Source organism: Lytechinus variegatus, chromosome 3 (assembly GCF_018143015.1).
Source record: "Lytechinus variegatus isolate NC3 chromosome 3, Lvar_3.0, whole genome shotgun sequence".
NCBI classification, from domain to species: domain Eukaryota; kingdom Metazoa; phylum Echinodermata; class Echinoidea; order Temnopleuroida; family Toxopneustidae; genus Lytechinus; species Lytechinus variegatus.
The window spans coordinates 22398733-22536012 of record NC_054742.1 but is presented as its reverse complement, the minus strand read 5'-3'; the positions used below and the strand labels follow the sequence as shown (position 1 = coordinate 22536012).

General features: G+C 35.7%; 5 protein-coding genes across 7 annotated transcripts; 3 read left to right on the top strand and 2 right to left on the bottom strand.

Moving 5' to 3' along the window:
• Positions 1–19435: 19435 nt before the first annotated feature.
• On the top strand, positions 19436–25785 carry LOC121410520 (fez family zinc finger protein 2-like). The gene is made up of 2 exons (XM_041602670.1): positions 19436–19826; positions 21726–25785. The coding sequence occupies exon 2, from the start codon at positions 22215–22217 to the stop codon at positions 23712–23714; it is 1500 nt and encodes a 499-aa protein (XP_041458604.1). The 5' UTR covers positions 19436–19826; positions 21726–22214; the 3' UTR covers positions 23715–25785.
• A 1252-nt stretch (positions 25786–27037) lies between these two features.
• LOC121410519 lies at positions 27038–39585 on the bottom strand. The gene is made up of 13 exons (XM_041602669.1): positions 39122–39585; positions 38592–38660; positions 37539–37625; positions 37192–37227; positions 36485–36530; positions 35338–35474; positions 34305–34448; positions 33609–33743; positions 32981–33088; positions 31317–31408; positions 30771–30950; positions 30308–30494; positions 27038–28602 (listed from the first exon to the last, which is right to left on the bottom strand). Exons 1-13 carry the CDS (start codon positions 39164–39166, stop codon positions 28432–28434), a joined length of 1437 nt encoding a protein of 478 aa, XP_041458603.1. The 5' UTR covers positions 39167–39585; the 3' UTR covers positions 27038–28431.
• A 2863-nt stretch (positions 39586–42448) lies between these two features.
• Positions 42449–66939, bottom strand: LOC121410517 (ras-related protein Rab-7a-like). Of its 2 annotated transcripts, none has more exons than XM_041602667.1 (5): positions 66797–66939; positions 50171–50264; positions 49467–49593; positions 46831–47049; positions 42449–46477 (listed from the first exon to the last, which is right to left on the bottom strand). In XM_041602667.1, exons 2-5 carry the CDS (start codon positions 50221–50223, stop codon positions 46259–46261), a joined length of 618 nt encoding a protein of 205 aa, XP_041458601.1. In that variant the 5' UTR covers positions 50224–50264; positions 66797–66939; the 3' UTR covers positions 42449–46258. The 2 variants fall into 2 exon arrangements, with proteins under 2 accessions (XP_041458601.1, XP_041458602.1); XM_041602668.1 differs by having other exon boundaries at positions 66845–66927.
• A 246-nt stretch (positions 66940–67185) lies between these two features.
• On the top strand, positions 67186–94077 carry LOC121410516 (tafazzin-like). 2 transcript variants are annotated; one of them, XM_041602665.1, is made up of 8 exons: positions 67186–67347; positions 75718–75849; positions 77156–77201; positions 79004–79089; positions 80984–81064; positions 82699–82740; positions 84786–84979; positions 92743–94077. In XM_041602665.1, the coding sequence occupies exons 1-8, from the start codon at positions 67236–67238 to the stop codon at positions 92845–92847; spliced, it is 798 nt and encodes a 265-aa protein (XP_041458599.1). In that variant the 5' UTR covers positions 67186–67235; the 3' UTR covers positions 92848–94077. The 2 variants fall into 2 exon arrangements, with proteins under 2 accessions (XP_041458599.1, XP_041458600.1); XM_041602666.1 differs by lacking the exon at positions 82699–82740.
• An 8341-nt stretch (positions 94078–102418) lies between these two features.
• Positions 102419–114836, top strand: LOC121410515. The gene is made up of 8 exons (XM_041602664.1): positions 102419–102892; positions 107466–107538; positions 108074–108126; positions 108620–108748; positions 109079–109281; positions 110524–110601; positions 111442–111652; positions 113988–114836. The coding sequence occupies exons 1-8, from the start codon at positions 102640–102642 to the stop codon at positions 114029–114031; spliced, it is 1044 nt and encodes a 347-aa protein (XP_041458598.1). The 5' UTR covers positions 102419–102639; the 3' UTR covers positions 114032–114836.
• Positions 114837–137280: the final 22444 nt, after the last annotated feature.

Sequence of the window (137280 nt, the reverse complement as noted above, 5' to 3'; positions counted from 1 at the left end):
GGCCAACATAAATTTTGTTAAGATAACACATTAAAAATAACACAAGGGCAGCGGAGCGGGGGCTTCAGCCCCTTTTTTTCTTTTCCAAAGCCGTATATACAAAACGCAAAAAATACCATCTGATTGTGATTTTTGCATGATCAGCCCCCCTTTCAAAACCGTTCAAATGCCCCCTGTATTATATATCGAATAAAGAGTGAAAATTAAACTAGGCTGGCCATCATTCAACGTACACACACCTGAAAAAAAAAACATACACACACCCGAAAACACTTTCTCACATTACATCCTTCACGTCAAAAGCAAATCATGCAGAAAAAAAAACAGAAAAAATGAAGAAATGAGAGAGAGAAAGGATAAAATGAGGGAAAGAAAGAGAAAGAAAAGCCAGAAAGTGAGTGAAACAGAGAAAGGTAGAAGGAGAGATAGGGGAGAAAGAGAAAGAAAGATAGGGAGAGGGGGGTGGGGTGAAAGAATAGGAGGATAGACGTAAGCCAGCCTAACGGAAAATGTAACCATTTAACGAGTTTCTGAAAAGCTCCCTTTGAATAATTCCCTCAACCGTGTAAAGTGGGACTTGACCTGATAACTATTATCGCCTAAATCATTACATTGCTTAATGCTCTATAAAAATGTAATAAAAATATTTGCCTTGTATTATACGAATGGATGAAATAATTGTTAAGAAACGGATGACAAACATATTAAAAAAAGATTTTAGGAAATTACAAATATAACAACTCACTACATTAAAAATAACAGGGACGTGGCCCCCGTATAGCGCCGACCCTGTAGAGTTCAGGCTAAATCCGACAAAAAAAAATGTGAAAAGATAAACAGATACATTTATCACTGGCGTAAGGAAAAAAGGATGAGGAATTATAAGGAAAGTAGGCAAAATATGACATCATTATTTGGAAATTGTGTAAAACTATCCGCAGAAAATTAGATATTCACTAAAAAAGCCAAAGTTTCGCTCACTCGCGACTTTCCCTAAACGTTGTCACATGGGCTTTTGCCATGATGCGCGTCTTTGGCTCACTGCCGGTACATGAAGTCTTTAATACTAAAGAAAATAACATTGTCATGATAAAGAAAAACAACATGAAGTGTATATGAATAACGATAAGAAAGTTAAGCGAATTAGGAAAATAAAAAGGAGTGAAGGCAAACCAACAGGTATTTCATAAGATATCCTGTATAGAGGTTCGAGTTCTGTTTACATGCGATTGTAGGTTCTTATTTATTGTTATTCATTTTTACCATGTTGAGCGTTGTGTTTCGTCCGTGATGGTTTTTGGTCAGGTTCTTGTGGGGGAAAGGAGAATCCTTTAAGTTTTCTAGAAATGATTTCTCCATTGTAATTCTGAATGATTACCTAAATGGAAATTTAATTACTTTGATAAAATATAACAAATATCAGGGTTTTTTTTCATTTTATTCTGGATCTTTTTGCACTTTCTGTACGAGTGGAGTTTGGACCGAGGTTTGTGCGTCTCAATCTGGTTTTCGTCTTGCCTTTGGCTAATTGGGACTGACACGATAATCTCCGGTGTCTTTTTGTTATAAAATTATGCTAGGTTTATAGGCACTTTCTTTAAATCCGAAAAGAACAGAGATAATAATTTCTCCTGCTTGTCAACTTGGAAACTTGATCTCATCTTTCTCATCAAATGCAGTCTGTAAAGTATTTTGTTAATCTGTTAGATTCTCCTTGCCCCTGGATTTCAAGTTCCAGCTTTTTACTTCTGTTTTTCCAAGCTCAGTTTTCAAGTTCACATGGACATTTTTACATGGCTGCATGTCAATCAATTTTATTCATTATTTTTTATCCTCTCTATTTGATAATTTTTTAGTTTACACAATAAACCGCTTTATGTGAACTGGTACTTTTTAAATTTCAGACAAAGATTTGACATTCGATTTCTACTACGTAATGCTTAAAACTTGAAGTATATTGTTTGATAAAAAAAAACAGCATTTATTCAAACTTGCAGTTAAATATGACTAATGATCAACCGCACGAGAGTATAAAACGGGTTACGCCTACATGATGTTTTATCTTTTCTCATGTGTATTCGTCATTTTTACCCTCTTTTACAAATTTGTAAGCTGACCGTTAAAATGACTAACCTTAAGTTTAAGTTATTTATTTAGGGTTTTTCATGCACTCTTTAATGTTGGGCAACATCGTACTGTCCACATTTATCAAACTCTGAGTAGTTTTCAACCTATATGTGTAGTTTTCACCCAAAGCAAACATTATTGATTTAAAACTGCCCAGCTGTATGAAGCTATAACAAATTGTTGTTTGGACAGTATGTTGTTCAGCATTTTAAAGAGTGTGTTAAAGGGTTCAAAATTGTGAATTTTAAATTAACAGTTGATTACTTTATACCGAAAATTATATTTTGTCAACATCGACCATGTTTTAGCTGAAGTTACAAATTAAACTGTAATTGGCGCTGTCAAAATTTGATTGTATTTCTAGTCGATGACAATATCAACAGTTACTGTATGTGTTTTGCTTTTAAAAAAGAAATTTGTGTGAGAGAAAATTATAATATGAAGCCGGGGAAAAAGCAGCGAGTAGTTTAGGTAAATAAGCAGCCGTTACAAATCGTGACAATGAAATCAACGTAAACTCGTTTGACTGAACGTGTTTCTATTGTAATGCGATCGTTTAATTTCTGGTAGAGCCCACTTGTAATCTTGTTATATGCTCGTCACCATTAGGATCGCAATTTGATGTCAAGAAAAATGGAAGACCCTCGCACTTGGTCACGACAAACCATCAATTATAGCCCAACATGGTCCGCTTTGGGGAAAATACTTGTGAATTATGGAGATGGGGTTTCATGAATTCAATATTATATCAGTTGATTTCACGTCTTTTAAAGATGTCGAATACAGGAGAGAGAGAGGGAGGAAGAAGAAGAGGGATAGAGGAAGTAAAAGAGAAAGTTTCCAGTATTTTCATTCTGAAGAGGAGCACTTTTAGCGTAATTAAATCGCCATTAGCCCCCTGGTACACCCCCATTTGGCGTCTAAACTTACACCGGGGAAGAAACGATCATCTTCAATTTGTGAAATGAGTGGGGAGAAGCTATTTTACACAGAACGGGATGCGATGTCGATAATTCCTCGACGAAAATTGGGATAAGATCTCGTCTTGTTTTGTTGTCGTTTGGCTAAAGCGTTTCGGGTTCGAGCCCGTGGGACCTCGCCTGCACGAATCCTCCCGATTGCCTCTTGATACGACAAGGGGGGCTCATTGGATGAACGGAGGCACTGTGTCGTTACCAGGGGAGACCCGGGGGCTACTGGTCCGCCGTTAAGCCGCTCTAGCGCCGAACAAAAGACGCGGCCGGGTTTCCCAGCGGCTGGCAAAATGAGCTGTGGTAATGAAGAAGGAAAGAGTTGCCCGACTTCTCTCTATTCGGCGTATCAGCTCCAGCAATTTGCGGGCCAATTTGCTGCACCCACACCGGTTAGTCTCTGAAGCCATTTGGACGCAAACTCATTTCTTTTCTTCCCTCTCCCTTCTATTTTATCGTATCTCCCAATCTCTAACAACACTCGTACGCTAAATGAAATTGCCATCAACGCGATTAGAGATTGGCGAATCTTTTCATTGGTGTTTTTCTCAAATGACTGTTAGCGACACCTTCTCCCAACGCAACACAAGACATGCTTGAGGCTAAAATAATACGACATCGCATTTCACCACCGCCCATGTCCGTCAACTTGTTGGAATGTCAGACTCGAATGCTGATGAAAATGGAGATATAATTAGAAAGGAAGAAACCCTGGAAAACCCACGTGAATTACAATCTCTGGCATGTCGTCTGTTTTATACTGTAAGAAATGTAAGAAAGCGTCGACATAGAAAAATACAAATTAGAGGAAGGGCGACACGAGAGACTTACAGACCCATCTTAAATCAACACGACTCTAACGCCAAAAAGAGCGATAGAAAAGAGAAGAACTTGTCATAGTTGGTTTGCTAGAACATGTAGAAGTATAATATTGATTACATCCAAGTATTGTTGATGCAGAAAACTCATCTTTACTTGGTACAATATACATAGGAGGACGGCACTTTCATCAACTTAACATGAAGGCGCCAAGATAAGTTTATCAAATGCACAAAAAGGAAGGACAAACAGACTTGAAGTAGTAAAAAGAATCATACCTTCGTAACGGAAATGTATTAATCAGCCTAACTGATTAAATACATACATTCCTTTAAATGATTCTGACAATTTTACATTGCCTTCAGTGGCGTACCGTGGGTCACGGCATTGGGGGGCACCAGCAAAAAATTTGAGTCACTTAGTGACTCAAATTGTCAGGTATACTGACCTAATAGAGACATTTTAAGGAAGCACTTGTAGTCATTGTAATCATAAATAAAAATACGCATCTCAGCAATCAAATAATGCGAGCGCGAAGCGCGAGCTGAAAATTTTTGATATTCAGACCTAAAAAGGGACATTATAATCGATTTTGTAATCATGATACGTACCTGTCTCGCTAAACAATGCGAGCGCGAAGCGCGAGCCGAAATTTTTGTATATATTGACCCCAAACAGGGAGATCTTAAGGACTATATTTTAGGAATCACTTAATAGTATACATATCTCACCAGTGCCAAGCGCTGGCTGATTTTGTTAGAATTACATCTGAACACATGAAGCACGTTGTGTAGTCATTGTAATCATGATTACCATACGCATCTCACTTATCAAATATTGCGAGCGCGAAGCGCGAGCTGAAAATTTAGATAATTCAGACCTGAAGCGGGGCATTCTAAGGCTTGCTTGTAGGAATTTACTAAGACCATACGTATTTCACTAACCAAATGATGCGAGCGCGAAACGCGAGGTGAAAATTTTTGATATTCAGATCAGAAAAAGGGACTTTTTAAGGACTGATTTTAGGAATTCACGGAGAGCAGACTTATCTCACCAATCCACTGATATGAACGTAATCACGGACAGGAAATGTTTTATATTAAGACCTTAACATGGGGCAATCATTTTAATTAGTCATTAAAAAAGAAGCATATGCCACTACATAAAACAATAATATATTTGGTGTATATTGACTTGAAACGGGAGTTTTTCGTACAACAGGTTTACACATCTCTCTAAACAGACAATGCGAGCACCAGGAACAATGACAACATAGGCCCTGAGCAAATTATGTTTCATAAAGTTATGATAAAAATGTTTCCTATGTAATATAACATAACATGATTATAATGTAATATACCATTATAATGAATAATAATTTCTTCTTTCCCACTACGTTCCTCTTTTTTTCTCCCTCTTTTTTTCCATTTCCCCGTTTTTTTTGTTTTTTTTTTGGTCAGCCGATTGGGGGGGGGGGCACGTGCCCCCATGCCCCCCGTAGTTACGCCACTGATTGCCTTGAACATCAAATTTGAGTGACTTTTACGTTGTCTCTCACTCTGTAAATTCAGATATCACATTGAACTTTTTACACAAACACAATGATTTAGGAAATTTGATTCAGGCTTCATTTTATTAAAAGCTTCTATCGTAGCCATAATTTAGATAAAAACACGAATAAGAATTATCATGATTCAGGAAAAAAATTATACGTTTGAACACAGAAAAAGTGTATGGAATCAAATGGTGATTTTTTTTAAGGTTCTGAAGTGAATCAGAGGCCTGTCATTACTGAAGTGTTGTGGCTCAGTGGACAAGCCTCCGAACTTTGAACCAGAAGGTCAGGGGTTCAAACTCCACCGCAGCACTTGCGTCCTTTGGCAAGGTGTTTATCTACATTTTGCCACTCTCCACCCAGGTGTATGGGTACCCGGTAAAGGAAGGAATTCCTTGAATGCTCGAGCGTCTGATCAGGATAGCCGTGCTAAAGCCGGGGTAATAGTATGCAGCGCTTCGAAAAAAATTGTATTAATCGCTATATAAATATATTTTCATTATTATTATTATAATCATTATTATTGCTATTATCATTATTATTTTAATATCATCATCATTATTTCATCTTGAGTGTCGCTTTGTCGATACTAGTTTTTGGACACCAAGTTTGATCCAGGAGAAAGCCCCCCCCCCTATTGGGGGCGCAAAAAAGTAAAAAGGGGAGAGGAGAGAAAATAAGAAAAGGGAAAGAGAGGATGAAATTTAAGAAGACAAATAAGAGGGGGATAATGAATAAGGGTATAGGTGAAAGATGGAATATTGAAACATTTTCGGGTCACCATATCACACTAAACATTCCGCTCACCCTGCACGCTTGTATTGCAAAAGAAAAAAATATAGATCCTGTTCAAGAGGATTAAATGGCGCTTCTGATTTTTAAATATTCTCAAGTGAATATACAAAATAGAATGTGTTAGCGCTTCGAGCTTTATTTCGTGAGGTATGCATCAATGTCATGATTACAAAAAGTGTTTGAAATTTCATGTTTTCAGGTCTAAATCTCTAAAAATTGAGGTATTGTTGTTCTTTATCAAATTTCATTCGTGAAAAAATGCTGTTCTAATGCCAGAATATCGAAAACTTTCAGCTCGGAATTTACGTTCGCATTATTTGATTGGTGATGTATATATCTTAGATTTTTTATATTATGAAAAGCATGTAAGTTGTCGTCTTCTTGTTCCACATCCTGGTGCTCGGCAAGTGCACTGTAACAAAGAATAAATTATAACTTAAAAAAAAAACTGGTGACATGATCTGCCTGATGATTAGGCCCTATATTTAGACAAAAAAATGTTATCATCATATGAATTTTATACTAATAATCATGCTTGCACGATCTTTATCTGGTGAAATGGAGCATTGGTCGATAGAAACGTGACAAAAAATGACAGACCATCAGGATGTTTAAAATTCTTAAATGTAAGATACCTATTATAAGTGCATTGAGATTCATCACTGCATGAAAAAAAAACATATACCACCTTCCCCATTCATCTTCCCATTTTGATGCTCTCCTTTTAAACCTCTTTTAATCGTTTCTTATCATACTTTTACTCTCCTGAGAAGGTGAAACTCTTTTTAATCCAATTTTTAACTATCGGAGAAGTTTCAATGAACTGACAAGTGCAACAGATGCAAAGGGCTTTCGCTTGAAGGGATAAAACTAAATTTACGATCAAGTTTGAATAAGCAAATGGGAAATCAAACAAAGACAGTATATGAAATATTCTAGAGGCAACAACAGTGAACTAAAGAAAAATCCCTGGTGTCTTTTGATGACATATTCAATCATGTTTGTATACGCTTCTTAACACAGATTTGATTGTCGCCCATCGCCAAATATCGCCCCAAATATCGAGCACATGTCATTTTAATCGTTCCAATCAGCTTCTTTTCACATCTCCATTCTACACTCAATTGAGCAAGGTAACATCAAAATAATAACAAATGCCCTTAATATGCGTTGACCTAATTAAACAGTGCACGCGTCAACTCGCTGTGTATATAGGCCGACATTAATTTGCGATAACATACAATCATGATTATACAGAATACAATATTTACATTTTCTTTCCCTTGTTTGCACTCGTTTGCGCATTCACATATAGAAGAAGTATGAATGATTTTTTTTTCCGAAACTTCAGTTCTTGTTTAAAATCAAGAAAAAATAGTTGTTTACTTTATCAAAGCTGGGAGGTCTAGGATCAAAGTAAGGTGATACAGGCGGGCGACATTTACATCGATATACCTCTATGATAGTTGCTTATTGCTTGTTTATGCAAATAGATTCCCATCACAAATCTCTGATGATAATATAATATTGCAAAGATGTTTCCTAAAGAAAGTTAACATGGGCCTATTTCTTTTTATGCAGATTAAATCATTATTTATAAAAAAGAATTAGATCACATTTACCATGTTTTATCAACTCTTGAATTTGTTGTGGGGGTATTCTCCTTTCTACAGACTTGCTAATACTCTGATACTCTGCCTTACTTGCTTATTTCTTTATTTCATTTTTATTTCTTTGTCTTGAATATCATAGGGGCAACAAAAGTATTTACACAAATAAGGGATCGATTAGTTGATAAGGCAAAAAGGTGATGATTAGAATATGTGTTATTAATGAAAATTCATTGATCTTTTTTGTAGAAAGACTCGTAATAGATCATAATAGTTCAATCGAACTGACAAGAAAGTTGTGTCATTTTAACATAAATTTCTCTTTATCTCAAGTGATGAATGAAGAAGAACTTGTAAATGTGTATTCATAGTTCATTGGCTTACAGGAATAGTTTTCTCTAAAGACCTGTAACATTCCTAAAGGTTTGGCAAAATTGCAGATTGAAGATTATAGAGTTTGCGGTGAGAGCGGCACTCGTTTGGCATCCCCGCCCGAGCTTTGGTGGGTAGTGCCACAGAGCAACTCGGAAGGCGCGTGGCGCCTGGTGGCAAGGTCTCGTATTACCCATACACCCCACGCAACATGTCCTAACATCAAATCAAATTCAAATGGTCTTTCGTAAAATTAATGGCTGAAAAATTGCATTTTGATTAGTCGTCAAGACGTCAAGTTCTTTTATCTTCGTTTAATGTTCCCACATCGACCAGAGTCTACGTCCACTGATCTTCCACTGTAAATTACAATGAAAAGTGACGATTTGTCTCCTAATAAATTTGATGAAATTCGAAGTGTTTGAGAGCAATTTAATTAACGAGATGGCATGTTTAACGGTTATACTACACCATCCGAGAATTCGATACATTTTTTTTCAAAGGCAGTAAGTGTTTAGAAATGAATAGATTCCACAAAACTATATTTTACGATTTGAAAACAACTTTTGCTGCTTTAGTAGCCTATGATGATAAGAATAATCAAGTTAGATGACATGTGGAAGATGGAAGAACTGTACAGAATTTTATTGTAAAACATAATTATATGGACAAACAAAACAACATTGAAATGGAGAGGGATGGGTGTATGTATGTGTGTGTGAGAGAGAGAAAGGGGGAGAATGTGTGATACTGAAGGAAAATAAAACTCGGATGAGGTGAGTGATGAATTAAGAGAACAAACAGAGTTGGTTTTCAAGGGAATGATTTTTTTCTTTCAATTTTAAGGACAAATCAACAAAATAAATGACAAGGAAATAGGTTGAGAAGCACTGTGTGCAGAATGTACATCGACACTAATTGAAATTGAAGTATAATGTTACAACCATCAGCACATAATCGTAATTGCACATGGATAAACATCATCTTAATCTATAAGTACGACTTATCGATTGCACGGAAACAAATCTATGTCTAGCCATTTTGGTCAACGTAGAAGACAGTACATACTGAAGAAATATGAAACATATTCTATTTATGATGTTTATTTATAGACCTACTGTATAAACTGCTCAATTTACTGTAAGGAACGTTTATATAATATATATATATTTCATAAATTTTTAGATACTTTAATATTTAACTCGTCATAGATACATTGATAACGGAATATGAATAAATACCCACAAACGAAAACGTTATAACTCAATAACCGTTTGAGTTTTTCTTCCATGCGTCAATTACAGAAGTCCATCATTAGAAAATCTGTTTACCAAAGGTAAAGGCCCGTAGCTAAGATGAAGAATTGGCAAGAAATGAAGAAGAGCCAAGATCTATTTCCAATCCCAACAGATGGCTAACAAACAAAATAACAAGTCATATGACCCCTTCTAAGACTTCTATATTATCATATTAATTCACTCTTGATGTTTTTACCAGCCAGGATTCTTTTACGGTCGATCACTTTTGATTTCTCTCGATAATGGTCAGGATAGGAGGACAGAGCTTAGCAGACGACCGATAGCCAGGTATCAAACGCGTCTAGTATTGGCGGGAAAGGCGATCGGTACACCGCCATCAGCCAAACCACTCTGGCCAATATTGCAAGCCTTGTGGATACCCTTAGAGACCTTGCTGAACAATTAAACCCCTGGCCATGAAAACATGATGATGGGGCGGTCGTCGAGATAGAGACAAGCCACGATCTATTGTGATTTGACAAATTATTCGTCCGTTGAGGATTAATATTGCCCGATCTCAATTTGCAGCCAACGAAGACAACTTGTTGTCGGCAGGAAGTACCCGTTTTGTTCCTATTGTCATTCCATATAAACATTCAAAACCGTCTTGACGTAATATATTTACATATTTCAAACTTGTAAGCCTTTTTCTCCCCTTTTTAAAAGAAAAGTCATCTATTCAATATAACTTTTTATCTCTCTTTTTCTTGAGTCTCACATTCTTTCTGCCCAAATTTACGCATCGGGGAAAATCATTATTTATCATGAATATAATTATTGAAGGGTGCTTCCATACTTATAATCAAAGACACAAGTTTTATGATGATGGGCAATGTATATCGAGAAAAACAATCCAAGAGATGTCATCACTCTGATAATCATCACTTATTTTTCACTTGAAAGCAGTTTACAGCACAAACAGGAATTAAAGAGGATTGTGACGATCGTGGTTCCGGTTGATTCATATCTACATCTGATGAGCTTCTTGAAAAATATTAAATCTTTATCAACGTTCATTTCAAAATCGAATCAAGTTGAAAAATAGATTGTTATATGGAACTAACTTTCATTTTGGATTGTTCTATATCGTCACCTCTTCAACAAAACAAAACGTCTTTGTCAATTACACGTATAGGACCTAATATACGTAAAGCTCCGATGTTTGAAAAATAAAATAAGTAAAACAAGACAAATCGAAATTAAACAAAAAGAAACAATTAAAAAAATTACTTCCCAAAGTCATATAACTGTCAAAGAATGCATGCAAAAATGAGCAGATTACTTGCATATTTGGGTCGGGGTCATTACACTATACATACCTGATCGTTCAAAATGAACCAACCAAATCTAATCTAATAGTTAAACCCAAACCAGTGAACATCCGCCGTCAAAAAATGGTGGATATTCTCGATGCAAATAGCATGACTCTGAATAGCTCTTTGTGAAACTACATTAAAAGCTTTCTAAGAATGAAGGTAAATGAATAGGCAGGAGGCGGCTAAAGCCCGAGTAAGTTTAATCCATTCTATCAATTCAATTTAATACATGCTTCATGTATATTGCAAAGATACTTCTATTTCCTATTGCCCTTTTCCTAGCCAAACAATGTTACATTAAACGAAGGCTTGGATATACCGATACATTTAAAACTTCTTTGTGTGCATACAACAAGCGTATAATGACGAATGCTCCTGGAAATACGCTATCGATTTATGCGGTTAGCTTATGAAGATCTATATGTCTGATATTAAAGCATGCATGAAGTAATCGTATAGAATATGTGAAGAAGGAAAGTATATATTAACAATGGAATGATTGACAGGAGATATACACTTGCCATGTCAGGAGAAAGTTCATTTTGATAACCTAATAGAACAAGAAGACGTTTAAATGAACGAATTCCCGTCCGAAATATTGGCGACATAAGAAGGAGGAAGGGAAAACTGCGAGGGGTTTCGATTGGGTTGACGTCACAAGAAATCATCAAGGATAATGTTTTGTATTACTAATATATATATTATTCATTCTCCACACAATGACGTGACAATATCCAATAAACAAATAAGCCAGCTAATGCACGGTTATTAGCTCATGATCAACTTTTTTTTTCAAAAGAGCTTTGCGATTTTTAATGAAGATGTTGCGCAAGCTTTCCCGGCAAAGCAATCAAGTACGAGTACTAAGAATGAAAGGCATCGTATAGACCACGTGACTAGAATAGTACATCAGAGGTTAAGTTTGGAAATATGTTTGTTTTATTGTCTACATTTGAATATTGTTTAGGCTACTGTCAAATACCAGTGATGATGAAGAATTTGTTACTCTTCAGCTTGGATGTGAAGAAAAGAACACTTTAAAAGGAATACAGTCACTGATAATGATCAAATCACTTATAATGTCGATGTCAGTGGATTCGAAAACCAATTTCATGGTTTATCTCAAATGACCGTTTATACTGCTCGTGCGCAGTTTAACACGAAAACTGACTTATACGAGACGTTGGACATCAAAATTAGTATTAAACCACATATTGGGCATTGTATAAAAATAAGTGTTCGAAATTTGATAAAAAAAATATTGTGTAAATCCCCCCCCCAAAAAAAAAACACCCGAGTAGTCTGTGTATCACGCGCTTTCTCATGCGCGGCAATATACTGCCCCTCCCAAATGGATGGTGCCCCATGTCTTATGCAACGCAGATAAATCATTGTAGTGTCTATTTGGGTGTATATAATTGATACAAATAATATATTACTGACCAGAGTGTCATTAATATTAAGACAATTTATTCAATGTACGAGGCTCGATTCGTCAGACGACTGAAGCCTTATTAACCAAACGTTTGGTGACCGGTAATGATAAAGTCGCCCTGGGATGCAATTATTACACGAAACGCCCTCGTAGCGGACCAGTCGAACCAACCAGAGCTAAATTATCTTGAAGTATCTTGGAGTTTAACCCCCAAGAGTCCAAATCAACTCATCTTGTTAACATAGCCATACGATGTATAAACTGTCACGGTAGCGATGTTTAGTCAATATTGCAATGATCATGGTCGCAATTATCGTCTGACTATTATAACAAAGAAATCACCACAATTATAAGGAGTTATCACGATTAGGGGTGTGTCTTCTTTTTCACTTTCTTTGTAAGGCGAACATTAAGAGGATCCGGATTATAACACGGTGGGTATAATGATAACCGGTAGTGCTAGCAATTAGTTGGGCATATACAAAATCGTATTAAATATACTCCTTAAAGAATATAGTGCGTATCCATGAATGGGGCAATTTATGTCTTTTGACGACGGATGTCACCGCTTAGATGGTCTCTGTGGTCTCTGATTAATTATCACAGTAACATCTGCCCTCTTATGCTTTCCATCCTCCCCGTTCCACATCTTAATCAGCTCTCCTGTGAAGTTACAATGTTTTAAGTTTAGACAATGCGAATATTCTTCCTATTACACAAATTCTAACCTGATATACAAGAGGAATAACTCTCGAGAACCAATCAACGTATGGGTGAATGGCACTATCTTGATGCTAATGATCTTCAGTCAAATTTGTTAACTTTTGATAATCAATAGTAGCTGCAGCGACTAATGAGGAATTGATAGGGGTGACAAGAGGATTAAGAAACTTAGACTAAGTAAGTCCTGAAGGATGTACTTGAAGGATAAATATTGAGATTATTAACACGATGTTGTCTTGTTGTGGATGTTATCTGTCTTACTTTATCAACAGAGAATAGCTGAGACAAAAGGTGTGACTATTGATTATTGAGCGCACGCGTGAAGGCGTGCTCACCTGCCTCTTGATAATACTTCCGGTCTATACTCTTAACTTTAAACACAAAATGATTTAAACTTGAGTTATCCTTGTCAAATATTAAGATTTTATTGGTGATGAGAAGTTCAAAGTCTATAAATGAATTTTGTTAGCTCGTCTTATTAAATATAGACGCATGCAAAAAGTACTTGAATAATAATACAATAAATTTACTATATTCTGCATTCAGAAATGCCTTAAAGCTCAGATACATACATACATACATACATACATACGTACGTACATAATACATACATACACACGCACGTACATTCTTTTTTTTTAAACAAGCTAACACCTAGTTACCAACAATGCACATATCATTTCCATTTATTTGAAAGCAGGATAAAAGAGCATTGTAGAATAAATGCCTTGCTCACGGGCATCGCTTCCGCGGCCGGGGATCGAACCCCGGACTTTTTAATGTACAGCCAGGCGCCTTAGACCCCTCGGCCACGGCACCTCCACATTCACACACACACCCACCCTCTTACACCCCCAAACACACACACACACACACATATATCTTTTTATATAATTTGCAGTATCGCGTTTGTTGATTTTGTGCCCATACATCTTAGTCGATATCCATTTTTCACTGTTAAAATACACGCTCGATAATGTTTTGTTTGCTCTTCTGATATCATTTTTTCATTGATCATGATCCCACAACTTTCAATAGTCATGTCGGCATACAAAACGAATCACGGGCCTCATCTCACAAGGAACAATGAATAACTTTAGATCGCAGTGACAATAATCGATAGCAGATGATTGACTAGACTCTAAACCCCCCAAACTAATTATAATGACTTTCGTTTTTAACATGTCTGATTATTTTCTAATAGAGTTTGACAAGAAAATAATGGTCAAGTCTGACTAACAAAATATAAGAAGTGGAAATATCAGTTGATGTTGCTGTTGATTGGTTTGGTCATTATGTTTTTGATGTTATTAGAACGTAGAATCATTCGCAGTTTTTAAGAAGATATGGCGGTAATCTCAAATTAGACAATAATTTTCTCGAACAAAAATGTTACATTATCTTCCTGTTCTTCAGAGAATTCATCAGAAACTGTTAAACTGGACGCACGATCTATTTTTATATTAATTTCTCTTGTATCCACTACATAAAGCACAATCGACGAGTTTCTTTTTTTGATAGAGCAAAGAGCAGGGAGAGATAAGTGGCCTTTGATGGTGGTTTTACTGAACAGCAGGGGGCTGCTAACGAGGTGTTTAACCTATATGTTGCATAATTGAGCTCTTTTTTGTTCTCATTTTAAACCCTTCTATATCACGCGTACATCATGAGTGACATCCAGATTATAGACTGTCATGAAAGTATGAAAAGTGTGGGTATAACCAAAGCACAATTATGAATTAAATCATGGATTGAAGATGATGGTGTACGGTACCTAAAGGAAATACTTCTGATGTAATGTGTGAAAAACGTTAGAGAAAACAATGATGGTAAAAACAGAAGGAAAGAATTGACAGACATGGAAAAGGAGTCTACATATAGGAGAGTGTATATGCATGTGTTGAAAATGAAAAGGACAGAAGAAAATGAATTTAAACTAATAAGTATAAACGAGGTAATGAGACGTCTTTTTATTTTAAAATACGATTTCGAAAAGTTAAATAATATGTTTCTCAGAATAAAGACTGTTTACCCACACGATAATATCATTATTATGCAGATATTGATATTGATGGCATAACATCATAAAAGTATTATCGTGGAAAGATAATAGGAAAATGACCACTTGTTCCAAACTCTCTGACTTTTCTGAATTTTCTTATTGTAAATTCAATATAGGTTTGTCTAGATAAATGAGTTTTTCTTTCACAAGCTATATTTAAAGCAGAATCTTAATCACCAATACCTAAAATCATACAGTGACAGTCGTAGAATATCTGTTTGTATTTTGACATTCAAATTATTACATCTCTTCTTTGGTACTAATCCTGTCAGCTAATAACGCTTATTCTCTGTTTACCTTTTTTGTTTCTTGATCCATTTCCATTCAATTTCTTCTTCTTTTCTTTTTAATCGACAAAGAACGACGGGCGATACCCAACCGAGAGAATTGTTGGTGATGGTCTAAGCTCAACTAATGTGTGAACAGTAACGGGTTTATTAGCCCGTCTATTGATAACTAGCCGATCAAATTCGGGCTTTAAGCAATATTGACAGTTTGGTTCTCCTACCGCCCCGTCATCGCAAGCCTCTCATTTTTATACATCACATCAGCATTGTGTGGAAGTACTCTCGATCCAACAGTCCCACAGGCAGTAAACTGTGTCTGATTGTTCATCTATTGTTTTCCTATGGATCATTTAATGCCGCTAAGTCGAGGTCTAACAAAAACTAATTGCTCCCTTGTTACCGCCGAATTCACCCCCTTTCCATTCAACAAGGTTCAGCCACTCTAAGGTGTCAGACTCTATTCAAAGATGACCCCTAAAAAGATTTCCAGTTCTACCTTTCAAATGACGAGTCAAAGAAACATAATGAATGGAGTGAACAAAAATGGTGCTTTTGGAAAGCATACCTTTCGGCTATCTTAAGACATACTTGAAAGAGGTCGATGTACCTTTGTATTGTGAGACATGAATGAATCTTCACATTCAGAAATTCGAGGATTCAGAATGATTTCTTTAGTTTCGTAATGAGGCTGATATTCAAGCAATATAAACCAAGGCAAACACCTGGATAGTGGCTTATTTTGACTCGATGCTTGGAAGATTAAAAATATGGTATGGAAGAAACTATGATTTAATGAAAACAAAAAGAGGATTTTATTAGATTTGATTCGATTTAATTGAGAAAGAACGACATATTCGAGTCCAGTAACACATTTCAGATGAAGCTATGCATGTTAAAGATTTTTATGTAAACATTAGATGAGAATGAGATCCAGCTCAAAGATAAAAAAAAAAGAAATAAAGAAAATTAAGAAAAGAGAGAAAAGTGGAAGAATGGAGATTGGAAGAAAGAGGAAAACAAAGATTTGTCCAGATTATTTTTTCAAAAGTGTTCCTAAGATTAATCCATCATGGGAAATAATTGATCAACATTATGGTTTTATTAAAATAAAATTACTTAAGGAGCTGATTGTGGACTAGATTGACGAAAATGATCGACAATTTTTTTTCTTGCTTAACATTTTTGTTTTTTTTATTTCAGCAACAGTATGTGAGATTTTTTGGGAAAATATGAAATTAGCGTACGAAGAGTAATAAAAAGGTTAAAAAAAAACACAATTAAATCAACTGCACTTACAAATCTTAGCTGAATTCTATAATAACTTAGACATATATAGACGTAAAAAAGGAAAACCTTTTTTTGTTGAAAATACGTGGAAGATGCAAATATAGCATGTTAACCTTATTGATTCTGACCAACAAAGGGGATAACTTACGGACTGTTTTGCAGAGATGACGAGGATATGTCTTATAATAAAAAAATTCGAGCACGAAAGGCGAACTGAAAATATTCAGACCTAAGCATGCTAAAAACGAAATTTTTCAAGCGCTTTTGACTAAGCCTACCTCTCAAAAAATAAGAAGAGAGCGAAGCGCGATCTATTTTTTTTATAGGGCTTAGTGAATGAACCTAAAAGATATATTATACATACTGTTTGAGATGGAGGCAAATTTTGAGGAGGAACGTATTTTTTTTAATTAATGATACGAGCGCGAAGTGCGTGCTTATTGTTTTTAAATTCAGATTTAGACCTAGATACGGGACAATCTAAGTACTTTAATGAGGGGTATCTATATAATTGATGAGAGCACGAGTGTGAGCTGATATTGTTGATATACTGAATTGGAAAAGGAATAATTTAAGGAATTCATGAATGAATACTGTACTCTCACCTTATTTCCTTTAGTTTTCTTCCTCATCTTTGTTCTGTTTCCTTTTTATTTCCTCTCCTTCCTTTCTTTTCCTTTTCTCACTTTCTCCTTTTTGAGAGAGAGAGAGAGGGAGAGAGAGAGCGGGGAGGTGGGGTGTCCGCTTCAGCCTCCTCGATCATGTCGATCCACCGAGGAAACACGTCAGGAAAAGAGCAGGACTCATATACGCAATTTTACACTTTCAGATTTCATTTTCGTGCAGATCCAACCTTTCCAAGTATTTTACTGAAAATTGCGAGCGAACGAGAAAATATAAATCAAATAAAAATTGAGAATGTCGAATATTTTTTAATGTAAGTAACCTGAAAAATTATAATGCAAGCTGAAACTGAAATTGTTGTACTGACCTGAAACACTTTATTTTTTGTATTCAAGAACAAGATACGTACCTTACAAAACAAAGTAATCAAAAGTGCGAAGCACGAACTATTAATCCCCGTATTTCTCAAGATATAGTCTTTTTTGCACCTCCAATAGAGGCCGCTTTGCTCCCTCTTGATCTGCCCCTGTATTTTTGTCCATTTGGTAAACGAGGAGGCAATGGATTTTGGGTTCCCAGATTCATAACTTTGTGAAAAAAAAATCACAATTGATATTTCGTCTCTTTGGCGCTTATCTTTCAGCAAATTATTTTCCTTCTCCCGTTCCTCTGATTTCCTCATACTTTTAATACTCTGTGGCCCGTATTCTGATAGCAGGTTTAACTTAAACTCAGGTTTAAAGTTGTAGTTTTGGCCGTCTCTACACATCCTTTTTAAAACAAGAATTTAATGTATTCTGATTATCCCACAAGATGAGTATTATATTCTTGCACTGAAAACGTAAATGTGATGTAAAACATAAGTGCTAGCAATGTTACATGAACATGATTATCTATGAGAAGAAAATGTAAAATGCAACAAACAGGTTATAAACCTTGTTTTTCGAAGTAAGTGGATAAGGCAGTTCATTATATCACTTTAAAACACTGACTATATGCCAAAATTTTAGAATAGATTCAAATAACGGATTATGATGATTGGTCTTATGATACAGGATGGCACTATGTATATTGATCGTTTGAGAGCGAAATGATTATAACTTTTTAATACGGAGTAGTTGGTAAATCAAATCTACAGATTTTATTCTAATCTTGATGACTTTATGCTGCATCAAGACTTGATTTTCCATTGTCATTCTTCGTGTATATCTTGATATATTCTGAATGGTTTCAACTTTATGCGGGAAAGTTACTTTCAGAGCACTTGTTGTTCAAACGATACATCCCAATAAAGATTCAATCAAAGCCTTTACGTTTGGGTAAGTTAGTTTTAAGTGCCTTCAGGAGAAAAGGAGCATGCTTTTCTCAAGAATCTTAAATCTTTTTGGTGATAGTAAGCCTATCTCGATGTATACGAAACAACGAGTGATTTAAGAAGCGATTTTAAATTAAGGACATTAATGTTTGGTATAACGAGATGCTCAATCATGGAACAATATACTGACAATGAAGTTCGCCTTGAATCACTTGAAGTTTTTTTTTTAAATAATATTTGTTTTTTAATCTCGCTATAATCTCCCGATTACGGCACCATTATATCCTTCCCTTCTCACTGACCTGTTGACAATCCCTTTGTTCCCCTTCTAGTTTTATATGTTTTATTAAGGCATTTCCCATTTTTTAATATTCACTTTCATTTACTTGGCTGTATTGCAATACCCTGTTCTTGCCTTCATTTGAAATTTTTTTTCTTTGTTTAGTTTAGTTATGTACATTAGGATTAAATGTTATGGATTATGTAATGATCCTCTTTGTTCATTATATAGTGTCTTGTGGATCAGATATAGGGTGAACCGTCCCACAAGTGGTAAATAAATTAATAATATGCGACAATAGCCTATCAGAAAATCATCTTTTTGATTTTGGGGTTGAAATTGTGTTCTTTTCAAAACAACCAGTCAATGTGCCAAAATTTGATGAAGACCGAAATCTAAATCTTCAAGAAGTATCCAGTCATGGCACGGTTTTATATCCCAATGTTTTATGTCAAGTGGGCATTATCATCTTTTACGTTCTCAAACCTAATTGGTTGGAGTACTCTGCGTTTCAACTTTCTTCTGATGACGACGCGCGCGCGCAGATCGAGCGACATCTCCTCCTTCTTTCATCCATTCAGCGCCCGTACTTGCATCGATGGAATCGTGAGAAGAGTGACCAGTCGGGCAATCATCCTCCATTTTCTCCCTTATTTTCCGGTACATTTATAGAAAAAAGCAAAATTGGAGACATAAAAGGGAGAGACGCGTTTCATTTTTGACTCACTTTGTTGTTCAATTTCTACGGTGATTTCAGTCTTTGCAACTTTCGAAGCATTGTTACTCCACTAAAAGACAACATTTTGGTCGTCTTTCTCTCTGAAATTCTTCAATCACACCGTTCAGTTCACGATCTTCAGACGGGCCGACTCCGGCTAGATCACTGGTAGTTTCTCTTTGAGTTGCTCAACGACATTTATTTTGACAAGGCATCTTCATCTTCTTTTATGGTAAGCATCTATATTTCGGCATCTGTTACATCAAATACTATTGCATCTCTGAATCTTTGTTATGATATCCCAAAATATCAAATCTTTTTTGGCAAGGGATAAGGCCAAAACTGATTATTATTATTTTTAAAGGTATTTGTTGCCCTATTTTAGGACATTAACGTGCAAAACAGTGGTTCACAAAAATACACAGTAAATGTACACACTTAAAATGTTGGGCAACTTACTATACTGTGTTGGGTAATGTATGTCGGTAAAAAGAGTATTATGGGCAATTATTATCCAAGTGAGCACATTTATTACCCAATTATTATTTTTCATTACCAATAATTTGGGCAGATATTAACCAATAGTTGTGTGGACAGCATGTTGCCCAGGGTTGGTAAAAAGTTGTGCATTTTCCCAACTATTTTAAAAGTGTATAGTAGAAAAAACTAATTTGTCATTTAAAAACTATTGACTAATCCACCACAAGATGCTTGGGAATATTGACCTTCTCATCATTGGTATTGTATAATTATTAATATTTTTTTAGTATTATCGTTATCCTTACTGTAGTAATATATCAACATGCCTATTGCTAGCATTATCAATTTGCTATAAGCAGATGAGAAGTAGTAGAGGGAGGATATTGACTTTTCCTACACTTAAAATGGATTATCCTAAAATATTGTGTTAAATCAAATTTTGTAAACTAATTCAAAATTCTTTCAGCATGTTCACCATTTTTTAAATAAACAACATTTGTAAATTGTATATAACTTTGTGAAATACCAGTAATGCTATCTGAACAACTTAATACCGTATTGTTAATCGGGTCCTTATGCATAAGGTATGTCGTCGTTACATTTTCTCTATTTGTTGTTCAAAATGTAGCTTTAAATAACTCCTTTATTTTTACATAATCAAGATAATAATTATCACTGAATGCGCTTCATGATGATACATTATTATATAGGAATGAGTCTAACTAAATAAGAATATAATGTTCCTTTTTTATTTCATGGTTTGTCTTTGTTTTTTGAAATGACAATGTCTCCAAGTGTACTTATTTTTCTTTTACTGTATTAAATTTCTAACATGACCTCATTTGAAAATCTCACGCATAATCCATTAAAGGTTTGGCTACAGCTTCTAGGAATAAAAATCATATCCAGATACAGATATTCATTTCATTCTAATTGAAGTAAAACGACTTTATAAATGTCTCCAAATGATATATCATACGGTATATAAAACAAACAGAAACAAAAAGCAAAAACTACTTTGCTGTTAATTGTTGATTATATCTTGCAAGAAGGTATTTTTTCTCATTCATAACAAAAACAGTACAAAATTTATTTAAAGAATCTTAAAAAACGATAAACCGATAGAATATAAATTATGAAACTGGTATTATAATTTGAAACCAAAACAAATAAAATTCTCATCGCAACAAAAAACTGACAATCTCTAATCGACTGTCTCTAAAATATTTATCGTATTTATGCGCCATCGAAGTTCTCTAAAATCGATAGCATAAAGAAATTTGAAGCCATTTATTTCTGGTGATCTAACTGTTATTTCATTTCAACGACCAAAATGTTTATCTGTATTCAGCCTGTATGCCAATCAAGCTTTACCCGCCAAACTTTAGAGAAAGAAGAAACACTTGAGATCCTAATTTATCTTTACAGACATATATTCAATACCACAAATTACCGGAAATTCTTCATTCTTTCTCATGTATTAGTCTTCCTCCCTGAATCATAAAAGAAAACACAAAAATACAAAGAAAGTAACAAGTGATTTTATTCTATGTTATCCCGCTACGCTTTTGTTATGGGTAGACTAAACCACCACTTTATCCTGGAGCTTACCACCCCTTTCTCTCCCTATCGTGTTGAACTTGCTCCGCAGGGCACTGAATGAATGACGGGCAGTGAACACATCACCGCAGCCAACACTCGGCGGCTAGGGCTCAAACGATTGTTGTCGTCGGACGCAGTTACAGTAACAGATCATTATTCCTCCCAGCACGGTCGGGCAGCTCCACCCTGTCCATCGCAGGACCTCGCAAGCTGATTCCTATCTCCACATCTATAGGCCTATAATCTTCTTCGGGAGGGTGCGTGGTGGATATAGATTTGCTGTAGGCGAAAGTGCCATATTGCTGCATGTATGAGGTAGTGTTGCATTGGATACATTTAAAAAAAAATAATTAAAAACAATATATTCGCAGAGATTTTATATCAAGAACAGTTTCAAATTTGCTTTTAATAGAAAGTTAATAAATGAGCAGAACGCTCTGATATAATAATTCTCGGTACGCTTTTCTCCTCAAGTATAATCAAAGCCAAGTAACCCAGAAATATATTTTTTGCACAACAAACTGTTTTTATTTTCAAAATGACTGACCATGATAGAAAAAAGGGCCATACGGTCAAAAGTGAATCATCAAGTCTCCCATTCTCTATTGACAATATCTTGGGGATTAAGAAGATGAAGAAATCTAAAATTGAGCCATCCGCCAACGAGATTTTCGTTAAAATGAAGAATAACTCACAACTTAACTCTAACTGCACACCCCTCCATCATCAATCCAAAATGAGATCTGAAAAGGTATTTGCATCTCAAAATGAGGAATTCATCCAAACCAGACCACATCCAACCTTGATTCCTGGTGTAGCATCAAACTTCTACGGCCTCCATGCAGAGTACTACGCACTTGAGTCTTTACACAGAGTGGTATATGCAAAAGATCCCACTTATGGCTTTGGCAGAACCTTCTGTCCAAATTGGCCAAATTTCTTTCCCTTTCATAGCAACCAGTTCTCAATGGATGGCAAAGAGTCGGACTTCATGAAAGCTTTGAGTAAGGCTAACAAGAAAATTCCCGACAGAAGAAATTGGTCTAGAGATATCGACAAATCTAGAGCGATATCGACGTCTCTTTCTATACCTTCAGATATAGTATCTCCGTCATCATCTACTTCTTCGTCTTCGACATCCCCACCATATCATCCAATTCCATCCGACTTTTGGTCGCAGCATTTGAAATTAAAAGCTACAAAATCATCTTTAATGTCAGATCTAGTTGTTCCGTCTGCTTTTAAATCGACCCAATGTGTTAACGAACTTACTGCTAAATTCAGCCCTGGAAAAAATAGGAATGCCATTCGGCAAAATCAGTTTAACAATAACGCATCCCATGACAGTTCCTCAATACTTCGTGCAAGTGGGTCCGAAAAGTCGACGACACGATCGACAAGGGAATCCAACACAACTCCTCACACATCGCGTCGACAAGATGGCAACAAACCAAAGACATTTGTGTGTCCAGAGTGTGGTAAGGTCTTCAATGCACATTATAATTTAACTCGGCACATGCCTGTTCATACAGGTGCTCGTCCTTTCGTTTGTAAGGTCTGTGGAAAGGGGTTCCGTCAGGCTAGTACCTTGTGTCGACATAAGATTATCCACACCAATGAGAAACCACACCGTTGTCATGAATGTGGAAAAGCATTTAACCGTAGTTCAACCCTCAACACACACCTTAGGATCCACGCTGACTTTAAACCTTTCATATGCGAGTTTTGTGGCAAGGGATTCCATCAGAAAGGCAACTACAAGAACCATCGTCTTACACATAGCTCTGAAAAGGCATTCAAGTGCCACATCTGCCACAAGGCTTTTCATCAAATCTACAACCTGACTTTCCACATGCACACGCATCGAGAACAGAAGCCGTTCACCTGTGGTATTTGCGGCAAAGGATTCTGTAGGAACTTCGATCTCAAGAAACACACAAGAAAGTTGCATGATAAGATGTCAGATAATGGAAGGAAAGGACATGTCAAGTGTTTGAAAAGAGCAGGTACGGTTCCAATTGTTACTTCTCAGTTTTAAGAGACAATGATATTGTACAAATTTCTGTCTATAAATACTTGGTTTAAAAGCTTTATCATTCTGTGAAAGATGTATATTGTAGGAATAAATTATAATGTGATGATAAATTATGGTGTAATGACGATTGTGTAAGTATAATATACTTCATTTTGTCCTAACATTATTTAAACAAAGTTTTTTTTAATTTGTAGAATAAGAAAAAATCGAAAAGATATCTACAATATAAAAGAAAGTTTGTAAAACTTTATTGATGTTATTCTCTTATATGAACCTATGTTTTTTCCAATTTGGAAAATTATGATCACCGGGAATTTTTCTGCTTTCAGTTTTATCGATTAAACTAACAATGTCATTTGTCATATATACCATGAACGTGTTCCCCCCCAAAAAAAATGTTGCACTGATCAATTTGTTGACCTTCATTACAACTAAATTGTTGAAAATAATGAAATTGATGTCATTGCTTTACGGTTTGAAAAAAATCACTGTCTGCTCGACTCTATGTGTAAAGAAATGATTACGAGTCACCAGATTATGAGATATATCAGATTATACAAAGAATGTTTAATATGATGGTCAAGTAAGTGAATAACAATATCAACTGCAATTTACATATTTCTCACTTAAAATTACAGAATGTACCAACAAAGAAGTGTTCGTTGGTTTTATAAAAAAACTATTTCGCTTTATCTTCATTATGAACATGCAGAGTCAGTATGTAACAGTGTTGCATTACAGTACACATAGACCTATCAACCTTAATCTTATTTTACTTGTGGTCTATATAGGTCCAGATAGATCCTTTGAATTGTTAATAAACGTAGGCAATTAAGAACGTTAGCTGAGATATTTGTTTTATCTCAAAGCTTGATTTCATTATACTGATTATGTTAATGATAATACATAAATTGGAACATATGCTGTACCTCATCCAATTCACTTCATTCACTTTACAGATACAAACGTTTTAATAAAGCTCATCCAGTGCCAGTTTTCTTGACAAATTGATTTCTCTTCTTTTAAAGAGAAACCAAAGAAATTTACATGGCAAGTTTTAAGAATATCATGCCATTTACCTAGATTCGTGCATTTTCTTTCATAATTGTAATAAAAATCGAGTAGTAGGCACTGCGGAAAATTATGAGAGAGTGAGAGAGAGAGACATTTATTTATAACACTTTAGTGCAATATTAGTACAAAGATTATACAGGTCATGCTGCGAATTTCCTTTCAATTTTTTCAAAGAGAGTTAGCAGTGATATAAGCGATCATTCAAGTTAAGTGTACTTGGCATATCCCTTAGGGGCGTGTAAGGCTACGAGGTACTTCACTTAGTATCCAAAAGATCATCCATCAACGTGTCTGAGTACACACGGGTAAAAAGGGCGCCGCGGTAACCTGCCACCGTAACACCACAGCGGCGCCACCCGAGCCTAGCCGAGCAGCAAATCGCTCTCTAGTGCTATTGATTTCCCGTCATACGAGAAAACAAAAAACCTACATTGGTTCATCATCACACATTAGGACTGATGAGCTTGTTTTCAAGTGGCTCTACAAATTGCTTAATCGCACTTCACTTTTTCTCGCAAACAAATAAATGATCATATAGCAGGCGGGAAATCATTTTCTAGTAACAATTTCTCTGCATTCTCTGTGGACGTTAAGTGTTGTGGGGTCGCGTACTGGCAAATTGAGTTTAAGAGCGAATGCACTTTAATGTATTTAGTCCTTTGCCGCCATACGGCAATCAGGCTCAACGATGAAGCATTTTTCGTTTACATTCGTACAACTTTTGAGATCACTGATCGTATTAAGTTATTGATTACAGAGTTTTATATAGGGGTCTTTAGTGTAGAATCTACAGTGCCATCATAGCTAGCACAATTATGATTTTATCTGTACGTTCGTGTATGTATATATCAATATTAATTATCATTGTTACATGAAGTTTGAATAGTATAAAATAAAAGCTACCTATCGTAATGTATTTATAAGCATAATAAATCTTGTATGTGTCTACAATAAAGATCAGCCTGATACTTTGAATAAAGTATAGTTTGAAAAAAAAATCTGAGTAGTTTTTGTTAAAATTAATTCTAAAGGTTTTTTATGCGGATGATTGAGGATACGCAATAAGTACGAGGTGTGAAAGCTCTGATGAAAGGGGGGGGGGTAAATTAATATCGAGATATTGAAAGATTGGAAAGAACTGACACTGTCTTGAGAAAAGGAAGTTTGAAGATGGTGAGTACAAATAATATAGGCCTACTTAGGTTCAGTGTTAAGCTCGTTTCTAGAGGTGGATCCATGATTACTGGGGGAGGGGGGGGGGGGTCATTTTTACAAATTACCGCAAAGAGAATATTCGCACTCGTGGGGGAGCATTTCACGTGATTTTTTTTTCTGACAAACATAAGAAAAAGAAAAGTTCTTAAAAAAGGGACACTTCAACCCTCCCCCCAATTGGACCAACGCCTACTGTTACCTGAAGAACAATGTATATTAAATAGAGGCCAAAAATTCAGATAAAGTTTAGCAGGAAGAAAGAGAAGCGGGAGAGAGTGGAAGAGTTAGAGAGAGATAGAGAGAAAAAGGGTATGCGAAATGAAAACTTGAGATGTTAATCTATTAGTCGTCACCAAGGTCCGGCATTATGTGCCATTTCTCAAAATGTATATTTCATAACTATTTTTCAATTTTTTTTTGTATACTCTCAACCTGTCTAATCCATATCTCTCCATTTTCTATCTCCAATATATTTGTCCATAATATTATCTTCTTTCAATTTTGCAGAAGTGTACCGTATCCAGTGTATATACCTTCAAACATGAACCAACTATAAAATCACGACAATCGAGCTGATGTCATCCCTCATCTTTCTTCTATCTTATGTAACAGTTCTCTGTCTCTTCCCCTCTGTCTATTTCTCTCGCCCCTCCCACACACACACACACGCACCTACATCAGAGATCCACTCTCTTCGACTTCCAAACTTATCAACGCGCACGAAGGTAACTCTCCTCGCTCTACTTTACATAATACAACTGGCACGTTTTTGTTTTTCAATGACACTCAATATCTATTGTTCAACAGATATGAATGCAAAAATGGCAACGCTAATTCCCAGACGTGGAAATAAAAGATGACTGTTAGCTCTCTAGAATCTAGATGGGAAGAAATCCCACTTCAGAAGTAGATTTCTAAAAGAACAGATATCCAGCGTTGAGCACTCAATTATCAAAGGGGCTGCATCGGGAAAAAGAAAAAGGACATTTTTCTAACGAAAGTATTAATAACAAAAACAACAAAAATGAGCTTTAAACTAATTGAGACGTTATCAATTTTTATTAGCAATCTAAACTTAAACAATGTTATAATCTATTCCGTCATTCATTGAAAGTTTATTTATATAATATATATATATATATATACTTCGAGAATTCTCTCCTTGTACAGAGTGCTCGATGTCCTTCACAGGAAGAGCTTTGAATAATAAAATACAAGTTCAGACGGTTGACTGAATTTAATTTGATTTAACTTAATTTGATGAACTCCAGAACTCCAGTCAACCATGTAAATTTGTATTTCATTATACATATATAAATATGTATTCAGTACCAGTCAAAAGCTTGGGTAAACCTGAAATTAAAGCTGATTTTTTTTTACAATTTATTTACTTATGCTCTTCAAACACAGTGACAATTTAAAATCAAAATAAGGGGTAATTATCAGGCTTCAAACTGATTTTATTTTGAAGATGAAGAATCGTTTCAGAAAGCACTAAGGCGTGTCCAAAACCCCTCTTTCTCTCTCAAACTGTCAATTTAAGTCAAATGAGATTTTTTTGGTCATTTTGTGTTTTTAGGCTCGACTCTGGGCGTTTCGTAATATTCTTTTGGTTTTTAGTGAAGAATCTTTTAATATTAATTGATCAGTAAACCATCACTTTTGAAGCAAACTAAGATACCCTAGTGGCAAAATATTTGAACATTTTCATATTTTCAAAAAGGTTTAATGTCTATTTTTACATTTTTTCTTCTTACATTTTATCTTTAATAAATCAATTATACCATTCAAAATGTCCCTGAAGTTAGGCATATCTTTTCTGGGAACGATTTTTTTAGTGAGGGACTAGGGTGCTAATGTAAATTTGACAAGCCAAAAAAGAGGGCGTTTCATTACAAAATAAAAGTCATTTTGATTACATTTTTCAATTTTTTTAAAACCTGCCACAATTCCAAGGGGTGTTGCCTATGGAAATTAATACACGCAACACCCCTAATACCCCGCTTTCCATGGCCATATTAGTAACACCTTGATAATTCTAAGAACAATTCGACCAAAACAAAAATCTGTGATATCAAATTTGACTTCAGTTCTTTCAAACTATTAGTTTTTTTATGCAATCAGTCATCAAGAGATGATTAACACATTTTTTTCGTTGTTCAGGGGTTAATTCTTTTTTCTAGTCGCATATACATAATGATTTTTTTTTTTTGGGGGGGACATTTTTTTTGTTTTACAAAGAGACACCCTCCCTAAAACTGGGGATACTCATGAGATAATATCTACGGATATTTGTTCTATACCTTTTGATGACAGATGTTACTCGAATAATCTGAATGGAAAATGAATTAATCACACTTATTTTAAAATGAATTTTAATGTTGACACATTTTACACGGTGGATTTTTTGCTGAGTTTATGCGATGGAGATTCAAAGCGAAAGTACGCCGCATAGAACTGCCAGGACAACCCATGATATGCTGATGAGACGGTTTGCAGCAGACTCAGTGGTCATCACGTCATCAGTTGGTTCTACGGGACCAGACGGGAGCCATGGGGAGAAATTTAGCCAGACATCCTCGTCCAAAGAAGACTCGATCAACTATGGTGGAAAAGTTATCAATAAAGTTATTCCAACGTTGAATGAAAAGTATAACTACTTTGTTCTTTATGGAAAATTTATTTTATATTGCTTTGAGCTAGGTGAATGACGAAACTGAACACTCTATGAAAAAGGGGTAAGTGAAGAAGCGTTGTTACTTTCACAATGAAGTAATAAAAGAATATGTGTTGTGATGTTACATTATGTAGAAGTCACCCTTGCGAAATCCTGCTCCATATTTATCATCTGTATACCATCGAAAATAATGGACTATTTTTTATCGATCTGGTGTCTGTTCGGTTGGTGGGACAGTGACATATAGCGTCCTCGGACATGATCACACTTAACTGTTCAAGCATGCATACACATTCTAAAAACACTGAGTAAAATTTAACCCAACATTGGGTAGAATGGGAACCTGTATGTTTGCTGGGTATTATTTCTTACCCCATATTGGGCCATTTCAACGCAAAATTGCGTAAAACTTACAAAATATTGAGTATCTTTTTACGCAACCAATATGCATGTTCCCATTATGCCCAATACTGGGCTAACCTTTTTATTTTAGAGTGCAGGCGTTAAATTAAACGATCTACAAATAGTATGATTTTCCTTGATTGTAAAATAAGCCTTCTCCCATATTTCATGAAAAAATAATTTAATGTATTTTGATTTTTTTTTTAAAGAACAACATTGAGCAAGAGACGACTGCAAAAAGAACCAAAAGACACAGGTTAACATTACAAAGTTTTATTTAAGAAATGCTGAACCTTTACACTGTTGCATTTATTGTTGTTCATATGAACACACCCAGGAATAATAATAATTAAAAGAATCGTGAGGAGATTCATATATCACATGTTTAGTGTATTGGATGAGATTAACATAATATTTCTGGCCACTTTTGTATATCACTTTATTGACGCACTGATTATAATTTTCGGACGCGATTTTTTGCGGTGGTTTTATTAACATATCACAGATACAGGTGACAAGTGCGACCTTGCGACTCAGATTCTTTAAAAAGTCAAATCCATGGTTAACTGTGCCTTTAAAAGGCTAAAACAAAGAAAGAATACAAAACTGAATAGAAAAAATCCTTTGTAATTGGAAAATAATAATCTTGCTGTAAATGGTACCCTAATTCTAAAATAACGTAATCAGTATAGTATTGCGGATAAATCTCAATATACAGTAGAGACAAGGAGTAAAATCCCCTTTCACAATGGAGGAACATATAACAGGTCTTTCATTAAAAAGATGTTTTAATGATTATCAGATTAATGTGTATATTGACTGAATTATAGGTTATCAATCATTTCAAATAATATGTGACCATTCCTCAATAACTTTTAGTTCATAGTTTAATGATTTTAAGATGTGTAAATTACAATTTGAGTTTAAAATAGGGTGGTTCACGTGTTGTGTTATTAGCAGCACTCCAAAGACATAGAGTAAACAGGGTGCACAATTTGGGTTAAGAGAGAACATGCATATTTATTAGGAAACCAAAAGCAAGTTTCTTGGTTAATTTTCGCCCAATACTGCGTTAAATTCATGAAGCATTTTTATTCCCCCCAAATGCATGTTCCTTTTTTTTTTACTGTTTCAAGTGATTAAGTCAATGTTGGGTAAACCTCTTTTGCCATCAGCTCCATCGCATATCAGTATGAAAGCATCTGTAACAGAAGACAGAAAGCCTTACCTTTTGTTTTCTGTATCCATCATGAGGGATGCTGAAGGAGTATCCTTGTGGACAAACATTGTCTACTGTCGAATACGGTCCCGCCTCGTCACTCATTGTCCACACCTCAGCATCACTGTCGTGTTGGCAAGCGTAATAATGGTTTTCAGAACAGTTAGAAGATATATACCAACGGTGATCGGTGCCTCTGTCGGGTAGCAACAATATTCATCATGAATTAAAAAACTAGATATTATTAGAAATAGTAATTTCTTCGTTCATATATTATTTCGTCCCTTTTCAGAGTTTTTCTTCTTTTTTGTAAACACTTCCAGTAATCAAAGCCCGCGTCCAAACACCTGTCTTAACTAGGTCTGTGTTGATCATGTCCATAGCTGGGAACTGGGTATAACAATGCATTCTTACGCAGAAAAAAACAATTAACACCTTGGTCATTGATGATTAAACATGATGATGAGCTTACTTGAGCATGACACAGGAATCGTGAGTGAGCTCTCCATTGGGTTGTCCCTCAGCCCACGTCCAAACGCCAGTCTTGACTAGGTCTGTGTTGATCATGTCCATAGCTGGGTACTGGGTACGACATTTTACATACTCACTCAAGTCTTTGATAGATCCCACAGTATCCTCACCGCTGTAATATCTGTCAATAATGAAATAAATATAGATCGATAGACAAAGATGTGATAAAGTAATACATGGAGGGATAAATGACTGGATAGATCAAAGTGTCAAATTTTAAATTGAGGAAGGTGAAATATGGTGTATGATCTTTGAAACATGTATCTACGCTTTTAAACTTAAAAAAATAAACAAATAAACACTACTACTACTATTTCTATAATGATAATAATAATAATAATAATGATAATAATAATAATAATTATTATTAAAAATAAATATGTTGCTAAACCAAAAACAGATGCCTATACTGTTACATAATTTGTCGCATTTAACTAACACAGTTGTACCACGTTAAACAGGTGAATACATTGCCATAATAGCTCACCCTTTCTCTACGAGTGGAAAGTTTAAGCTGTCACTGTACACACGTACGATGTTAGTATCATTTCGCCCACTGCAGTCTGGATATGGTAAAAACTGAAAGAAATATCAGAAATTTAAATCAAATAACGAGAGAGTAATTGATTGAAGAAGAGAGAGAGAGAGAAAGGGGGGGGTGTGATTGGGGGTGGCCAGGCTCCAAATGCACACTTATTTTCAGAATCTTAAAATAATTCAGGAAGACTATCATAACATTGACACACTATAAAGACTTGTGTAAAATATAAATATATTTACATCAATAATTGAGCGGAGTATGAACCAGCAACGTTTGGGACATAAGTTCAATCATGCAATATCTTAACATTTCCCATCAAGCGAGTCAAAATAGATATTACAACTGATACTTAAGTTTGACACAAGTTTATCAAAGTATCCAAGAGTAAAACGGGACAGATATTAAATGAAAGGAAAATGTTGATGTTGAAAGCAATAGAACATTAGCATCCTTCAAAATTGTCCACTTTAATATTGATTAAAGATTAGAAAGCAGTAGACCACCCCACCAGCATACATTCAGCAATAATTACATTATTTTTCGTTTGTTCATTTACTGGCCTCTTGGTAGTCAAGTATTTTATCTATACAGTGCGTATCAAAAAAAAGTTTACACTTTGAAAAAGCCCTGGGAATGAAAAAAAAATACATGTGAGTAAATTTTTCACATATAATTTTGGGTTTGGGTCTCATTTATCCAATGATGTAAAAGTTTTGTCAGAATGTTACACTTGAGTGAGCGCTGTCCATTTTTGTAAAGCTCGCAGAAATCTGTTTGCGCAGAAATGCTAATTTTCACGCTGTGTCAAGGGGGAAGGGCGAAATCAAACTTGCCCTGCGAAACATTTCTCATATATTTCCCTTGCACTTTTAGTCAATTGAAATAAAACGGACACATTCAAGCATTCTGTAACAATTTTGCCACCCAAATTGAAATTTCAACACTTAGTTAGCACAACCTTTACCATTTTAGTGCCAGCTGGGTCTGAGGACATAACTGAATCTGAACAAAAGTTTATATCAGACATCTCCAGCATTTTTCACGAAGTTTTTATCATTGAAAGTGGGTTTACGTTTCATTTTTCATTTAATACTTATTTCTCCACACATTTTCCAAGCTCGATACTGATTAACAAAATGAAAATAAAGCCTAAGCCATTTCATGTAAATCACAGCTCAGTGTAAAGCAAATATCGTCACGATGGCCTCGGTGTGTGGGGGAGTGGGGTGGGGCGCAACGCACACTTTGAAGTGTTTGTGGGCAAGGAAACAAGTCTAAAAGGTTAAGAGATATCTTTAAATCAATTTTACTAGCTAAATTCCACCTTTTCCTCATGTTTAACTTCTACTTTTATTCGCATAACTATTTCAAAGTTCTGCGCAAATAATTTTTCACTAACTTTTCAAAAGTAAGTGGTGCTCACTCACGCGGAAATATTTTTCGAAAAGTTATATCGTCATTTGCTTTAATGGATCTGTACTAATGTTAAAATGTGGAAAAATCTTCAGAATATTACAAATGTATAATTTTACAGAATTTTTTTCAAAGTGTAAACTTTTTTGATACGCACTGTATAACTGTAGTGAAGGAAAATGAGTAAACTGCTTTACCAGGTTCGTTCTGACATCAACATCAAAGTATAATGGATGAATGTAGACATCACCATGGGTAAAGAATCCATCTGTACCACCAGCTGCTATAAGAACATGCTTCCCATCCTACAAAGATACAAATAAATGCAAACTTATATCGAATGATCATCTTGTATTTACTATCATTGAATTTGAGACACAATTAATGTCGTAGTTGAAAAAATGTTTGAGGAAACACATACCTTCTCTCATAATTCCTGAGGGGTTGATGAAATGATACAAAAGAAAATAATGTAGAGTGTAGGTAGGTAGATAAAAGAAAAAAAAAGTGGAGAGGGGACATTGATATAGGGGGTGAGGACGAGGTAAGTAAAAAGGGTGAGGAGAAATCAGGGAAAGAGGGGAGGGGTGAGAAGAAGAGGAAATATACAGGTCGAGATGTAGGTTTGAATGTGAGGTACAGGAGAGGGGATAGGGGTAGAGGAGGGAGTAGATGTATGAGGGTGTGTGTGTTTTGTGTGTGAGAGGGGGGGGGGGTAGAGGGTGAAAGGGAAAACTTGTGGAAGTTGGTTACTGGTTTGTCACTTAATTATTGTAATACTATCAAGTAGAAATTGTAGAAGTATGCCGATTATTATAACCAAACCTCTCTCATCTTCCTAATGGTTGGCCATGAACCATCATATGTATCCCTCAGATCTGCTGGTGTGAGGACCCGTGTTCCAAAAGCTCCTCGGATGATGTCATTTACTTCATCATCATATCCTTGATCTGACTTCTCCTATATAAGATCAAACAAATTAATATATCAAATAAAACATCCTTAAATTTTTATTAGCACAGAGTCACGATAACGCACGGTTAATGTCTACTGGGTATCATAAAATTATACCACAACTTTATAATATCTTGCGAAATTGGGTGCAGTTTAGAATGAATTACCACTACTGAAGTTATATATATTTGGGTTCGATTCTGACCGTTAACAATATTGCATATTTGAATATTTTCATCTGTTTGAAAAGTTTCAAGTTTGAACAGCGTAAACGGCTGTTCTTTCTTATCCGGTCAAAATTTACACACTTCAATCTTTCAAATCAATTACATATAAATAAACTTCGAGTGAATTGAAAATATATCCATCATAAGATTTCGTTAACTTTATCTGGAAGAGATCTTGTATCTATATAGATTATGAGTATGCTATGAATTTATAAAAACTTGTTAATGTAATCTTTACTAGCGTATCGTCACACAGCTTGCTATGTATACATGTTTCAAAACTGCCATCAATAATTGAAAATATATACAACGATGTAGATACGGAGGTATTAAAACTCACATTAAAGTAAAGTCGAATGATTTCATCTTGGTTCTCTGGCTGATCTAACCACTGTCCAATATCGCTGATGAGATCACTAAATAGCATGTGATCAGATTCACATACACCAAGGTATTCATGAACACCCAGATGGCATACACGCATCTAAGAATGAAAAATTGATATAACAGGGAAAGTAAACAGCGAGTGGTTTTTAACTATGACGGAGATACCCGACTGCTAAGTAAACAAGGTCATTTATACATTAAATATGAAACATATTAGACATAAATATTTAGATACGAATAATCAAACATGAACTTCTGTTTGCAAGCAAAATTAATGAATGACGTATGTAACAGTTTAGGTTACCTCGGTTATGTCAAAGCTCTTATTCCGAATGTTCTTCAATCCGAACCAAAAAGTGTGTTTTCATGAAAGTTCGTTAATCCCACAATGATATTATTTTGAAGATTCATCAGTATAAAAATGAATTAATGTTTGTTAATCCGAAGGTTCTGTCATCTGAACATATAAGGCTCGTAAGTATGAACATATTTAATGAACTACCGTATAAATGATTATCAAACCTCGTTTTCATTTTCGGAATCAGAAACCTTCTAAATAACAAAACTTCGGAGTAATGAAGCTTCAGCATTAGCTGTACCCTGGAGTATATATATTGCCTCCTATTTTTTTATGAAAGGATATGGCTATTTTGTTACAAGACCAAAAAAATCGTAGATCCCATTAAAAGGAGTGCAGTTTTTAGAAATACTTATTAAATTTCTATGACAGCAAATGGTGGAATGACGTGAATATGCTGAAAACACGATAATTTGCAAGTATTTTTTTTTAAATAAAAGACAAAATTCATGTTGGATAGCATAAATCCGCATAATTATTATCATTTTGACCTTTTTAACTTTTATGACGTAAAATATTTTAAAGTAACATAAATAAATGAATAAATAAAATGAAATAAATTAATAAATGAAATAATTTGATGGATACGATACATATCATGAAAATGGTGAACTTAAAGCATATTTACCGCCCCATAGCAGTACCAGTTATCAATCTCAATGCCTCTAATACCAAGGTTCAGTTGGTCAATGATGGTGAATTCATGATTAGCAATCGATGTGCAGTTCTCGGGGTAAGGGGGCGGCCACACACAAGTATCATTAGCTGAACGGGAAGGGCAGAGAGGGGAATGAAATAGTAGAAGATAGTGAGAGATTATAGATTACAGGTACTTGTTAGCTTATGAGATCAAAGCCTTTTGTTCTATTCTTTCTATCTTATTTCAAGCTTATACACATTGCACTTTATCAAAATTTAAACAAGTCGGCCTTTAAAGAAAATGTATGTTATCTTGCCAGAAGTAATTTCTGCCTGAAAAAGAAGAAGAATATAATCATGTATAATTTTTTTCAGATTGGATTGCAGTAATTATAACTTGTAATATCGATTGCGAAGGAATGTTTAATCTCCGATTTATAATTTTAAATCTTAGTTTACTGATTTTGATGTAAACTGTTTTATTACGGTTTATACTCTTACTTCATGTATTTAGCATATAACATATGCTAAATACATATATATTTAGCATATAACAATATCCAGATATTGCCTACCTAGAGTTTGAATATAACATTTCCTCTCCCCGATGGAGTTATATTTTTCCCAAGGGAATATATTTTGCCCGAAGCGCGCAGCGCTGAGGGAAAATATTATCCCGAGGGAAAAATATAGCTTCGGAGGGGAGTTGAAATGTTATTTATTAAAACGATAGACCAGGCAATATCTGTTATATTATATAGTATATGTGGATTCGCCATCAGAAATTGCATTCATCATCTGGTTCAAGAGCGAAATTCTTGCTACAGCTCTGATCCGTCTACGTCATAATAGATTTTTTTTTTAAATACATCAAGCGCGTTCTTCATGCAATCGATGCGTTAACACTAGCGCGTACATCAAATAAACTATCTTGTTGCGCAACTTGTATGCAGCGAGTGACGTCACCTTAGGTGATATAACGCCGCAATTGAAAATACTACGCAGTATATTCCCTGAGGTGACGTCAAAACCTAGAATATAACAAATGCGATCCTCGCAGCTATGGTCACGTGATGGCGTATTGACCTATCACTGATTCGAATCTACATAGCCTATGTAATATATATTACATTTACCTCCATATCTCAGCCCATATGCCCTAGCCTGGAAACTATTGTGAGACTGTGTAAGAATAATAATAACAATAATGTTACGAACAATAAGATGGGGATGTGAAAGAGAGATCAAATACAAACAATCATAATTAAAAAGATACATTATACTGCGAAGATACTGTAAGAAGTATGCTCACTGGAATGTGCATTATCTCTGTTCCCAGCTAGCTAGGGCTGATTTTATAAATATTGAATATTGATGAAAGTGAATTATCCTTCATACCTATACCATGTTTATGATGTGAACCTTTGAGTGTGTGTGAGGGTGTGTGTGTCGGGGGGGGGGGGGGGAGGTTGAAGTTGCCCTCCTTGTTTCATGTCAGACTTTTGGTCTAGGCATACTTTCTCTAAACTTATAGAGATGAAGAAAATTGTAATGAGAAGTAATTTTTTTTTTTTGGGGGGGGTAAACTGAAGTTTTTCACAGTAAAATCGTCACACGGAGTCAATGTGAATCTACACGAGCGGGGGTCAAATTTAAATGCATCTTGTAAAGAAATATGAGATAAATAGCAAATTTGTTTGCAGTTCAATACGTTTATCGACTGAACACAATACTCTTATCTCTGAACAAATATTGTTGTACGTGTTACATTCTTTAAATCTATATTGTCTTGGTAGGATCTTTAGCAAGTCAAGCCAAGTCATTTTGACAAAATAATACTCACGTCTAACATGATAAATTGGTCAAAGGTCGCATCGATCTGATGAGAAAAGTAAAATATGAAGTTATTTGTCATTATCTAAAGAAATTTAAAGATGGCCAATAACTTTTTTATGGGCACGAGTGCGTTTACGTCGTTGTCGTTTATGCCACTAATGACGACATGTAGAATGGACGATGAAAAAAAAGAGCAACAAAACGAACAAACAGAATATCTTTCTAAGTTCACCATTTGCAGTTTTGGAGAAGAGCTTTACACAATAAATTTTCTCATAAAATAGTTAATTGCGATTTTAAACCAAAACTGTTTTGTAGTTCTATTTTTTAAACGATTATTATGTTGACTCTTACCTGCAATTCACGTTGTGTCTTTAATGCATATTGAAGCCATGGGTCAACAGGAACAGTTTCCTGTTCACAATGACCCCAGTCCGTGCACTATATGAATTGAAGGAAAATAGAAAAAGACGAGGCAGTTGAATAATTTTCGATCTGTACAAATGTTTTCCTCTTGCTTAATCATCATTATTGTCACCATCACAGTGTAAACCTGGAAACCTATAACATCTTGAACTTATTCAAAGATATACACAATGAACGCCGGGAAAACGTTTATGGGTGAATCCCGAACTTTAAACTATTAGTAATCTATCTCTATCATCCCACATGAATTCTACCAGTAGGTTATATGGCATGTATAGCACCAAAAGCTGAGATATCAGCCAAAAAAAGTGGTGGATCCATTATAAATGCGACGAGCCAATTATGATTGGACCCCTATATAAACTATTCCATTTTTAATGGATTTTTATTTTTCATTATTTACTTATTCGCGTAGATGCATGTCATGGCAATAACATGGGGGTGTGACCATCACAAAAGTAAATGATTACTTTTTACATAATTATGATCACTAACATAACTGATTACACCAAGGTTGCAGACATGCAGTGGTATGACAATATAAGCAGATGCTTGAGCCGTTGTCACACCATTGGATATATAAAATACATACATAAAAATATAAAAAATATTAAAAAGTCAAAACGAAACTAGCTAACAAACAAATAAATGTGCCACAACTATTAACAAATATTTTCAAAGAGTATGTGAAGCGTAATACTACTTGAAATGATATTAATCTTAAAGTTAAAAATATCCAGTACAACAAATATCTCTTTAATGAAGGCAATGACAACTCCTTAGGGGGTGGGGGAATGGGTGGTTCTTTTACACATGAAAAGTTTTTATATTTTAGTTTTATCATTTTTTTTCAATCGAACAAGTAAAAAAGCAAAAGAAAAAAAAATGAATCCCGTCATCATTAATCAAGGGACGGGGTTTCAGAGCACATGCATGCTTTACTTATCCAGGAGGTCCATCCTGGTGTGATTCAGTATGTACCTGATCGCACCCTGCTTCTACACTCAGTTCGGAGGTACATTCCGCTGCATCAGTGCTTACAGAAACAACCTGGGATAAAATGAAAGCATAATATTAATTCAATACTTAAAAATGATTAAAAAAATACCTCCACCCTTATGCCACTACCACTATATCATCGTCATTAAAAAAAAATCCGGGTCAGATTGACCATGTTGACCAGGGAACCGGGTCTTTTTGTGCAACCCCCCCCCCCCCATGAGCCCATTCCAAGTGAACAAAAATGACCCGGAATAGGTATGGGAAGCGTCAGATCTAACAAATTGGTCACATCTGAACGAGTTTCAGCACAAACAGACCTAGGATTTTTTTTTTAAAGTGAACCACAACTAACATTGCTCTTACATTACTTCAACAAAATACCACCAAAAGAGAGCGATATCGACACATACATCATTGCTTACGCTATATTGAAGCAAACAATTTGTGTTCCATGATTGTGCAAGTTATTATCAAAATCAATTTCAATAATGAACGAAGATATATCTCACCAGAACACACAAGACCAAAAGGATGAACTGTCTAGTTATTGACATCGTTTGATTGAGCTTTTTTTTAGTCTCCTTATGATGACGATGAGCAGGAGGTTAGGATACTGATGATAAAATCATTCAGATTCCTCTTAAAATCTCGTCTAAAGCCCCAAAAGAGCAGTACTGGATATAGCAGCCAAGTAATTGATATTCCAAACGCGTGTGTCAATTCCAGTTTGTGTTTTGCCAGGTTATCATTCAAACATGTAAACCAAGATTGCGTTAACGACCCCTCCCACTGGTAAATGATAGAGGTAGACATGTAATTATGGCGGTTGTAAATAAAACAGAGATAAGACGACGATAAATAATGCACATTTTAAGTCGAAATTTGTTCAAACTAAACAAGAAATAAGCAAACAAACAAGCAAATACAGAATTGTAGGAATATTCAAGAAATAAAAGAGTGTAAATAAGTTATTTGTAAACTGAAGTATACAGTTGTATTGTACTAGAATCAGGAATCTGCTGGTTACCGAGATACCCGACGGAGTTAAAACTGTGCGTTTTATCAAATCTGATCGTTCAGTAAATATTTAGACGTGATAAAATTGTGCACACTTTGTAAGTTGCATGTTGCCTAATGACCGAATCAAGCGTACATTTTTAGCCAAGTTCTGATATAAAATCCGGACTGTTTGCAATGTAATTCAATATGTGTGTGGGGGGGGGGGGGGGCAGGGGTGCCTTTAGGCCTATGTAATGTAGGGAGACTGTGGCGCTTTTTTGATGAAATATTTTAATTTAGGGTTAGTTTCAGAAGGTAGAGTTCCTACTCTACTGTGGAGCGTTGTAGCCCAGTGGATTAGTCTCCGGACTTTGAAACAGAGGGTCGTGGGTTCGAATCCCAACTATGGCGTAATTTCCTTCAGCAAGAAATTGATCCACAATGTGCTGCACTCAACCCAGGTGAGGTAAATGGGTACCTGGCAGGAATTTATTCCTTGAAACGCAGCGCGCGTAACAGCTGCACTGCTAAAACCAGGGTAATTATGCTGCATATACTGTAGAGCGCTTAGAGACTTCTGACAAAGTAAGTGTTAAGCGCTATATAAGCAAGTATAATTATTAATTATTATTATTACTAAAAAGGTTCAGAGGATGGTAGAATCTCGATCTCCTCCCTTCTCTTTCACGTAACCCTCCCCCTTTCCTGTCTCGTATTGTGTGTTTGTTTTATTTGTGTTACAGGCGTATCCCGGCCGTCACAAGACTTTCCTTTCATGGAAATTCGCCTTTTTCCGTTAACAAATATGTTATGAATATATACTGTTTTATAAAAAAAAGATCTGGTATCATTTATATTGAAAGAAACATGTTTTGTGAAAATAGAAGAAAACACATATTTATTCCATGGAATGAAAGAATGAAATTCCGGATGAATAAGTATTAAAAAGAACAATTTTTACCTATTTCATTTTTTATCTATTTCATTTCAAGGAATACAATCACGACAAAAATAACGATCGGTATATTATTATTGATGATCAGTACTATGAAGAACAATAAAACAGAAAAACACAAGCACTCACACACACACCCCTAGGCTCCCACAAAGAAAAGAACACCAGCTAATTAGTCCTATGAATTCAAAGGAATTGTCAAGTTTTGTTTAACAAGGCTCTCCTCATTAGCTGTTGATAAAAAGAGAATATTAATTATCCAGACAAGCATTCATTTGTACAAATGTGGATGTATCAATATAGCTTTGGAAGGGAAAAGGAGAGGAAGGAGCGGGACGAATGCTGATGAGTTACTGTAGTATAGAATGGGGGCGCTCTTCTGAAATGAACACTTGCGTCTCATGAAGTCGAGAGCCCGAGTCAAAAATAAGCCTTCATCGAATATCAGTTCTCACTAGATCTGCACACTGCAGTCATTACGGCATTCATGGTACCAAATATAGTCAAGTCACCCGTTACTTTCAAAGAGAAGTCGTGTGATGACAGACCTATATATACATGTAGTGGAAATAAATGTGTTCCAAATGATTATTGCTCCGGATCATGATTTCTGCAGCTATACAGTGCATAGATATATACTTCAAATTAATGTCGGGTAATCTTCTTAACCCCAATCAATTAAACCAGGATTAAACAACCTTGTGTTACCCTCTGCATATTTCTGAGAGATTAATGAAGTCAAAAGATTTTTTATCTTATTTTACAGTGAGGCAATTCTAGTTAGTACAATACAGCCAGGCGCAGCCCCTGGTACAGCACCAGGATATTTTATTAGGTGGTTGTGGGGGGGGGGGGGGGGAGTGTGACCAAATGTTAACATTTTTTCCCTCTCAATTGAATAACAGGGGTAGTATATACAGTAAGGTTCCCAATGCAGACCCCTACTCCGCTTTCATGAGGGGGTTGCCCATCCCCTCCCATGAATACAGCATTTTAGCAGTATCTGCCTCGCAGAGTAATCAGGTTCAGTCACTGCTACCAAAACCTAGGAACATGAACTAGGTATGATTTTTTTTTCATTACTAAACCTTGACTGGAATGCAGAATCATTACTGTGATTTGGCCACATAGGTCTTTAAATAAGTCTAAAAAAGCCTCTCATTCATACTTGAAAAAAAAAATACATCGCATTGACCTTCTATTTATCCACCAAGCAATACATCCATTTATAATCCATTCGTTTATCCTTCTATTTACCTTTAGGGCAATTCTATGTGTCATATGGGACATTTTGACATCAATTTATAGTCTCTTAGCTGAATGCTTGAGCAATAAAACTTTCTTTTTGTCAATGATTTGTCAGTGATAAAGTTAAAACGAGTAGTGATGTGAAAAACCAATAACCGACATAAAATCTTTTAGTACAGGTGAATTAAAGGTGAAAATACAGTGTGTCGTACGGGACTCAGAAATTTTCAGTATGACATGCAACATTTTCTCCCCTAATTCATCATTGGAAACATGTTTTTGTTGGTTGTCATATTTTCAGTACTTAGTACTTTAATATTATCACAAAGAAAATTAAAGTTCATTTGTTTGGATAGCAGGCTTAAAAGTGTTGTGAAAATGGTTGATTTTTCTAGCATGGAATCAGCATTTACATTCCTCATTTCTTCTATTTCATTCATTCATTCATTCATTCACCCACTGAGTTATTCATTTATATTCCTACATTGAAAATAAAACTTTCAAATCATTCGATTCATTGAATATCTATTTACCAATCACTTTCACCATCTTGTTTCAAAGATTGTTGATTTTGCACGGTCACTCTCTCCAAGTACATGACAGGTAAAACAGTATCAAAATTCTATACATGTATTTTTTTTCACTATTACATAATTTTATTTAATCCAGATTTATACATCCTCCCTGTGTAATACAAAGTAAGCAAAAGGTTGACTTCATATCGTCATAGGCAATAGGGTCAGGGCAGCTTGGGACATCAATGGTAATTTATTTTACACTGTAATGATTTTACACTGATCCAGTAACACAACAATTTGTTGGTAATGTTCTCCATGAAAACCTTTAGGCCTTATGTGGTGCCAGGTGGGTGTTTCATTAAGCTGTTTGTAAGATACAAATTATTTTACGCCTGACTGGTGATCCTTTCTTGTGCTATGTGATAGCCCTATGTAATTAATTATTACCTAGGAACATGTTCCAGTCATGCGTAAAGTTGTGCATAACTTTATGAACAGTTTTATGAAACACCCTCCAGATATGGTCATGTTCTACATAACCTCTCCATCAAATAGAGGTGTGTCATTTAAATTGAAATCTTTCTGTACATGGAGCATTTTGAAGTAGTTAATCCAAAGCACAGGAAAAGTACAAACATAGAAATTACAATCAAATCTTCATTTGTTGTTAAGTATATAATATAGCACATTATCTGTACACAGCATAGTATACATGTATTTATACAAATTGGTACATTCTAAAGCCCTTAAAACTATCACAGTATTAGACATACTTGGTATGTTTTTCAAATTTACCACTGAAATATAAGTGGGCATACTTTTCAGTTCTTCCCTCTCAATATAAATGTTTGAAGACATTCTAGCATGATCAGTATTGAATCCAGAGTTATGTTTATAATGGTCATTTTCAATATCAATCCTTCCATAACACATTAATTTTTAAATTTTTGAATATCGTAAATTTACTTTAACATTGTAAGTGGAATGTTAATTCATAAAACCCTTTTTGCTCATAATTACATTCATCTCACATACTCTTCTGCGTAATAACACCAAAATATTACTAAATCATAGAACTGAAATCAATTCTATTAGAAACAATCTAGAAATTGATTAACTGAATAATTGATAAAATAATTCTTTCATTAAGAACAGATTATGAACTGTTTAGTTTCCTCTGCTTGAACATGTATTGCACCTATTCTCAAGTTGACATGTACTCAATTACAAGTATCAAGCAAGTACCAATTCCGATACACATCTCCCATTCTGTGTCAAGATGTAAATAAAATGAAATAAAATAATAAAAGAGAAATAGAAATTAAAGAAGTGCGTCTAACCACTTTAAAGGAATTTTAAGTGTAATGAGTACACATGATGTATTCAGTCTTGATCTTATTCTAGCTTTATAACTTCCAATTTTTATAACACTACACAGTGTGTCCCAGAAAAAAGGAAACCAGGATTCCCATGTCTTTTTTCTTCAAAGGAAAATAAACTACAATATATAATTTATAGTATCATATAATTTATTTATTCCTCTTTATTTTGATACCTAATATGTCACGAACACTCATGCATTAAGGAGCAAAACGAGTTAGAAATTTTAATGTCAAAACCATGTTGCACATAAAAATTGGACAGGAATGGATCGTGACAAAATGTGCTTATTCGACGATTGACTCATTAGCATTTCTTTTGTATTCTTTGTTAAGATTCTCTCACGGATCACTGAAATTAGAGTTGATTCAGATTCACACGTGAGTTTCTGCACAAATCGTTACTGATATGCCTCAATATTTATTGTTTGTAATTGGCCATGCGTGAACTATTTGCTAAGCTGTGGTTTCAAATTCGATAAGAGATTCCACTCTTGCCATGAGTATCAAATTTAAAGTAAAAACATATTTAATAATTGTGAAATCTTTCTCTGAAAATGGGTTTCCTTTTTTGTGGGATGCACTGTATATCTATCATTTTGCTGTTGTTTAAATATCAATCAAAATCACTTTTATATACATTCAGACATGTTTGTCTTATTTTGACAAAAAAAAAACACATGTGCAAATTTCCATACAATAGCTGGTATCATTGGCTGCCTCACAACAGCCTATACATGTAGATGCTAGAGAACTAGGCTGGAAAAAACCTCAATGTACATAATCTCCTGCAAAAGTATATGAAACATACATTTCAATATTTTCTTTTTTTATTATTAAGATACTGGGCTTATTATTGATGGATTTAGTTCAAATATGATTAACTGTTAATGCTATGATCATATAATGAGCATCTCTTTACGAGATGGATATGGAGCCTAATAAAATGCATTTATTATTATTATTGACTGTTTTTATCCGAAAGTCTATATTAGATTTTTGTCATGGAACTTCCTATACTAAAATGCAATTACAGACAGAACAATATGAAAGCCACTGGCCCGACTCACAACAGATAATATTAAAAAGAATAGCCCATTGTGATAAGTATTTACCAACCTACCCATACACTACATGCAATATAACCCAAGAAGTGTAAGTCAAAACATTCAATTCTTAGGGTGGAGGAAACATACATTCATGTTTCGAGAAGTATGTTCTTTATTGTCTCATACATCTATTTAGATTTTTTTTCAGGGGTCACTTTTTTTATTAATCACTAATGATTGCATAAACATGCAAATAACTTGTATGATCCCCGTCCATTAATTGTAGGAAGGGGGTGTTTGAAAGAGGCATAAAGGGAGCAATGGAGTATTTATAATTCAAAATATACCACTTCATCTTCTGCTACAGAAGATTTAATTTTTCTCTTCACCAATTATATTTTCTGCACTAGCATAGTACAGACAAGAGAACAGACAAAGAGAGGAAATTAACTCTGGCAAACAACCTTTACAAGGATACTTACATGTATTTGATATAAATGTTCATTCATTTCTTTGCAGTCATTCACTTTAACACATTATTGATTCATGTACATAATGTAATGTGTGCTTTGTACAACCTATCATCAATATTAATTACAGTATCACAACACATTCCTCATTATAATATAAATGTAATTTGACTATTTTTTTTTCTTTTCCATGTTTTTGCTCTGTTTCATAACAATTTTCCCCTCATTCTTTCAATTCCGCCTGACTGAATGAGATTTCTTTCCAAAAAACATTATTTATGAGTATACATATATTCTACAATATAACATGTCATTATACAAAAGGACATGATAAATGGGGTAAAATAAACAAACATGATACATGCTATAGTACATGTAGCAAAGCATGTAAATGTTTTCCCCAGCTGTAAATATGCTTCCCAACACACACATACATACTGAACAAAAACACAAAATATTGATTTGAGATGAAGATTGAAATCTAGATTTGTGAGCATAAATTTTCTTGGAAATTTAAAATTTATCATTTAATGATAACACAAGACTAGATATAGAAATTACTTATAGCACTGTGCCATTGTCAAAACAATACAATATATGCTACAAGCCTATGAAAACGGTTCCATTTGTAGATTTACAGTATTACATCATGATTAAAAACATAGATCATGTGGTAAAAATAATGCTACACCAGCCCAAATAAAGCTATACACCATATTCTAATGAAAGAGAAGTAATGAAAAAAGGTGATGCATGAGTATGCTATAAAGAATGTGAAAAAAGTGATAATTGAGATAATACAAAGGCGAAACAGAGTTCTAACACATAAGAATTATTAAATGGGAAGCTATTATTTACAGCTGGGATAATTCTTGATGAAATGTATTATATTCTCCAAATTTGAATAACAAACATTTCAATGAACAAAAAAGGGAATAAAAGAATAAATAGAAAAATAATTACCAGGAACAAAGAAATAAAGAAATAAAAATAAAAACATGGGGTAAATCATATGATGTAGGCATTCCTCAGCATGCACATCCTTCTGATTTTCCCTTGTTGTCATTATCAAGTTTGATCTGGCTGGGGAAATCCTGGTACGTTGAATCATCAGGTTCTTGTGCAAGGGCATTCTTGGCTATTGTTTGGAAGGCCTGTTCAACATTGATGCTTTCCTTTGCACTGGTCTCAAAGTATGGGATGCTGTTTTTGCTGTCACACCAGCTTTGAGATCTCTTGGCAGAAACCTGTTAATAAGAGAAGAGGAAAGACAAAGAAAACAATTACCAACTATGTTAAAGGACTACAGATGAGCTATTGATGAATTTTTACTTCCGTCGAAGCAGTAATTGTGAGATTATCATCTAAAGGAGCTACGCAACACCAGCCAAGCCAGGACGGATGCCAGTGGAGTAAGGTGCCACTGGCATGGTTGGGGCTCAAATCATGGGAATAGTAGACCATTTCTTTCACATGTCATGCCTATCTTCATTTTACCAATAAGCTTGTTATGTGAAAATAATTCAGGGTCACAAAGGAAATTTAGGGTTTCAAGGCATTAGTGTATTCTAGAAAGTGACCTTGAAAAGGAACTACTTACAATTCTGTTATCCAAGTCAACCTTGTTGCCCAATACGACAAAGGGGAAGTGTTCAGGGTCTCTAGGACTAGCTTGGATGAGGAATTCATCTCGCCAGCTGTCCAGTGATTTGAAAGAATTGGGTGATGTGACATCAAAGACCAGTACACAGCAGTCTGCCCCCCTGTAGAAGGCCACACCTAAGCTCTGAAACCTTTCTTGCCCAGCAGTGTCCCATATCTGTACAAAACAAGGAAGGTATTGTATAAAGAGCATGCAATAACACATAATAAGGCATTGATTCAATGTTCACCAGAGCTAGATATTGGTGCATAAATACCAGATACACATTTTATCATTTACATCTATGCATACCCTTTCCTTACTTTCAAAAGCTTGGAGGTGTAATGATTGATGATCTGAAAAGTAAATTACAATCATACTACTGTATCGAATACTTTGTATTATAATACCCTTCTTCTTTCGTAAGAAAAAAATATTCTTGACTCGACAAAGTAAAAATTCAAGACCTTGTGATGAAGAAATATCATCCTCATTCATGTATCCATACATGAGCCAAGTTTGCAATGATTCTCACACAGGTTCTATTGCAAAATAAAAGCATGTAATAACCTCCATGACGTGTGACTTTGAAGCCTCTTGACCTCCAAATCTAATAAGATCATCGTCACTCCTAGTATATGCATATTTGGAACAAGTTTGAAGTTGATCCATGAAACGGTTATTTGGTTATCGTGAGAACACAAAAATGGGATGAACAGAGGAATGTCCCGAGAAAATAATACTTCTGCCGAGCACAGCATAAATGCAGATTGAGGTGGGAGAAAGGTAGAGGCAAAAGGAAAGGTAGTGGCCAAGACATAATAGAGATTGGGCCTATTAGAGAAATGGTACACAAACTACAATGAATTACCGGAGGAGGGGTGTTACATTATGTTTATACTAAATTCTAGAATGATCCCTTATTTCCCTACGATTTTTTAATTTCCCTGTGGCCAAACTATACCTTTGGCTTTGCATTAACAAGAGTGTCGCTTGGGCGAGCACATAATACGCCAGTCTGTTACGTATAAAAGGGAGCTATTGGTCAAGCAAGAAAAGTGGAAGATGGCGACTTCACCTTTGACCTTCTGACCACAAAATCAATAGAATTGCTAGGATCTACACTAGTATCATACACACCAAATTATATGAGCCTAGGTTAACCCTTAATAGACTGGGCTTTTTCGATGCCTAAGAAGACAGGGGGGGGGGGCGATTCAGCCCCCCCATGATCTCGGCCGTCGATAGCGTGATCGTGACGAAAATTGGCACGCGTGTTACCTATGGCATTGTCTACAAAATTATAATATCAAATTCCACGACAAATCTCATTGCTCATTATTTATGCTAATTTATGCGTAAAATCATAAGTTTGCTCTAATTAATAAAATAATGCCCCTAAAATGCTAATTTTTGTTTCACATACTCTAGATAGGCATCTAATCAAATTGATTTTCAAAAAATTTCAACATCACATTTCTTTTCTTATGTATTCTATTGTTTTCTAAATTTCTTATGTATTTCTGTTTTTCGACCTTTTGTTTTTTGTTTTTTCAATGGAAAATGTCAGGGACTTTATTTTGACCATAAAAAAGATAAAATTAATTGATTTTAAGCAGTAAAAAGAAAAATAATGATACATTTATGAATTTTGGCTAAAAACACTATTTGCATTGGATTTGTACACAAATTCATATTTTTGAGTAATTTTGGGTCTGCATGCACTTACACATGTACGAAATGTTGCGTAATTTTGGAACCACGTACCCGGCGGTCACAATTTTGGTCTCAAAAGTTGCGCGAGACTTGAAAGTAAAAAATCAGCAAGCGACGCGGTCAAAAAAATTCAAGCGGCGGATTTATCGCGAAAAATGTTGAGGGGGGGGCTGAATCAGCCCCCCAGTCTTTTTAGGGTTAAGTTCAACTAAAGTTATCCTGTTAACAAGGACTTCAGAAGGGTAAGGTAAAAACATGTCAGTGTGACCTTGACCATTGCCCTTTTGACCTCAAAATCAACAGGCTTGCTGGGATCCATGCTAGTATCATACACACCAATCATATGAGCCTAGGTTAAGTTAAACTGAAGTTATTGTTTTTACAAGGACTGCAGAAGGGTAAGGTGGAAATATGTCACTGTGACCTTGACCTCAAAATCAATAGGCTTCCTGGGATTCATGCTAGTATCATACACAGCAAATTATATGAGCCTACATGTAGGTTAAGTTCAACTAAAGTTATCGCATTTACAAGGACTGTAGCAGGGTAAGATGAAAACGTCAGTGTGACCTTGACCTTTGAACCTCAAAATCAATAGGCTTCCAGGGATCCATGCTAGTAAACTGAAGTTTACAAGGAAAAGTTAACGGACGGACAGACAGACACCGAGCGTGTAACCATAATACGTTCCGTCGAGACGGGCGTATAAAAATATTTACTTGTTCAGAGAATGTTATCTTCCTTTCAAACTGCCACTGAAAAGAACTTAAAAACATATCTTAGTGGATATGTGTATACATGATCTGTATGAAACATCCCAAACCATTGTGCAATTTACAGACTTTGACCTCCACTGCATAATAACATACATCACATACCTGCATTGTGACAAATCTGTCATCAACCATGACTTCTTTTGTGAGGAAATCTGCACCAATAGTTGCTTTGTACTGATTGCTAAACTTTTTGTTGACATACTGGTTCATGAGTGAAGTCTTGCCAACTCTGAAAAGTTTCAATATAAAATAATAAGCATTCATATGTAAAACAGCTATTACAGTGATTTTTTTTCATCAATGAAAAATTGAGAGAATAAATGCTACTCATAATCATTATTATTGTAATAAAAATAATAGTAACAGTTCGCATCGGAATAGATTATTTCTATTCTAGATGATATGCCTAATATAATTATTATTATCATTATCATACAGTAGTCATTGTCATCATCATAATTATGACCATCATCGTCATTATCACCACATTAGCATTATCTTTATTATTTTTGTTATTTTCTCATCGTTATCATTATCATGTCAATATATCAATAATATTACCATATGAATATTACATGATTAAAACTTACATTTATTTAGCATACAAGTACAAAGATTAAACCAAATATCAAGTACATGTACAACCATCAGGAATAAAATAAAATTAAAACCAATTAAAAAACAACCTCTGAATGAGCACTTCATGCTGTTATTTACATACAGATGTTGTATGTAAAATTTGGCTATTAACGTTAGACCACAATTAAACTAAAGTTTATAACTGTTGATTGTGATTGTGTACTCACCCACTGTCACCAAGTATGATAACTTTAAGGAGGACCTTCTTTCTTGAAGTCATTATGTGTCTTCTTTATAAGATATACTATCCAGTTGAAAAATCTATAAAAAAGATAAATTATGAAAGAAAATGAAGAAATAAATGTTATTAAGCATTCTTGCAATTTGGACCTTAAACTGAACTTCTGGATGTGGCAGTCATGGAAGATAATTATAGAGAGAGATGAAGAAGAATACAATAAAACAACATGGGGAAATTTAATAGGATTTATCAAGAAATTTCAAGTAGGTATCATATTTTTTGTTGCATATACACCATGTTACACCTTTTGGTAATAAAGAGAACTGAAACCTGTAAACCTCTCCTACATAATGTATAATTGTGCATAGTTATCATTGAAGCATTTCTTTTGAATTTCATACGTGCATCATTTTAACTCTTTGTGCACTGAGACATGAACCTTCCTGTGCTTAATTATTTTCAGGGAGGAAAACAATGCATTGTTTGCTTGAGCGTGAAATGCGAAGTTTATGCGGCACCAAGTATGCATGGAAAGGGTTAAAGAAATCTTGACATAACAATAATCACCTACATATAGTACATGTAATTTGACAAAATAAGGCCAATGAATTATTAATTTTTCTAGTTATCTACATGTAAGTGAGTTTTTCATCACATGATTTCTAGACAGAAAATTATTTTCATTACATCGGGGAGGTTTCAAACAGCAAATAAAATCTCTTTGAACAAGGTTAAAAGCTGCCAGCAGAAAGTATGTCAGGCATGCACTTTGCTCAACATCTCTTGCAATTGTGTAAACAAATGATTCCGCAGCTATACATGTAGGTCATACATGTACATAAAGGGAAATATGCTTTTGTGATATCAGATAATTACTTTTTCGCCGCATCTTGGGCTGGTTAGGTGTAGTACATAATTTGGAGGCATGTGAAAATGAACTATGCAATATGTCCTGAAATATGACTCAAATTTGCTCGTCTGGGCATATGCAGGCACTCATCTGGCATATACAGTAATAAACAACAATATTCCACCGACCACATTTGAAATTTTCATTCGTCGCAAACGATTGAAAAAGTGTTAAAATCTAGTTTCAATAGAGGTCAAATTCTTTCTTTTTTCACTAATTAAACATTGATTTATATAATCTCGGCAAATGTCTCATTGTAATAGTGCTTGCTTATTGATGTTTTGTCATGCATTCAAATTTCAGTTTGTTTATTAATATGAAAGATGGAAAATTGGTACAAATGGATATTCGTAAAATGAATAAATTTTGTTGCCTGTTGGAACTCCAGTCATAGAATCTTCTTGATTACATCCCATTTCTCAATATTAAGCATGTATGTGATGAAATACTGTACAGCCTGTATCTCAATTCTCAAATCCCAAAATAAGTCAGTCCATATGAATTATGATGTATGAAAAAAGGAGATATTCAGAGAATTTTAAGGAGATATCAGGGTTCAGATTTTGTGTTCAATCAAACATGATACATGGTTACTGTGCAATCAAGACCTAAATGTTTTTGAAAATTTTACCAGTGAATAAAAAATGAATAAAAAAATAAATTAATTGAATAAATAAATCTTAAAAAAAATGGTTAAACACAAAATATTGGATCTTGGCTTTGGTTTAATTATATTCAACAACAATTCTAACAAGAAACTATCATTTATTGTTAAAATGACAAAAAAGTTGGGGGCCATAAGGAATAATCTTTTTTGTGCCTGTTGTTGACATTTTTATTTTTTGAAGCATGAAGTTTAATTTGGCTCTTTACAGAGATCATTCCTTTCCAGTGACTTGTCATGGATTTTGAGGTGTCAACATGTATGCATGTACATGTACTGTATGATGTGAACAAGTCAACTTTTCATACATGTAGGCTACAGTGTACAATGCCAGGATTTCAGTATATACAGCTTACAGTTTCATGTACAACATATTAGCACTATGCATTATGGGCATTAGATCTACATTGTCAGTAAATATAAGACATGAATCTGCAACATCAGCAAATAATGTGTGAATGTACCATACATACTATGTAGTATACACGTATGAATAGTGTGAATACAGCTCAGTCTCTCTCAAAATGTTTGCTTTAAAGAATCATCAAGTCTGATGAATACTCACTCTACAATCTGTTATTCATATCAAAAAGAAGGAAAGTCCTATATGTAAATAACATTTACACTAACCAAGTCTTGCAGTGGTTTAGACAGGTCTCTGTCTGATTAACTATTTAGTGCACAATATGGGAAATGGTACTATTTACATCCCTTTCATGTACATGTACCTGTGTGTAGTCACTGTGTACACTCAATATAAATGTACATATTATATGATGAACATGTGTACATATGTGAAGCTACATACATGTACATATTACAAGCAGTTGTACGAAAGAGAGTTTACAAATGTAGGTGGGTTGACCTTGTATTTTCATACTGAAATGGACTTTGCACACAAAGCATTACTAAGGAACATGTACTAGTACAATGCAAGAATAAAAAGGAAAAACAAAAACAGACAAATACTTATTTTAAGTCATGATGGTGTTGATCATACAACGATGAGTCACATGTTTCCTGATTTTATTGCAATATAAAACATCAGGTCTGTTTTTAATAGTCTAAACTGTGACACGATTATTAAGATCTATTAATTGATGATTGCTGGGCATTGTGGCATGTGCCTGTAAAAAGGTTAACATTGATGCAGAGGTTTATAGTTCAAGCCAAAGACCTTATAATATATTACTAGACCGAAAGCTGCGCGCGCGTTCAGCACAAAACAAATGAGATTAGACTCCGCCTACCGCGATCATTTGAAGACAAAAATAAGCCCCCATTGACATTCATGAGCGTAAATATATTCATATTCCGGCCTTATCATTGGCTAAGAGCGTCATTAATACGCGATTTCCCCGATTCTTTGTCATCGATACTAGTGGTATCGTGTTACAGAAGTAATTATTCATTTGACCTCATTACGTCATCTAATTTATTCATTCTGAAACTTTTCTTTCCACACAAAAATGGACCTACGAACACTCCGGTGAGTACGTATAAATTGATATAACCACATGAATTCAGTGGACTATTTACAAATTTCACACTGTATTTTGTGATCTTAGGTTATTTCTGTACCAAATTAGAGAGTTTACTATCATTCTTCTTTTAAAGGAAAGCAGGATTTGGTCTTTGAAATTGAAGTTAGATTGTCATCGTCGCCCAGTGCAGCCTGTATGTTGCTTGCAGTGTTGCGGTTATGCCGCTGTGTTAACCACATGTATTTTGTACGGGCTCCTAGCCGATTGGGCATCGAGAGAAATTCGGGCCGGTTTGGTTCACCTCCAATTAACAAGGACCAACCCACGATTGATTAAAGCAAGAAGAATGAAGCTTCTTTTTGTACACTGTAACGTTAGATCTAGAGGGAGATCTGCATCTATCTTCAGTAGATCGAAACCCAGTCAGGAATAAACTGTGAAGTGGAGTGTGGATGAAGATATATTGCCTGTCATTGTGTCAATCCTCACTTTCAGTTTCAGATATCAAATTTATTTTGCATAACTTCAGGCTTCTTCATTTAGCCCCCACCCATTTTAACTTATTGTTATTTATAAATAGGGTCTATAGTTAGACTCCTATAGACCAAAAATTTCAGTCTCTCTATTTTGGTTCTTCCGCTGAACTGTGTTGGCTCACTCACGAATAGTAAAAAAAATGTCAGAAATTGTTGAATAAATCCCCAGAAACGACGGTTATTCCTGTATACGAAATAATATGCTGCTCTGCATGTTTGTCTTATTATCAATAGGCTAGATCTAGGACCTAGATCTAGATAGGCCTAACGTTAGATCTAATTTCTAACGTGGTTAACAGAGGAGACTAGGCCTAGTGTTACTGTTGCTTCTTATTAATATTATTTTAGACTTAGATCTAGGCCTACGGTACTTCACTTTTATTCATCGATGCTTTCTAATTCTAGGCCAACCTAATTCAAATCGAATCATCTAAATTATACTTTCCCAACCCGCGACACTTACCCCAGGCCCAGGGCTTATGATCTACTAGGTCTGTAATTTAGGCCTAGATCTAGGTCTGGGCCTAAACGACTCCATTTACATGTACGAGTATGCCTGTCAGTGTCAGTGGACCAAGGACTAGATCTAATCTTGGTCAATAATGGCAATGAAGTTTAAACTTTTAGCCAGGAATAAAAGACATCAAATCCATATAGGCCTAGATCTCAGTTTAGAACCAAAGCTTTACTTTCTAGGTCTAGATAGATCGAGAGTCCATCGTTACTATCTAGATCTAGAACTACGAGTAATTTAGATACGCGAATGCTGTTGCACAGCTCTGAGTCTTGGACTAGATCTATACTTTCTTACAAATAGATCTAGACCTAGTGCATGAGATGAAATTTATGTTAAAGTCAAATGAAATAAGATTCGGAAATAAAAAGATGCAGATGTTTCTTTTTTGGGGGGAGGGCAGACATTTGAAAAAAATTATAGAAACCTAAAATTCAGAAAGCGAGGGCCAGAAGTAACCAATATTACCTATGGCCGTTTTGTGCATTTTCTAAAATAAAATTGAAGGATGTCATGCAATTCTTTTTTTGATGAAGGTTTTCACATTTCATCTCTTACCCAAATCCCTCCCCTATACATACGGCCATGAAAAATATCACTTCTTATTATTGTACTCTCTTTTCTTTCACAAACAGGTTGAGTTTGAAGAAAAAGAAAAACAGGTTGAGTTTGAAGGACAAGAAAAACAGTATAGAGGTCTACCTATATGGTTCAAGATGATGATCATAAGTGCATGCATCATTTTGCAGATTCTCATCCAGGTATAAAAGTTAAACTAACCCATTCAAAATTACAGATACATTACATGCATTGAATGTTAACCATGTTTACATTAAATAAAAATAACCTGAGCCACAAAGAGGTAGGATCTGTACGGAACATACACTTCTTAAATATACAGGCTCTCGAGTCTAAAGTAGAACCAATGTCAAAAGTTATGTACTTTGGGCAAATTTATAAAATTAGGACATGTCCTTGATCTACTAGTAATTAAATTGCCTTTTTATTTATATTAGTGATTATTTTTGATAATGGAGGTTGTTCACATTTTTTTGGCAACAAATAGACCTGACTTTGAAAAACCCATTTCAATTTTGTTTCTAGATTATAGTTAGTGTCGTTTTTAATTACAGATCAAAATATTCTGTGCAACAAAACATATCAACTTTAATTCTGACTATTCATATAATTTACATATGTTAATTTATATATTCATATTTACAAGAAATCTCTGTCATTTTTTCGAAGAGTACATGTAGTTAGAATGGAGAGTGGTATGTAAACTGCAGAGAACATTTTTAAGTGATATGCTTTATAGAAGTACAACTTTATAATTAGAAGTAAGATTTCCTATGGTATGTGTTGAAGAAACATATATACCTATGCATAGTCTCACTTTTCTTAAAACATTTGTTTTATAAATCATGACAATTTAATTGATTTTCTTTCTCTATTTTTTTCAATCTGCAGGACTGGTGTAACAGATGTTTTCATTCAAGAAATCCAACTATTCAACATTGAAGACTTAGGAACCACGTGATGAAGATGGAAAAGGTTTTTTTTTCCAAGTCCAATTAAAAAAAATTATTATCACAACCCAAATTCATGACGTATGAAATTTCTTATTGATTTTCATTAAAATTGGTTGCAAAAAGAGAAGCTATAAACATACAAATAGGAGCAGCGGATTGAAGTTGCTTGAAAGTGGGGGGGGGGGGGCACAGGGAAAATGCTGTTTTATGTGAAATTTTTAAAAAGTTGCGAGCAAGCAAAATTTTGACATTTTAAAAACAAATATCCCATTTTGTGATAGATTTCGACAAAATATTCAAAATGATATATTTCACCCTTTGCTTTCCTTTTTCTTTTTTTTTTGGGGGGGGCAAGAGCATTGGCGGCGGAAGGCAACAAATTTAGGGGGGTCCACCTGAATTTATCCACCTAAATCTTAGAAGGGACCACAAAAATTTCCAGCAAAAAAAAAGGTTGTCAACCACAATTTTAGGGGGGCACAACAATTTTAAGGGGGGGTCTACCTGAATTTAGGGGGGGCGCAGGAAAAAAATTGACGAGCAAAAAAAAAAAGATTCTCAACAAAAAATTTAGGAGGGGGGACTGTCCCCCACCTCAAATTTATGGGGGACAGGTCCCCCTATCCCACCGCTTCCACCGCCTATGGGCAAGAGTCCTTCAAGCCCCCCCCCCTCCATCTGTACGAACCTGCTTATATACCCCACTCACATGAATTATCAAACTTAATGCACACAGGATTTCCTTCAGAAGTATATTATAGAAATGAAAATATTGTTTTCTTGTTTCAAAGGGCACTCGTCATGGTGACCATAAAACAGATCCTTCTCAAGTGAAAGGGGCACAGAACAAATTCTTTAGAAGCGCTCTTCTTGGGTAAAAGGGGCAGTGATTCAAGAAAGGGCACTTTCAAGAAGGCGAGGGGGCACTTTGTATTACATGAAACGGCTCTCAGATGGAAGGGCACAGAACACGTGGGGGCATTTTGGGGTGAAAAATTGCATAAAAGGAAGAGCACTAATTGGTATTACCTAAAACAGGTTCTCATCAGGTGAAAGGGACACAGTACACGTTCGTGAGGGGGCATTTTCTTGCATAAAAAGGCACTTTTCAGTGCTTCAAAAAGTAGGGGGAATTGTGCCCCCCAGCATACAAAAACATATTTATTTTGGTTCAAACTATTATCATACGCTTAAGAAAAAAGTAAAGCTTAATCCTCTGATAATGTGATTTTTTTTCTGGATAATTAATAAAATTCACCACTAACCAGAAAATTCCTTCATGTCTTTCATTTGTGTTCATATAGTATTTGTACCGAGCTAAAATGAAAGGGATTTGGAATTGGCAAAATTCAAAGTGAGACGGAGATCGAGAGAGGGAAAGAGTGATGAGAAGTGGGTTGAAAAGAGATGAGAAAGAAATGGAGGGGCATATAATTATGAAGAGATAATTTAGAGGGGGTGGTGAGAGAGCTGGTGTTGGAAGTAGGAACAAAAGGGGTGGAAGAGAAATAAGACGAGATTTTTGGAAACCAGGAGACAGATAACAAGTGGGAAAATAAGGAAATATATGAAAAGTTAAGTTGCAAAAGGGGCTAGGGCCACTCCAAGAAAATCATTTTTTTTTATTCTCCCATATTGCAATATTCTTATGCGAAAATGAATTTTCATGATACCCTACCATTAGAAATTCAAAATTGGGTATAAAAGAAATCTACTTATCTTCATATTTTTAAAGATATTATTTTCCATAAAAATTATGAATGGACCTTTTGAAAAAAGTGAATTTTCTTTTTTTAGTTCACTTTTTTATGGGAATTTCAACTTTTCTATGGTATCATCTTATAGAGCTACTAAAATCAATTAAGACATAAAAATCAAATTTGATCAAAAATGGACCTAACCCCTTTTAAAAGTGAGCTCTTCATCTGTAGGAGAATGGCGGCACAAAAGAACATGAGTGGGAAAATGATTAAATGGAAAAAAAAACAGAGTAAGAAATGCTGGAGAATAAAGGGGACAGGAAACATATTGAGCATGATAAACTGGGGCCCGTTTCATCATGAGTTACAAGTATGGTAACTACGAATACCAATCATAATCAAGGACCCCACGGTTATCACAATAATAGCGATGTTTAAATAGCTCAGTGTAATTCATTATGAAACGGACGCCAGAAGAAAGCAGGCACGGGGATCCATGAAGATTGTTTTTTTTACTTCTCCAAATTAAATTTGTAACAAGAAATGACTCTTTTAGTGGTGAAAGTTATTTTTTTCAGTATTCATACTCAACCAGTGAAAATACCATCATTGTAATAACCATGATTTGCCCCCACCCCACCTCCACCTTTTTACCTAATCGCGACTTGATCTACTCTTTTCATCTTCCCTTTTAAAATTAACATAGGCCTATAAGACGCAATACAAACATTGTTTTGTTTTTAAGTGATATCGCTTGTGATATCGATACTTTATAAAGCGCAACGTATCGTCTCAGATTTGCGCTTGCTTGATTCGCTGAATCCTTCGCGTCACGAGCGCGTAACAAAATGAATGCATTAATAAATTTGCCAAGTTGACCTTTGTCATTGCGCTGGTGTGCGTATTGTCTAATACACGTACAAAACCACAGTTGACGAGGGAGCATCGTACGAAATTAATATTAATGGGGGCTTATTTTAGCTTCTAGTGGATTAAACAAAATGGCGGTAGCTTCGGGGGCCTGGTTCAAGCCCTGGTCACAGTCTTTTCATGAGGCTAAAGGTTGGTCCCAGACATAACAATCACATCTGATTGATACTCATTTGAAAAAACAACAACTCAATTACACATACACGCTGCCATAACATAGCCAATTTAAAGGCAAGTTAAGAAACTCTCTTTATCTCACAATTGTCAGAGCATACATGTACATGTAGAAAGGTATGGTGGCTCTGTAGTTTCCCTGAAGTACGGATGACACATGACTTATGTCGTTATAAATTCGCAACTCATCGCAAAGTAACATACTCACGACCTTCCTTGCAAAATTAACAAATATGGTTGAAAACTTCAGAATTCTAGTTACAATTTCAGTTATAAACTGAAATTGTCGCAAATTCAACATGTAGTCTGGGACATTTCATCTACACGTAGAGGTTTGTAATTTTTGTCGCAAATTTCTTAATTTTTTTTCAACAAACTGAAAATTATTAGTCTAATATTTGAAGACCAAACAAGTAACTGCATGAATTTAGATAGAAAATTATGACTATTCATAAAGTTGGATTTTAATTACAGTGTATATCATTTTTTATCAACGCAATTTCATTGTCAATCTACTCAAAGTGGTTCACAATTATTACTACCCCGTCAATGGGTTCATAGCTTATAGCAGCCTGCTAGGCGCACACTTGCTAAACCAACCACAATGACTTTAACATTGTTTTCTACCAGTACCCAATTAGCACCTGGGTGAGAGAGGCCAAGTGTGGATTGACGTCTTGCCAAATGACTCGAGGCCATGGTGGGATTCGAACACACAACCCTCTGGGTACAAGGCGAGATTCAAAACTGCTACATGTATGTACACGATGACGTTACAACAAAAATTTTAATATTTCTCAAACTGTACAAAACTATCACTGTGATAGAACATCTACAAACCGTACTGAGTCTACTGACCAATAACATCAGGTGCAAATAATCATTTCATGACACATAGAACATTATATGTAACATCAAGGAATTACACACTTTTCGAATTACATGTAAAACTTGAAATAATATTTGCCTTTATTTCAAAACTGGGTCTCATTCATTACACAGAATTTATAGACACAGGATAATGGATAAACTGCAAATATGACCAGCTCATCTGTGTTGGCCTTCAGAAAAGTAATATTTCAAAGTCCATTAATTCAAACTTTATTCAATAGCATGTTCTCAAATGCTCATGCGGAGCCGAGCCTGTGGACTTTTCTTTCACAGAGTTTGTAAACCCAGATATCAGCAACCGCCTTCAGGGCAACCTGAAGACATACCTGTATAATGATGCATTTTGACATACAATCATCAATGTATTTTAAGGCAATCTTTGAATAGTTCCAACCTGCTTTGTAATTTTTGTCTCCGTTTCTGTATTTTGCTCTGAAGTGCCTTGAGCATCTAACTCCATGCATTATTATTATTCTTATTATATTACAAAAAGTATGAAAGACAGTTTTAAGCAAAAGGTATTAACTACCATGTGAGTAAAAAAAATAAACTTACAAACTTGCTATTCATTTCAAAATTTGAAATTGAATGAAAAACAATTTCAAAATTAAAATATCTTACTTCGCATCATTTGGTACCATTTTTGAGTGGTAAGTTTACATGCTTGGATGAAAACAAGGCATTATTTACAGTGGATTTTAAAGTGACTTGTGCCAAATTTTAATCAGTGAGGGAATGAAATAAATTATATTTATCAAACCAGATAAACATTGCAAAATGAGGTTGTCCCGGCCCCAGGTGTGTGTGATGCCTTGTTCTAAAATTAAAGTTACCGTACATGTAGTATCCATGTTCTCATAATTCATTATGACATTGGATTCTAAAGCCTAAGGTACTCTGATCTTGTAAAAAATTTGGGTAGGCCTATCCAATTTCAGAGTCTCCAGATTGGAAGACCAATTCCATTCGCTTATATTTGCTGCAAAAGGATTACATGTACCTTGAAACAACCTACTGAGGTCAGAAATATGTCATCTTTTTATCACAAATGCGATAAGCAGATTCCTCATGAAAAATAGCCCTTTTCACTGTCTACTTTTGTTTCATCATCATCATCTTGTTAAGGATGTGCATGTACACCCAGGTATATCAGACCACAACATCCTTGTTTGCAACAAGTGCAAAGATTCAAGTCAAACTATCGAGGAAGGTCTAGATGTTTAGTGATACATGGTTACTCTTTATGTCCACTTTTAACTAGACCAATAAACTTACAGAGATATGATGGTTATTCAACAAAAAACCCCAACATGGCCAAAATTCATTGACCTTACATGACCTTTGACCTTGATCATGTGACCTGAAACTCAAACAGGATGTTCAGTGATACTTGATTACTATTATGTATAAGTTTCATGAATCAGATCCATAAACTTTCAAAGTTATGACGGTAATTTAACAGATACATCCAATTCGGCCAAAGTTCATTGACCTTTGACCTTGTTCATGTGACCTGAAACGCGCACAGGATGTTCAGTGATACTTGATTACTCTAATGTCCAAGTTTAATGAACTAGACCAATAAACTTTCAAAGTTATGATGGTAATTCAACAGATACCCCCGATTCGGCCAAAGTTCATTGACCCTAAATGACCTTTGACCTTAATCATGAGACCTGAAACTCGCACAAAATTTTCAGTGATGCTTGATTACTATTATGTCCAAGTTTCATGAATCAGATCCATAAACTTTCAAAGTTATGATGGGAATTCAACAGGTATCCCCAATTCGGCCAAAGTTCATTGACCCTAAATGACCTTTGACCTTGGTCATGTGATGTGAAACTCATGCAGGATGTTCAGTGATACTTGATTAACCTTATGTCCGAGTTTCATGAACTAGGTCCATATATTTTCTAAGTTATGATGACATTTCAAAAACTTAACCTCAGGTTAAGATTTCGATGTTGATTCCTCCAACATGGTCTAAGTTCATTGCCCCAAAATGACCTTTGACCTTGGTCATGTGACATGAAACTCTAATAGGATGTTCGGTAATACTTGATTAACCTTATGGCCAAGTTTTATTAACTAGGTCCATATACTTTCTAAGTTATGTCGTCATTTCAAAAACTTAACCTCAGGTTAAGATTTGATGTTGACGCCGCAGCCGCCGCCGTCGGAAAAGTGGCGCCTATACATGTAGTCTCACTTTGCTTCGCAGGTGAGACAAAAAGCTTGTCAGCACCCCACTGCTGTAGGTTGGTAATAAACATTTCCACGAATTTGTCCAAGTCTATTTTGCGCATGCGCCCTAGGTATATCAATCGGCAAGTTTTGTTTACAATTTTGAAAGTTAGTGAATGAATGCAGCATTTTCCACCCTTTTTTGAGGATCTAGCTACTGCCTCGATGTCCGGATTCATGCAATACGGTTGACCTTCATCCATAGAAATGAGGTGGGTGCATGATTTTTTTTTTTAAATTTGGTACCCTAACCTCGAAGGTACCCATATAAGTATTTGTTAACTGTGGCAGCCTATGATTACTTTCTGTATCGGCCAGCGAAGCAGGCCAGAGCTCTCTGGGTTAGGACCTGCATATCTTGGACCCCCTAATAATGTACAGCTGAGCGAGGTACCATTTCTTTTACGTATTTTTGGCACATAAACATGATCTATTTCGCTACTTTTTCACAAGTTATATGGAATTTCTGTAACTTTTAAGTAATCTCCCACCGCACTGAGGCAAAGAGGTGTGGCATGTGATGACTGTGATCAATGGTACTGTGCGTAATGCATGCAAATGTCAACTCCACTCTATGAGGCCCTTGCCCATTCTAATGTTTCATCACTTTCATGGCAATGTATTTCTTGTGGCATGCCACAATTCTCTTCCAGCCTATTTGATCCTTTCAAATGGAGATGAGCAATGTATACGACAGCCTTCAAGTTCTACCAACACAAGTAGCTCCACAATGCCACTCAGCCCAGGCCCTCTACAAGCTTCTTTATCTATCCGTCGAAAAAGCGTACGGAAACAAGGTCCGGTTAAGCATAAGATGAAAATCTCGAACATCAATTTCCAAAGTATCAAGAATAAAAAGGAAGAACTTGGTTCTTTTTTACTCTACTGATCCTGATATTATTCTTGGCTTTGAAACATGGCTTAACAGTTCCATATGCAGTTCAGAACTCTGTGTACTTTTTCAATTTTGATTTTGATAAGGTCTTCACTTCTTATCCAGAAGATATAAAGGGTCAAGACAAGGTCAGGGAAAGGTCAAAAGGTCAACAAACTTTCATTGGTAGCCAAAATACACTAAAAGCGGTTAGAATCTTAGGAGTTGGTTCTTTATTTTGAAAAGTCTCTAAGAAAACAATATCCATTAGATTAAAAAGGGGTCAAACGTGCTCACACAATAGATAAACAGAGATAGACGTCAATTACATTTAGTGTTGTATCATAGTATTGCAGGAATACCTTGAAACGACTTGACAAACCCTAATGCCCTTAATTGATGACATTTCAAAAACTTAACCTTGGTTAAATAAGATTTCAATGTTGTAAAGAATTCACTATTAAAAATGGTGGTAGTATATTAATATTTTGGCTTCATCCTAGTGTTGTCAGTCGGTCCGGGATCGGGATGAATTCCCGGCGGTCTGAGGCTCCGAGACGGTTCCGAGACGGTTCCGGGATCAATGAACTTAGACCGTATCCCGGCAGGAAAATAAAATCAATAATGGCCAAATTCATGTAGTAATATTTCCCTAATTAGTAATTGTACTTACGAAATACGAGAGAACAATTTAGTTTCAACTGGCTGTGTGCACATGCACCTCCTTAATATTACGCAATTACATAGCTATCTGTACTCGTCGATCGCATGAGCATGCAGGCAATCTAGCTTTGCACACGGCTCCGAGAGATCTACGCAGACAACAATCGTCTACTGTATAGTCTCATGTGCAGACCTCTTTCGCCTCAGTTCGTTTTACTGAGTCATTCATTTACCCCATACTTTCGAGTTGAATCTGCTACGATATGTATGGACTTGTGAATTTATCATGAAATAATTTACTAACAATTGACGATGATGATCTATGAGTATTTGCAAATTTAGTCATTTAAAAAAGTCGCCATTAATTTTGTGATGATTGTATTTGTTGGGGTATTTTTTTGCGAAAGGGTTTGCAAATAACAACTAGACGAATGCGCATCATGTTTCAGCTGGTTAGAGCCGGGAGAGAGAGAGAAGGGGGATTACGGGAAGTGCTTGGTCGTTCACGACTGGGGACCATCTGTCATCTGTTGACTTGATGTTTACAATTGCAAACCAGTCGGTCAAATCATGGAGCTATTAATAGCTCTATGGTCAAATCATTTCTCCTAGATATATTTTATAAAATTGTACCAAAACGCTGTTAGAATTGGCGATGTTTAAAGTGGCGTTGTTTAAACTTTGAAACAACATTGTTTTGAAAGTCGTATCATACCATATATGTTGTAAAAATATGTTGTTAAATGCATCAAACAAATTTCCAATGATATTAACAGTTTTAAATGATATCGTTGGAAATTGCAAAAAATCTTTAAAAACAAACTGTTTAAAGTTTTAAAAAAATTCTATTGGTTTAATAGTTTAAAAAATAGTTGTATATTGGCTTAAACAATGTTTCTTGATATTTAAATAGTTGTTCAAAATATTTTTTTACTGTGAATAGTCTGAGTATCTATTCAAATAATGTTTTCTCGATCGAAAGTAATTCATGATTAAAGAAAAAATGAGTTTGTTGTTTCGATGCGAAGTGCCGGCCGCCGGGACTAATCTTGTGTAAATTTCCAAATAAGCTTCTCTGATAAGATAGTATTCACTTTTCTCAGTAGTAGTGATATGAAGGAGATATCTCCTTGGTGATATCATACTGTTCAGAGTTACGAGAGAGGGAGAGAGAGTGAAACTGAAAGTAAATCCATATTCCGGGCTAGCTAGGGCCACAGGCGCACTGACAAGACATTACACAATTTGCTTATAACTGTCAACCACGTGCGCCCCGACCACAGATCAGTGGCACCTACACGTGTGTTATTGGACTGTCAGGGGTCCGTTGCAGAAAGAGTTGCGTTTAATCGCAAGTCAAAAAATCAATCGCGCAAGTCCCAAATGCGCGCTGCTGATTGGTTGAAAATCAAGTTGCGCATGACTCTTTAGAGTTGCGATTAATTGCAACTCTTTCTGCAACGGGCCCCAGATCAGCAGCTGGATCGACTCAAACATAATTCGGGTCATGTCAGTGGTCATTAATGTTTACAGTTTGCGGTGGTGGCACGCTTTGACTGTCTCATCATTATTTTCCCCATGTTTTGAGTGAATGTTTACAATTTGCGGTGGTGGCATGCACTTGACCATGGAGCTAACAGTTAATAGTTCTATGCTTTGACTGTCTGGTGCACCGCCAGTGTGCAGTGTTTAAGGCTGGAAATGTAGGTATACACTTTTGGATTGCATTTGTGCGTGGAGATATGTTTCGGGATTCGGGACGAGCCGGGATCCCGATAAGGAAATTTTGAAGTTGCCTGGACGGTTTCGGACCGGGATTTTTTTTCTAGATAACAACACTACTTCATCCATAAATAAATAAGCAAAACAAAAGTAAATGAATAGCTAAGAATAGTGGTACGTGGTAGTGACTGCAGAATATTTCAGTTTGTTTTATTCATTTTTAAATAATGTTTTTCTTTATATTTTTCGGGCCACCAATCTTTACTAATGGGCCACCCAGAAAAATTATTTGAAGGTTTTGGTGGCCCGAACGGGCCACCACCCAAAAAAGTTAATGTGGAGCCTTGAATAAGAAATGAAATAAATAAAGCCCCCTTCATAAGTTGACGACACAAAGATCAAAATTTAAATAAAAGTAAGCCTGAGTCATATCGATTATTTTGAAAACCGGTGTTCGACAGCTCTAATTCGATCGAACATCGAAAACCTTCAAATAATTTTTCTGGGTGGCCCATCAAGAAATATCATGATGTAATTTGTCATGCACAAAAATAATTGCTTTCTTAAATGGCTATGCAGCAAGTGCGATGCAAAGAAAACGGTTGGTAATTTTATCATATTATAATTTTAATATTTCATGGGATGATGTCCCGATATTTGGAATAGCAAATGCAAATTTTTCTTGATTGCATTTAGTCTAACATTACTATTAGTTGCCATTGAAACTTTAAGGCACTGAAATAAAGCCAAGGCAAAGGTGTCTGGTACCGTACAGTACTGCCATACTGTATGGCAGCGAGTCCAAACTTCGCCCGTGTCCATACTTCGCGGACGGTCATTATCTCAAAAACTAGCCAATATCCTTAAAATCTGACATCATCAACGTGAAAAGCGACCTAAAATTACCCTTTACTGAAAGTTTCTTTAGGATGAGTTCAGTATTCATGAAAATATTGGCAAAAGATAGGCAAATTTGTCACCGCTAGCGCCTGTTTTGAAGAAATCAACAAGCATCACGATATCACCGTTTTGCAAGCATTAATCATGAAAAATGTGAGTTAAATGTGGTACTAACCGATTCCATAGCATTTTGTCATCAATCTGATACACATATTTCACTTTTTGAGCTTGGATTTTTAATTAAATCTCCACAAAAGCTTTGGTGCGTGAAGTTAGGTCACACTTTTTCTGAACGGTTTTCCAGCACAGCCCGCATTCGCGATCGGAATAGAATTTTGAGATTGCGATACCGGCGAAACCCCTTGACCTACTTTACATTTTCGTCCATGATTTTATAGTTTACAATCTTGCTGTCAATGTAATAACTATTTCTTGAATTGGTTTTGTATAAATTATGAATATTTTGTGAACAAAATTAAGCCTGATGAATATTTATGAAAAGTGCACTAAGTTTGGACACCCCATCATACATACATGTACGGTACGGTACACTTGCACACTTCACCACTACAATACACCAGATGGCGGCCTGTAGTAGGCCTAACATTTCCAAAAGAAAAAGAAAGAGCGCTGCAATATCTACTTGAAGTTGAAGTTGCACTAGTTGCAATTGCATCGCACTCGTGCACTTGCCATGCAATGAATCGAAATTGCAATTGCAGCAGCGCCCGCAATTGTGCTTTTTAATGCCTACCCGGTAGGGAAAAAAACGAAAGATCTCTGAAATATAATTTTTATATTACAAGTAAAATGGTATGATATAAATACATAATCGTCATAATTCATCAATTTGCAAGTTTTGCATATTTACCTAAAATACTGTAAGATAAGTTTTCAAGTGGTGGTGGCAAGTACTCACACTGCTATTTACAGTTTTTGCCAGGATATCTGTGACGACTTTTTCCGCAGTTCTATCAATATGTCCGCAATGGAGGTCATAAGATCTGTGACGTCATATAGTGGGTTGCTCCGCCAAGATCACTATTCTTTTACGAAAGCTTTCATATGTAGTGTCTACCCGTATTTTTTATATTAAATATAATTTTTTTGTGGTAAATAAATCATTAAAATGAATCAAATTTGTATATGATCAACAATTGTATAATCACAATAATAAAAGATAAAAAGTATCTACTTTTGGAATCATTATTACAAGAAAATTAAAAGTGTTGCTTACAGAAGACTACAGCGTTACCTACCTTAACGGACCTGCTGGCTGCTGGATCTTCAGAGCTTGAGTAGTAAAAATCATGCCTTTGGAGAAAGGACAATGGGTTTTCCCCTGTAAGCCTGGTGTTATCTGGAAAACAGCATCTCAAATAACAATTTGTACAACATATTTACTCTCGAAGTTTTGGCTTTGTAAGTTGGTTCGTTCGTTTTTGTATATGCCTAACGTTAGGCTAGCCCCACATATTCAAATTCATGTTAAAAAATTGTTATTTGAATAATTTTGATATGATTGTGGTCCCCAGTCTGCCCGCCTGACAATTTGAGTTAAGATTACATGAATTTCTTTTTATTTCACAAAATATTTGGGTTAATAATGTTCATTTTATTATAAGTAAGTGTACCAAATATCTCATAAAAATTTGAAAGAAATAGATCTATTAGTAGGGTGTCTGGAGAAAAAAATTATTTTTCTTATTTCAAGAAAATATCACATTTTCTTTGTGAATTTGAAGAGAAATGACCTTCAGACTTACAGAAATGTAACATTTTTGAAAAAAATCCAATTATTGGCTGCAAAAAAGAAGAATGAAATTAGGTCAATTTTCAGCATTTTTCTGCCATAGACTGTGTAGTTAAGAAATGGACACACACAAATCCAAATTTTTAGCTTCCGAGAGCTGTTATAAATTTAGTATTAATGCCAAAAACTTGTCCATAAAGAGTCAAATAGGATTTTTTATGCTCTTTCTGATGGTATGATTTTTATAAAGATTTGGAAACCAGATCACAATGAAAAATTGCGACAAAGTGAAAAAATTGTGCAAAACAGAAATTTCATTTTCCCATAGAAAACGCATGGGGAAATGGCAATCTCAACACACACAAAAATAAGGCTTTGCAATTTATCTCTAAATCCTTATTTAGAATGATCGTATAAACTTGTCCTTACTGTCAAAAGAAGCCCCTGAATTTTCTCTTTCCATACATGCCAAACACAAGTTAATAATCAATTCAGATCACATTTTTCTAGTAGCCTGAACATCTCGAAAAATATGTGCCATATTTTCCCATAAATCAGCCTGTTTTATGCTGACACTTTTCAGTGTGGCTTCAGACACCCTAGATCTATATCAGTATGCTGTTAGCAGCCGTCTGTTTTGAGGAGTTTTTCAACATTTTTTAAAATTTATCCTCGTGTCCTCCTCGTACAGATGGCTTGCTATCATGCAGCCACCATTATTTAGGGGGTTAACAATGCATAATCCCCCTGACGGGGCTCATCGATTTTTGTCTTAATTTTTTAAAAAAGATGTAGCGGTCGCGCCCTAGCTTGACCACTAGGTGTGGTATATGAACCCCAGTGAACGTAAAACAGATAAATACCTGTGTTTATCTGTAGAGATTCCTCAGGTGTGTGTTCTTCGTTCAGTTGCAGCTTCAAATACCACCTTCTTCTGGCTCCAGTATCCCAAGTGGTCCAGCGCCCTCTCTAGATAGCCCCGTCGGTAGTGAACCTGTATGGGGGTGGGGGTGACTTACTACAACAAAGATATAAAAAGAACTACCAAATAAAGATTATTAATATTCGGTTTTGGCCTGAAATGCACCAAAAAAAGTCAAAAATGGGGAAAACTAAACTTAAAGGGGGAAAAAACAGTGACTTACTTCATCTGTAGCACAGCTTCACTTCCTGTTTTATCCGAACTTAATACATAAATATATGGCCATAGAGTCTCCTGTACAGATCGCGCTAGTACTTCGGTCTCTGTATTTGGTGAGTGGAGCCAATGGAGTTCAGCAGAACATCTATTATAACAGAGACTGAAGCTTTTGGTCTAAATTCCCCCCAGACTGTTCACTGTCTATTTTTCACTACTTGCTTACTTCCAATAATTTTGTTATGAAACCTGATATATTTACATTGACTAGTGCACTTGATTTATGTCGGCACTTGACAGGAGAATGAATTTTTCTAGATTTCTTGTGTGGAGAAATCTTTGAAAACTGCAAATTTAGTATATTTAAAACTTGCATTTGTTTACATGCTAAAGATGCATCTTTAAAACAATATGGTTTGGCTGATAAACTGTTAAGATAAAAGAAATGATCAATTTGCTTCTTTTCTATTTCTTTTAGCCAAATCTAAATGTATGTGTTTAAATAATGCATAATTGCATCTATAACAAATTTGTATAAAGCGCCTAGAATTGAAGTCTGTACGGAGGCGTATCACACTAAATTTCAAGGAAGAATATCACTCCGCAGTGGACATTGTGCGTAAAGCTTTCACTATGGAAGCTCAACCAAAAATATAGTTCCCTTTTTCCAGTAAAGAATGCATATAAACTCATTTCTAAATGTTTGAACCTTCAAATATTTAGCTAAAGTTAATAATAATCTTTGGCTTTCATCACTACTCTTTTCAGCCCAAAAGTTTGAAACAAATCACTTTCACTTTCAATGTCCACTGCGTGAACCTCTACGGCTCTAACTTTACAATATCAACGTACGATACATTTTACATTGAAATAAACGGATTGTTGTAACCTGATACGTGTCATAAAAAACCTAATAAAATAACCATTTATCACATATTTTGTCCTAGAACTTTAAGTAAATACTCAAAAAACATACCTTCAGGTGTGGGATGAATCCCGTTGAAATTAATAAAGTTTTGGAGTCATAATAAGCAATCTGCTAACTGGACTTTCTTGGCAAAACTGCCGCTGTGGTACCAAAAAATGTGATCTCGGCAATTGCACAATTGTATGCTCGTAGTTTCTTTTACCAGTCGCCTAAAAACAAATATAACTGTGAAAGCTACGATAACGTTAAGTTTTACTTGAGTAGAGCGAAGCTTCTAAATATTTGCAATGATACGAATTTCGAGAGATTTCCCATTATTTTTTATGTGCCAAGATTTTAAAATATATTAGCTAAACATATTATTCAAAGGATTAATTACATATATATTAAACAAGTAAATGCATGCTGCAATTTAACATATTCATTTAGCAAATTATTCCAAAAAAAAATTATCCCACCAATTGCGGTGCTAAGAGCAATAGTACGGAGTTAAGATCGCATGTGTAAAACGAAAGTGGGCTAAGCTTAACCCCGTACTATTTGGCCCCACCTATAGTACGGGGTTAAGGAAATTGTAGCGTGTGTAAAAAGTGTACAAGTGAAGTACTTGTACTACGAATGATCAACAAAAACCACTAGTCCGGGGTTAGCGAGTTTCGTGTGTGAAAAGCAAGCATTCCTTATCCGGGGTTAGCAATAACAATTTGGCATGTGTGAAAAGGAAAAAAAAATAGTACGGGGTTAAGGATAGTACGGGGTTAGCGATAGTCCGGGGTTAAGAAAATCCTGTGTAAAAAGGGCATAAGAGAGTAAAAATCATTCACTAACGTGTGCTTACTCTCCATGGTGCCAGGGATTATGAATATTTCATGTGCACACAGGATGGGCTATTTTAAAAATAAAGCCACAACAAATTTTACTTTCCCTAACCCTGTAGACCTACAACTGTAGTTTGTACTGTAAGAATTCTAGCCCTGGTATTTGCAGTGCGTTCCTCCCCCCCCAAAAAAAAAATTACACTTTTGAAATGGCTACTAAGTAAAAAATATATCACTTTGGGGGGATGACTTATTATATATGGAAAGCGGCAAGCCTATAAAGTCAACTTTCAAATGACATCAAAAAGTTGGAAAACTATTCATGCTTCAGCAAGCGATTCCACCAAAACAAAGGGTATGAAAATTAGGCTGGGTTGGAATTAGCCTTTCAATTTCTGTCAGTTTTTGATAGGCAAATCCTTTGGAAATTGCAAAGTTAAGGGTGTTGTGATGAATTAATGATCGACCATGACCAGTTTGGGTTGTTCAAGCAAATTTCATTAATTATCAAATTGAACTTTAATGCATGAGTGAACACAAATTACACCTTTTGGTCAGCATTTTAACTATATCATGTGGTTCTCAGCAATGTGTTCATGGGAGTTGGGAGAATAGGGGGTGAGATAGGACTTAAGTGGGAGAAGTAGTATGATGGAATAAGGGTCAACAGAACATTTAGTCACACTCACCTCCCTGTCTCCCATCCTCCCCTCCTGTTGAGAGACTAATTGCTATTGTCTTGTATGCTTTAAGTCCAGAGTAGAATGTTGATTTAATGAGAAATTCTGAATTGGGGCATCAACTTTTTCCCATCAATCAGTTAGTCAACAATTTATTAATAAATCAACTCGTTCAATGTGCAAAGTGATCAATCAAACATTCATTTTTTTCAATAAATTATTTCATAAATCATCATAATCAGTCAATATCTTGTAAATCATTCAATGAAAAAATAACTGACCATTAGCCCCTTGTCACTTGACAGTTAAGTTTTGAATACCGGTAGGCTACAATGCGGGAAGTGAGACAGAGAGAGAGAGCAGGGGAAATGGAGGTGGAGTTGGGGGGGAGGGTACATATGACTTAATTTGTAAAAGGACACAAAGAAGAGGAATGCCCTTTTAACCAAGTCTTACCATATCTCGTCTTCTTGCTTGTAACGGGTACCGTCATATTACTCTGACTCTCACAAACACACTGCTGAGGATTACAAGATGAATATGCTATACTAAAATTACCATTCCTGTTCATTAATTTTTGCATTAAATTTCAATTTAGTAACTCATGAAATTTGCCTAAGAAATTTACCTAAGAAACCAAACTTATCTCAGTAATTTAGCATAACACCCTTAGCTTTTTAAGTTCCAAAGGACTGATCTCTCAAAAACTGCAAGGAAAATTCCTGCCAAGCCTAGCTGCCAAGCTTAGTTTCTCAGAAGGAGAGAAGTGGGGGGGGGGGGGTAGAGATAGAGGGAGGGGTTGCTAAATGTTCTGTTGACCTTTATCCCATTGTACTTCACCTACTGAAGTCCCATCTTACCCCCTATTCTCCTGACTCTCATTAACACAATGCTGAAATCCACATGATAAAGTAAAAATGCTGCACTAAAAAATAGAAATTCATGATCACTCATGCATTAAATTTCAGTTTTATACATGTAATGCATGAACTTTTCTCGAACAACAAACTAATCACAATTGATCATTAATTCATCACAAACCCTCATCTTTGCAAATTCCAAACAAAAAATCCTGAAAGAAATTGGAAGGCTAATTCCTGCCCACCCTAATTTTCATACCCTTTGTTTCAGTAGGCAGTTCATGCTCAAGCATGAAAAGTTTTCCAACTTTTTGGTGTCATTTGAAAGTTGACTTTATTGGCTTTTCATAAGTCTTTCTCCCCAAAATGATATATTATTTATTTGGCAGCCATTTCAAAAGTGTATGGTTTTTTGGGGACGCACTGTAGTAACAAAGTTGATCATGTAAATGGCCCAATGGGCTAGTACTAGTGGAAGCCACTTTATTTCCGACATTTATACATTATTGATTACAATTTTCAAACAATATAATACAATCTTGTCCTCAGTCCTCTTTGTAACTTAACTAAGGCTAAGCTACGACACGCATATAAAGGGGTGGCATGTTGCTGCCCTCTATGTGCAAAAGGGATTATAACGTCTTTTGTTCTTAGAATGGGATAAATTAAACAAGTTTCAGTAACCATGCCTGTGTCGGCTTTTGGGAATTTTCACAGCATGATACTTTTCTTATCATTTCATTCCCTTTTGCTTTGATTTATTCTATCGTGGATATTTTACCTTTCTTTTTGATGATTTCAGTCAGGCAATGGAAGGGCAGTGGTCCATGGATGGACTCACTCCTGTAAAAACCTTATAAGTAATTTAGGGTACATGTTATTTATACTGCCTTTTTTCTTTTTATTTCTTTTTTTCGCTTGTTTGTAATTACTGTAATTGTTGTTTTGGTTTGTATTGTTTAAGCTCTATTTTCTGTATTCGGCCAAATTAAAAGTATATTGGAGTGTCAATTAATTCTGCAAGAGATGTGTACTCTGTTGTAGGACTATCAAGCTACCATGACAAGAGCACCCTCCCAGAGAAACCATATCAAATAAAACTATATGAAAAAAGAGTTCCCCCTAGATGTAGCATAACCACAACAGTAATCTTATATCTAATGCTAATATCAGCATTAGATATTAAAATATCATCTGTTTAAAGAATTCATCAATTAAATAATTCATTGATTTTGTAAATCAAAGTCCCCATCCCCCCTGCCGATTTCAGCATAAGATATGAAAATGTCATATGTTGACACATGATTGCTGTAAAGAAATAATTAATCAATTAATTAATTCATTCATTTATTAAAAAAATCAGAGTGCCTCCGCCCCATGAGTGAGTTATAGTGCCACCACGGCAGTAAACTTATTTCATATCTACTGCTGACATGAGCATTAGAGATGAGCATACCATACGTTGCCTTTTCTTTTTCTTGTAATTTGTTTATTTGGATAAACTCTGATCTGAGACTATGGGTACACACTTTTGTTTCAGTTACTTATTTGCATAATAATAGTGCAGAGGCGAAGTAGGACAAGCCCACAATCCGTTGTTCAGTGTTGAGCTCTGTGCATTTGTGTCGTGCGAAATTTGAAATCGAAATTTGTTCACTAATCTATGATTGGACCCACTTTATATCAGCTTGTTGGTAGTTTTATAAGTTTGTCTAATGATGAAATTTTCAGCACTATGCTAGTTTGATTTTTCTCTATTTATTCAAGTCAGCATTTTCCTGGGGTGGACTTGACCTTTAAAAAGTTTATGGATCTACACATGTAGTTCATGAAACATAGACATAAGGGTAATCAAGTTGTTTTGCACATGTCTGAGGTCACATGATCATGATCAAAGGTCATGTTGGGTAAATTGAAATAGTATTATATTATCATATGAGTGTTTTCTTTTATGAATAATTATTTAATAGCTGTTTTCAAAGTCAGCACTGCTGGTATATCAAATGCTGGCGAGACTGCCAGAGGCGTTCCACTTGTTTAATTCTTTTTCATAAGTAAAACAACTTGAAATTAGATATAAAGTTATGGGGATAATCGCGGTAAGTAACTATTCTAATGACAGACAGAGTTTTGGCAAACATTACTTCTGTTATGAAGCCAACTGCTTCAAAATTTGCACTCGAAACTTGTTGGGTGTGTGAGGTTAGTATAGCTAGGCTCACATTAATGTGAGTGGGAAAACAAAAGTTTCTGGTAGAAAGTATTAACAAAAATTCCATTCACTGTACTGTATTTCTTTCAATCTTTATTTATGACATTAATATTCAACATTTTAACAATAATAATACAAATGATTTTTATTTAAAAATAATGGTTTTGTAATGACTCAAGCTTCAAGCTTATGTTGCAAGACCTTTGTGTGCTCTGTTAATGAGAGATTATCATGTATCACTGTATTTTCATATATGAGATTGTGGATGATGTGAACACACATGAAACAATAAATAAATAAATAAATTTGGTTCAATGATTGCATTTAGCTGGATTTGAATAAACCATGAAATTTACTATTCCTTGCAATGTGAATTGAGAATGGGTCTTTCATTATTTCAATTAGTGTAAAGATATAAATGAAATGTCTTTTGATTATGATGTAATTATGCTAACATATTAAACACATTAATATAGTGATGCAGAGCTGCCAAGTACTACTGATTTTCAGTATTTAGTACTGAAAAGTGAGAAGATCACTGATAGTTTCATGTAAAATACTGATTTCTAAAGTTTCAGTTGTATGTGTGGTCCTATGGTATTTTTTAAAAATACTGATTTCCTCACCGAAATACTGATTTTCAGCTTCAAAAATACTGAAATGTTCCTTTTCAGGTTGGCAGCTCTGGTTGCTATGCAATGCATGTATAATGATGCATGTGATGTCATCTGATTATGACATACATGTATGTGGTTACTACCCAATGCATCCGGCTAGCGTATATGGCTCCAGAGCATAATTTTGCATGAATTTGTTCATCATATTTCACATTGGGAAGAATATATCGAAACTACACATAGTTAAAGTTAATTTTTTCAAATTTTCTGTAACTTTGTTTTTTCATTATTTTCTTTTTTTGATGGAGAACATATTTCATCATCTGGTGTATACACACACCAATTAAAAAGTACATAACTTTCTTAATCTTTGATTGTTTTTCCTCAAACCTTCAATAGTTTTTTTTTTAATTCTGGCATATTTACAACTAATTATTTTTAAGGGAAAGTTACATACATGTGACTGTGATATGATTGCATTAGTTGAATCAGTGAATTTGACAATGTGATACTGCAGTGACCTTAATCATGAGGGGATAGCTTCAGGAGTCATGAACATGTTGATATAGCACTGTTGATTTAACACTGTTGATATAACACTGCTCTTGTGTGTATTAAAATACATAAAAGAAATCATACATGAATACAATGTGAATGAACATGTCCATGAAAAGTCATGTATATGATATATCCCTAGCACACACACATCCTCCCTCACCAATCAAAATGATAAAAATCCTCATACTTGTGTTTTACATGTATATTTTTCACTTTTTCTTGATTCAGCTTGGGTTAATCAAATCCAGGTCCACCATAAGGAAATTCTCCAAGAACAAGTTGAGCAATTGCATTTGAAGAAACGACCATTAATTACTGTGGCAAACCATACATCATCTTTGGATGATTGCATCTTATGTGGTAAGAATTACTTCAAATTCGGTCTATTTCTCTCACCAGTCATTGAATTACAGTTAAAACAGATAGCAGCTCTTAAATAATTCAACATGCCTTTCAAACCCTATTTTAGGGATTGTTTGCTACGTACAAAATCAGGCTTTGATTTTTACACCGAAACTCTATATACTAGTACTTGTTGTTTAAGAGACTTTAATAAATAGATAAATGCATGTATCCTATAATGGGGTCATTCCATGCCAATTCACCCAATGAATGTGCAATTTTGCACCCAACCGTCTCAGAATTCATTGTAATTTGGTATACTTAAAATTCACCATGGCCCAAGCACAAAACAAAAAAAATTAGTCCAATCGGTCCGTCGGTTCTCGCGCTACGGCCCGTCCTTTTCTCCTTGTTTTGACAAAAATGGGCGTGACCTTCAACTTTCAATGGCCACTGCGTTGTTACGTGTTGACCAATTTTCATGAAAGTGGTACCATTTGAAATTCAGAGAGGAATCCAAAACATGCATCGAATAATGTATTGGAGCAATTTATAAGGTCATGACCTTTGACCTTAACTTTGACCTTGAGTTTGACCCCCGGACAAATAATTTTTTAACTTGATTTTCGTGTATGTTAATTATTGGTATGATATTGACAAAATATGTTAAAATCAATGATGATATTTTATTTCTTCACCTTTAAAAACTCTTCGAAAGATACATATTTTGTCAATATCATACCAATAATTAACATACACGAAAATCAAGTTAAAAAATTATTTGTCCGGGGGTCAAACTCAAGGTCAAAGTTAAGGTCAAAGGTCATGACCTTATAAATTGCTCCAATACATTATTCGATGCATGTTTTGGATTCCTCTCTGAATTTCAAATGGTACCAGTTTCATGAAAATTGGTCAACACGTAACGGCTCAGTGGCCATTGAAAGTTGAAGGTCACGCCCATATTTGTCAACACAAGGAGAAAAGGACGGGCCGTAGCGCGAGAACCGACGGACCGATTGGACTAATTTTTTTTGTTTTGTGCTTGGGCCATGGTGAATTTTATGTATACCAAATTACTACGAATTCTGAGACGGTCGGGTGCAACCACTGGGTGAATCCAGATGGAATGACCCAATGTTGAAATTGAAAAGTTGAAAATATGGCAAGTTATGTAATAGACATACAATTTATGAATTTATTGATATCATTAGAAGGGACACTGAGGTAACGAAATATAGAAATATGAAAGATTTCACCATTTAAAAGGATAGAAGGTATATTTTAGGAAGACAGACATATTTTCATTTCATCTTTTGAACAGGTCTCCTCAAGTTTACAAGCTTTTGCAACCTGAAAACATCAAGATGGTAAGATGGACAAAGTATTTTAGGATGAATTATTATGAGCTCTTATTTAGCAGCTGGTAGGTTGTTTCATATATCTGTTCACGACTGGTGATCCTTAGAACTACATCAACACCATTGAAAATGTGATGTGTATCACTTACCATAAGAAAAGATAACAAGACTGGTTTGTTAAGTCACTTGTAGTCTACAAACAGCTTTATGAAACACCTACCATGATACCCAAGAGAATCTATGCAATTTGAATGTATCAGCAATTAACATTGCACTTTTAGAAAATGATTAAATGCAAAATGACTAATTTATTCTTTTTTTTTAATCCTAGTATGTTACCATCATAACTGTAAGTGTATTGGTCTAGTTCTTAAAACTTGGACATAAGTGTAGGTCTCACGGGCCTAATCACTAGTGGCAGGCCCTAGATATTCATTCGAGCCAACCCATTGCTATTTTTTTTATTTTGATATGGCTGATTGACAAAGTGTATGCATATGATTGTCCATCTAACACTGATTCTATTTTTGGTAATTACTGAACTTCCTTTTCCCTAATTGGGAAGAAATATCACCAATTTTGGACTATATTTTGACTGGCGGAAGGATTACGGCTATTTTGCTGTTTGAGTTGATGAATCTGCTCCCCCCGACGGTGTCTTCAAACACGCCAATTTATTTTTAAAATGAGCCGGTCGAGGGACCCTTTTCTGGTCAGATATGGATTGCCAGATATAAATCCTATCCACTGGTAGTAAACATTCGACCCCCGAATTTCATCCTTATTTTTTATGAACTTTTTAAAGTGCCAATTTAACACATGAGTCTATGGGGAATGAATTAGGCCTGTGAGACCTGTAATCAAGTGTCATTGAACATCCTGTGCGAGTTTCAGGTCACATGACTAGGGTGGAAGTTCAATGGACTTTGGCCATGTTGGGGGTATTTGTTGAATAACCATCATAACTCTAAAAATATATGGATCTAGTTCATAAAACTTGGACATAGAAGTAATCAAGTATAACTGAACATCTCGTGCGAGTTTCATGTCACATGTTTAAAGTCAAAGGTCATTTAAGGTCATTGAATTTTGGAGGTAATATTTAGATTGCCGTCATAACTTTCAAAGTTTATAGATATAGTTTATAGAATGTGGATATAGGGGTAATCGAGTATCACTGACAAGTCTTAGGTCACATGATCAAGGTCAAATATCATTAGGGTCCATGAACATAGTATTGTATCATTATACGAATGGTGTTTTTTGTGAATAATTATTTCATAGTAGTTTTAAAAGTCAGCACCGCTGCTATATTGAATGGCGCGATGCAGGTGCCAGAGGTGCTACACTTGTTAGATCTTACCAGCAGATCAAATTTATTAAAATGGGCAATATAGTGGAGTTATTATCAAGACCTGACTGAGCATCAATGTCTTGTGGTTCAATTTCGTACAGAAAGAACTTTGCCAACCACTAAAATCAATATGGAGACCAGTGCATATCATTCATCTGGAAAAAATAATGACCAAGAGGCATGATTCTATTTTTGAAAATTGTGATTCTGGGAATGTTCCACAAGTTTTAGGGATGAAAGAACTTGTGGAAGTAATTATGGGTAAGCAAAAAAGAAAAACACATAACAACAACATCTGGAATTTGATGTAATTGTGTGAAATGTTTCTTAGGTCAACAAAGTAAACGAAATGAAGTATAAGATGGCTAACAATTATGGCTGCATTAGGACTTTGTGCTTGTATTGTAGAGGATCTTGAAAATGTTATCTCTTGTTTCGATTTGTTTCATTACCCAAGGACACCAGGGGCAAGTGAGATAGCCTTCATCAAAAGAAGATACAACTATTACTTCTCATTAGGCCAAGTGGTTCCAGTCTTGAGAGGTGAGAAAATTGTTTGGTGGAATTTTACACCACATTGAATTGTGTAAAGCAGTATACATTTTGATATATGGAAATACATTTTGTGTAGAAAAAAGCAGGAAAAGGAGAAAAAAGAGTATTTCAAGTTGTTTAATTGAATGTTGTAGGTGGTAACACTTCCTACTGTACTACAAATTATATTCAAGATATGGAGTGATGATAGCTTTCCATTGTTATCATATTTCTGGTAGAATATCCATGAAAATTGTCCACTTTAACAATTGCTCTTAAAATTCCCTCATAATCAAAATATGAAAAAAAATCCCTAAAAACACATCTGTTCAGCTGACAATCTGTATTTCATCATGTACATTCTTTCTTAGTGCCGTACATGTGACTTACTGCACAATTGCATCAAGTAACTGCCATTTTGGTCATTTTGCTTATTTACAGCAAACCAAGAGGTTTTATTGGAGTTATAAAAAATCCCAATGATGTATGCCTGTTTCTTCAACAATTCAAAACAATAACAAGAACTTAAAGGACAAGTCCACCCCAACAAAAACTTGATTTGAATAAAAAGAGAAATATTCAACAAGCACAACGCTGAAAATTTAAACAAAATCGGATGTAAAATAAGAAAGTTATGACATTTTAAAGTTTCGCTTCATTTCTCAAAACAGTTATATGTACATCTCGGTCGGTATGCAAATGAGGAAACTGATGAAATCACTCACAATTTCTTTTATATGAAATATGAAATATTTTGATTTTCTCGTCATTGTCATGTGAAATGAAGTTTCATTCCTCCCTGAACACATGGAATTCCATTATTTTAATGTTTTGTGCTTCAGGCAAGGAGGTCCTAATCGTCAAATTCGTAAAAATTGAAATATTGTATAATTTAAATAATAAAAAACAAAAGAAATAGTGAGTGGGTGACATCATCGACCCTCTCATTTGGATGTAACTGGCTCGTTCATATAACTATAATGTTAAAGATAAGCGAAACTTTGAAATGTCATAACTTTCTTATTTTACATCCAATTTTGATGAAATTTTCAGCATTGTGCTTGTCTGATTTTTCTCTATTGATTAAAATAATTTTTTTCTGAAGTGGACTTGACCTTTAAGTTATGGGACAGTTATCGACATATTTTGTCACAGTTGCATTTCAAACAGCAGCATTTTTTTTCTTTCATCCAAATCATTTATTTCAAAGATTGGATATTGCCATTGAACTCTTATGAGAATTAAATTGTTGTTTTAATGTTATTATTGGGAAATGGTTATTAAAGATGCCTACAATGATTGTATTGGAATGTAAAATAAACACTTTTAGCCATCTTGTGAAAGTTTATGATTTTTAATGATTTAAAGAAGGTTTTATCACAGTTTCATAATTTTTAAAAGCCAAACATATTCATCAGTATTTTCTTTTGGCTTGAAACGATTCATGGGAACAATTTTCATTGATGTATTAGACACTGTTAAGCCAAATTTTCTTACACCTCTTGGCTAGGTAAATATGTTAATTTGGTAAGAACTATAATCCTTGAAGAAGATGACTTGGAACTAACATTATTGACATGGGGCATGCATCAAGTGAAAACAGGAGTACATATTGGATGAACTTCTTATCTATATTAATTCTGCATTTATCCATTTATCATCAGACAATAACTTGAAATTAGTGTAATAAATCCAAACATTTTGTTCCTTTTTTTGTTTAGTAAGAAAATTGAAAAGGGCAATATTAACTTTGATTACCTGTATTTGTTTTATAATAATTGTTTATGCATGTATGATGATCCTCTATCTTTGTGATTATTCGAATGAGAAGTGTTATGTAAATGTTGACAATGATGTATATACAGGAATTTAATCAGTCAATAATTCTTTTACCATCCGTCAGGTGATGGTGTATATCAACGAGGTATGGACTTCTGTTTAGAGAAACTTAACAACTGTGGATGGACCAACATATATGCAGAAGGTATAACACGGTGTTATTGTTATTTTTTCTAAGTTTATTCCATTGTGGGAAAAGATCATGAAAGATTTAAATATTAACATTGTAAATTATGTAGTTTTTGTCTCACCTGCGAAGCAAAGTGAGACTATAGGCGCCGCTTTTCCGACGGCGACGGCGGCGGCGACGGCGGCGGCGGCGGCGGCGTCAACATCAAATCTTAACCTGAGGTTAAGTTTTTGAAATGACGCCATAACTTAGAAAGTATATGGACCTAGTTAATAAAACTTGGCCATAAGGTTAATCAAGTATTACTGAACATCCTATTAGAGTTTCATGTCACATGACCAAGGTCAAAGGTCATTTAGGGTCAATGAACTTAGACCATGTTGGAGGAATCAACATCGAAATCTTAACCTGAGGTTAAGTTTTTGAAATGTCATCATAACTTAGAAAATATATGGACCTAGTTCATGAAACTTGGACATAAGCTTAATCAAGTATCACTAAACATCCTGCATGAGTTTCACGTCACATGACCAAGGTCAAAGGTCATTTAGGGTCAATGAACTTTGGCCGAATTGGGGATATCTGTTGAATTCCCATCATAACTTTGAAAGTTTATGGATCTGATTCATGAAACTTGGACATAATAGTAATCAAGCATCACTGAAAATTTTGTGCAAGTTTCAGGTCTCATGATTAAGGTCAAAGGTCATTTAGGGTCAATGAACTTTGGCCGAATCGGGGGTTTCTGTTGAATTACCATCATAACTTTGAAAGTTTATTTGTCTAGTTCATTAAACTTGGACATTAGAGTAATCAAGTATCACTGAACATCCTGTGCGCGTTTCAGGTCACATGACCAAGGTCAAAGGTCAATGAACTTTGGCCGAATAGGGTGTATCTGTTGAATTACCATCATAACTTTGAAAGTTTATGGATCTGATTCATGAAACTTGTACATAAGAGTAATCAAGTATCACTGAACATCCTGTTCGAGTTTCAGGTCACATGATCAAGGTCAAAGGTCATGTAAGGTCAATGAACTTTGGCCATGTTGGGTTTTTTTGTTGAATAACCATCATATCTCTGTAAGTTTATTGGTCTAGTTCATAAAAAGTGGACATAAGAGTAACCATGTATCACTGAACATCTTGTGCGAGTTAGAGTAGTGTTCAAAGTCAGCACTGCTGCTATATTGAACCGCGTGATGCAGGTGAGACGGCCAGAGGCATTCCACTTGTCATGTATTTTAAAGCATATTCAGTTGTTTTGTTTTATTATTAAATGTTTGATGATAATGATTTTTAATCAACTGGTTTATTTTGTAAGATTTATGAAAGGTGAAACATGCCATATAAGCTACAGTTTATACATTATAGCATGCATGAACAACTTTGGCAAATAACATTTCCTTAAGACTTCTGAGCAAGTTTCATTGGAGCTACATTTATTGGAATAGAACCATGTTGAAAGGGTGGCTTCACTATTGTACTCTGTATACTTTTATTTATAGAAAAGTAAAGAGTGTCTTTATAACTTTGGTACAGATACTTTGAGATTTTTTTTACAAATTTTGCCTCTAGATTCTTTAAAATTGTATTTTTAAATTATTTTTTCAAATTATTATTCTTTGTATTTAATTACTTTCCTAGGCAAAGTAAATATGACCAATGATTTTCTCAGACTTAAATGGGGTAAGTATTATACCATTACATTTTCATATATGAAATTTAGAAGTGGCAACCTAATGTATATTTATTGTAATGAAAGAAAATTAAAAACACACCCCATAACCCTTTGCTACAACAGTGTGTCATGATCTCTCACACACACTATGAGTATACCTAGGGAATATGCTGAATGCAGGGTTATGCTTCAATATTCTGTTCTAAGAAGACTAAAATAGTAGGCTCACTTCCAGGAACAGGGCTTTTGTAGTCGTATTTTTTTTTGGCTCATCTTATCAGCATCTATGAACGCTATTGAAACTTTGTTTTTATGTAGCTCTCACTTCCTATCAAGACGAGAATACATTCTTAAAATCTGACAAACTTAGGTTAGTGGCATGCATCATGGTAACCGAGGTGTGCACTGGCTAGGCTTGAAGTGGACAGCACTGGAGAAATGGTCTGTTAAATCCTGATTCTACAGGTACCATGCCCAGGGGGGGGGTCACTCACATATATTGGTGGTACGGGGATGACCCGCTTTGATGATCCCCTTTTTCAGACAAATTTTCTGTTCTCTAGATACTCTGAATGACAAAATTTCAGTTCAGAAGCTGCCCATCCCCACTCGCAAGACCCCTATTATTAGACATCTCAGTTCCCCAGCCCTGCCAAATTTGTCAAGAGCGAGCACCATTTGAGAGAGATGCATGTAACGCTTTGCAACTAGCTGCTCCGTGCATGGCGAGCGCATACACAGCACTATATACCTACAGTGCGGCGATCCCGTATAGACCCTGTTTTCACACCGTGCTGTATATACTTAGTTCCCAAGACCCCATATTTTCCCCTTTTAGACCCCCATTTCAGAGTTTTGTGAGGCACACCCCATCATGCCCGGGGGGGGGGGGAGGGGGAGGTGGGTCACTCACATATGTTGGTGGTACGGGAATGTCCCGCTTTGATGATCCCCTTTTTCAGACAAATTTTCTGTTCTCTAGATACTCTGAATGACAAAATTTCAGTTCAGAAGCCGCCCATCCCCACTCGCAAGACCCCTATTATTAGACATCTCAGTTCCCCAGCCCTGCCAAATTTGTCAAGAGCGAGCACCATTTGCGAGAGATGCATGTAACGCTTTGCAACTCCCTAAATATAACTAGTAGCTGCTCCGTGCATGGCGAGCGCATACACAGCACTATATACCTACAGTGCGGCGATCCCGTATAGACCCTGTTTTCACACCGTGCGGTATATACTTAGTTCCCAAGACCCCGTATTTTCCCCTTTTAGACCCCCATTTCAGAGTTTTGTGAGGCACACCCCTTCAAAAAATAATTTGAATGCCCCCCCCCCCCGGGCATGGTAACTGTAGAATCAGGATTTAACAGACCCTTTCTCCAGTGCTGTCCACTTCAAGTCTAGCCAGTGTGCATCATAGTGCACAGTTTGACCCAGGAAGTATAGGTCACCTTCTCATTGGTTTTAATTTCCATTGCATATGTACAGCTACTATGTGAAGCGAAAGCAAAGAGCGTGCAGCTAGGCATGAGAATGAAAGTAGGCCGACACAGGGACGTCATAGAATTATGATTCAAATAAACAACAACATTAAACAACATTTGAACATGAACAGTCTTAAAAATTAGAGGATGGGGGCAAAGTGAACATTCTAGGATTGTTGCAAATAGAAGAGTTCTAAAAGACAAAAATGTCATTAATCTAGTCATGTAATGTAAATGTAAAATGCTATATATAATTATAATATATTTTGAGAACTGGACATGTATTTCAATATTTTTTTTTCTTGTAGGTTGCTCTAACAGAAAGCTTTCCATCATAGATTTGATATAACAGTACATCTATCTCTTATATGGTGCACAGAGGCCTTTTTTTAAGTATACCCTGATTGTAAAACAACCCATGCATGTGGAACCAGTCCAGCTTTCATACTGTCTAGTTCACAGACTTCACAGACACTGATGTGCTTCTTCAATAATCAAAGGATAGAATCTAGAATGTTTGTTATACTGTGTAATTCTGTTTAGTTTTCTCCCCCTTTCTGTCATCAGGTGTTGGTCGTTTGATCAGTGAATGTAAGATGGTACCCTTGGTTGTACCTATATGGCATATAGGTATGGATGACATCCTTCCTAATTACCCTCCTTACATTCCTCGTAGGAACAAGAAAGTGACGGTCGTTGTAGGTCAACCTCTTGATCTCAGAGAATCAGTGGAAAAGATGAAGGCAGAAATTTTATCACCTGTGAGTACGCGTTTGAACTTCTCAATTCTCATGATTGTATCCCCCTCCCATGGAAGGACTTTTAAAGAAATTGACATGCAAAAATCACATTTTAGAGCATACTAAAATCCATTACAAGTTTACAAGTATTTTATATCAAGAAAAAGAACAACTCAAAACATTGATAGATAAATGAAAGTAGGCCTACTTGAATATGGAATAGCACAATTAGCGCTTAAAACAACAAATAAGAAAGATAATGTAAAGACATGAAAATTCAGTCCTATGTAACGTAAAAGTGTAATTTCTATGAGATAACTACATGAGTTTTTTATCTCGTGTCAGATACTGACATCATTGTTAGCATGGCAAAAACAAAATATAGAAGTACCATCAACTTTCAAACTTTTTAATTAGTTTATATATAAATCAAATCTATTTGTGAAATTTAGGGCCTATATATCATCTTCCTGGAAGAGGTTATATAGGCTCACATTTTAATGGATTGCCTGACATTTCAGGCTGTGTAGTTTACAACTGGATTATTGCTTTGTTCAAACATATACAAGGCAAGTGTGTAATGAGCAAAAAATTGTGTTATTCATAAATGATGAAGCTATATTCCCAACCTGTGTAACTTCTGCTAAATTAATAAGAACATAGAAATTACATTTGTGAAAACTTTTTTTTTTCTTTTATGCACTATCGAAATGAGACAGGGCCTAAACATATGCATTTATTCATGGCTCATGAAATTACCCTAAATTGGCAAGGTCAAAAGGTCAAAGGTCAGTGTCACAGTGACATGCTTTCATTTTACCTTTCTGAAATCCTTGTAAACACGATAACTTTAGAATTGCTGATGTGGTTTATGGTACACCATGTGGAGTGTTATAGAAACAGTGGATAGAAGAAGAGAAGAAGTGGATAGGCGAGAAAGTGGAGATTTGAGAATAGAGTATTCTTTCTTGAAAATAGTCCTGAAAAGGACTGTAAACCAGAAGGAATGTTGAGTGAGAACAGCTTGAGTGGTAGAGCTGATGAGGAGATGCTGGCTTGAGTCAGCGAGTAGAGATGATGAGTAGAAGAGAGACTCTACGTTTCGGACAGGTTGACTGTCCTTCTTCATTATTGGCACTTTTTAATCTTCACTCCTGAAGACGGACAGTCAACCTGTCCGAAACGTCGAGTCTCTCTACTACTCATCATCTCTACTCGCCGACTCAAGCCAGCATCTCCTCATCAGCTCTACTACTCAAGCTGTTCTCACTCAACATTCCTTCTGGTTTACAGTCCTTTTCAGGACTATTTTCAAGAAAGAATACTCTATTCTCAAATCTCCACTTTCTCGCCTATCCACTTCTCTTCTTCTATCCACTGTTTCTATAACACTCCACATGGTGTACCGTAAACCACATCAGCAATTGTACATGCCACCATGCAAACCTTCAAACAACATCTAACTCAGCTCTACGGGGAGCCTACTCAACGCACCGCCAGGCAACTTCAGCGCGACCTAGTCAAATCAGCCAAGCTTACCAACCACCTCACCTTCCTCAAACGCTGCCGCGACTCCGACATCATACCGCCAGGACTCCAACTCAAATCTTCCGTCGACACCCCGAAAGCCAAACGCATCCTGCACCAAGCCAGCTTAGACCTTACTCGCGAACGCATCGCATGCACCCAACACCAACTCCACGATCTGAACTCAAGCAAAATAAACTAAAGTCTCCTGAAGACGGACAGTCAACCTGTCCGAAACGTCGAGTCTCTCTACTACTCATCATCTCTACTCGCCGACTCAAGCCAGCATCTCCTCATCAGCTCTACTACTCAAGCTGTTCTCACTCAACATTCCTTCGGGTTTACAGTCCTTTTCAGGACTATTTTCAAGAAAGAATACTCTTTTCTCAAATCTCCACTTTCTCGCCTATCCACTTCTTCTCTTCTTCTATCCACTGTTTCTATAACACTCCACATGGTGTACCGTAAACCACATCAGCAATTGTACATGCCACCATGCAAACCTTCAAACAACATCTAACGATAACTTTAGTTTCACTTAACCTAGGCTCATATGATTAGGTGTGTATGATTATAGCATGGTTTCCAGGATTCCTATTGATTTTGAGGTCAAAAGGTCAAGGTCACAGTGACGTGTTTACATCTTTTCCTTCTGAAGTCCTTGTAAACAGTATAATTTCAGGTTGACTTAAGCTAGGCTCATATAATTTAATGTATGTAATACTATCGTAGATACCAGAAAGCCTTTCGATTTTGAAGTCAAAATGTCAAGGTCACATTGACATGTTCATCTTACCCTTCTGAAGTCCTTGTTAACACAATAAATTTGGTCATACTTAAAGGTCAAGACCAACCAAGTAAAGTGTTGATTTGAATAAATAGAGAAAATCTAACCAGTATAACGCTGAAAATTTCATTAAAATCGGATGTAAATAATAAAGTTATGGCATTTTAAAGTTTCACTTATTTTTCAAAAAACAACTCAGTGACATGCAAATGAGTCAGTTGATGATGTCCATCACTCACTATTTCTCTTGTTTTTATTGTTTGAATTATACAATATTTCATTTATTACAAATTTGACAATGAGGACCAACTTGACTGAACCATATAGTATTAAACAATGCTGATACCACATGTTTAGGGAGGAATTACTCATTGTTTTACTTGACAATGAGGAGAAAATTTTAATATTTCATATAATAAAATACAAAAGAAATAGTGACTGGATGATGTCATCAGTCTCGCATACCGACTCGGATGTGCGTATAACAGTTGAAGTGAAACTTTAAAATGCCATAACTGTTAGTTTACATCTGATTTTGATGAGATTTTCAGTGTTATGCTTGTTGTATTTTTCTCTTTTTATTCAAATCAACTTTTTGTTGGGGTGGACTTGCCCTTTAACCTAGGCTCATAAACATGTGATTTGGTTTGTATGATACTAGCATGGATTCCAGAAAGTCCATTGATTTTTTGGTCAGAAGGTCAAAGGTCAAGTCACCACCTTTCTCTTTTCTTGCTTGACCCATGGACCTACTACCAATAACTCAATTTTTCACGTTACAGGCAGACGTATTATGTGCTCGCCCTAGCGAAACTCTTGTTTTCTGGAGATATACTGGAGTGGTATTCTGAAAATGTTTTTATCTTTGTTCTTATATTTTATCTTATCTCATTGAGATAAGACGCTAAAATCATTGCAAATCAGTATTTTGAAAATCTTCTTAACGCGTTCTTGTCTCTGTAAGAACTGCCCCCTTCTTATCTTCAACACACCCATTTTTAGCTCATCAGGCCCGAAGGGCAAGATGAGTCCGTCGTCTGTCGTCCGTCCACAATTTCAAAATGCTACTATTTCACCATTTCAAGTCCGATTTCAATTCTGTTTGCTTTGTATGAAAGCACTAGGTGGGGGATTCAAAACTTCTATGCAGAATTTTGAAATTCCTTAAATATGCTAATTTATGCACACTTTTCAAAATTCACAAAAAATGCCTCTTCTTTATTTGTTGACCGATTTTGAATTTTTTGCTTCCATCTGGTAGAGCTTCATGAGGTTCACCAAACTTCTGCACAGAATTTTGAAATTTTGACCAGAACAATTTTTATGCTAATTTAATTTTTATGCTAATTTTTATGCAAAATTAATTTATGCATATTCTTAAGAATTCACATAGAATGGTTCTTCTTTATTTTATGCAAAATTAATGCAAAATTAATGCAAAATTAATTTTTGCATATTTTGAAAAATTCACATAAAATGCTTGTTCTTCTTTATTTGTTGACGGATTTTGATTTTTTTTCTTCCATCTGGAAGAGCTTTTATGAGGTTCACCAATCTTCTACACAGAATTTTGATATTTTGATAAGAACAATTTTTATGCTAATTTATGCGAAATTAATTTAGGTATATTTTGAAAAATTCACATAAAATGCTTCTTCGTTATATGTTGACCAATTTTGATTTTTTTTCTTCCATTTGGTAGAGCTTCATGAGGTCTACCAATCGTCTTCACAGAATTTTGAAATTTTGAATAGAACAATTTTTATGCTAATTTATTGGAAATTAATTTATTCATATTTTTAAAAATTCACATAAAATGCTCTTTCTTCTTTAATTGTTGACCGATTTTTACTTTTCTTCTTCTTCCATTTTGTAGAACTTTATGAGGTTCACCAAACTTCTACACAGAATTACAAAGAAACGTTTTTTCTTCATTTGTTGATCAATTTCAATTTTGTTTGCTTTATATAATAGCTCGAGGTGGTGATACAAAATTTCAACATAGACTTTTGAAACTCATTGAATATGCTAATTTATTCATATAGTTTCAAAACTAATAAAAATTACTTATTTATTTGTTGATTGACTTTGGTTATTTTTGTTCCATCTGAGAGCTACATTAGGTTCGCCAAGGTTCTACACAGAGTTAAGAAACTTGACTAGATAATTATTAATACTTAATTAATATGAAATGTACTCATATATCACAAAAAAATGCTTCTTTGTCATTTCTTCATCAATTTCAATTCTATATCCTCAATTCATGTCACCAATATAATTCACTACAGTGTCAACTGGGCTGAAATGAAAATTGTGTTAAATTTTGTTGCAAGATGCCGGATGAGCTCCACATCATTGATGTGCTAGTTTTTGTGTTTGTTTTCTTTCTTTTTGTCTCCTTCTTTCTCTCGTTTTTTTAAGGAAATATATATATATATATATTCTCTCTCTCTTTCTCTTTCTTTTCTTGTAACATATTGATATTAAAACAAGTTGACAATTACTTATAATTTCATTAATAGGGAAACTATAAATTACAAGCTCTGCTTTTTAAATAGTTTGCCCTTCATATTCTCATCTTATTGATATATCTGTCTCCAATCCAAACGTTCAGTTGTATAACATTTGTCTGATTTATTATGAGTTATGGTGATATAGTGTATTATTTTATTAATGATCTACTGTCTTTCGATGAACGTTACACTGTACATTGTATTTGATATTTTATGAGATATGAAAATAAACCAAACTGAACTCAACTCAACTGAAAAAGAGGAATAAAAAATGAAAAATAATTAATAAAAAAAAAATTAAGAAGGAAAAGGAAAGAAAGAAACTTAAAGGGGACAAAAGAAAAAGGACAAAATAAAGGATTAAAAAGGATAAAATGAAGGAATAAAGAACCAAAAAAAGAAAGAAAAAAAAAACATGAAAAAAAGAAAAAAGGAAAGAGAAAAGAAAGAAAAAAATATGTAAAGAGTGAAGGAAGAGAGAAAAAATTTACAATGGAATAAAGAGAGAAAAAAAAAGAAAGAAAGAAAAAAAGGAAGAATGAAAGAAAGAAAGAAAAAAGGAAGAAAGAGACAAAGAAAGAGAATGATAAAAAGAAAGAAATAAATAAGACAGAAAGAAATAAAGAAAGAAAGGAAGAAGAGAAAGAAAGAAAGACATAAGAAAGAAAGAGATAAGAGAGAAAACATGGAAGGAAGAATAAAGACTAAAGAAAGATAAAAGGAAAAGAAAGGTAAATTCAAAGAAGGAAGAAAAAAAAGGAATGAAAAGGGAAAATAAACGGGCAGGAAAAGTAAAAAAAAAACACAAAAGAAAACGAATACAAAAGTGAGATAAAAAAATGAAGAAAAAGATTTTTAAAAATAGAAGAAAGAAAGAGTAACTAAAGAACAATTGCAAAAAATAAGGAGCGAAAAAATAGAAAATAAAACAGAAGAAAGAAAGTAAATAGATACGACACAAGAGTGTCAGAAAGCAGAAATGAAAAAATATGAAAAAAAACAAACAAACGAGGAAAAAAAAAGAGATTAAGAATTAGTGGAAGGAAGAAAGAAAGAAAAAAAAGGAAAAAGTTAAATGAATGAATAAAAAAATGTAAAGATGAAAGAAGGAATGAAAGAAAGAAAAATAATGAAATAAAAAGATTACAAAAAATAAAGTGAAGAAAGAAAGAAAAGGGAAAAAAGAAAGAAAGAGAGAAAGGGAGAAAAAACAAAAATAAAGACTTCCTATAGAAAAAAGAGATAAAAAGGAAAAAAGATGAAGAATGAAACAAAGTAAAAGAAATATAAGGAAGAAATTACAGGATTCACAAGAATAAAACAAAAGATATGAATGAAGAATGATAGAAAGGAAGAAAGACAGACAGATAGAAAGGAAGAAAAATAGAAAATAAGTAAATAAAGAAAAAATGAAAGAAAAAAGAAATAGGCAGAATAAAGGGTGAATGAAAAAAGGGTGGAAAGAATACCAGTGGTAGTTTGTTCTTAACTTTTTTGCGCGTGATTTTGTATTATATGCGCGAGTTAACATTTTACGGGCTCAGCATAGGATGGAAAGCAAGATAAGAGAAAGATAACGTTTCAGAATACCAATTTGAGAGTGTGACGTAGATAAGAATAAAATTAAGATAAGAACGTTTTTAAGAATGCCGCCCCAGGTGTTTTTTTTTCATGCCCTCAAAATATTGGGGGGGATGATTGTCCAGGCCATCCCCCCACCTGAATTTTTTTTTTGTTGGGGGGAGGGAATATATCCCCCCATCTCCCCTGGGATCGACATCCATGATTCGTGAAAATGATAGGATAACCTGTTATTTCTGAGGTGATTAAGATTTACATTGCAACATCTATCTCTGTATTGCTTAATAGTTTTTCTTATTCACTAGATCCAAGAGGTAAATTTCCTAAATATTCCACATTGTAAACAGTTTTTCATTATAGAAAAAAGAGGAAGCATATTTTGTAAGTCACATATTTTGTAACATTAAAATCTGTTTGATTTGTGGCAGATCTACAGGGGAGGGGGGTTTGAGGTTTTAATCCCTCTATCCCTAGGGATGCCAAGCAAAAAAATTATTGACCAATATTTTATATCGAACCCCTTTTTGTGTTTTTTTTAAATTTCTCTGGACCAAAGTGACCTTCATTTTAAAGTTAACATTTGTTTTTGTGGTTGTAAAAAGATTTTGGTACCACTTTGAACTTCATTTGGTAGTGAAACCTTTCTTTTTTTTCCTTTTTTTTGGCTCGTCAAATTTCTTGGTCGAACCCTGTCCCTCCTTGAAAAAAAGCTAGATTCGCCCCTGGATGGAATCATATATTTTCCGTTGACGTTTTCCAACTAAAATAAATTGAGAGAGTATGAATGATTGGTATCAGTTTCATTTAATCTTTCTCACAATGTTGACCTTCAAATTCTAATTTTTACATCATTAGAATTAAGCTATGGAAGTGACAGTGGCATTTTATAAGTTTGGATTTTCTTGTCTGATCTTATCTCTGATGTATTCCTCAGTAGTGGTCACTATTATTTGATGCATTGGGGTTTTTTGGCCACAGAGGGTGAAAGTGATGGTTGTGCAATAGATCCATTGCTCTGTACAGAGCCATTAGTCAAATCAGTGAGTCAATCACAATGTAAGTTTGGGATTTCATAGTGCCCTCTGTGGTGACAAATGGTGTATGATATTGCAACCTTATTTGCAGGAGACATCGGCAATTTTGACCTCAACTATCTTGACCTGTTTATTTAACCCATTGTTATTAAGCTGAGTTAATGACTTAGTAAAATAAGGAAATGAGTTAGGAGGCATGAGAAAACATTAGTTGAGGTAGTGAGTTGGTAAATCAAGGGAATGAATTACAAAAAAAACCCAGATACAAGTCATATGTCTCTTTAGGGGCTCTGTACTTTATGATATGAATTATAACTTAATATTTTTTTTCTTTTTTAACAGTTGGAGATGAGAAAGAAGATAACAGATGCAATACAAGAAGAGATGAAACTTTTAAAAGCCAAAGCAGAAGCCTTACATACTCTCCATATACAGCAGCAGAGGTGACAGTAGAGCCACATTCACATCTGTAAGAGGGTGTATAAGATCATTTGTCCTCGTGTGCTAAAGAATAATTGTATTCTCCAACTGATCTTAAAGGCTCCCTTCACAAAAAGCTATGAAAAGAAGTCTTAAAGTGCTATCAAATGTTAAATTATTATTATGATATTTTTTAATGAATTGCTGCTAGGTAGATTGAGAATTCACATTGCCTGTTGAGCAACATTGGTGTTGATCTCTCATAGTCCATAAAAGAATAATCCTTTTGTATATCTATCCTCTGTTTTTCCTTCATTTTAACTTAACTCCATGGACTGCTTAAGCAATGATGAAATCAGAACATTTCAACCTTTTATGTGAATAAAAAATAAAACCAATCATTTTGGAATGGCCTGACAAATAAAAGGTTGGACTACCCAGTTGATTTCTTATTACGCCCAATAAAGATAAGATTGATAGATGTTGTTAAAATACAAGCACAAATATTAAAGATCAAGACCACCCCAACAATAAATGTAGATTAACAATCAAAATAAAACAGCATATCACTGAAATTTCATTTAAACTAGTTAGAAACTTAGAAAATTGTGCCTTTTTGATGGTCCAATGGATTGATAACTTTCCTACTTTGCTTATTGCAGAATTTTGAAATTTAAGAAAAAAGATAGGGCTTCCTTTGGGTGCTCCCACTTTCTGGCTGCACAGAGTCAAGAATCCATCTATGTTATGTTCTAGTAATCCTCACAGAATGATTATTACTTCTCAGATATTTCAATTCCTGTAGTAGATAAATTTCATCCAATGTAGTTAAACCATAGAGCTGTTAGCTCCATGGTTAAACTTTATAGCCTACCATAAATTTGGATAAATTACTCCCAAATTATTGTAAATTTTTCAGTTCAATTGAATCCAATCAATTCATTAATTTCATGAAATATAAAACAATTCTATCTCATTAGATGTGGCTGCGGAGTTACAATAGGCCTATTGCTATATTTTCTGAATATGAATTTTCTAAACTTTTATAGTGTTGATGATTGTATGATCCGAAATAAAACTATTTTATTGGATGTATTTTGTGATTTTATATAAACATTTATTGTCAGGATTTCGACCAAGATAAAGACATATGCATAATTTTAATATTTGTTTTCAAACTATTTATGCATTGTGTTATTTTGTACTGTTTCCTTCATATAATCATTTCGATTTTTAGAAAATAAAATGCCAATTTATTTCTACATGAAGGACAATGTGTTTGTGCCTTATTATTTGAGTGCAAGGAATGATAAGAATAAAAAGAAGACTTGCAACCTATTGTACAGAATCCTACAGACGTCAGTACACCTTAATGCAAACAATTTAATATATCACATGCGATGCTGTATTGTACATTACTTCTATTGGACTTTATTTGATATGAGTATAGACTCAAAATAGTAACCAACAAATAAATTTTTGAAATACTGTAGATGCTTTGAAAATGATGTTTCCTGTGTTAGATGGTTTTATCACATTTATTTAATAATCAAAATTTCATTGCTACTATTTTCTCTTGTATTGGCAATTGTAAGATAATTAGCATGTGAATGACTACTATGCGTCTCTTTTAATACACAAAGTCCATTCTACATTTTGGGGTAAAGTTAAACATTTGAAACCAGCAATGTGAAGAGTTTCGTTGATGTTTACTAACTCTTGCTTCTTTTGCATGGGGTGTATATTTACTTGCATGTGTTGGATACTGTATATTATGTGTTCTTGCATTGTTTAAAGCAGGTAATTGTGTAGGCTCTAGGGGAGGCTCTAAAAAAAAAACCCACCAGTTTATGTTTGAAATGATGAAAATATATTCACATAAATTTATCCATTATCATTGAGCGATCATACTTGATATCTTGAATTTTCTGGTAATAAGTTTTCTTGTGTGTGTGTGTGTGTGCAAACATTGCCGTGATATTGTTAATACCTTGTGCACCCTTTCACTGATTGTTCTTTATGTTCTACTTAACTCATAACTATAGATATCGAGCTAAAGTTGAATGTCTTTTCATGTTCATTCTTCCATTACATTTCTTTGGATTTATTTGAAGACACCTTCAGTGCTATTGATTGTCAAAGTTGTTTACCTCCAATGATTGATTGTGGGTTCTAAACTGGCAATTACATAAATTATGTACTTGTGGTTGCTGCACATCTGTGTATGTTGAGCATTCCTGAGTTTTGTCTCTGCTCTATATTACATAACTTTGGAAATATATAATGTTCTTGCGTTATCATGCTTTAGTAGTTAAATGAAATGAAACTGGAGATAATGCGGGATGAACTTCCCAAAATGTTCTTTAATTGAGACGAACATTATATGATATTTAATTGTTTTATACCAAGAGACTGTGACTTCGTAGTCTCGAGTTTAATGATATGTTTCAGTCATATCTTCAGGTGAAAATCACTTATACATAAATAAAATTGAATTATATTCAAGTGAAACCATAATATATCTCACAAATCGGAATAATATGAGCACGAAGCGCGAGCTGAAAATTGTCAACAACCCGACCTTAAAACTTGACATTTAAAGCATTCTTTGTAATCATGAACAAAATCGGTATCTCACCAGACAATATTTGTGCGCATCGCGAGCTGAAAATGATTGATATTCCAATCTGAAAACTGCACGTTCTACGCATTTTTCGCACATAATGAAAGGGATATCTTACAGAACAATTATTGAGGCGAGTGCGTAAGGCTCTGAAAGCTTTTGATATTCCGATCTGAAAAAAACTTGATGTAGCATCTTTGTAATCATGATGAACAGGAAAGGTATCTCAAACAATAAATTAGTAGGAATTCGATTTGGCATTTGATTTGAACTGAAATTTTGATTTGTTGTTCAGTAATGTACGAATTAAAATCGCAAGCATTCTCTTGAGAACGAATAAGGCAAACAGAACTGAATTGAAACGTGCAAATTAAATTTCTGTTTACAAGACATTTAGGCAGATTAATATTTATTTTACTTATTTATTTACCTGTTCCTTTCCTTTTCTGTCCCTTTTTAAAATTTGTATATTTTCTCTTTTTGGGGGCATTTCGCTTGTTTTTTTCACCCTCTGCATGAAAAGATATTTGGTTTCCAATGGCATTAACAAAAAGTGTACACAAAGATGAAAATACATAGAAATATTGAAAACTGTACATAAACAAAATAAATAAGTTATTAATAACTTTATGCAATTACTACCCCTAAAATGTCATAAAGGCATATGTGGTTGATGATAAAGGTCAGTATGCTGCTATAACACGTAGTATTATGTGGAATATATTTATCATTAAATTTCGAAAACAGATGTAGAAGAAATAGTATATATGATATAATACTTGTTCAAGACAATGGTGAACGTAAGTTAGAAAGGAGAAGAAAACAGAGGTCAGAGTAAGGGAATTAAGAAGGAAGAGAAGAATAAGAAGATCAATATGGAGAACAGGAAGAAAAACAGAAAGAATATTGATAATGTAAAGTGTTGTCTTTATTCATTTTCATTCACTGTTTTTATTTCTGTAAATGTTACGTTTATCATATATGTACATTTTGACATGGCTCCCTTGTAAAGCAGGCCATTTGGCTTGAATTGGACAACCTTGTCTATTAAAGAAAACATGAATAAATAAATACATTAATAAATACATAAATGAATGAATGAATAGATTATGCTAACATTTATAGGGCACTTTATACGGGTGTTTCAAAGCGCACAGGTGGACTGACTAAAGTAAACAATGAATCAACAAAACCAAAAACAAAATATAAAATTTATGCTAGTGTTGAGAAAAGGTGAAATCTGACAGAGTAAGGATTTGAAAATTTCAACAGAAAGAAGAAGGTATAAAAGAAGAAGACATCATCGTGTTACATTTTTAGTTGTTTCATAGAATTGGTTAACCTGTAACAATCATTGAGGAATGATTATTGTCTGTCATTATCAGACGCGTATCCAGAATTTTGCAACCCGGGGGTCCAACCTAAATTTGCACCCCTGTGATCTTTTGGAAAATGGCGCGCCCCCCCCCTCCCGTCAGGCAGTGGCGTACCGTGGGTCACGGCATTGGGGCACCAGCAAAATTTTTGAGCACCTAGTGGGCTCGAAGAGTTAGTTACGCCACCGCCGCCAGGCAGACATAGGTGCCTGAAATGCATGAATGATCTTATTTCATAATCACGTGAAAAGAGGTAATTGAATACCACTTTTTTAATGTGTTCATGAAAAAAAAATTATCCATGAATATGTTGTCATTCCACTTTTTGAAAATAATATATTTTTAGCAAAACGGCCCCCTGAAAGCATAGAATTTTAAGCATTTTGGGGTTTCAACATCTCGTCAGAATAGGCCCTTCTAAAATCATATATATGAATACATATGATATTTCTTTATCCAGCTTTCGCTAATGGGGGGGGGGGTGGAAAATATTTTTGTATGTTTCCCAATCGGATATTCAAAGCACTTTATATAACCGTGAACATGATGGGTATACATATATCTAAATTTATGTGAGTGCAAATTTGGAGAGTCTGTAAGCACTTTTGGTAATCAGGGAGGGGATGGGTATCTATCTCGACATCTCGAGCGCAAAGCTTAAAATTTGTGAGTATCCGATCTAAAACTGGACATTCTAAGCACTTTTTGAAACTAAGAACAGGTTGGGCATCTTTATAAAATAATTGATGCTGAAAATTTTCGATATTCTGACCTACAATTGGGACTTTCTAAGCACTTGTTGGTAATCATGAAAAGGATGGGCATCTAACTATGCATTTGATACGAGCGCGAGCGCCAAACTCATGTGAAACATGGTTTTGGCGCCCACAGTCAAACATCAAATTTGCCCCCCCCCCCGCTATGTCGAACATAAATACGGCTCCCCTATGTCAAACATCAATTCGGACCCTCTACGTCGAACATCAATTTGGCGCCCAAAGGTCGAACATCAATGCTGCTCCCCTATATCGAACTTCAATTCGGCATCCCTATAGGTCGAACATCTGCGCCCTTCTAGATCTAACATTAATTCAACACACCCTATATCAAACTCCACGTCGGCGCCCCTAGGTAGAACATCATTTCAGTGCCCCCTAGGTTGAAAATCTATTCGGCGCTCCTATGCCGAAATTCAATTCGGCGTTCCCAATGTCGAACATCAATTGGGCGCCCTCCTAGATCGAATATGAATTCAGCGCCCTCTATACCAAACACCAGTTCGGTGCCCCTAGGTAGAACATCAATTCGGCGCCCCCTAGGTTGAAGATCTATTTGGCGCCCCTATGCCGAACTTCAGTTCGGCGCCATCAATGTCGAACATCAATTCGGCACTCTTAGTAAAACATGAATTCGGCGCCCCTAGGTCGAACATCAATAATTAGGCCCCCTCCTAGATCGAACATAAATTGAGCGCCCTCTATATCAAACACCATTTCAGTGCCCCGAGGTAGAACATCAATTCGGCGCCTCCTAGGTTGAAGATCAATTCGGCCCATATGCCGAACATCAATTCGACACCCCTAAGTAAAATATCGATTCGGCGGCGCCCCCCCCCCCATGTCGAACATTCGGCTTCCCCTATATCGAACATAAATTCGGCACCCTTAGGTAGAACATCAATTCGCTCCCCCTGGTCGGATATCATTCATGTCAATTCACGCAGCACCTCTGAAAGTTGAAGATCAATATGGCGCCCCTATGTTGAACTTCAAATCGGCGCCCCCTATGTCGAACATCAACTCGGCGCCCCTATATCTAACATCAATTTGGCGCCCCCTATGTCGAACATCAATTCGGCGCCCCCTATGTCGAATATCAATTCGGCGCCCATTGGTAGAACATCAATTCGAGGGCCCCTAGGTCGAACATTAATACGGCGCCCTCCTAGATTGAACATAAATTTGGCACACCCTATTTCAAACTCTGATTCGGCGCTCCTAGGTAGAACATAAATTCGGCGCCCCCTAGGTTGAAAATCATTCGGCGCCCTTTTTTTCTCTTCGTCTTCTTTCCCTCCCTTTTTTCTCCCCCTTTTATTTTCCTCTATTTTCTACTTTTTTGGCGCCCCTACCTTTTACCTATCTGGGGGGGGGGGGGGGCGGGCCCCGATAGAAGATACATAATATGCGCATGATTATGAGCCGGACTTCCATATAATATTTCTACTATGTTCTCTTCAAATCTTAATGTTCACAATTACAATACAAGAAATCGATATAATTTTCATCGTTGGAAAGTTTTATTTATGTATGAAGAAAAATGTCCTCGATGTAGTATTCCAGTCATTTGGAATTCATTACCAAATTATATATCTCTTTGTAATAACCAAAACTCATTTAAAAAACATTTGAAAATATTCTTTTTATCCAAATACTGACATGTACATGTACCCCAAGTAGTGCATACTGTTATTGCCATATTTTTTTTGTCGATGTTCCTCTGACACATTTCATTTTTGTTTCTTTTTTGTAAACATGTCTTTCAGTAACACATATAGTTTATTGTATTAAATATAGATATAAGGGAACTTATTTTACAGGGCCACATGGCCTTACTTTAGTTTCCCTTTTTTTCATTTTCAAATAATTTAGCATGTATTTATCCTTTCTTGTTTTCATTGAAAGGCATTCTGTAAACTGTTTATATGTATTTTACTTTTATGAATGTATATTATTGCATGTATTTAATTTGTATTGTAATGGACTGTTTTTATATGATTATGGAAAATAAATGATCAAACTATAATAATGTAGGCGTTCTTCACAAATTGCCTGGACAGGGGGACAGTTCTATTCCTATCGCTTTTTGTGTAACTCGTCGAGTGCGATCTGTTCTGCGTTTTTACTCATTTGACAAATTGCCGAAAGTACATATCAGGTTGAATGTTATTTCACTGTTTACATGATATAAGACATCAACATGGATAATATTCCATTTTATCAACATGTATGTATTCGTATATGGTAATGTGTGGCTCAAAAGAGAGAGAGAGGTGGGGGGAGGAACAGCAAACATCTTTATGTGTTCCATTCACCTCACAAATACATCAACAAAAGAATACTCTGTTGATCTTTGAACAACGAAGGATTTCTTTTGATTCAAGACAATGCGAGCTTGGTTCATATGGCTCTGAATACCCTATTTACATTATACACTCGGCCTTGTAGTCTGGAGAGAAATGAGAATACGATAGACTGTACATGGTGTCCCAGAGAAACTTGACTGACTCTTTGGTTTATACTCTATGTTATTCTCTTCCCCTATTACTTCCCATTAGTATTTCGCTTTGCCATGTGCAATTATGACTATATCTCCTCAAAAATATAAGGATGTGCTAGAAAGAAATTGGTACGTAAACTTTGGCGGATTAACATTAAAAAATTATTAAACATAATAAAAAAACACACAACTATAGCAAGATCATTAAATCAGGTACATTATACGATTTTGCATGTTTTGCGACGGCAAGTGCCTGAAATCCAAGCAACATGGGGAAACTAAGAATACTTCATGCAGAGGTTCGAGACATGGTAGGACTATATTACGTCAGTTACTAGGATGGTAACATGGCGCTACTTTGCCTATACGATCGTTAATGCTTCTAACAAAAATATAAAATAAATATAAGCTAAATAATACCATCTCTGTCTCTTCAACTTCTTTTGACATGTTCAAGAGCAGCCTCTATTGTGAACACGCCATGTCGCCATTAGACTGGCCTAGTTCTGATCATGGGGTGGGACGCTGTGTCGCGAACCATTGAGAGTATTTCTTTTATCAGCTATTGGAATGATGGTAAATAAAAATGGAATGAACAATAAATGAAGTTATTTGACTACATCTCGTTTGACTGGTCCAATACTATTCTCCGTATTGTACCTTATCACAGATCAGTGGTTTCGAGATCTTGGGAGCTCAATTCTGACTATTGATCGTGATATACCTGAACTCACCATGATAATGGACAATAGACTTTATTTTTTTTCAGGGAGTTGGAGTTTTTATAGTTTAGACGCGATGCTGTTTATCGCGAGTTTAGACACAACCAACATTGTAGGCCTATTTTTGTTTGTTTGATGAAGGAACGTTTTGTGATAATGTAAGCCCCTTTTTTGTCATATTACTGAAATCGGTTCCAAGACATGGGCTCCGGCGACAATTGCTCCGATGGAAAATTTGTACGTTGAGCTAAACATGAAAACCTAACCTCCAAAACTAAATAAAACCCCAATCCTTACCTTATTCTGAACCAAAAACTCTATTACAATCCTGACTTTAATCTATGCCCTCGGAGATAATAAGACAGTAGCAAATGTCGCAAAAGCAATTCGGTTAGAATGTTTGTCGACAATATGGAGGACCCAAACCCCAAACTCAATTATCTTGAAAGAGATTATAAATTCAATCAGCGCAGCGAGCTGCTCCTAATGAATATACCAGCAATTGGGTATGGAACATTATATTAAAAGTCAAACTCTCGTGAAATATGCCAATTTTGGAACGGACTGGGCAATTTTTGTTCAAAGTGGTATTGAATTAATTTCTAATAGCATTATGCTATTCATTTATGCAAAGGTATATTACTTGAAACCCATAAACACATAGGAGAAAATATCAAAATGTATAGGTGAAAACATTTCAAAATGGCAAAGGTAATAAGGCAAGCAATATGATTTTTTTATGGAAGTTGGAGAACATTCATGACCCAAGACAAAAAAACTTTGTTATTTCGTGTCGAGATAAGTTAAAAGGAATACAAAAATCCGTTTCCTAAACATATAGAAGAAAGAAAAATCGCCCATTCATTCACTTCTCATCGTATTTTCGAATACTTGTCGTTTTATTTCATCTCAAATTGTTGTCTTTCACTTATCTAAAACCACAATGTTCGTAAGCATATTCAAACGTTGTGGAGCATTAGGGAACAATAAACCTAATATCAGCGACCTCAATGACCCTGGTAAAAACAAATACACAGGTGGGTGTATCCCATTGATATTTGCCACAAGTTTCAGTAACTAATAATATATGAAAGTGAGAAAGATAGTGATTTAAAAAATGTTTTATAGAAATGTGTTATGTAAATTATAAGGCTAATGATACCAGGGTATACCATGGACACTCGCCTACTACACCTGTATATGGAGTCAATATCAGAGAATCTATTATGCACTAGAAGACATACCTTCATCATTTTTTTTTTGTAAAACCAATCACTACATGCTACTTATTAAAAAAAAATCCTTTACTATGGAAGATAAACAGGGCAATATATTGACAACAATGTACTGTACTATCCCGTATTCATCTATGTACCAATATGTACTTAGATATAATTATTTTATAATTGTGGCAGAGCAAAATTATTCAAATAAGGAAAAAGATATCCGAATAGTGTGTACAACATCATTTGAGCCATTTTGCTATAGAGTCAAAAATAGCCTACTCCCAATAATATGGTATAAAATCTTTGTCGTCATATTTCGTCTAGAATACTTATGTTTCGCTCAACTGAACACCAAAACTTTGAAAAGCTAATTCAAACTTTGCAATGGAGCGATAGGGAACAATATCTGTGATCTCTGACGAAAACAAGTGCACAGGTGGGTGTGTTCAACTGGTGAATAACACCACATTAATGCATGTATCATCTCACTGTGCTGTTTGATAATTTTAGTGTCAGACTTTTACCCCCTAAAGACTCTTTGAGACAAATACCTATTTTCAGACGGTAAAGAGTGCTGATTATATGAAATAAACATGTCGAGCAAAGATGTTGAGCTGAGCAGTGTTTCTGATGTCAGAGCCGTCATCCCACCCGAGCCCAAAAGAAATGACTCGAATTCGTCACCATTACTCATCTTCGTTCTCGTTGTGGGTCTAATCGTTGGATTCGTCGCTCTTGTCATCGCTGCGATAAGCCTTGGGAGAACTAGTGGTGGTAGTGGTGGTGGTGGTGACGATCGATCAGTACCTAATATTATCATCAATCAGGATGGTACAGGACAGGGAGGTAAGTCGTTATTTATTCCTTTTCAGGTCAGATCTTAGCTTGTTGGCTGTCAGGCAAATTTGATAAAGTTTAGGACTTCTATAGGATTTCTAGATTAATTTTGGAATCAATCCCCTAGGATTCAATTCCAATATTATTTTCAGTTCAGTTCATTTATTTACTTATTTTATAGAAAACAGCAAAGTAAGAAAAAATTATCAAAATATGATACAAATATTATATGATAGAAGCGAGCAAACAAAAGAAAAAGAAGAGTGAAGAAATATGTACTTTTACTCTACAGAAATGAAAATATAAGAAGTGACAGAAAGGCCGAGTCTTATGTAAAGGTCAAGCTCCAACATATATACCAAATCATGTATATTAAATAAATTATCACCGATTTAAACAAATAGATAAAAAGTGAGGTACATAATCATCAAGTTTAAACACATCCTTTTTACGACTCACACGCATATATACTCATACGCTCTCATCCACACACACCATCCCACACTCGCACTGGCTCACATATATTTTATTGAGTATGAATTATTGTACCTGTGAATACTTTTAAAGCAAGTAAAATTTCATTTTCCTTTGGAAACTATTTAGTTTAGTTTAGTTTAATTTAGTTTTATCTCTAACAGTATAACATTCCACATTTAAGAAGCCCTGGAAAATGTATTACTGTGAGAAATTTATGTTTTTACTATTAACGGAATGTAAATATTTTATCTGAAAATCTGATTTGATGTCAGCAACATCTTTATTCAATTTAAAATTGTCAGTAATATCTTTATTCAATTGTAAAGTAGTATTTTGTAGGATTTTTTTATATCATAAGTACATAAATCTTGTTCTCTGATAAATATATTACTTCTCAGAATGTTCATGCAATGACAGAGAGGCATAGTATGGGCAAGATATGGCCTATGTGTAAAAGTTCGTATTGTATTTTGGAACTTGTTCGTATGATGATAAAATAATATAAGTGGGTTAAAACTTAGGCATTATATTCAGGTCTCTGTAGGGAGAAATTTCAGTCTTTAAAATATATACACCAGCACGTTTAGCTACTTTGTTACAGATCACACCAATGTGCTCTTTCCATGTAAGCTTATTGTCAATTAAGGCATCTAGAAATGTTGCCTGTGTGATCTGATCATTAATTTTAATTTATTTCTTAATTGAGTATTAAAATGTACATTGAAGACTTGTCATGGCTTGGTGATACATAAACCCCTAAATCGCATCTCCATTGGAAATATACGTATTTTATGAAAGAAATAAAAGCGACCCTAAAATTGAACACTGGGGCACTCTACAACCTACATTCTCTTTCTGAGATTTAGATTCATCTAATACTTCATATTGCTTCCGATTATCCAAATAAGTTTTAAACCTCTCCATTACAAGTTTATATTCTTGCTTTCAAAATACAAAATGACTTAGCCCCAGCCTATTTGGGACCACTTATCTGCAAACGTAATGTAACTTTAATATGAACCACGATATTCTGAACAATGTCTCCTTCAAATACCCTACCCGAGGATGGATTAAAAATCTGTTGAATATGTTGCTGCCGTCTTATCGAATTCTCTCTCCCTTGTGTATAAAAATGCACGTCCCTCCATGCATCAAAAACACGCTAAGTCATTACAATTCTGACTGTCATACATGTAATTACACTGAATAACATGATGTAGAAGTAACGATTCCATGATAATTGTTGATTCACTCTATGTGTATATAATGTATTCTGTTTTTACTATACCGTATGTTACATACATTAAATTGCTGTAATGTTTAGTTATTTGTTAAACTGCATGGCGCCTTTGGAAAGCAGTTTTGCATTACTGGACAGGCCTAGCCTGCAGTATAGAATAAAGAAAACCAATAAATAAATAAATCCGTGATTTTAATTTTTCAATAAAATTGTGTGATCAGGAGAATCAAATGCCTAAGATATGCAAATGTCTAATCATAATTTTTTTAATTATCAAAGGAATTCAATACTTAATGTGTAAATTAAGACAAAAGATGTGGAGTTCCCCCTCGAAAACCGATTGTTTGGGGGTATTAATGTTGCACTCATCCAAAAACTTATACACACATTTTCTAGAATGTTTGAAAAACAAAATGAGGGCAAATATGGGCCTATATATTTATACATCGTCCTTTGGGCTGGAATGTTTTGTTTAGTCCCATCTTATTGGTAATTTGTCTTTCTTTTGCCATTTTGTGACTTTTTATGATGAAACCACTGATGGAAGGGGCTATAGCCAGGCATGGTGGCTTAGTGGTAGAGCGTCCGCCTCATGCCTCATGAACCGGAGGTCGTGGGTTCGATCCTCGGCCGAGTCATTCCAAAGGTTTATAAAAATGGGACCTTCTGCCTTCTTGCTTGGCGCTCAGCATTTAGATTGGATATACTCCATGCATTTAGCAAGTAGGGTAATATGAACATTATTATGTTATGCAGGGCCCACTGGTAGAGTAATTTCCTTGTCTACCTGCTCTACTGAAGTGGCTCATCTGGGTGGATAAAATGTTATTATTATTATCATTATGATTTTATCATTATTATAGCCTCTCTGTTATTGAACCAACCTCTTGATTATTGACACGTACTTAGCAAAGGTTATTAAAGCTAGCCTGTGTAACAATATTAATCTTGACTGAGTGGAATTAGTGAAGTGCCCTTGTAAATTTTGGCCAGTTTCTTTTGAAACCCAGTTTATTATAACAGCCTTCATCAATCCACTACAAACCCAATCGAAACAGGACTCTTGCCATTTTCAAACTTTAAAAAACTTTTTTTTTATTACATATTGCATAAAATCTCAATTGTTTGTAAAGGAGGAAGATAATTCTTAGCCCATGTTTACAAAAAATATATTAAAAGTATTGAACATCGGATCTTTCCCATTAACTGTTACACTATTGGAAAGAACAGAGCTTGGTAGTATACCTTTTCTCTTACACTCTCATCAAGCACTTTGTTTGTTTTTCCAAGTGTTTTTCTCGTCACCAGCAGCTTCAAATATACTTTTAAAATATACTTTCTTTACCATGTTTACTTTTCAAATGATACCTTATTTCAAAAATTCTTGCACTTTTAATATTTCTCCGAGGTATTACATTGTGTGAAAATGTTGTCAAAGAAGTAAGCTAAATGAGCGGTTACCAGAGTTGGAGTATGATCAGTGAATAAATGTGATGAAACATGCATATATTCAGAAATTCATTTACTCCCATTAAATACAATAATTCATGCTTTTCACAATAGCTAAAATTTTCTCAAAAGATTTCATAAAGCATTACATTGGTTGATTTTGCGTCGGTATATAACCCAACTCTAATGTTTTTACTAAGATTTATGATCTCGACAAAAATAGACTCAAAGGGAGAAAGTACACACAAAAATGAGGAAAAATAAGACAAAGAATAGCAGAAGAAGAAGAAGAAGAGGAAAGGTAGCGATAAAAAAATGAAAAACAGGAAGGAAAAATAAAAGGAGGAAAGGTGAACAAAAATGAAAGAAAGGGGTAAATTAGCAAATGACAAGCATTTAGGCCTTTTCAGGTCACTATATCAAAATAAACATTCTGCTTGCGCTTCGCGCTCACATTACCCGTATTATCATAATGATTAAATGGCTTGCTAGTCAATATAAAAGAAATAGTTAAGATCCTGCATCGCACTTTAATTAGTCTATTTTGTAAGATACTCAAAAAGAAACTGCTCTACATGTCCCGATGTAGTCCTTGATATAACAACAACTTTTAGCTTGCGCTTTGCGCTCACATTTTTTTTTGTACTGAGATAAGTATGCATGAATATGTACAAAAGTCTGTTCAGGTCACCATATCAAGCTAAAAATTCCCCTTGCGCTTCGCAGATCGGTTTATCAAAAAATAATATTAGCTCGCATGATATGTTTACTTATTCTGCTCATTAAGGTTATCGAAATGTCTCTTTTATTGTTGCTTCGTTACAACGTATACTTCTTTATGTACAGTCAATAATACATGTGTGGGTGGGGAGTTTGAGCCATATGGGTGTATTGGTGGTTATTAGAGCAAATACTTTACAATAGACACCTTGCAGTTTCATTTATGTGTACACATATTTCCAGCTGAAAGTATTATTTCGACGTAGGTAAATAATTCATTCCATAATGCTGACTACGTAATGAATTAAATCGATTAGCATTGGGATCAATGAATCAGAAGATTGAAAAGATAAATAAGGATAGAAGGAAAGGTACTATAATGATGATGGTAATGATGATACTGATGATAGAGATAAATTGTGAATAAATATATATCATGGCAAAAATATCCCGGACAAAATATTAGCATATCATGAAAGTTTTTTGAAGCAAATGTTTAAATGTATCATCATGAACTATTAAACTCAAGAAGAAAAGAAGAATGCTAGAAAAAAAATAGAGGATGAGAGAGAGAAAAGGAGAGAAAAAGAGCTAGAGAGGAGGAGAGAAAGAGAGACAATGCATTTGGGGATGAGGTAATGGGAGATTAAAATGCTTTGATAGTCTCCATGACTTCATTTGTGATACTTTTTTTAGATACTTCAGTCTCTATTTCTGGAGATATCTGGACTTTCGCCATTGGGCATGACGGGACGAATATCGAATACATGTACGTACTTTGATCTATGAATCCATTCAATTAAAACATTATGATGATTAAACTTTACGGTGAAAAGAAGAGTACAATGATAATATATACATGATATAGGCCAAGTATAAATTGAAGACCCACATATGATATACATAATTTATACATCATATCAAGCACTCGATGGGAATATAGTTCAGAAACGTATTATGAGCCACAAGTTTTTATGGACCCAGACATTTTTAGATTGTTTTTTAGGCTTGATTTGCCATTATGAAATGATGAAAAGTGGCCCATGACCGCCACATAATAAACCATAATTAAATAATGTGACAGTAGAAATGAGATGGAATAGGGAGTCAGCCCAAACCAAATATAACCAGGGGCTTTGAAGCAACTTGTACGGATGCAAGATGTCAAGAGCTGCTATCTAATTGTTTCCCTTTTGACTTACCTACCCCGCTACCAACATGATTGAAGCCTTTTTTAGTCATCGTTATTAGTGTTTTCTTTTGTTATTTTCTGATACCGTCTGGTCTTTTTTCTTTATTCACAGTGATGATCTTACTGGAACACTTCGTGGCTTCCATGTTGATATCGTAGATGCAGGTAACTATCTTCTGTGAAAAAATATCTTCAAAAGGGCAACCCATAGAATAATTGTTGATGATCTAACTTTCCCTTATATATTCAGAGAATATGACCGCATATTAAAATTACATAATTATGTTGTCATGAAAGTGGTACAATCTATGTTTTGATTTAAATCTTCTTTTCTGGAGTACAACTATCTGTATTAACCCTCAGACACGATGTCGTTTATCATCAGCATGATTTATATAAATATGTATTAGGTTTGGTTTATACCTGGTTTGTCATCGTCAGTGGCGGACGGTGACCCCGAGGAGACAAAGCATGGGGGGGCACGGCATTGTTCACAAACAATGCAGTGCCCCCCAATGCTTTGTCTCCTCCAGGTCACGGTCCGCTACTGGTCATCGTATCAGTAGTTATTAACGAGGACTGATCTATAGACAGAAATCATCTACTTTGTCACCGTAGCAAAAATAACTTTTAACTTATTTTTTTTTCATCTACGCAGTTTGCGCAGCAGCAAATAAGGATTGTCGGCTCATCTGGGATGTTTACGAGAATTGTTGGGATTCTGAAGCTGGTCAACGTTCTCGTGGTGGCTTTGGACTTATGGCGCGCTGGTATGATGCCTGTACTGGTGAGACTCAGAATTTGTCGTTTTTTCGGGGAGAGAATTCAATATTCATTTACGTGGATTATTTTTTTATGTTTATTTCAAATTCCTCGTTTTTCAGAAAAGTGCAAATAGTCTTAAAGTGCATGGATCAATATTTTGTTTTTATATATTGTTATGATTATTGTAAACATTGTTGGGCCAAAACGTAATGACGTAAACCAATGTATTTTCAGCACAGCATTTTCATCCGTTGTACATACCCGGATACACACCGAGTCTGATATTAGTTATTGTTTGTGAAACTAATTACAAGCATTGTCTAATTTTCACCTTGGGTTTTTTCACTTCTAGGATGGTTTAATACCTACGAGCGGGCCCTCACCGTGCAATTCTCAGACGAGTTCCGCGTTGGTCTAAGTGGGATCTTTTACGTCAGACCTTCCAATCCAGGCGGTTTTAATCCCACTAATATCCCATCAAATCAGATAATTGGTTTCGTGGATGGATGGGCGTCCGATGAATATTGCTTGGCTCGTAACGCCGACGCAATACAGGTATTATTGGATGGAGAGTGGTCGACAAGGGAAATGTCAGGGTTTAGGGAAGATGGACCAAGAGAAGGAGAGAGGGAAAGAGAGTCAGAGGGGTGGGGCGTATAGCGCGATTAGGGTTAAACAGATAAGTACTGCTGAGCAAGTCCTATCGTACAACAGCATCATAATCATGGATTAAGAATAAAGCATCTAAGTTTCAGACACAAACAAGCTTGGAGGAGAACAATTAAAAAAGTAAGATCTTCCAAAGATAAAGGTGCAAGAAAGATAGAAAGGAGAGAGAGAGAGAGAGAGAGATTAGGGGGGTTGTGTTGGTTGAGAAAGGGAGAGAGATATATATAGAGGAGGGGGGGGGGGTAGTAAATGAAAATGAGAGCGTAGAAAATAAAAGAGAGGGAAAACTGAATTAGAGAGTGACATTGAGAGCGATCGTGATTGTGGCTTTGTAGAAGAGGTTCATATCTTCTGAAGATTATGTATAAGATTGTGGAATTAGATCATAATCGATTAAAGGCAAATGTGACTGTGTGAAAGAGGGTTAAGAAGGGTGGTATAATAGAATCAAGAGATGGAGAAAGGAACACAGAAAGGAAAAAAAGTGAGAAAGAGGGGGGGGGGGGAGATAGAAAGAGGAGTTATTCAGGGAAACCGATTGAAGATTGTAGGTCCAATTATATTTTGATACGAGATTTTGGAATACAAATATTATCATGTTTGTCTTATAAACATTATTCTATTTCTTCTTGTACAAAACCAGAAAAGAAGGTCAGTGGTACATAATATATATTATATCGAAGATTGTAGAAAGATTTCAATCTACAAATATGATTATGATATTTTATAATATAGTTTTTTCGGGCCTTTAAAAAAATATAATTTATATTGTGAGGTCTATGAGACACAATAGTACTGAACATTGTAGAAAGGACTTGATAACTAAATTTATATAAAAAAATATTGTGAAATCGTTCTTTTTAAGTTTATGCTTAAAGAATTATAAGCTATTGTCAGGGTATACTTTATAATGATGCCTCTTTCTACATGATTTCCGACGAAAGAATACTTAGTTATTAAATCTGTACTTTTATTACCGGTCATTCAGTATCACGCATTATCACTGTAAAATTACTGTACTCTTCAAGACCTAATTGCAGTATAAAGCCAGATCAAGGTAACAATTAAGTGGTATATATTTAAATCAGATAATTTTATTTTGAAACCAATTTTATGTTTGCTGTATAGGGTGCTCCACTTGCGACGAGTCAAGTGAGGCATTATCCGACCAGGGAGGCTCTTAAAGCCGGGATAATCGCAAATGAAGTAAGTCGAAGTACAAAATAGTTTGAACCTTAGATATAATTAAAGAAATTAAAGTGATCACGACAGTACGTCGCACTCATCATGACATTTGCATATTATATACCGTACTCTTTATGCTTTTTTGTAAAATATTTCCTTCTTTGTCTTGATCAACTTGATTGCAATAATTCAAAAGATCTCGAGTCGCTTTGCTCCCTCGCTTTCATTTATACTACATACACGATAAAAATGTTTTACCCCTTAAAATTGTTATCACTGTTATCACTTTTTCGGGTGTAATCTTGTACGCTAGGTGAGAAAATAGGCAAAAATTCACTTTATCATTATTATCATTATTATTATCATCATCATCATCATCATTATTTGCACCAAGAAAGGCAGCTTAGGATATATTAAAGGTGTACTTTTCATGTTTTAAGGTGCGTAATACGTGACGTTAAGAATTGTTCAATTTTGTACCTTCATTAGGCCTACATTGTTTATCTCTGTACTCAAACTAAATCCTTAAGGGTGCACAAATGAGCATGATTACTCTCATTAGCTCCCCTTAGAGTGCTACTATTGTACCAACGCATAGGGTTCAACTTTAAACCCCTATTTCTTAGTGTGTACATGTTGTATGACACTATTAAAAAGGTTGTATACATTGCATCAAGAAAGTATGTTGTCTTTATTAATCTTTATTATTGAGTAATTTCACAGGCTTATATCTTGTTGACAATATCATTATTGTTATCATTATTAGAATCTTAAGTATGCTAAATCATGTTTCAAGTACACCGGGCGTAAATTCGAAGGAGGAGTGGATATAAATCCTATCCTGAAATTATCTTTAATCAGGTGGTAGCAGGATTTGCGAACACCAATGTGTATGCCGATGATCCGGAGCTGGATACGGTTGGGCAGCCTATAACTACATGTATCAAAGGAGGTGGTTCTATGATGTCTCGATTGGATAGCTCCCTCAACGTTTGGTGGAATCCAGCCTTTGCAAGTATCAAAAACACTGAAACCTACCGACAAATCTGCGAGCGAGCTTCTACAAGCCATGGTAGGTTAATCAGTGGCGTAGCTGCGGGGGGGGGCCTGGGCCGGCCCCCCGAAAAAAATTGGCAGAGCAAAAAAAGGGAGAAAGAAGAAAAGAAAAAAGGGAAAAGAAGGAGAAAGGAAAAAAAGAGGAAAACAAGAGGAGGAAAACAGTGAATGAAGTGAGGGGAAGACTTGCCAAAAAAAAACCCAAATCTTTCATGTTACTATATAATTTTTTTGCTTGCGCTTCGCGCCAGAATTGCCTGTTCGATGAGATTCATATATCTTGCTCAATATGGAGCAAGTTTTGAGGTCAATATACAAAACATATTTTAGTTCGGACATCGAGCTTTCATTATTTTTTTTCATTTACAAATTTAAGTGCTCTGTAAAATGTCCGTTTTATGGTCTACATATCAGCATTTTAAGCTCACGCTGCGTGGTCACATTGTTTGATTCGACAAGTTCCTATTGTCTACGTGTATTCCATATAGTTCCATTAAACAAATATATTTAGAATGCCCAGATTCTAGGTCTAAATCTAAAATATGCGCGATAGCCTGCATGTTCTTTATTTAAAATGTTTATCTAGTTTCACATCAGAATATCAATAATTGTCTGCTCACGCTTCACGATCGCATTATTAATGATACCCAATTAAGTATATCCTATTTATGATTTACAAAATATGAATAGAGTGTCCTGCTTTTAGGTCTAAAATCTCAATTTTGTTCCTTTAGCGCTTCGCGCTTGCATCAATGTTTAGTTACATACCTATCCCATTAATTAATACAAAGAGTGCTTAGAATGGCAATTTTTTAGGTCGGAATGTAAAAAAAAATTGCTCGTGCTTTGCACTCGCATTATTGAAATATATACCGTCTTCGTGGGTAACTTTAAGCAGTCTTTAACAGGTCCCTTCTTGATAATGCTAGAACAGTTAATATGAATTTCTGCTCGCTCTTGGCGTTCGCAGCAATCATCTAGTTACATACGAATCCTGTTCAGGATCATACATTGCCCAGAATATCAAATTTTTAGGACGAAATACATGAAAGTGAAACAAAAATCGCTCGCGCTTCGCGCTCGCGCTTTTTATAAGGCTTATGAGATTATTTCATGTTTATGTATTTTTATAAGAATAAAACTAGGAAGTGACTGATCGGGGAAATATAGGTGAAGATGATTTCGGGCCCCGTCCCCCATTGGCCAAAATCGGATCCGCCCTTGTGAAATAACACACACACCGGAAAAATGGTGCCCCCTTGAAAAAGCAAGGACCATCGAGTGACCCCCAGGAAATAAAAATCCTAGCTACGCCACTAATATTAAACATTGATCTATTCTTAACTCAGTAATCTAAAAATAACTAACTAAATAAATACACTCACTAAACTTAAACCAAAAAAAAACGAGCTTGCATGATTCTTTCAAATACTAGAGAAGAAAGTGTTACGTGACCATTATCACCATTTATTAGCATGATAACTTAAAGGGAGCCTATGATTTATCATGGCAACTAGTTTATAGACGTAAATTTTTTTTCATCTACCAGACAGAATTAGCCATAATAGTAATGATCCAATGAGGCAGGGCAAACTGGTGATTTTTATTAACCCAAGATTTGGTATACGCGTTATGCTATTTTAGTATCAGTATTGGATACATACAGGATGTAAAATTTATTTGGGTTTTCGTTGTTCCCCCAGATTAAGTTAACAAAGTAGTAAATAAAGAGCCTGCAAGTTTTGTTTTAATTTTTTATCAGAAAGACTGCATGACGATCTGCGAGATTTTGAACAGATGCTATCCTGCATACCTACCACCCGAGCTATGTACTTGAGCGCAAACATGTCCAAAGTGAAAAATTAAATCAATGAAATCAATTTGACGGGCTTTTTCAATGCATTTACTATATTCTAGAATCCATCCCCGTTGCATTTGCGAAAACTAGTTAGTGTTTTATTTTTCTTTTAAGTATTCATATCTGTCAAAATAGAGAGGTCACAAATGTTAAGTGTAATTTCTGAATCCAGTAATGGTATCAGAGGCATCTAGTCAGATTCGTGCAAACCATCAATAGTTTTATTACTATTGGTGTTAAGATGGATGGTGTTTGTCATGAATAATGGCTATCATCATCAAAAAGCACGCTTTCTATAAACATGTATTAAAAATACAGGGGGCAGTTTTAACACCATTGATATAATCTGTCATCATTTCAGATCCCCTGTCGGTCACGAGGAAAACATCTTCTGTTTTCTTTATTTTTAAGGTGAGGGTGGGTCTATTTTTTTATTTCTATATCTATTAATGAATAAAGCATAACACGCTTCCATATATTATCTTTTTGACAGGACACATGCCCGGAGCCACAGGACCTGATCTTTGTTTGAACTAATACAAGTCATGTAAGATGAAGAAACAAATGCATCCAAACCCAATATTTCTTTTTTTCTCTCTCTTTTGTCAAAATTCAGGAAATAGTATTACCTTACTCTAGAAATGTGTTTTTTTTATAAGAAAATCAAGAGAAAATTTCAATCGATATTATTTTATCACGTATCATTAAGAAGTATAATGTATCGTACAATGGTATGGTGTTTGGTGTATAATTCAATGAGTTAATTCAAATTATCGTTATGCTGTCTTGTTTTGATCAATATTTGAACGTATTGATTGATATTCAACAGCAAACTATGACTTCGTCTTTGTTATTCCAAGATTCTACATACTAAATTTATTAAAATATAATATTTTCATTGATATTTTTCTCTTTTATTTTGTTTTTCTCGACTGGAATAATATGGAAAAAGAAAGGTATTGAAAGATAGTGACCATGGGCGTCGAAGTCTTTTGAGCAACGAAATCAATACTCTTGTGCAAAATTTATATGCATACAATATTAATAAGCATTGATATTTGTTATTATTATACTTCCCTATTTCTGATAAAGAATCTGCATTTTCTGTACAGTATATGTTTTATTCGATGTAGAAAAGAGTTTGTTGTTAGTATTGTAGGAATCTTAAAAACAGCTATACACTGTAAAAGTAAACACTGTAAAAAAAGTATTGGGTAAAATTTTAACAAGCACGAGGGTCATTAGGTGTCCAATCAATTTGGGACAGCATTTTACCCAATGCGGGAAGCATATTGTCCAGTATAAAGTTAAACAATAAGCAGCAATTACTTTAGAATGGGCAAAATTTTCAGCACATTTGATGAATAAAAATGTCCAATGTTGGTTGGACACATAACCCTCATGGGGCATTTTTACCCAATATTCTTTTAGAGTGTATGTTTATGGTTGGTGATATAGGGTGGTGAAGACACTACACTGCACTTGAATTTTAAAGAGAGAAAAGAGTGAGACCGTTGTTGATCAAAGACTGCGATAACTTAGCCGAGCTAGACCCACATGGTAAAAATATCCAGATTGGGTTAAATTCAGTTGATCTGTTAGACAGTCGGTACTCATCCTGATGGAAAAAATCGTCAGATCGATTACTCGTTGCTAAAATTGATTAAGCCATGTTTCCATTGCTGAATTGATCGTGCCAGATTAAAATATTCTCGACCGGTTTAGGTTCTACTGGGTAATTTAGAACTGAACATTATCTGCGTAGACATTTTAAATCTGACAGATATCCTATTATAGGTGTATTGGGAAGTCCATTCATGTCAAGCATGGATTTGCGAGACATGTCAGGATTACCTACCCTTTCTGCATATTTTCAGATTCCTGATACCACTGAATTTGATTCTCCTAAGAAAAAAAAAAAGTTTTCTGCATTAATAAACGCAAGAACACGATAAATTCGACGTGCGCCTGATGACGAAAATATAAAATTATTTACTTGTTTTGGTAAACGCGGATGATGTACAGGCCTCAGTGATTCTGTGAAATCCGGTTGAATATCACGATCGATCGCCTTGTCAAAGTAGAGTAGAAAATATTTAGATCAGGTTTGGTCAACGTGGTGTGTTCGGCAAGGCAAACTCGATGATTTGTGACAAATCACGCAAATTAACGGCGACATAACCTACTTTGGGCGTGTTCGAGTTGTGCTTATAGTGTGTACTACGCCATTGCAAGGCTCGTGTAGTTATCGAGCTTGTTCTTCTTACTGATACAGTATAAAAATCTATGTTCAATGCTTCCCAAAATTAGTAGACATAATGATATTGTTCGTTTAGGGAATACATAGAGTCGCTATTACTACGGGGGGGGGGGGGGCGTTGGGGGCACGTGCCCCCAATCGGCTGGCAAAAAAGGGGGAGAGAAAAAGATGAAGAAAGGAAGAGAAACTTAAAACGAAAATTATTGTTCATTATAACTTTATAAACCCCTCAAAAAAAGTTTGGGAATCTGTGTTTGGCCATTATTATTTCCCTACTCCCAATTTTTTACAATGCGTAATTTACATCATTCAAAAGATAATTTAATTTTCTTTAAAATGATACCATGCTTGTTATGATCATGTCATCACAAAAAGAGCAGGATTCAAAAGTCTTGGATGAGGTCTGAATTGAAAAGCTGCAAAACGAGTAAAAAAAAGTTTGGAAATCTGAGTTTGGCCATTAATTTATCTCAACTTTCAAATTTAAAACAATGCATATTTGACATCATTCCAAGGATAATTTAACTCTCTTTAAAAGGATACCATGCTTGTTATTCACGGCTAACAAAACAACAAGAACAAGTGAATTGCGATTTGTCGTGGCTTTAATGAAAATAGAGATGAATGTGCATCTTTACCAATTCTGCTTTTTGTGTACAGTGTATGAATATCATCACATATACATATACCGATAATGTCTGTAACCAACCGATACCCTTGTTTAATAAGCTCCTCGGAGAGGGGTTAAACCCCCGGCTAGAAGGCCCCCCTCGTAAGTTCTTCAATGTTTAAAATTCATGGCTGTTTTCCCACTGGTTCCCTGCTAGCCGGACCGGAATCCCAGCACAGCTATTAATTATGAGCTATCGGTGGATTACAGATGACATAAATATAGCATATAGAGATATATGAATGCCCATGACTATAGACCAGCCTGCCCGCCTTTAAGATCAGGTCAGGCTAAGATTAAACTTTAAGCATGACACAATTATTTCAGTTTAACAGCGTTCTCAAACATTTGTATGTACAAATAGGTCCCCCTCACCTAGGTAACGAGTGGGGACCTGCAACTTACATAATAACAACATAATTGATTAAAATCCACATGCCTGCCCTGGCATGGAAAGGAAAAAAGGAGGTACTTTAATAATGCGCCTCTTACTGAAATCATGCCCCCAGAACTTCAACTGCTTGTTTTTCAACAACACACAAGGCGTCAACACTCCTCCCAAAAACGAGAAAGGGCGAAAACCCGCCTGCCCACTGGCCAAAATAGGACAGGAGGATAAAATTCCCTTACGGCCCACTTATGCACGACGATCGTTGTTAGGATTGGTGTGCGACCAGGTCAAACACCCTCGAATTTGGATTCGTGTTACGCTCTTCTATCAGCCTAGGCTCTGCCTAGATTCTGAAATTAACCATGAAAAGTATACCATCACCCTCCAACTACTTCATACACCATTCATTATAGAGTATCATATAGATTCAACAAATACAACTTCCCTGGAAAATATAAATGCAAAAGTACTTGTACCCCCCCCCCCCCCCTAATCACACTTTGCCAAGATCAACTACTGCTGGTATTCAAGCCAACTATAGGTATCCAATTTTCATCCCACTGAAAATATTGAGCCCCTTAAAGGAACTTTAATAAAGGAAATTGAATTCAGAAAGAAATTTGTTTCACCAAACGAAATTCACTAATATGGCCATACTCTGGCAAAGGGAAGCAAGGTACGAAAGTATCACTCGTTGTAAATGACCAATGCGTGTTCGTCATTAACATATACATCAATGCAATTAAACTAAATAATCTTTTCTTCAATATCTTTCCCCAAAACGATCATTTCTTCACAATTTCTGCCTGAACGGGCAGCTCACAACAGATATTTAAAAACCATAACTCAAATCTGACTGATGCGTGAGCTGCTTCCTATACCAAAGGTGGGCAGTATTAATAATAAATACACCATGACAAAATTACCATACAAATTCACATAAGTATACCAACATACTACGCCTAAAGACCTGAACATTCGGCTGAACTTGAAGAAGCCTAAAAATTGGGACAATACTTCCGTCTAATTCCTAAGGAGTCCGATGCAGACCCGAGAAATAACTTTATCTGAAATGAAGCCTATGCAATCTTATCAAACATTTCTTCATATATAATGCTCATGGTAGAGGAAAATAAAACATACATAGAAATTATGAATTCATAAACATTTCTTCTCAAATGACCTGAGAAAATTATAATTTCAATCCCCAGATTTTTTCTATAACCATCCATAACTTGGATTTTTATGACAACTCACATGAACGTTTGAGGCATAACCTGCTTCATAGTAATTTCGAATTGACTTCTTCCTTGCAAACAAAAACTAAATAAACAAAATAACATTAAGAATGCACAAGGACAATAAATACACAACCATATCCATAATATGCAAGAATCCCCCCACGATATATATGTCAACATCCCCCTTAATTATAACTAGAGGATGGTAATGGGGAGGAGGTGGGAATTTTGTAAGCACGCTTTACACATGCACCGTCATCTCTCTTCATTGAAAGCCAAAACGAAAATGAAGCATTCCCCGCACTTTTATCCGCGCATAGCTCAACCGCGGCAAATGTCTGGCATTGTGCCCAAATTCTTTGGCGCGGGCGCCAAAAAGCGCTGCCCCGCCCTTTACGGGTCGGGTCACGAGCCCTTTCTCGGGCAACCACGCCCCCTTTCAAAATCAAAACAAACTAAAATGTGTATTTTGCTAGCCCGCTAATAAATCATTTTAAATCGTCAAGCCGTCTTTAAAATCCATTATTCACGGCTAACAAAACAACAAGAACAAGTGAATTGCGATTTGTCGTGGCTTTAATGAAAATAGAGATGAATGTGCATCTTTACCAATTCTGCTTTTTGTGTACAGTGTATGAATATCATCACATATACATATACCGATAATGTCTGTAACCAACCGATACCCTTGTTTAATAAGCTCCTCGGAGAGGGGTTAAACCCCCGCTAGAAGGCCCCCCTCGTAAGTTCTTCAATGTTTAAAATTCATGGCTGTTTTCCCACTGGTTCCCTGCTAGCCGGACCGGAATCCCAGCACAGCTATTAATTATGAGCTATCGGTGGATTACAGATGACATAAATATAGCATATAGAGATATATGAATGCCCATGACTATAGACCAGCCTGCCCGCCTTTAAGATCAGGTCAGGCTAAGATTAAACTTTAAGCATGACACAATTATTTCAGTTTAACAGCGTTCTCAAACATTTGTATGTACAAATAGGTCCCCCTCACCTAGGTAACGAGTGGGGACCTGCAACTTACATAATAACATAACATAATTGATTAAAATCCACATGCCTGCCCTGGCATGACCAGAAATACCCAATTATTCTTGGAAAATACGTGTTTCAGGTGGCCTAATTGCCAAATTACCGCCAAACGAGAATATATAATTTATTTATATATGATCGACCGCCAACAAACACGTCAAAATTTTACTCGTATCTACCAAGATATTCAATAAATCTTAGCAACCATTACAGGATCATTCTACTAGTATTCACCAACGTTATCATCCTTAGTGCTTTTACCAGGGGGGGGGGGGGTACCAGGGAACATTGCTCATTCCTCCATTACAATGTATATCTAGGTTATCCATAACTGACCCCAACATGATTTAATGCATGCATACATTGAACGTAAATGCATGAGCAGCTAAATAACAACAAATGATACATTATGAAAGCATAGACACACTGGTGAAACCGGCTCCAGACCAGCCAAAACCCTTATTCATACTATCGGATCGGACGGTCTGGAGTCGGTCACGCCGGAGCGACTAAGGTAAAATGTATAAATACATACTCAACGAAGATATGAAAGACCAACTTTTAACTCACTGATAAATCTGTCCAACCCTTCATCGGCCAGATGTAGGCCATCAGTTCTGTACAGCGAAATGTCATTATGGGATATTGATGGATGCGGTATGGCTTTACCATGAAATCTTGCAGCTAAAGCCTTGGCGTACCTATTGGCCGCCCTTCTCTTTAAGTCCAATTTACCTTGATCTCCTGTACAGCCAGCGGGGTACCAAACCCTCTCCAAAATGTCCGACCACACTATTTGAAATTTGTCCTTATTGGCGTCAAAAAGTCTATACGTCAAACTAGCCAGCTTCTTCTTGGACAGTGCCTCAATGTCATTCGTTCCTACATGCAATACTACTACTGAAGGCTTTGGTTCACTCCGACCCATCTTATCTAACCAATCGCTTACCCCTTCAATTCGTAGCCCCCTTTTCCCCAACCAGCGGACCGACGTTCCAAGTCCAAGGTCAGCCTCGCCGGTGTTCTTCGCCCTCGATGTGCCCAAAACACTATCGAGTCCCCTATGATCCACACCACAGGTCCTGTAATAGAAAACAAGAAAAGAGGGCTGGGCAGAATTTTGAAGTATGAAAATTTCCCCCTGAAAGGTCTGCTACCCTTCACCACCCCTTCATCACGGGGTTTTCCCCTCCAAGATACAATGTATGTAATCACATTTTTGACCCCTCCCCTTAATCCTGAAAGCATTGATATTAAACACGTCATTATACCGTTGTAACATTCTCTCTAAAAAGCAGAATGCTCGTAATTGTGTGATATCATTAAACCCGCACTTACTCATTCAATATTAAGCCCAGAGTTATTTTGATGATACATGTATATTGATATCAACATGTACAGGGGGGGGGGGGGGGGGGTCGTTATGATCAATCTGATGTTCCAAACACCTTCCAATCAATATAGTACTATCCCTTTCTTCCTTTTGTATAATGTAATAATGTATAATGTATAAACACATTCCAACCAATATATAATAATGTATAATGTATAATGTCTGAGCACATTCCAATCAATTTATAATAATGTATAATGTATAATGTAAAATGTATAAGGTATAATGTATAATGTAAAATGTATAAGGTATAATGTATAATGTATAACGTATAAACACATTCCCATCAATATAGTACCATCTCTTTCTTCATTTTGTATAAAGAATGTAATAAAGTATAATGTATAATGTATAATATATGATGCATAATGTATAATGTATAATGTATACTGTAACAAGGGCTCCTTTGTAAACAAGCCTCTTGGCACTGAACATACCACCCTGCTTCTGAATAGGGCTGAATAAAATAAAACAATACCATGTAAGCAGATATATTGAGAATTATACACCCAAATATCCAACAACCCATCGGCCACGGCTTTGATTAAAGCACATGTCCTCGTGTAAAGTAAACGCGTTGTGACATTATTGGAAGATAACTTACACCTGATTTTGGTCAAAATGTCAAATAACCTAAAATCATCATTTCATATATATTTTCGTTCTTTTTTTTTTTTTTTTTTTTATTTTTTTACTTAACCATGTCGAGTCTTATATATCTCCGATGTGCACTCGAAACCCAACGCCCCATGCGTTGGATTTCTTCATCCGAGCAACCGGCCATGGCAGCGGTCGTAGCCGCCCCAATACGAAAGGAATGCGATGAAAACATTGCCGCCGGCATATCCCCGTATGTCAAACATCGTTTTATCATGTTTCCAAATTCACGCCTAGTTAGCGGGAGAGCACCATATGAACAAAAGAAGGCTCCACCATTCTTTGGGCGGATTTCTAAATAACGAATAACCGCCATCACAGGGCAGCTAACTGTCCCCAACTCTGGTATCGAAATGGTGCACCCATTTCCCCGCTGGTCAGTCTTTGACTTCCTTAGGAATAATTCCACCCTGCGATGCGGTGCATCGCCAGTGACCCTAACATCTGTGTGCTGCAGAATAGACTCACATCTATGCCTGGACTCTACTGTCAACTCACTAACTCTCAACAAACCATAAAATGCCACTGAAAAAGCAGCAGAGAACATCAAAACATCGTAATGACTACCACAAACATGCCTCAAGTAGGCGAGCATTCTATTTAACACAGACAATGTGATTGGATGCCTAGCATCTCTTCTCAAAGTACTTCGCCTACACCCTTCAATTAACCTTGTAATCACAAAACTCTTGGTCACATCCTTTAGCCCAGATGAACTCATATAAAATGCCAACCCAGATATGTATGTTTGAATAGTAGACCCTGCATATCCCATAAAGGATAAATAAGAAATGAACTGCGCCACCCATTCTACATTAGGGGGTAGCTGGGGGTCGTATCCGTACACTTTACAAAATTTCACGTATGCCCCCAAGGCAATAGAGTAAGTTGTGTGTGTTCGAGCTGCCCTAGAAGCCATCAGCAGTCGACTTCTCTCGATAGCCAGCTCTTCCAAAGACGGACTGGAACCTCCACGCCCTCCCGGGCGGCCCCCGGTGCTAACGCATGGAACCTCGGCATCTGAAATCGAGATAGTGCATCAGCTATACCATTATCACATCCATGTACATGCCTAGCCCTCAACACTATATTATTGCTTAAACATATAATCACCACCTTCCTCACCAAAACCATAATATCAGGGCATAGCGCCGACTGCTTGTTAAGTACTGCCACCACGGCCTGATTATCACAATTAAACAATATATTCTTGTCCTTTAGCTCCATGCCCCAAATCTCCAAGCCTACCCAAATAGGGAATAGCTCTAAAAAAGCTATAGACCTCCTACCGGCCTGGAAATCAGCAGGCCACCTGGATTGAGCCCACCTGCCTCCAAAGAAAATTCCAAAACCAATGCCAGCCGCCGCATCAGTGAAAAACTGAATTTCCTCGCTTCCAAACCAGCCTGGAGCCCGGAAGAAAACTTGACCATTAAAATGTGCCAAGAACTCCAACCAAACCCGCAAGTCAGCCTTAGCCCCTCTCGTCAACCTAACCATGTGAAAAGGACGCTTAACGCTCTTAGTTAAGTCAATGAGCCGTCTCATGAATGCTCGCCCTGGAGCAATTGCCTTACATACAAAGTTTAGACTACCTACAATCGACTGAATGTCTCTTAGGGAAATTTTTTGTTTCTGTACCGCCCAATTTAATTTCCCTACTAATTTCTCAATTTTGTCCTCCGGTACCCGAACCTGCTGAGAAACGCTATCTATTACCAGCCCAAGATATGACAACTGTGTGGTCGGGCCTTCCGTTTTTTCTCGCGCTATGGGCACCCCAAATCGTTCGCAAATTGCTTCAAAACAATGCATTGCCCGCCTGCAATCCTCCGAGGCAGGGCCGCCTGCAAAAAAGAAATCATCCAAATAATGGACAATATTTTGCGACTTCGCAACTTTTCTCGCGCAAAACTCTAAAAAAGTACTAAAACATTCAAAAGTGGAACAAGAAACTGCGCAGCCCATCGGCAAACAACGATCAAAATAGTAACGACCATCTATATACATCCCAAGCAACTCAAAATCTTTTGGGTGAACAGGCAAGAGCCTGAAAGCTGACTTAATGTCAGTCTTTCCCATAAGGGCACCCCGCCCCAATTGCGTCACAATATCTACCGCCGAATCAAAGGACGAATATGTTACTGTACACTGCCCCTCCGGTATGCCATCATTAACTGAATTTCCCCTGGGTGCCGATAAATGTTGAATCATACGGAACTCCCCTGGGGCCTTTTTGGGCACCAACCCCACTGGTGAACACCTCATATTCTCGAAGGGAGGAACAACAAAAGGCCCAACTATCCTACCTAAGTCTATTTCATCCCTCAATTTCTTTTTCAACGTATCCATGTGTTCGAATGCTGATTTCAGGTTTTTAACAACCAATGGGACCCTGTCCCCTTCAAAATGTAATGAAAAACCAAACTTAAAACCATTATACAAGCACTGAGCATGCTCCTGATTAGGATAAGTAGCTAACATGGGCACCAAACGTGCTAACTTAATAGGGGTCGGAGCAATAGACGACACCGCACTAGCCGTAGACCTATTTACTGCCAGCGGGACTGGAACCGGCCCGCCCTTGGCTACACTGCTTAGCCCCATGACCTGTCGCCTGGCAGCGGGAACACTTGTGCTCATAGATGCAAGCTTTGCCTCGCATGCACTTGCCTCTATTAAAGGCAAAGCACACGCCTCGGCTGGGTGTGCCATTGGCTCCGGGTCCCTTTCCTCCGAAGGGAAAAGATTTTCTCGCGCCGTACTCCCCTCTGTAGAACTGATGGCGAGGGGCATGGGGTAAATTGTGGCGCTGCCGCGGACCATTAGAGGCCACCAGCATCAACCACAACTCGGCGTCGACGCTCGCCCAGGATCGCCCGGGTAAACGCGCCTGCTTGCTCCTAAACTGAGTGTCATAGTCACGCCAGCCATAACCTGCAAACGCACGGGCTGCATGCCTTATCAAATCCATATATTTCATGAGCTCCCTGCTCCTTTCAATGTGCTTCTCAGCGTAAATTGAGGCAAATACTAGAAACACCGAAGTCCACTGCTCTACCGACATGATTTTCTTAGCCTTTGATTGAGGTTGAAGTTGCAAACCAAGACCAGATCCCGATTGACACAAACTCAAAGTGGTGTCACCTACACTCAAGGCCCCAAACTCATCACGTGCATTATTATGCTTAAGGAGCACTCCCAAATCTATATATTCACTTGCCCAAATTTTTTCCTTCAGTGAGATAGCCACTTCCACACCTAGTGGGTCGCATGCGCTAATAAATGGTTCCGGTGCCCCCAACACGGCAGAAAGCCTAGGCGCCTGGGGCTCAGATCTCTCAACACCGACCTCCACTAGATCTAGGCCTAGATCTTCGGCTACCCCTGCCGACCGCGCCGGCACTGAAACTGCTGGCTGAGCCTGCCCCGAGCTACCGGTATCCGACTCCTGAGCTACTATCTCATGCCAAGCAATAGATCTGCCCACGGGCGCCTGGCCTTCCCGCCCCACTAGATCTAGATCTAGCTCTGCCATTTTATCACCAACTTTAGACCTAGGCCTACCACTTTTTTCATCAACATCGACAACTTGAGACTGAGAGGGATTTAACTCACCGCTCCTTCCTGGCCCGTTGTTGCCGCCTCCCAGCCCCAGATCCACACTTGCGGGGGTTGACGTCGCCCGTGGACCTCTCGGCCGACCCGGCCTCCTCTTCGGTGTGTCATCTCCCTTCCTCGCACCTGCGGTCGTTATTTTCTTGGCCTTAACCTTTGGCATGATCAACTCGCGAAACTAGAGTTAGACTCGAAGCTCCGTCACTCAGCCCAAGTCCAATGAATCCTGGATGCAATCACCTCCAAAGCTCAATCAAGCGAACCGCCAAGAAAAATTCAATCCTGAAGTTGCAAACTGAATCTTTTAGGTCCACAAATCGGCACAGCTAACTTAGTCTTAGTTCTACGGCAACAATTCCTGAGGCTGAAGTCTGAAGACAGTAAAAAACTGAAATCAGCGTCTGTATAATCCAATAAAAGTATGAATCCTTTGTGTAGATATCCGGTATAGGTAGCTAGACAAATGTCGAAATATCTGCCACCTAGGCCTAGTTGCCAGTGCCGAAAGAAAATTTTCAAAAAATTTTGTAAGCACGCTTTACACATGCACCGTCATCTCTCTTCATTGAAAGCCAAAACGAAAATGAAGCATTCCCCGCACTTTTATCCGCGCATAGCTCAACCGCGGCAAATGTCTGGCATTGTGCCCAAATTCTTTGGCGCGGGCGCCAAAAAGCGCTGCCCCGCCCTTTACGGGTCGGGTCACGAGCCCTTTCTCGGGCAACCACGCCCCCTTTCAAAATCAAAACAAACTAAAATGTGTATTTTGCTAGCCCGCTAATAAATCATTTTAAATCGTCAAGCCGTCTTTAAAATCCATTATGATCATGCCATCACGAAAAGAACAGGATTCAAAAGTGCTGGATGAGGTCTGGATTGAAAAATATGCAAAACGAGCAGAAATAGTCATTGAGGGTCAATAGAGAACATGATTCTTTTGTCTGTGTCAATAGAGAGGAAAATCCATTCACATCAAGCCCCTGCTTCAATAGTGATGGTTCTGAGAGATAACATGGTTTTAGTCGTGGTTTGAAATACCCATGCATGTTTGTTTGTTTGTTATGTGTTTGCTTGTGCAGAGGTCTGTTTTATTCCATGTTAATGTTGATGTTAGGGTGCATGAAAACAAAAGAAACCGCTGAAAAACTCACTCATCACCACGGAAAAAACAACAGTGACTTGTGTCATTTTGCAACCTTTGAATTTTGACCTTGCCCCACATTTCAAGACACTGCACCTCCATGCAAACCATAATCATATCATGTAGGTTATCATTTTATAGAGAATTAAATGTTCTATTAATTCATTAATATTAATTACACATTGATATTTACTAAAAAAACTGAGGAGGGATTATCGATCAAATTCAAATTTCCAAACTTTTTTTGAGGAGTTTATTATGTTATGTTAGATTTTTTCGCAACTTTATGAAACATAATTTGCTCAGGGCCTATTATGTTTTCATTGCTCCCGGTGGTCGCATTGTCTGTTTAACGAGATATATAATCCTGTTTTACCAAATTCTCCCGTTTCCAAGTCAATTTACAACCAAATATATTTCCTCGCACTTCGAGTTATTATTGTTTTGTCGTGACATATGCTTCTTTTTCATGACTACTTAAAGTGATTGCACCAATTTAAGGTCTTAATATAAACATTTCCTGTCCGTGCATGCTTGTTCGCATTTGAATTAGTGAGATATTTCTGCTCTTCATGAATTCCTAAAATCAGTCCTTAAAATGTCCCTTTTCTGATCTAAATCTGAAAAATTTTCAGCTCGAGCTTCGCGCTCGCATCATTTGGTTAGTGAAATACGTATGATCTTAGTGCATTCTTGCAAACAAGCCTTAGATTGCCCGGCCTGTTCAGGTCTGATTTCCTAAATTTTCAGCTCGCGCTTCGCGCTAGCAATTTTTGATTAGTGAGATGCGTTTGATAATCATGATTACAATAAATACAATTGCTTCAAATTTGTGTTTAGATTTAATTCTGGCAAAATGCGCCCGGCACTCGCATTAGATGACTATGGTGAGATATGTATACCCTTAATGGGTTCCTAAAATATAGTCCTTAAAATGTCTTTGTTTGGGGTCAATATATACAAAAATTTCAGCTCGCGCTTCGCGCTCGCATTGTTTGTTTAGCGAGATACATATTCATTTAATGGCACTGTCCTTAAAATTTTCAATTAGGTCAGTATACCTGGCAACTGAGCACGCTTCGTGCGCTCACTAAATAACTCAAAATTTTTGCCTGGTGCCCCCCCCCCATGCCGTGACCCACAGTACGCCACTGCGACCAATGATAACTTGATCATAATTCATATTTTGTGCATGCAACAACAGGAAAGGGAGACAGGATTTGTCAAGGGAAAGAGATCATTGTTCGATGTTGTATCAAATTGTTAACTTAACCATTTTAACCTGGTTGGCCAGGTTATAATCGATTACGTTCGGCTTTTTTTTAAATACCATTTTCATTAGTTTATATGGGTTTTTTTTACTTTGAAACATTAATCCATAATTTGCATTATCAGAGTCTCAATAAAATGAACTTGATCTTTTAATATATGCCTTCAGATTTTTATTACACTTTTAATGAGTTGTGGTGGTAGAAATAATGATGATATCGGTAATACTCTGATAATAAAAATAACTTGTCTAATATAATTAACATTAAATTAGTATAAGATCCAGAAAAGAAGAAAGAGAAGTAAAAGAATGTGAAGAATTTAAAGAAATTAGGAAATTGAAAGTAATAAAGCTGGAAAGGGAAAGGCAAATGGAGGGAATTATTAAAATAAACCCAAGAAATGCATCCGTGGTCATTGTCGACATCGGCATGAAAAAGCGAGATAAAGATAAAGAAAGAAGGGGAGGCTGATAGAGAGGAAAACGGAGAAATGAGTTTAGAAAATGCATGGAGAAAAATGCAAACGTCAATATAGGCATGATAGGCGGGGCATAGCATTCAAATTCAACGGAGGTATTAATTTGACAAATTTCGACATTCCCAGAAGGGTTTTTTCCCCTTATTGCACCTTCTCTTTAAAATGTTGAAAAAAACGGCAAACGGCAGTGACTATCATTCAGAAGGTATTTTGTTGAGGGAAAATTACCCGTGATCAAGGAATATTTTGCATGAAGGAAATAATTTGAGGAGAGGATGGTGTAGAGATAAAGAGAGAGATGAGTTGGTGAGTATGAAATGATAAAATCTCGAAGCGAGCTCCTTGTTTGATGCTATCTTTTTAATTCTATCATTACTACTTCTTTCTTAACTTGTTTGTGTCCTCGGTGATGGTGAAAGCGCTGTGAGACGAATGGAAAAGATATTTGAATTAGGACTGTTATTTTGTTGTCATCGCATAATCTCCTCACAGTACGCAAACCATCTTTCTTCGTGGCCCTAACGGAAGGAAATGCATGAAGAGAAAAAAATCAGTTGGAATAATTTATAGATCTAGAAGTACATCAACCTGATATTATAGGCTAAGGACTTGTCGTAGTGAGATACAAGAAACTAGTTTTTGAAAAGAGCGTCCTTCTGTGTGCATGCTTTTGCAGAAAAATACCTTTATTTTCAAATGAAAATAATCGGGTGTGTCTATTGCTTCAAACAAACAAAAAATAAGAAAAAGATAGTCCTTCAACTTGCACTTTTTGTTATCTGTCACATCTGCTCTGGTTTTATCCTCATCATTGTTCATCACATTCCCGGAGTTAACTTGATTTTTTTTATTGAGGTACAACAGGCTTCCTCTGACATTTAGAAGAACTTATACTGCTAACATTACCAGTAAACACAATTAGTAGGTCATTGAAGTATATAGGGGTCAGAGAGAAACTGACCTTTTCAATTTTACCTGTTAATGTCATCGAAATGACTTTTCAGACTTATATAAGTTGAAAAGTAATTGGACATAACAATCAAGAATATGTACACTTGGTAAAAAATTCGTTAAATGCCTTATACTGTTTGGTATTATAAACATTAATAATGATAATAAGATTCAAGATTCAAGATTTTATTAGAACAAATGATCGCAGCTTGTTACAGCTGAATTGGCAAATGTTTTCAAAAAAACATAAAAATACACATAAAATCAACAAAAAGCAATGTTACAAAAGAATCAAGAAATTACAAAAATAATTACGGTAAAATCATGATAATAATGAAGAAGTGATCTTAGCTTTGGAAAGCTTTGAAAAAGTACACATGTTGGAAAAATGATTTACTCCTAAAATATAAAATTATTGTGATGTAATATGGGTTTAAAGAAGAATTAGAAGGAAATTTGTTGTAACGTCTTTCAGTAGATTCAGTATTGATAATTGAAAATGAGAAAAGAGCAGCAAAAATAACTGTCTAATATGAGAGCAACTTATAAGGAAAGTAAGGGAAATAAAACGGGAGAAATCAAGAACAATTACCAAACAATTATGCTAAATGAATGAAAATGTAAACCAATAAGAAACATTTTCAATATGTATGTACAATAAACAATGGATACAATAATTGCCATGGCAATTAAAAGTGTAAAAAATAATTTAAGAACAAATATACACCACCAGTCAGCCACTTCTGACTCGACACTACACCACAAAACAGAAAACGATAGATTCTGTCCACCCGAGGTCCGCCCCACAATGCAATAGCGATCCAGAAGCATGCAGCCGATTGGTACTGTGTGTTGACAGATCTACAGTTTAGAGTTTGATAAGCGGACAATATCCTTTTGCCCCCCCCCAATAATTCCGGATGTGCCAAAATAAAATAAGATTGTAATGTTCAGCAAGTGAGATTGAGATACACAAATCGTTCTTTATTTCAAATCGTACTCAAAATGTCCGCTTTTCAGATTGGAATATAAAAATTTTCAGCTCGCACTTCGCGCTCGCATCATTTCTGTAGCAAAAGCCCATACTTTTCATGACTAAATAGGTAAATAGAATGGATATATATCTTTTTTTTTCATCAAAAACGTACATTAAACTGTCATTTTTTTCAGATCGAAATATCAAAATTTTCAGCTCGCGCTCGCATCTTTTGTTCTTTTGATCATTGCTACCAAAAATGCTTACAATATCAAGCTTTCCGGTCAGAATATAAAGAAATTTCAGCTTGCTCTCTGCACTCGCTTTATATTTTTAGTGAGATATGTATCCTCCTCATTAGTAACTATAAACAATCTTAAACAGTTTGTTTAACAAATTTTCGGCATTACTCCTATTTGTTTAAGATCAGTATGCTCGATCTGTAATGAAAATCATAAGATCAGAAAAAAATCAGTCAGAAAAAATTGGAACCAGTGGGATTCGAATTTCTGACTTATGATTTGCATACAGATCGAGCATACTGATCTTAAACAAATAGGAGTAATGCCGAAAATTTGTTAAACAAATTATAATTTCCTCCTATAAAAGCCTCTTAATTTACTATCTATTGTCCACGGCGGACGGCATTTGAATAGTAATGTGTCAGAAAGAAGAGGATCGAGGGTATTTGAATTCCAGTTCATCGTGGCTTAGCCGTGAACCAGAATAGCCTGGTGGTTGAGTCGCTGCCCGGAAAGCAGTAGATGGCAGGTTCGAATCCCACTGGTTCCAATTTTTTCTGACTTATGATTTATGATTTTCATACAGATCGAGCATACTGATCTTATGATTTTCATTACAGATCGAGCATACTGATCTTAAACAAATAGGAGTAATGCCGAAAATTTGTTAAACAAATTATAATTTCCTCCTATAAAAGCCTCTTAACCCTATCTAGGCCGGGGTATTTTGGGAGTTCCTATGGCCGGGGGGGGGGCCTCCCAGGCCCCCCTAAGATCTCGGCCGTCGACCGCGCGATCGCGCCGAAAATTGGCACGCGGGTCGCCTGGGACATAATCTACAAGATCGTATAGTAATTTATTTCATGCGAATTGTTATTAAGTGATTATGCTAATTTATGCGTAATTAGTATGAGAAATCATACTTTTTCCTCTAACTCCCTAAATAAAGCTCCAAATGTACTAATTTTTGGTATAGAAACTCTTTGTGGTGTCTTTAGCAAGTGTACATGAAAAAAAATGTGATATCAAATCGTTTTCTTATGTATTATATTGTTTTTTGCAATTTCTTATGTATTTCTTTGTTTTTTGACCTTTTGTTTTTCATTGTTTTTTTCAATGAAATTTGTTGGGGACTCTTCTGTGATCATAAAAAGCATAAAATGAATACATTTAGACAAGCAAAACTAAAAATAATCATACATTTATGAATTTTGGTTGAAAACACAATTTGCATTGACTTTGTACACGAAATCACGTTTTTGAGCAATTTTCGGTCTGACATGCACTTACATAATGTTGCGTAATTTCGGAACCACATACCCGGGTGACGCAAAATTGGTCTCAAAAGTTGCGCAAGACTTGAAAGTAAAAAGTCAGCGAGCGGCGCGGTCAAAAAATTTCGCATGGCGAAAATATCGCGCGATTTGTTGAGGCCTAGATAGGGTTAATGTACTATCTATCGTCCACGGCGGACGGCATTTGAATAGTAATGTGTCAGAAAGAAGAGGATCGAGGGTATTTGAATTCCAGTTCATCGTGGCTTAGCCGTGAACCAGAATAGCCTGGTGGTTGAGTCGCTGCCCGGAAAGCAGTAGATGGCAGGTTCGAATCCCACTGGTTCCAATTTTCTGACTTATGATTTATGATTTTCATACAGATCGAGCATACTGATCTTATGATTTTCATTACAGATCGAGCATACTGATCTTAAACAAATAGGAGTAATGCCGAAAATTTGTTAAACAAATTATAATTTCCTCCTATAAAAGCCTCTTAACTTTCAATCTTAAAGTTTTAAGGTCAGTATACTAAAAAATTTCAGCTTGCGCTTCGCGCTCGCATTAATTTGTTGGTGAGATACGTGTATGTATCTCATGAGTCATATATATGTACCTCTGTGTGTGGGGGGGGGGGAGGTTGTACGATCGAGCGCCTTTGGAACGTTGACTCATGATTCCCCCCACCAATCTGAAAAATGGATCGACGCCCTTGAATGGTAATATCATAATGTAGGCCCTATTGTATATCAGACTAGTTATTCATAACAAACAGTCAATGAGAAACCAAATAAAGTTTAGGTCAGTTTGCACCCCCTTAAACTCTTTTTAAAGAAAGCACTTTTAAAATCCAAAAACATGTTGCGACAGGAAATAAAAACCCGGTGAACATTATAAAAGGAGTGTTTGGGGAAGAGGTAGGCCCGCCATAGTTGATCTCGAGTTGATGCTTGCCATTCAAGGTTTTAATGAATATGCTATATATATATATTAGCCTATATGAATAGAGATTTTATTTTCCGAATATTCAGGAAATAGTGATAAGTATACTTACCCATTCGTCAGAGACCTTTCTGTCTTTTTCTTACCGCCGTATCTACTGCGGGGAGGGGGCAGTGAATGGAAAAAAATGATTAAATTGATTTATCAACGGCCAATTTCTGTGATCTGTATTCCATCTTGTTATCTCAGAATCACAGTTTCTTATAAATGGCTGTATATCCCATAATTGAAATTCGAGTTTCTCAGTCAGGTCCTGCATGGATGTGAGAGGTGGTGGGGGTGCTGTCTGCCACACCCTTTTATTCGGTGGATATTTGACAATGATTCACCAGATGGCCTCAAATACTAGTTGGAGTATCTAAAAAAGAGAGGGAATGTATACCCACTTTCAGGGGGCACAATAAGTGGGAAAATGAAGGGGAATGGAAATGGAAGGAAGAAGAAAAACAAGATATGAAAGCTAATGAACCGAGGAGTATTTAACTGAGGCGCCGGAGTCAGACTGTCGGATGCTTGGGCGTATATCAGTTTTGGTCCTGGGTGCCCTTTTGCCCTTATAGACACGCCTGTCATACAAAATAATTACACCCCCAATTTATAACTTACAAATGTATATGAAAACACAAAAATATGACCTGTGGCGCATATAACTCACAATAAAAGAGAGTACCATACGCTAAAAGATATGCATGTAACGTTAGAAATGAACTTAAAAAATATGCCTGTTACATGAGAATAATTACAAGGAATTAAATGAATAATTACATAGTTCATCAGTTAATCTTGATAAGTACAGACAAGCAGACAAACACAGAGAGACTTTCTTAGAATGTGTTTGAATGTATATATTATTTGGTGATAATAAAATATCTCAATAAATCTCGTGTCTCAATAATGTGTACACAATAACAATACTTTTTTACAGGTTTAATTAAACATGCTGAAAATATAGGATGCATTACTTAAAAGGAGAAGAAATTTTTTCAATTTCTTCTTGATAAGTGTTGTTGATTTTTTTTACTCATACATTTTAAGCTAATTTCAGGCATTTTGGCCTATGATAATATTTCCCATGTTTTTTTTATAAAACACTATGAATCATGGTCTAATTTTATAACAGTACTTTAATAGCTTTAATAATAAAAGGCAGTATTGTCTATAAAGCACAATAATATACCATCTAGACGTGAAACTCCGTCTTTAAGTGAGCACAATGTTATTTAGCCATATATGTGTTGATCTGTTTGATTACTTCGATCATTAAAAAAAATTCTTTCAACTTAGTAGATTTTAATTACATTCGTTTATAAAACTCCTACAGGCCTGGTAGAAGTCTAAATAATTGTAGGAACATTATTATATCAACCTTACAATGTAAAACCGTTCCAATCAATTTCACCTTCCCCGCCTTATTTTCTCTTCGTTATAATTTGATTTTTCTTCTTTCACTCAAACTAACTTGTGCCAATGGTTTCATTCTCCTTGAAGTTCGAACATCTCTACTTGGTTCACCTTCGTTGCTTTATTGTTTCATACAGGGAACATTGAAGTTCTACGATTCGTAAAACTATTTTTTTTGTTACACAAGGGTTTCCGCACTGATGAACTGTTTTCATACTGTATACCAAATCAGACCAACGTTGAATTTCAAACCTAATTTCTTATGTTTAATGAATTTAAATCATCTTAATATAAGGTGTTTTCCCCGACTGGTTATGAAATTCGATATCTCTAAATTAAAACAGAACAAAGAGATGTCCTATGGACCACAAGTCGTTCGTAAAGCATGGCCATGGGAAGCGAGGTGCTGAAGAAGCCCCAAGATTTTCTTAGGGCGTGTAATATTCTTTATAGGCAGCACCCCCATTTATTTTTTTGCTTGTCAAATTTATTGGGACAAAAATGACCACCATCTTTTAATAAAACTATTTTTTTAACCACATCGTTCCCAGTGTCCTGTCGTAGAGTTTCTTTACCAAACACAGATAAAATTATCAATGTTCAAGTATAATCATTTTGATTTGAGACCTATTGAATAACCGTTGAATTCCCTCCCAAATAGCAATCTAAATTTTGTTTTGTCGGCAAGATTTATATAACTTGCAATTCGTATGCGTATTTTGATAACAAGACAACAAATATTCAAGTTCACTCAGCATACTCACGAAATAAGTGTCATTTTCTTTTTAAAATTTTAAGCAATTACAGAAGTGCGTTTCCGAAATTTTAAGGTTCAAATTTAATCAACACAAACAAAATCAATTATAGGGCATAATGTAGTTCAAAAAATTCTTTTCATGTAAATTTTCACAACTCTTGCACCTTATTTCATTATTTCTTTCCTTTCTATAGTTTATATATTTCATAAAGGCTGCTGAGTTGTATACAGCTGCAAGTTGCAGTTTGTCACATTTTGCTCTACGGCGGCCGTACGGCGAGTCGAAAACAGTCGTTTTATTCATTTTTATTCAAACCACCTGTATGTACCTGGTACAAAAAATGTTAAAACGGCTGTTTTCGACTCTCCGTACGGCCGCCGTAGAACAAATGTGACCAAGGTATAACTCACGGTCCGTCAAATGAATATACCGTTCGCATGTAAATTTCATTCAAAACGAAATGGAAAGTGAGACTATCACGAACAGTTACGAAATACATATGAGAGTGCATGGCGACTGCGCAATTATGCATTAAAAAAATATATTTTCAAAGTTTTAAATGCGCTTTTTATATGATTCAATAATGAAATCGCTTGCATATAAAGTATTGTTTTGGACTTGTTACCCTTTTCGTCAATGAAAATGTAAATTCGAAATATTGACCAAATGTGATGCTGTATGTGCAATATAAACACAATAATAGATAATTGCTGACATACAACTCTAAGATATATATACAATCATGTAGTCATACACTTTTTTAAATCCCACACACTATAGGGGCGTACTTTTATACCCCACTGAACCAATTAGAATGCTATAATACGCGACTTATCGATACAAACCACAACTAAACCGTGATCTAACCCGATGAACAAAACAAATTTGGAAAAAAGCGTGAGCATAGACAGAGGCGCTGGAAGCGGTGGGGGAGGGGTTGAAGGGGCAGATGCCCCTAGTAAAAGCTTCCTATTCGCATGAAATATGAGTTATGTATCGGGCCTATTCGTGATTTTCAGCCCGCGTGTTATTATGATAAGGTCATTCGTTTCGTTTTCCAACTTATGAATTTCTTCGAAATATATTAATAATCAATACAAAATAGTTATGTAAGCTAAATTAAAAGAAATATATTGCCGGTCATGTATGTATCTCCAAGTATCACCGATACCATCATCGATTTGGGAATGTTTCCTCTGCAGAGGAGATTTTTTTAATAAAAATTCAGCCTCCATAGTTTTGACCTCAAATTTATTCTCAGTCTACACACGTCTTTTAAAATATTAAAACCTAGAAATTCTAACATATTATCCTGAAATACTCTTTGCCAAAAAAAGATGACACATGTAAAACTACGTATACAATGATTCGCCTTAATCTGCATCTCTCTGTTATATACACAATATCACTTTCCTTCCTCTCTATGTGCTCATATAAAAATAAATTAATTTATTGTAAAAGTTTTAATCCTCATTAGGCTTCTCCTATATCCCTGAAAAACATTGAATGAAGCTGAATTACTTTTGTTCGATTTGTTCGATGGTTAAATAAAAAATAAAGTAAAGCCCTGTTTTCCATGGCTCAAATGAGAAGAAAAAGGCTATTCCGTGTCTCAAAAATTTAAAGTGCACTCAAAGGGAAATCCAGAACGATGCAGAATAGTTTAGGTGTTCTGAAATAAAAGGAGCAGCAGAATTTAGGTTTAAAAACTATAAAAAAAAACTAGAGCAAAAACACTTAAAATCCTGTGACAGACAGTGAAGGGTCAGCAAACAACGACCTGGAAAGTGGTAATTTTAAGCACTCAGTTTACCTTGCATATCTAAAAAACATAACTCAAGTGTTCCATGACATTTGCCTCCCCCTATGTCGAACATCAATTCGGCACCCCTAAGTAAAATATCGATTCGACGCCCCTCCATGTCGAACATTACTTCGGCGTCCATATATCGAACATAAATTCGGCGCCCCTAGGTAGAACATCAATTCGGTCCCCCTTTGGTCGAACATCAATTCGAGGGCCCCTAGGTCAAACATCAATATGGTGCCCTCCTAGATTGAACATAAATTCGGCGCCACCTATATCAAACTCCAATTTGGCGCCCCAAGGTAGAACATAAATTCGGCGCCCCTTGGTTGAAAATCATTCGCCGCCCTTTTCTCTCTCTCTCTCTTCTTCTTTCCCTCCTTTTTTTCTCCCCTTTTATTCTCCTCTATTTTCTACTTTTTTGGCGCCCCTTGCTTTCGCTTATCTGGGGGGCCCGGGCCCCGAAAGCACCTCCATTATACGCGCATGATTACGGTCCGGACTTTGATAATATAGGCGTTCTTCATAAAGTGCCTGGACAGGGGACAGTTCTATTCCTATCGCACCTTGTGCAACTCGCCGAGTGTGATCTATTCTGCGTTTTTACCCATTTGACAAATTGCCGAAAGTACATATCAGGTTGAATATTATTTCACTTTTTACATGAAATAACAAGACATCAACATGGATAATATTCAATTTTATTAACATGTATATATTCGTACGTGGTAATCTGTGGCTCAAGAGAGAGAGAGAGAGATGAGAATACGATAGACTGTACATGACTGTACATGGACTGACTGTTGTTTGGTTTATACTCTTATCTTATACTTTCCCCCTATTACTTCCCATTAGTATTTCGCGTTGCCCTGTGCAATTATGACTATTTATATCTTGTGAAAAAAACGGTAAACTTTGGCGGATTAACATTAACAAAAATATTAAACATATTCTTTAAAAAACACACAACTATAGCAAGATCATTAAATCAGGTACATTTTACAATTTTGCATGTTTTGCGACGGCAAGAGCCTGAAATCCAAGCAACATGGGGAAACTAAAAATACTTCATGCAGAGGTTCGAGACAGGACTATACTAGGTCAGTTACTAGGATGGCAACATGGCGCTACTTTGGCTGAACGATCGTTAATGCTTCTAACAAAATGTAAAATAAATATAAGCTAAATAACACCATCTC

Coding starts and splice junctions, on each gene's coding strand:
- LOC121410520 (XM_041602670.1), top strand. CDS start 22,215: ATGACTGACCATGATAGAAAAAAGGGCCATACGGTCAAAAGTGAATCA.
- LOC121410519 (XM_041602669.1), bottom strand. CDS start 39,166: ATGTCAATAACTAGACAGTTCATCCTTTTGGTCTTGTGTGTTCTG. Junction 34,449..35,337: donor ACTGGTACTGCTATGGGGCG/GTAAATATGCTT, acceptor TTTCATTCTTAG/ATGCGTGTATGCCATCTGGG. Junction 30,495..30,770: donor GATTCCTGTGTCATGCTCAA/GTAAGCTCATCA, acceptor GCTACCCGACAG/AGGCACCGATCACCGTTGGT.
- LOC121410517 (XM_041602667.1), bottom strand. CDS start 50,223: ATGACTTCAAGAAAGAAGGTCCTCCTTAAAGTTATCATACTTGGTGAC. Junction 47,050..49,466: donor ACAGATTTGTCACAATGCAG/GTATGTGATGTA, acceptor TGTTTTGTACAG/ATATGGGACACTGCTGGGCA. Junction 46,478..46,830: donor TTGACTTGGATAACAGAATT/GTAAGTAGTTCC, acceptor TCTTATTAACAG/GTTTCTGCCAAGAGATCTCA.
- LOC121410516 (XM_041602665.1), top strand. CDS start 67,236: ATGCCTTTGGAGAAAGGACAATGGGTTTTCCCCTGTAAGCCTGGTGTT. Junction 77,202..79,003: donor AACCTGAAAACATCAAGATG/GTAAGATGGACA, acceptor TCATTACCCAAG/GACACCAGGGGCAAGTGAGA. Junction 84,980..92,742: donor AGGCAGAAATTTTATCACCT/GTGAGTACGCGT, acceptor CTTTTTTAACAG/TTGGAGATGAGAAAGAAGAT.
- LOC121410515 (XM_041602664.1), top strand. CDS start 102,640: ATGTCGAGCAAAGATGTTGAGCTGAGCAGTGTTTCTGATGTCAGAGCC. Junction 102,893..107,465: donor GGATGGTACAGGACAGGGAG/GTAAGTCGTTAT, acceptor TACTTTTTTTAG/ATACTTCAGTCTCTATTTCT. Junction 109,282..110,523: donor GTAACGCCGACGCAATACAG/GTATTATTGGAT, acceptor TTTGCTGTATAG/GGTGCTCCACTTGCGACGAG.